At 30.3% G+C, this 144,179-nt stretch overlaps 7 protein-coding genes across 9 annotated transcripts; 4 read left to right on the plus strand and 3 right to left on the minus strand.

The window, feature by feature from the left end:
- Window positions 1-264: 264 nt before the first annotated feature.
- LOC129913224 (beta-alanyl-bioamine nonribosomal peptide synthetase ebony-like) lies at window positions 265-4,342 on the plus strand. The gene is made up of 10 exons (XM_055991782.1): window positions 265-811; window positions 873-1,022; window positions 1,086-1,451; window positions 1,514-1,681; window positions 1,764-2,063; window positions 3,024-3,489; window positions 3,556-3,646; window positions 3,712-3,887; window positions 3,944-4,127; window positions 4,205-4,342. The coding sequence occupies exons 1-10, from the start codon at window positions 490-492 to the stop codon at window positions 4,340-4,342; spliced, it is 2,361 nt and encodes a 786-aa protein (XP_055847757.1). The 5' UTR covers window positions 265-489.
- Window positions 4,343-6,141: 1,799 nt separating this feature from the next.
- LOC129915344 (beta-alanyl-bioamine nonribosomal peptide synthetase ebony-like) lies at window positions 6,142-9,573 on the plus strand. 2 transcript variants are annotated; one of them, XM_055994841.1, is made up of 9 exons: window positions 6,142-6,886; window positions 6,948-7,097; window positions 7,196-7,558; window positions 7,621-7,788; window positions 7,873-8,614; window positions 8,675-8,765; window positions 8,832-9,007; window positions 9,074-9,257; window positions 9,333-9,573. In XM_055994841.1, the coding sequence occupies exons 1-9, from the start codon at window positions 6,316-6,318 to the stop codon at window positions 9,468-9,470; spliced, it is 2,583 nt and encodes an 860-aa protein (XP_055850816.1). In that variant the 5' UTR covers window positions 6,142-6,315; the 3' UTR covers window positions 9,471-9,573. The 2 variants fall into 2 exon arrangements, with proteins under 2 accessions (XP_055850816.1, XP_055850817.1); XM_055994842.1 differs by having other exon boundaries at window positions 7,621-7,779.
- Window positions 9,574-15,248: 5,675 nt separating this feature from the next.
- LOC129913397 (beta-alanyl-bioamine nonribosomal peptide synthetase ebony) lies at window positions 15,249-78,959 on the minus strand. The gene is made up of 9 exons (XM_055992027.1): window positions 78,851-78,959; window positions 20,493-21,237; window positions 20,079-20,435; window positions 19,850-20,017; window positions 19,019-19,790; window positions 18,864-18,954; window positions 15,976-16,151; window positions 15,729-15,912; window positions 15,249-15,669 (listed from the first exon to the last, which is right to left on the minus strand). The coding sequence occupies exons 2-9, from the start codon at window positions 21,232-21,234 to the stop codon at window positions 15,520-15,522; spliced, it is 2,640 nt and encodes an 879-aa protein (XP_055848002.1). The 5' UTR covers window positions 21,235-21,237; window positions 78,851-78,959; the 3' UTR covers window positions 15,249-15,519.
- A 16,266-nt stretch (window positions 78,960-95,225) lies between these two features.
- Window positions 95,226-96,034, minus strand: LOC129915311 (guided entry of tail-anchored proteins factor 1). Its single transcript, XM_055994797.1, has 2 exons — window positions 95,848-96,034; window positions 95,226-95,791 (listed from the first exon to the last, which is right to left on the minus strand). Exons 1-2 carry the CDS (start codon window positions 95,914-95,916, stop codon window positions 95,333-95,335), a joined length of 528 nt encoding a protein of 175 aa, XP_055850772.1. The 5' UTR covers window positions 95,917-96,034; the 3' UTR covers window positions 95,226-95,332.
- A 1,980-nt stretch (window positions 96,035-98,014) lies between these two features.
- Window positions 98,015-103,030, plus strand: LOC129917162 (glutamyl-tRNA(Gln) amidotransferase subunit A, mitochondrial). The gene is made up of 4 exons (XM_055997547.1): window positions 98,015-98,166; window positions 98,225-98,472; window positions 98,526-98,771; window positions 101,995-103,030. The coding sequence occupies exons 1-4, from the start codon at window positions 98,134-98,136 to the stop codon at window positions 102,971-102,973; spliced, it is 1,506 nt and encodes a 501-aa protein (XP_055853522.1). The 5' UTR covers window positions 98,015-98,133; the 3' UTR covers window positions 102,974-103,030.
- A 3,495-nt stretch (window positions 103,031-106,525) lies between these two features.
- LOC129917172 (uncharacterized protein C2orf42 homolog) lies at window positions 106,526-113,336 on the plus strand. Its single transcript, XM_055997557.1, has 5 exons — window positions 106,526-107,645; window positions 111,905-112,561; window positions 112,648-112,809; window positions 112,864-113,019; window positions 113,088-113,336. The coding sequence occupies exons 1-5, from the start codon at window positions 106,683-106,685 to the stop codon at window positions 113,187-113,189; spliced, it is 2,040 nt and encodes a 679-aa protein (XP_055853532.1). The 5' UTR covers window positions 106,526-106,682; the 3' UTR covers window positions 113,190-113,336.
- Window positions 113,337-116,060: 2,724 nt separating this feature from the next.
- On the minus strand, window positions 116,061-117,944 carry LOC129917169 (ras-related protein rab7). Of its 2 annotated transcripts, XR_008772597.1 has the most exons (5): window positions 117,732-117,944; window positions 117,448-117,666; window positions 117,239-117,376; window positions 116,155-116,334; window positions 116,061-116,094 (listed from the first exon to the last, which is right to left on the minus strand). XR_008772597.1 is itself a non-coding variant. In XM_055997555.1 (4 exons), the coding sequence occupies exons 1-4, from the start codon at window positions 117,909-117,911 to the stop codon at window positions 116,242-116,244; spliced, it is 630 nt and encodes a 209-aa protein (XP_055853530.1). In that variant the 5' UTR covers window positions 117,912-117,944; the 3' UTR covers window positions 116,114-116,241. The 2 variants fall into 2 exon arrangements, 1 of the variants encoding a protein (XP_055853530.1); XM_055997555.1 differs by lacking the exon at window positions 116,061-116,094 and having other exon boundaries at window positions 116,114-116,334.
- Between the last annotated feature and the right edge of the window lie 26,235 nt (window positions 117,945-144,179).

Consider the following 144,179-nt stretch of genomic DNA (forward strand, 5'->3'; position numbering starts at 1 on the left):
AAGAGAAATAATCTTAAAAATCGATTTACTCAAAACTATGTTTTTTGACTTAGTGCATTTTGGCTGCATAGCAACGATATATTCATTCGTATCTCAAAAATGTGATTTAAAAAGATTTTTCTGACTTGTATGAAGTTTTCATGCTCAACTTTTCTGGATTTAAAACTTTTAGGGATTTAAAATTTGTTTTCTAGCCTTTAATCAGAAAAACCTAAAATATTAATATATTGATTTCAGATTATGGCTTCGAAGTCACATCTACTATCCATTATAAAAGGACCTCAGTATGAAGTTATTCCACGCAGACTTCATGAATTATTTGAAGATAAAGTTCTTGAGAATCCAACTAAATCAGCTTTAATCTATGATGATAAGGTTGTTACGAGAAGAGAAGTTAATGAGCGATCAAATCAATATGCCAGGATCTTTTTGCGAGAAACTTTAAAACATTCCTTAAGTCCTAATCAGGACGGAGACAATATAATTGCCATGTGTATGGAACCTTCGGATTACCTGGTGATGATACTGCTTGCAACTTGGAAAGCAGGTTTTGCATACATTGCGATAGATCCTATTTTAACACCCAATCGGATAGCTCATATTTTAAATGATGCTCGTCCCGTGATGGTTATATGTGACAATGACATGGATCAAAGGGTTTTCGGGTCATCCTTGACCTTGAGCCTTAATGAGCTGAATGAAAAATCTTTCCAAATGGATGTAACAAGTATTCTCGACGATGAAATGAAAAAAAGCACCCAAGACCTTGCAGTCGTTCTTTATACATCAGGAAGTACTGGAGTCCCGAAAGGTAGACAAAGTCATACTTTTTTATTTAGTTTTTATTTCAATTATATAAATTGCATCTTTAGGAGTAAAATTGCCTCCGATTGCATTATTAAACCGATTAAAATGGCAATGGATAACATTTCCTTTCACTTCCGATGAAACTGTTGGTGTTTTTAAAACCTCCCTCGCATTTGTGGATTCAGTTTCGGAAATTTGGAGTGTACTTTTGCATGGTGAGGATATAAACAGTGGCTATATTCCTGGCTAAACTAATAAATAACAATATGAACTAACAGGTTTGAGTCTCTTAGTTGTTCCAAAAGCAACTACAAAAGACCCTGAAAAATTAGTAAAATTACTTGAAGAGTATCAAATCAGGCGTATTACACTTGTCCCAACGCTCTTGCGCAATATTCTCATGTACCTAAAGATGGAACGAAAAACTCATAATAACAATGATTGTCTGTTGTCAAAACTTAAAAACTGGGTGTGTTCAGGGGAACCATTACAAAAACAACTTGTCGAACAGTTCTTTGACTGTTTTGAAGAGGGAACTCATTTCTTGCACAATTTTTATGGATGTACCGAAGTAATGGGTGACGTTACATACTTTACTTGCAGGAGTAAACAGCAGCTAAATGAGTTTGAAAAAATTCCTATAGGTGTGTACTGACCTTTATATAAATCTAATAAATATAGTGACAGATCTATCTTTTTCTTTTAGGACTTCCTGTTGCTAACACTGAAATGTACATATTAGATAAAGATTATAGACCAGTCAGTCATGGAGAGATTGGTGAAATTTTCGTTTCTGGACTGCCACTTGCCAATGGGTACGTGAATGGCCGTGATCCAGGCAGATTTGTTAACAGTCCTCTATCCATTGAGGGCAGTAAGTATGATTGAGAAACACTCTAAAAGTAGTGTGGAGAGTTAAGAGTGGAGAAAACCTAATTGGAAGTTTTTTTCTTCAGAATTTTCCAGACTCTATAATACTGGAGATTTTGGTTCATTTCGAAAAGGATACATCCATTTCGAAGGTCGCTTAGACTCACAAATCAAGATTCGTGGTCACCGAGTAGATCTTACAGAAGTGGAGAGAACCATCCTTTCATTTGACTTTGTGGAGAAAGCAATTGTTCTTTGCTACCAAGTATATCCAGTTGATAGTGCACTTTTGGCGTTTGTTCAACTCAATGATTTATCACCTCGCTACTCAGAGCTGGAAATTGAAAAGGCGTTGAAGGGCAAACTAGGGGAGAGTGGGGCTAAATGTAACAGGGGTAAGAATTAACAGCTAAAAAAAGTGATGTTCCTTTCAATATTAAGAAACGCGTAAAGGAGAAAAATGCTCAATTTTTGCATATCTACCGGCACATTTTCTTCAGATGAAGATTAGATGACAGGGTGAGAAGTTACACTAGTGGTGCCCAAAAAATGCATGTTTGTAACTTTTTTTTTAAATTTTATTTTTGGTCTACCTCTTTACCCGAAAAAGATAGAGTGCTAAGTGTTTTTTTGTTATATGCAACTGTGTTTTGGCTCAAATTGCGTGTATATGTTATGTCTATATCAGTTTCGCTTTTTTTTTAAATTGATTTTATGTGCCAAATTTCATGCGGGGGCTAGTTGTAACATTTTTCCGGGGCAAATTGTACCATGTAAAAACCTACCTATACTGAAAAATTGTTTACCTAATATAATTAACAACCCTGAATATTAATGCTTGTAATTGAATTTGTATTTATTTTGAAATTGGAAACACATTTTTGAACCACCACTTGAATTTATAAAGCTTATAAAACAATTTATGAATTCGAATAACTTTTATTTAAGACTACTGTCAAAGTTTCTCTGGAAATCTTGGATTTGCTCCACTTTTTACAAATTTGCACCAAAATTTCATGACTGAGGTTTGTTTTTATTGTTATTAATTAAAAATAAATAAATATAAACAAATAAAGGTATTTTCTCTGATTTTTAGTTCTTGGTACAACCTACCCCGGTATGTGTTACACTTTGCCCCGTATGTGGGGTAAGTTGAAACAACACGATTTTTTTTTTGGAAGCTTTATTTTTCAACATTACCGTTATGTTTTGGTAAATTTGGATGATGGATCTTGGAGCTAAAACATGGGTCTTTAATTTAAAAAAGGTCTGGTTGACCCACTTTCAAATTTGTAGGAGAACCATCGATTTTAGAAAAAAGTGTTACATTTGGCCCCACTCTCCCCTACAAGATTACATGATTCCCCAAGTTATAATCGTTGATCACTTTCCGCTTTTGGTCAATGGAAAAGTCGATCGTCAAGAGCTTTTAATGTCATACGAGAGAAAAAGGAATGACGTCATACCTATGGACTTTTCTCAAGTCCCAGATGATTTGAAAGTTATTGCGAGAGATGCTTTTAATATTATTGAAAGTGTAATTGGACGATCTGCACGTGGAACTTTGACAGTGGAGAGTAACTTCTATGAGATGGGTGGTAATTCTTTGAACTCGATTATAGCCGTTACATTGCTACGTGAAAAAGGATATCATATTGAAATATCTGATTTCATTTCGGCAAAGAATCTCGGTGGTATTCTTCGGAAAGTTTCCAATAAATTTACCAAAGTGGTGAAAGGGGAGTGTAGACTTGTGAACTTGAATATGAAAGCTTTTCCTCTTATCAAGGATGACAAAGACAGCGTTATCCAGTAAGATTTTATTACTATCAATGTTCTTGTTAATAGAATTTTTTTAAAACGAAATTGCATTTGCAGAATCCTCACTGATAGTTTTTATGATAAAGGTGATTTGGAGTTTTGGATCAAGGAACGGATTTCACGCAAAAATTACATTGATGTTTTTGAGGCAACTATATTGGTTTTTCTTTGATCAGTTCTTATTCTTATTTCTTTTCTGTTATCATTATTCAGGATATGTGGGATGAGGCATTGAATAAAGGCTACAGCTTTACTGTTAAAGATATGAACACGAAGAAGACAATTGGTGTTATAATCAATTTTGATGCTCGAGATGAGCCTAAATCGAACATTAAACTCTTCGACGATATAAGTACTCACATTATTGAAGATTTAGAAAGACCATTCAGGTGAATACAAAAATTTAATTAACAGTTTTATTAAATTATTTGTACCGTTAATATAGAGAAAATCAGATGCCAAAGGAGTTAAATAAAGTATTGTACACTAGTTTGAGTGCTACTAGCAAAAACTTGAGCCCCCAAGAAAATATTGCCTGTATATATTTTATGGAAGAAGAAATCATAAATTTGGCTAAAAGAAAAAATTTCATTGCAATTCTTGCGGCAAATATCAGTCCTCTTACACAGGTTTGAGAAATTTGTTCTGAAATATTGCCAAGAAATAATATTAATTGAATAAGTATATTTTTTTAAAATTTTCACAGCAACTTGGAAATGATGTCTTTAAACATAAATGCTTAGTTAATTATCAAGTTAATAAATATGTTCATAAAGACGGCACAAGACCATTTGCACTTGCTCCTGACTCACAAAAAATAATGCTTCATTATATGGAATTATAAATTAAAGACAAATAAAATATTTGTGTTTTAATAAATGTTTACAGAAAAAAAAAACAGAGTTTGTATACTAAAGAATATGGTTCTAATAGTTCAAGAGACGACCCTACTTAGCTCATAAGGTGAAAGGTTAAAATTGATATCAAATGAAAGATAAGTTTGTGTTGAGGCTAAGAGTATAGAATAGCAAAATCATAATCTTGTATTCAAAAAGATTTTTACAATATTTTTCATTTTCAATTTGAATAGGGTTTCCATACTAGTATTTGTAGCTTCAAGGGTTAAAAATATTTAGAACAGAAATTTAAGAATGGTTTGTATAAAAATTTAATTTTCACTAGATGGTCCGACTAACGTTGTTCAGCTGTTTTGTGCAGATAAATTTGAATTTTTGTTTTCAAAGGCTAAACAAATCAAATAAAATGTTATTTTTTAAGTTACAAAGGTGTAACACTACCTTCCGACTAACAATTTTGCTTCTATAAAGCTTTACAGGTGATATCGTTGCTTCTGTAAAGCTTTAGAGAAGCAAAATTGTTTGTAGGGATTCGCCGGTAAAAAAAAAGGTATTGTAACCAGTGCCGGTTTAAGCACTACCGGCGCCCCTGGGCAAGATTAGCTACATATATTTCTTACTAATGCATTGAAATTACAACTTTTAGAAACAATCAGAAAGAAATTAAATAAATGTAATGGACTGACTTGAGAATAAAGCATTTAATAAAAATTCTAAGAACATGTAAATTAGTTTTTTAAGGTGACTTAAATAAACCTACCAAATAGAGGTTAAACCTACCAAAGCCGAAAAAACCTACCAAATTTGGTAGGATTCTACAAAAACGGCAACCGTGTAACTGTCCACTAATAAACAAAAATTAGTAAAAGTGCCGATAAGCACCCACCCACAAATATTTATCCCTCACTCAAATTTGTTTATTGTTTTAGTCAAAATTTAATAATTTGGCATCTTTGAGTATTGTAATAGCATGTTTAAACAAAATAGTTAACCACATAGGTTCAACCTTTCTTTAGTTCAGCTATTAGAAACTCATTTAACGACTTATTTTTATTTATATAAAATAAAATAGCGAGTATTAATTACTTGAGATAAAGGTACTAATTTGTACCTGCCATAAAGCGATTTTATGTTTTCTGAGATTCTTAACCGATTTAAACGGAAATTTTTCAGAAACCTTAATGTTAAAGAAAACTGCAAAAATTCATCTTTGGATAAAAAACAAAATTTAGTAAAAATAGCAATACTTTTTTCGCTGATTTATTCCATTCCAAACGATATTATGCTTTTCTTGCTAATAGCTCATAATTCGTTGTTTCATTATGTACCTATACAAATTGTTTCAAGTAAGGTTGACAGATGTACCATTCTGTAAATAAAATGAAACAATAACAAATCAGTAGGCCCCACTGTTTAAAAAAAAAAAATCTCATATAGCTTGCACTGACAATTTTTATTAGACAGAGTATAGACGGATAAACAGTAGTTTTATACCAGGAAATTTACCTTGTTTATTCTTTAAACCCAAATAGTTATGATAACTGATAATAATTATGAGATTACCCAAATCTGTATCCAAATAAGTCTAAGCAAAAGCAACAAAAAAAGCACATTTTTTTTGGAATTAAAAACAAAACTTTATGATTTTGTTTAAAAGATTTTTTCATTTTATCTAAATTACTATTATGGTAAACTTGGATTACCTGTATAAAGTTGGAATAAAACAAGAAATAAACACAGTTTTTAATCAAATTTTGGCAGAGATAGACTTGCACCTAGAAAAAAGATACCTAACATTTTTAAGATTTTAGGAAAATTATATTTTCTCTTATTAATTCTACGATCTATTGTATTTGAAGTGATAAGCCAAACAAACTTAAGAATAAATCCTTTTTTTTTCTTGTCGATTTCATCTAAATGAATAACTTGTGTCAAATAGAATAGTAACAAGTTTAATAAAATGCCTTCAAAATCAAAACTACAATCCATTATTAGAGGACCTCAGTATGATCTTATTCCACGCCGACTACATAAACTATTTGAAGATAAGGTTCTTGAGAACCCAAACAAATCAGCGTTAATCTATGATGGTAAAGTTCTAACCCGAAAGGAAGTTAATGAGCGATCAAATCAATATGCCAGAGTCTTTTTGCGAGAAACTTTAAAACATTCCTTAAGTCCTAATCAGGACGGAGACAATATAATTGCCATGTGTATGGAACCTTCGGATTACCTGGTGATGATACTGCTTGCAACTTGGAAAGCAGGATTTGCATACATTGCGATAGATCCAATTTTAACACCCAATCGGATAGCTCATATTTTAAATGATGCTCGTCCCGTGATGGTTATATGTGACAATGACATGGATCAAAGGGTTTTCGGATCATACTTGACCTTGAGCCTTAATGAGCTGAATGAAAAATGTTTCCAAATGGATGTAACAAGTATTCTCGACGATGAAATGAAAAAAAGCAGCCAAGACCTCGCAGTCGTTCTTTATACATCAGGAAGTACTGGAGTCCCGAAAGGTATACAAATTCATACTTTTTTATTTAGTTTTTATTTTAATTATATAAATTGCATCTTTAGGAGTAAAATTGCCTCCGATTGCATTATTAAACCGATTAAAATGGCAATGGATAACATTTCCTTTCAATGCCGATGAAAATGTTGGCCTTTTAAAATCTTCTCTCGCATTTGTGGATTCGGTTTTGGAAATATGGAGCACCCTTTTGCATGGTATGGAGTTACTTTTTCTGGTTTTAGCTTGAGTTAATTCAGATTTATGCTCGGCGCAAAGTTTTGATTTCTTAATTTTTCATATTAACTTTCTGCAGGTCTAACTATCTTAGTTGTTCCAAAACCAACTACAAAAGACCCTGAAAAATTAGTAAAATTACTTGACGAATATCAGATCGGACGAATTATGCTTGTACCAACGCTCTTGCGCAACATAATTATGTACCTGCAGATGGAAAGCAAAACTCATAATAACAATGATCGCCTCTTGTCAAAGCTTAAAAATTGGGTGTGTTCAGGGGAACCATTACAAAAACAACTTGTCGAACAGTTCTTTGACTGTTTTGAAGAGGGAACACAATTGCACAATTTTTATGGATGTACCGAAGTAATGGGTGACGTAACATATTTTACATGCAAGAGCAAACAACACCTGAAGGAGTTTGAAAAAATTCCTATAGGTGTGTACCAACTTTTATATAAATCAAGTGAACATAGTGACATAACTATCTTTTGCTTCCAGGGCTTCCTGTTGCTAACACTGAAATATACATATTAGATAATGACTATAAACCAGTCAGTCATGGAGAGATTGGACAAATTTTCATTGCTGGATTGCCACTTGCCAATGGTTACGTAAACGGCCGTGATCGGGACAGATTTATGGACAATCCACTTGTCGGTGAGTTTAGTAAGTATGACTTAATAGCACTTTAAAAGTGTTGTGGAGAGTTTCAAGTGGAGAGAACCTTAATTGTAAGATTGCTTTTCTCAGAATTTACCCGACTCTATAAAACTGGAGATTTTGGTTCATTTCGAAAAGGATACATCCATTTCGAAGGTCGTTTGGACTCACAAATCAAGATTCGTGGTCACCGAGTAGATCTTACAGAAGTGGAGAGAACCATCCTTTCATTTGACTTTGTGGAGAAAGCAATTGTTCTTTGCTATCAAGTAGATCCAATTGATCGTACACTTTTGGCATTTGTACAATTTAATGATTTATCACCTCGCTTCTCAGAACTGGAAATTGAAAAGGCGTTGAAGGGCAAACTACAAGATTACATGATTCCTCAAGTTATAATCGTTGATCACTTTCCGCTTTTGGTCAATGGAAAAATTGATCGTCAAGAGCTTTTGCGGTCTTACGAGAGAAAAAGGAATGACGTCATACCTATGGACTTTTCTCAAGTCCCAGATGATTTGAAAGTTATTGCGAGAGATGCTTTTAATATTATTGAAAGTGTAATTGGACGATCTGCACGTGGAACTTTGACAGTGGAGAGTAACTTCTATGAGATGGGTGGAAATTCTTTGAACTCGATTATAGCCGTTACATTGCTACGTGAAAAAGGATATCATATTGAAATATCTGATTTCATTTCGGCCAAGAATCTCGGTGAAGTTCTTCGGACAGTTTCCAATGAATTAACCAAACTGATTGGGGATTGCAAACTTGCTCACTTAAATATGAAAGCATTTCCCCTTACTGAAGATGACAAGTCAACTGCTATCAAGTAGGATATTGTCAAGGTTCGCCTTAAAATAATTTTTTTTTAATGAATTAACATTTGCAGAATTCTCGTGGATAGTTTTTATGACAAAGGTGATTTGGAGTATTGGATCAAAGAAGATATTTCACGCCAAGATTACATTGATATTTTTGAGGCAATTTTATCAGCTCTGTTTTTGAAGAGATGTTGTTTATATTTCTTTTTTGTTATCATTCTTCAGGATTTGTGGGATGACGCACTAAATAAAGGCTACAGTTTTATTGTTAAAGATATGGACACGAAGGAGATAACGGGTGTTGCAATTAATTTTGACGCTCGAGACGAGCCTAAATGTCTCACCAATTCAAAAGTTGATAGTGTTTTTGACATTGTAAGCGTATTAGAAGGTCCATTTAGGTAAAAAAGAAAAACGAAGTTAGAAAAAATAAAGGTTTATAACGTTTTGCTTTATCTAAAACCTAGGCAGAATCAGATGGCAGTGGAGTTAAATAAAATATTTTATACTTCTTTTTCTGCTACTAGCGTAAACTTGAATCCCCAAGAAAACATAGCCTGCATTTATTTAATTGAAGAAGAAGTTATAAACTTGGCTAAGAGAAAAAACTTTACGGGAGTACTTACATCAAATGTCAGTCCTCTTACACAGGTTTGTCAAAATCGGTTTGAAAACTATCCGAAGTAGAATTGCTAATTTTATATTTTTTTTTATTAATTTCTACAGCAACTTGGAAATGATGTTTTTAATTATAAATGCCTGGTTGATTATCAAGTTAATCAATTTATCTATAAAGATGGTACCAGACCTTTTGCTCTTGCTCCTGACTCACAAAAAATAATGGTTCAATATAAGGAGTTATAAGGTTTAAGCTAATAGTACACTATGTATAAAAATAAATATTAATACAAATTTTAAATTATTCCTCGAAAACTGAATGTCTTATTAAATGGTCTCATGTTTCGACTCTTTTTTGAAGGGTTTTAAAAATCTTGTGAACAATTTTATTATAAGTTAAAGACTGTCTGCTAACTACTAAATTTAATAAAAAACAGTAGATAACCAACTTGCATTTTTTTTTCTTATAAAACCATCCCTGGGAAGTTGCAATGACGATTCTTAATTTCAAGTTATGTGTTGTGTTTTTTCAATTATTATTTTCAGGAAAATTATTTTCAAAATTATTTTCATGAAAGTCCGATTTTCTTGGTTTTAGTTCCATGGGATTCATCATCGACATCGATCGATCCATTATGTGGATCTGTTGATAACATAATATAATTTCTATCTTGAATGGCAGAGTCTAGTCAGCTAATTCCAAAATAATGTGCATTAACAAAGCTGCAGTTTCCTAAATAAGGATGATACGTAGGAAAAAACGATACCATAATATGGTATATGAATTATTGATTGAATTTTCTTCCACAATACGTAAAAGTTAGGTTCAAAACGGTTTAGATATTGCCTTCCGTACGTAAAATCTAGAGTCAGTTGGGGTAAGTGCGCGCACTTTTCACTTTAAGGCGAAATTGTGAAGATTCTGTAAGAGATATCAGCATAATGTTTTTTAGATTTGATAAACCTATACTTTGGGAACAAGAAAACACAGAAAAAAAGTTTTTTAGTTTAAATATTTCATATGATTAAAAAGCAAAAACCAAATGAAGTCGAAATGCGCACTCTTGCCCCAAAGTCAGGGTAAGATCGCGCAAAATCTTGGTTAAGAGCGCGCACATAATTTTAATAGGAATCTTGACAGTTTACGGCAACTAAATGTCTAAAAACTTAATGAGATACTTAGTTAAACAAAACTTTATTTCAAAACTTTCAAGTTTTCACTAAAATGAATGAAAATGTTAATGAAACAACAAATTAAGTTCAAATACAAAAACTTAAACTCTATTTATAAAACAAAACAAACAAAAAATATTTCGAATTAAATTAGAAGATTACGGCCTTTCTTTTTTGGAATTCATGAATAACAGCCTTCGTTTTTCAAAATTCAAGTTTCAAATGTTTCTGTCCGGTTGAAAAAAGAAAAGTTTAATATGGGGAGAAGTGCGTGTTCTTACCCACAAATGGACTGCGCGATTTTACCCACAAAGGTACTTTTTTTTCTATTTACCAAATTTATAATAAAATACAACAAAATCTAACAAATTTTTGACTTTAATCAAATATAAATATGCACAATTCCAAAATATGTACTACTCTCGGTATATAATGCTCCCACGCCGACGCTACACACTTTTCCCGCACAACTTTTTTTTTTGTTTTGAGCCGGGTTTTTTTCAACCCGCTTTTAAAATAAAATGGAGCTGAGCACACAATCGCGAAGGTCATCACTTATTGACGTCTTACTAAGCACTGATTTCCTCATTTTTCGTTTTTGTTTTTTTTCTACACAACTCGAGAAATAAGCACTGCGCGCTCTTACCCACTGAGCGATCTTACCCCAAATGACTCTACTTGAAAACTCAAAGTGCATATTGTGGTAAGATGGATTCAGAAAAAACATTCATAAACCAGAAAATTTAGTTAAATCTAAGGAAGATCTATCATGTGGCAACAATTTTTTCTACACTGAGGGGAAAAATAAATTGAAGTTGAAACATCGTTGTTTCAAAGATGAACTACTTTGATTTATGTGACTTTAAGATATGAAACCATCAAAAATTTTTAGTGCACTTTATTTTGGAATTAAAATACATGGCTCTGCAAGAGTTAAACATTTTATTTATCTAAATCTAATTGGATGGGCCATCCAAAATGGCAATTTTTTTATGTTATCAATTGATCCACATAATGGCTGTCGATCCTAAGTCCATCATGTTCATTTTGTATAAAAACAAGCAAACAGTAGCATTTAAAAAAATCTTAGGTTGTGGCACAGGTGCAGGGAACTAAGTCCACGGGAACTAAGTCCACTGAGGGACTTAGTTCTCATTGAAGCCTGGTACGCTGCTCGCGCTTAATTTTAGCCGAGATAAAATTCCCATACAAGTTATCGATAATTTGTATGGGATCCATTTTAGCTCAGATAAAATTTTTCGATAATTTGTATGGGAGCTAAAATTTAGCGCGAGCAGCGTACCAGGCTTGAGTGGGAACGAAATCCACTTTAGTGAAGTGGTTTTCTTTCCCATTCAAGGTGGGATTGAATTCCACTCTCTAATGGGAACCTAGTACACACTCAAAAAAATTAAAAGAGAATTTATTTCCAACAACGATTTAATAACGAAAAACGAAAGTAATTAAATAAGCGTGATTGTTCGTAAAAGAACTTTTTAGTAAAAAAACGCTCAAGGGCATGAGTCCCGATTTTTCGGAATTTATGTCCCACTTTACTAGAATCCAATTCAAGACTTAGGTATGACCCTCACTACTGAGACATAAGTCCCAAAAAAACAATTTCGGCACTTATTTCCCACATGTACTTTTTTTTTATTTTTGCGTATAAGTACCTGAAGAGACAAGTTAATATGACCACTGCTAATGAAATAGTAGAACTGAAATAGTAGAACCGGTCTTGATTAATTTTTGTCGGTAGTACCTAGTCCAATGCAAAGCACAATTACAAGATGTTGAAAAACAAAAAAGAAGTTGGCAAACTTAATGGTTAGTCGAAATAGCATCGTGACAAAATAAGATCATGGAAAGTGAAAGTCTTTTCGAAAATATTTTTGATATGTATTCTTTTTGAGTTAATAACAGGGTGAAGTGAAAAAACTTTTGCCAAATTATAACACTTCACTAACATACAAACATTTGCGTCTGCCTGGCGATCTAACAAACAGATGAACGAACTAGCGGTAGCGGCCATTGTTGGCGTCTTTTTAACTAACTAAAACATTGCCTGGGTCGCTTCATGGGTTCTCAGTATTTTCAATCCCTTTTAGGGTTCTCTGTCCCGCTCACGTAACTTCGTTGCTCCGCAAAGGGTATGTCGCCAGCCAATAACAACACTTTTTTAACTAAACTGTGCCTTGTCCCGTGGATGTTAATTCCAAATTAAATGGAACTACCATCCAATTGGGTTAGTTCCGTTTTTTTCAGTTTCTTGAAAACTGGATCTCGAAATGAAAAAGTCAAATTAAAAACGCGAGACTCTTTTTCTTCTTATTTAACTTCTTCTTGGTGAAATGGGAATTAAGTTAACATTCAGAGGGAACGAAAACCACACGTTTTTTTCCGGAATTAGATTCCCACCTAGCATGGGAACTTACTCCACTTTACTAAAGTGGGTTTCGTTCCCACTGAGTGGGAACTAACTACCTCAGTGGACTTAGTTCCCGTGGACTTAGTTCCCCGCACCTGTGGCACATCATCTTAGGGTAGGTATAATGTCGATGCTGAATCTCTTGGAACTAAAATCAAGACAATCTAACTTCCCTGCAAATACATAGTTTGGCATAAAAAAACATTTGTCATTGCAACTTCCTGAGATGGTTTTATGGGAATGAAATTAAATATTTGAAGTGTTGACGATGAAAAGAAGTTGAGTGGAAAATTTCGAGTTTCGAGTAGATAATCGTCGCGATGATGCGTCGTTTAAAGTTTTTGGTTAATAATTTTTTAATATGCAAAATGAGATACATTTAGCTAACTTCTAAACTAATGATAATGATAATGAAACTAGATGAAAGGCAATAACACCAAAATGTAATTTGTCATTTTCACTTTTAACCCCTTTCATTCTCAATTCTTCATTTGTTACTTACGATTGATGGCCTTTCAAACCATATATAGGTCTCATTTTAATCGCCTGTTTTTTTTTTTGGGGCATTCTCATTTATAAGCAACTTTATTTATTTGTTTATATTTATATTCATATTTTTTTTATTTTGTAAGACAATTTTGAAAAGTAAGCAATAAAGTTGGTTCTCATGAATAAAGGCTAAAACAATAATATTGAGGATTTGGGATTGGCTGCAGCTGGAAGCTCGAAGAATTATTATTTAACGGCTTTCACTTGATGAAATTTCATGAAATATCCTTCTTTCGTATTGTTGTCTTTGGAAATATGTAAAATAATTTTAGAATAGATAGAAATTGCAAGATTACATAATTCCTCAGTTCATAATAATGGGTAACTTTCCACTTTTGGTCAATGGTTGTTTGACAACCTATAAAAAATTTTATACCATGTGAAAGCTAATTATTTCACCTTTCATATGACGTATCAATCTCATTTCAAAGATGCCTACAACCTACAAGAGAAGTTAGATTTTTTTAAAGTCAACCATGTCGAATTTTCAGACTGAGATTACGGTACTTCCCACACTGGTGGCTGTTCGGGGGGCAATAGATCTCCACTGGTGTTTTGAGGTTTTTCGCAAGTTTCTTGATTTAACATTGTGTAGCTTGTAGTTAGTCTACCTTTATGAGTTATATACCAAATGAAAGGTAATTGTATCAGAATGCTCCTAAAAGTTTTATAAAATTTCTATCTGCTCTTGGTCAAAAGTTATAACCTGTTGAATTCTAAAATTTTATTTTACCGTTATCTCAAAATTGTGTTTACGAAAATGATTGAAACTTCGCAGACATTTAGTCCTGGTTATGGTCTATCATTACTCAATATACTTTATTCCTGTATCTATTAAAGAAAAAAGATAAAAATAAAAAACGATGAAATTGGTTAAAAAACGGTAAAAAACGTGTTTTTTAAAAACTTGTTTCTTCAGTTATTCAGTGAAAACTCACTAAACGATTCCAATTTTTTGCACATGTATGCATAAGGTCAAAACCTACATGTCCTATAAGTTTGACATTTTTTAAACTCTCAAAAAAAAAGCTAAAAATGTTTTTCAAAAATTCATATTTCGAAACGCAGAGTGTTGGAAAAAATCCGTATCAGACGCCTACTTTTTTCCCTCTTCTTTCACCTGGCACCTTTAGAATTTTCAAAAAAATGTTCCCTTCCCAAAATCATCATTTTGTCATAGCCCCAACACGTGTACAACGTTCAAACAAAACGTTATAGCTTAGTTTAGAATTTTTTCTTAAATGCAGTTATTCTTAAATTAGTCTCATCTAGGTATCTATAGCAAAAAAAAAATCAACTCTCTACAACTTCGCGTTTAGATGTTAGCCCAAATTTCATCTTTCCGTTTTATCCCTATTAAATGACGTATAAGACGTTATCACGTCAAAAAAAATATCAACTTTCTACGGAAATAATTTATTTTTAACCATGTCATTTTACCCTTATTTACCCTATTTAATAATAAACTTTCAAATAAGCTATAGTAGATCTTGTCTTGTGTTTAATTTGGTTTTGGAGTCATATGACTTGGCCTTAAGATACAATTGCAATCTATTCCAAAAAGCTGAAGTAAGAAATTTTGTTTGTCGATTTTATGCCATTGACGGAAATTATATCTCTTACCTTGTTCGTTTGCTTCCTTACCAAGAGTAAAGATTTGTTTTGTAAAGGGTCGCTGTTGTCCTCTACAATTAGAAAATCCACCGAAGATGAGATATCAATAAAATATAATAATTAACAGTTTTATATTTAATTTGCAACAGTTTTTTTTTATTTTTCTATTTACAACAAAAATATTCCTTTATGAGCTAAATAATGTTTTAAAAACTAAAATAAAATATATATCTGATTGTGGTTAATTTTCTTTTTTTTTTAAACATGTTTCTTATTAGTAAAATTAGAAATATAAACATATTTACATATGTAAACAATAAATGAAATTTCTACAAAAATAATAAACAAATTGATGCTAAAGGATTTAAGAAGTCGGAATAAATATCCGAGAATTTATTTTAAATGAGAGAAAAAAAAACTAAATGGTCTTAAAATGTATAATTATCAACAAAAATTAAAATGAAAAAAAAAAATCCTAAATTTAAATTTATATCGACAGAATAATAACAAATACATAAGTTTGAGAAACATCTAAGACGAATAATCGACTTCTTTCCAATGTACAATGCAACGTTGTGAATCTGGAGCTCTGCTAAATGGTCTCGTTCCATCTGTGTGTACATATTTATTCACTTGGTAATCCAGAAGCGTTTTGTATTTGAAGACATCTGATCCAAGTTGCTATGTTAATAAAATATGTTAAGATTTTCAAGAAAAAGATAGAAAATTCTTTTGTAAACCTGTGTAAGAGGACTGGAATTCGTTGTTAAAATACCAACAAAATTTCGAGCTTTAGCTAATTTTAAAACTTCATGTTCCATAAAGTGCATGCAGGCAATGTTCTCCTGTGGATTTAAGTCGGGACTGGTTCCCATCATGAATGAATGGAAAATTGCGTTTAGTCCTTTTGGCAGGTATGCGTCTCTGTTGGAAAGACGAAAAAGAAACATGAACTCATGATTATGTAATGAATGCCAAACTTTATACCTAATTGAACCTTCTAGAGTTTCTAGGAAATCAAATACTATGGAAAGACGAGAGTTAGTTTCAACAGCTGGTTCATCGTTAGCATCAAAGTTCAAAGCCGTTCCAATTACTCTGTTTGTGTTGATGTCTTTAACAATGAAGCTTAAGTCCTTTTGAACGAGAATTTCCCATATTTCCTATAAAAAAAATAACAATGCAATAATTTCAGAATTTTTTTGACAATGTGGAACATTATAACTAAACATAGTTTTTTATTCTCAAAATTTTTAGCAAGCGAAGCATTTTTTTCAGCTGTTCAGTTTTAACTTTACCAAGGAAAAAAGCTTCATAATTTTTTTAGAATATTTAAAAAGATGTTTTATTAATCAAACACTGAAAACCGTATGGTTGTATGCCTTAAAGTTTTTGAGAAAATTGAAAATTAGAAAAACTTCTTTTTTATGAGATTTTTATTTTTTTATTTTATTCTATTTGCGGAGTGTTAGAAAGTATAGTATGTAGTGAGGTGGCTTAGCATCTAAATCGTGCACTGATAAAAGCATTAAATTTATATCATTGGTAGTACTCGATATAAGAGTTATTTTGAGATAAAGGGCCACCTTGTATTCCATCCAGGAGGGTAGATACAAGAGCTTTTCGGTGTTGCACCCGCATTGTTGCATATCATAGTATAGCTAATGAAACATTTTTATTAATATAATACATGATTTCGAGGTAATTTTTAACGCCCGATCGAATAAAGTCAATACTAAAATATGTGGACCGTCATGTAAAAACTTATTGCACTTTTTATAAATAGTTATACAGGGTGTCCCAAAAGTTAACGTCGAAACGAAAACGGTAGATAGGGTAGGTGGTGACAGTCATCAGAAAAATGATAAAAAAAATCGCAGCCATATATTTTGGGAGTTATGGGCATTTGAAAAAAAGTCGAAAAAATGGTCACCCTGTGACGGTTTTTCATGTGCCGTGACTACAAATCTAATTTTTTTTATTTTTTTCTTTTGTTACGGAACCTTGAATAACCCTGCTATCAAATGCATTCAAAAATTTTAACTCAGCTGCATCAGTTTTAAAGAAAATATTACTTTTTTACCCAACTTAGTACTAAAAAATTTTACATGACTCTAATTCAATGAGCCGTAGTGTAAAAAAATGCACTACAATGTTTCGGCAAGTTGCCTTAAAAGTTAGTGTGTTTAATTTTCTTTTCAAAATGGTATAACATTGTTGGGAATATTCCATGAATAACCGAGACCACCACAAGAGCCAAAATATTACCAAGTACTCCTTGAAAATAAAAGGTAGACTGATGAAATTTTATATGCACGTTTGCTATACCATATACAAAAATAATAAAATATGCTCATCAAAATATTTTGGGTTAAAGGGTGTTTTTTTTTTAGTGAGGAAAAACACATTTGAAATGGTAACATTGCAACACATGGAAAATTTTTGCATTTTTTTGAACCGCATATATATTTTATACATCGTATGAGAATCAAAAATAATCAAAAAATGAATTATATTTACAATGGAATATTGAATTTTCATGCAAAACTTAAAATTGCTTGCTTTAATTTTTTATTAAATTTTCATACAAATTAATATTTTGAAGGAGTGAGGTGCGAAAGTAAAAGGATGAAAAATAATTGTGCAGTTTGTTTTAAAAGGATCAAATTAATAGGATTATTAGAACAATATGTAACCCTCATTTTAAGATATTGAGCCACTTAATATTTCACCTATCATTTTTTCGGAATTGTAAATTTAAAGCCTGGCAAACCCTGCTTGCAACAATATTTTAAATTGCAACTCGATATTATTTTAAAGAAAAATAATAAAACTTTAACAGAGCATTTAAATTAAAAAAAAAAAACAGATGAACATAATTTTCACTTAATTTCTTTAAAAAGAATTTGGTCGAAATTTTTACTTTAAAATAAATTATTTCAAAAACCATTACTTGAAATAACTTTATTTAAAATTTATAATAAAGTATAAAATTCTGGCTTTCAAAAAAGATAAAATTTAAAACTGTAAGTGTTGCCGTTATTTAAATTTTTTTTTTCATTTTTATTTATTTTTTGGAATCGTAAATTCAAAGCCTGGCGTTTTGCGTTTTGTTTATTTTTAAGAGGAGTAATAAAACTTTGATTGATTTAGTATTAGAATTAAAGAAAAAAAAAAAAAAACAGATGACTGCAAATTTCACCAAAAATGTATCTCTTTAAACCTAGATACCAGTTGCGTAGCGTGCATGGGTCCCACCTGGGGCGGCAATTATAATGTCACCCCCAGAATGAAAAACAGTAAAATAAATGAAATTCCACTTTTCTTAATATTAAGATTTTTTACTTGCTCTCTTTACCATAAGGATATTTTGGAATCGCAAAAATCGAATACAACCAATTTTTTTATTTTTCTTTTAAGAAGGTAAGGAAAATTTTTTTAAATTCAATAATAAAGCATAAAAAACCAATGAAATTTTGTTTTTATGTGTCGATAAATATTTATTTTTAAATGGCATACCAATTTTTTTGGTTTGGAGTTTAAAACCATTCTTAGAATTGTTTTTATACTTTTAATAAGAAAATTTTACGTTTTTTTAAAGTTTTTACTGAAAGTTATAAAATTAAACATAAAGCCTAGTACGCAGATCGAGATAAATTTTATATGACATTTTGTGTCTATCTTTTTCTCCACTTTTTAAATTTTTAAATTTAAGGGGTGTTTCTATATGTTGGGTATATTCTAAGAAAAAAATTGTTCTATAGTTGTTGTGTTTTATTTGTTTTTTAAATGTACCACTGATTAATTGAGTTGCTATAGTCATCCCTAATAGGCCCCTTAGGCTTGTCATGAGGTTTCTCTAAAAATATACTTACATTTAAAACATCACTGTAGTCAGTCCTCAAAATATCAGGTTTCAACCACTGTTCCAAATCTGCTTTTCCATAAAAACTTTCTACAATTATTCTAAACAAAAAAAAATATTATTATATCATCTTCCACAAATTACTTATAACCTCAAAAAACTTACTCAATAACATCATCCTTATCCCCTAAAGTTAATTGAAACGCTTTCATATTCAAATGTGGACAAGCACTAGTCCATTCCTCTTCCATCGGTACCGAATTATCATTTTTAGCCATTTTATATAAAATATCTCCCAAATTTTTTGCCCTTATAAAATCCGAAATACCAATAGAATATCCTTTTTCACGCAACAAAGTTACAGTAAATATTGAATTCAATGAATTACCACCCAATTCATAGAAATTACTATTCGGTGTTAAAGTTGCTCGAGTAGAACGTCCAATAACACTTCCCACAGTCTCAAACAAATCTCTTGCAATGAGTTTTAAATCTGCAGGAACTTGTGAAAAATCAAAATCTAGTATTATAACAGTGTCGTCTTCATTGTTATTGGCACTTTCGTAAGTCTTTAAAAGTGCTTGTCGATCGATCTTTCCATTGACCAGTAAAGGAACACGATCAATGATCACAACTTGTGGAATCATATAATCGGCCAGTTTATTTTTCAATGCAGCTTCTATTTGAAGTCCAGTAAAGAGGGGAGAATCATCACGAAGTTTGACAAAAGCTAATAGAGCTTGATCAAGCTGATCTACATGATAGCAAAGCACAATAGCTTTGTCAACAACATCGATTGATAGTACGTTTCGCTCAACTTCCGACAGATCAACTCGATGACCACGGATTTTGATCTGTGAATCGGTACGACCTTCATAAATAATGTAGCCTTCTTGAAGGGATCCATAGTCTCCAGTTCGATAAAGACGGGAGTATTCTGAAAAAAAAAGTCACAAAAATCAGTCAAGGCATTACAAACTAGATCTTCAAACTTACTATATTCCACAGCAAGTGGATTCTCAAAGAAACGATCAGGATCACGACCGTTAACATAGCCACTTGCAAGATTCAATCCAGCCACAAAGATCTCTCCAATTTGTCCATGCTTCACCGGTCTGTAGTCGTGATCAAGCAAATATATCACAGTATTGTCGATTGGAAGCCCTGAAAAAACCCAATGTCTTCAAAATTTGAAGAAAAAGCTTCACACCTTTCAACAGAATACCTATCGGAATGCGATCTAGTTGACTCAATTGTTTCTTACTCTCGCAGGCAAAGTATGTTACATCGCCCATAACCTCAGTGGAACCATAAAAATTATACAAAGCATGGACACCCTCTTGGAAGTAATCATAGAAGCTTTCGGCTAATTGCACTGGCAACGGTTCTCCGGAACACACCCAAATTTGAAGGCTATGCAGCAGTTTCCTATTCGATTTGCCACTCATTTGTAGGTACATGAGAATGTTGCGCAACAATGTTGGCACCAGCACCAAGCGACGTATCTTGTATTGATCCAAGACTGTAACCAGTCTCTCGGGATCTTTTGTAATAGCTTTTGGAATAACCAGAATTGCCATACCTGTAATAAAAGTGTTTAAATTTGATCAATCTTCAATCTTTTTTAATTGATCCTTACCGTTTAATAGTGGACCCCAAAGCTCTGAAATTGAATCGACAAAAGTCAAGGCTGTCTTGAATACTCCAATAGATTCGTCAGAAGTGTACGGAAATGAGTCCCATTGCCATTGTAGACGGTTTAATATAATGGAATGAGGCAATCGGACACCTTTTGGAATTCCTGTACTTCCCGAGGTGTACAATATGATTGCAAGATCTTTTGCAATATTTAACATTTTGCTATCGGGAATATTATTAGTTTGCATTTCATGCGACTTTTGATACAATTCATTGACACTCAAAGTACACGTCGAACCGAAGAGTTTGCGATCTATGTCATTATCACAAATGACCATTATTGGACTGGCTTCATTTAAAATGTGCTCAATGCGATTGGCAGGGAAACTTGGATCGATTGGTAGATAAGCTGCACCAGCTTTCCATGTAGCTAGAAGCACCATGACGAGAGTATCTGATGGTTGCATACAAACAGCAATTACATAGTCACCATCCTGATTGGGTTTCATTGAACGTTTTAGAGACTCTCGGAGGAAAAATCTACCAAATTGATTTGATTTGTCATTGACTTGCTGGTAGGTTAGTGCACGGGAAATGACACCCGATGGGAGTTCATCGTTGTATAGGAGTGCTGATTTGCAAGGATACTGGAGGAGGTTTTCTTCAAAGATTCGATGGATATTTCGGGAGGAAAAATCCTTTTGTGGACCTTTGATGATGGATAGTTGTGGAATTGACCCCATGATCTGGAATAAAAGAAACATAAATGGTATTAACATTTCTTTCGAGTTAATGAAAAGATTAGAATTTAAGAATGAGTGTTCAGATAAATAATATGTAATATAAATAGACTCCAAGAAGCAATTTTATTCAAGAACTAAAGCGGAAGTGATAAAAAGTATCAGTACACTTTATTCATTCGCTTACGGCAGTATTTTTAGAAATTTTTCCCGCTAAAAGATTTGGCTACATTTTTAATTTAAAAAACGGTTCACTGTGGTGTATGAATATCATTTTTGCCTATGAACATAGTTTGAAAAAGTAGGAAGAACATTTAATAGAATGCACGATATGGTAGTTAATGAAGCTGATGCTGTTAATGTAGCTTAGTGAGAAATAAGCCCCTTTGTTTTTGCGGCTAGAAATTTTTCGAAAATCGACCAACCTTTCTCTCGACCAACCTTTCTCTCTGAGCTCTGATTTTTCAATCGTTAGTTAGACTATCATAAGAATAAATGTCAATATAAAAAAAACTTTTATTCCTAGGAATAAGCTCTAACTGAGGTGTATCTGATTATTGAAAAATTGGTCTTAATAGAAAGAAAAGTGTAATCTTCAATTCGACTAAAAACAAAAGCTTTTATTTGTAGCCAATACATTATCCATGGTATTAAAGAAATAAGTGGCAAGTAATTGGTTTCGCTTGAAAATCAAATGTGCAGGTGGATTGCACATTTCAAAATTTTCATAGATTTACTCAAGAAATTTTAAATTTTAACTGAAGAAGATTATATAACAACAAATTATATACCAAAATATTAATAAACATTTAATTTTATTATTATTTAAATTATTTAAATTAAGAATGTATTACAGTGGCCTTAAATTATAAAAAAAATAACACTTCCTAATAACTTCCAGAGGGGTTTTTGGAATTAAATTTTTTTTTGGACCAAAAATAAAGCAACCTGTCATATACTGATTTCGGGAAAGTTTAATTTAACCGAAAACGGCTCCAACGATTTTGTATAAAAAAAAATTAAAATGATAGTTTTTAAACAAGGTCTATCTTTTGATGAAATTTTATCATTATTTACGGTACCTGCCATAGACATAGAACCGCTTTTTTTCAATTCAGATTAGCCAAACTTCTTTTTGTATCTCAACGAAATTTTCTATACAAAGGCATTTATATAATTTTTATATAAATTAGAAATAAAATTTTGAAATTTTTTTTTGCAAAATCAAATTTTCGAAAACGGGACATGGAATTTGTTTGACATTTTTATTTAAGATGTTGATTAGTGATTTCTACAAAATAGTAAACTAATTTTATTTTAAAACTTTTTTTCCACAAAATTTTTTATAATTAGTTTTTATAAAATCGGATCTAAGGATTTTGAAATTTTTTTTTTCTAAAAATGCATCTATGTACATAGGTACATATATTAAATAAAACTGCATACTTGTTTTGTGGGGCAATTTGATTTCAGATGTTGGTTTTATTGCTTTGAAAAACGAATTTTATGTTGTTTTTTTTAGTTTTTTTATGTATCTATGTACATTTCCCAAATTTCTTAAAAATTTAGCAACTTGAACTCTTAGAGCAAGTTCGTGCGACCCAGTCGTGCATTTTATTTTATATAGTCGTTGTATTTCTTGCTTTTTTTTGCGTATATTTCACTTTTTTTCAATTTTACCACTATGGTGCCACACGCATACCTACCTATAAATTTTAATGAAAACTATTACGATCAAATTCAAATTCATTCTTCCTTTCTCTATAATAGCATACATAGATTGAAAATATATTACAAAAGTCACGTACTTATCTAACAAATTCTTGTTATTCAGGACGCAGCAACTTTTGAAATGGAAATAAAATTTTACTTTCGCAACTAAAATACATACTTCAAATGATTTAATCAAATATATCAATTAACCCCAATTGATTACGACAGACCATAATATTAGACTAAACTTAAAGACATTTAAAACTTTTAAAATATTTTTTTTTTTTTTTGATCAATTGACGAATTACTCATGCGGAGATATTTATCAGGTAAATTTTACCTACAAATAAATGCACGACAAGAATTTTGCATGCCTAATGGTAATATAGGCTATAGACAACTAGTGTGGTATAATTAAAACAATATTACAATAATTTAATTGATTATACTAAACGCAAACCAGATTTATTCACCTTTCAAATTCTATTTAATTTAGTTTTTCTTTTACTTTAATTAAACATATATACGAGTAAAAGACGTTAAAGACGAACTCAAATCCTCATGCAAATGTAATAGTTTCTTAAGAAAATCATGTCTAAACATTTTATAAAAAAAAAGTGCATTATCTAATAGCTTAATGTATTTTATAAGGAAAGTATCGATTCTCTTTAACATAAAACAACATCAGTAGTTACCATATTTCCAATGTAATCAATAAGTTATAAGCTTATATAATTCAGAGGCAGCTTCAATATAATTTATGCCCATTCATTTCATACTAAGATCTACTGGAATATTCTTATACCTACGTACAAATATCATAGACTTTTTTTTTAATCTTTTATCTACCGACTTCAATCACTGATGGAAACTTAAAATATCGAGAAAGCATATTGAATAAGCAATCCAATCAATCTCGATGTTAAGGAGCTTGTGGGAGTTAAAAACAGGTGCATGAACCAACAATTGTCACACAAGACTAATTATATTATTTTACATTCAGAAAGAATAAATTTTATCACTCTAAACGTATTTCATGCATATTTATATCAAACAATTAATTTCTTAACAAAAAGAAAGATCCGCATTTGAACTACATTGTAAAGAACTTTACCAAGTTTTTTTTTTTTAAATCATTGTTAATACCTAATTATTGTTCTTCCAACTTAACTAAGACATCCACACTGGAATAAACTTGATCAAAAAAATGTACAGCTTTTCCAATCGACTTGAGCTATCTGGAGTTGAAATGATTGGTAAGTTGATTTGGCTGAGATAAGATATCTCGAGTTTAGTTGATTTGAGGTTGAATCGAACTACAGTCGACTCCCTCTTAGTTGAACTCCTTCTAATTCGATTTTCCCTTTTAGTCGAACTTTTTCACCATTTTTAATGAACAATTTTGAAGAAAAAATATTGAATAAATCCCTCTAACTCGAACCGATTTTCGAGTCCCGTGACTTTTGCTACAGCAAAATTTTATGTCCTTTTAATGTAAATTTATAATCGTTAGAACGAATTCCATAGGCCCTACCTTTTCAGTAAACGTTCGAATCGATTTGACTTTTTAGGAAAAACGTTTAACTCAATGTTTATTTCTAGTGTCATTTTCAATTGTATCACTAAAAGATTCAATTTCCTGTACAACAAAGTACCTATTTAAAAAAATGAAAACTTTTGGAATCGTATAAAAAAAAATTATTTCTTATACGATATAAAAATTTTTAAATATTTTTCAAAAAAAAAAAGAAAACAAATTGGTATTAGTCCAGTAATTTTAGGTTTTATCTGCGGAAAAATTCCTATTGGCCTGAATTTTGGTATACACCTTCGTTACAGCTTTGTAATGAAGATGTGAAAAATCGACATTGATATCGTGCCGGCGCACATAGGAGTATTTTCATCAAAAACTTGGCCATAATTATTTTTCGTGGTTTTTGTTAGTATTTCTGTTTAAAATGAATATTCCTACAAGAAAATACAATACAAACCTAGATTTGTTATTTTTATTTTTCATTTATTTATCTCAATTTTTTTTCCCCATCCCTAAAACGCAATTCTCAGTTTCTTTTCTCTCTTCTTCAACCTTAAATAAGATCACCCAAAATAAAATAAACTAATAACATCAGTGAATTTAATTTAAAAATAAAAAACGTTGCATAAAGTAAGGAGTATTTTCTATCAGAAAGTGAAAAACTAATTGACCCTCAATTCTCTAAAGAGCACCTAAGAGCACGCAATTTTTGTTGCATTGGTTTAAGGAAGATATTAACTAACTCATAAATTTCAATTCATCGCAGAATAACGGGGTATACTAAAACAAAATCATTAAAGTTCCAATAATGTATTAACAAAAATAACAAGTTTTTATACATTCTAAGCCCGAATTGAAATAAAAAACACCATCAAACGTTTCCAAAACTTTATTAATATCGTTAATAAATAACTGAAGAAAAATTCTCCATTTAGTTTTATTTGCATTTCTATCACAACACTTCGATATTGCATATTGAATAACACTTACCAAAGTACTTCGCATTGAAATAAAAATGAGGTAGATGTAACAGTTAACTTTGAACTAATTTTTTAACAAGACACGATCGAAAAACAAAAAAATAAGTGCAGCATGTTGACACATGTTTATTTTGCACCCACTTTGCCAAACTTTCAAGTTTTAAATTTTGATTTTCAGAAAATCGACTTATGACCAGGTTTTTACTACAAATACCTACTCCTATGTGCGGCGTTAGACGTTATAGAGGTCAAAACGTCACGCATATATCTTGCGACTTGTTGTTCTAAAGAAAAATTATTCGTCATAAAATTATCTACAAACATTGTCCCATGCATTTTTCTGTATAATCAATTGTTTTGGGAATAGAGCGATTTCAAGCGTAGACATAATTCTTGATATGTAATAATAGGTTTGTTTTATTTAAGAGGGAATAATTTTGTATTTGAATACTGAAAAATACATTTGTGTAAGATCTTTTGCTTTTTATTAATACGTTCTTATAAGTTTCACTTGTAATTGACAGTCAAACTAAATTACTAACTAACTAAATAACTAACTAACTTACTAACTAATTATGAAAAATTGACATAAATACTCTTCAAACAAAAAATCGTACAACAATAGCAAAAAGTATATTTTTTTTGTTGCCATTTTCGTCCATAAATTAAAGGCATTTAAAACTACGAAAAGGACTGAGTTCAAAAACTAAAAATGCTTTGCCTACCACACACAAAAAGATATCGATTTAGAAGTGTCAAATTGGTCATACTGATTTATGAGAATCAACAAGAACGAACATTCTCTAAAACAAAACTATAAATTTTGAAGTATTTTGTATGTAAGAAGTATTTATTTATGTAAATTTTAATAAGTAAATAGAATTAATATCACTTTTTCATTTAATAGAGGTCACCAACAAGAATAAACTGTCAGAATTTCTTGTTTCAATTTAAAATAATAAACACAAAATATTGACATAACATTGTATTATTTAAATTTTTTAAATATCTCAGTCAGGTTGTAAAATTTATGAATCTGCCCCTCTCCAAAATCAAGTTTTGTTTCCTTCCTTGAAAAAAAAAAATCTGTATACTTGCCAGCCTACCTCAATAAAAACGTATTAAAATGTCTGCCATCAGCTCTTTAACTTTCTGAATAAAAAAAAAAAAAAACAAATCACAAGTAAAGATCAATGTTCTAAAACTACTGATCAGTGATTGAAGTCTTGACAGTTTCAAGGTCAACGATGCATTGGAGGAGTAGGGTGTCTCGAATAGATTTATGCATTTCCGTATAGGTCAGTTTCAATCTCAGATTATACGCAGATTTAAAAATCTTTCCCAAGTCATTAAGTGGATAGATTTTTTTTGTTTAGATACAAGATGCACCTGCAACTGCAACAAGTATACACGTAATGAAAATCGTTTTCATTGAAAAAAATCAAACCACATAATGAGGATGTGACTAATTGCTTATCAAACTGCAAGCCTCCCCGCTAAGCTACTAATCAAGTCGTAAACTAACTGCCAACCATCATCTCCCAGCGAGAGTCTTTTTTTTTTGTTGCGATTCATTGCAATTATATTTTGCAGTCTGTAATGAATGACAACTCAAAATAAATTGCACGACTGGGGTCGCACGTACTTGCTCTTATGCTTAAAGTAACTATAATGTTAAAGCTTTTTATTCAAGAAATTTAAAATTTGATATTTTGAAGAAATTTCATAATTAGTATAAAAAAATTAAATCTGTTTTTATAATTAATTAAACTCCATTTTAAATTATCTTAAAAAAAAAAACAAATATGCCATTTTATTTCTTGTATAAAAAGGTATTTTTAGAAAAAAATTTTCGAAAATTGTAGGAGCCGTTTTTTAAAAAAATAATTTTTTATGTATAAAAATTTTTTAACATTTTTCAAAAAAAAAGTTGGTATGCCATTTTGAAGAAATAATTAATTTACACATAAAAACTAAATTTCAAAATTTTTCATTGATCCGTTTTCAAAACATTGATTTTTCAAAAAAAAATTTTGAAATATTTTTTAAAAATCCAAAAATGCGTTTTTTGAAAATTTTCTAAATTCTTAATATTATCTTTACTTACACACGTTTGTATAAAAATTTTCATTTAAATCGGGTTAATGTTGTACGAGATATTCAGAAACGAAAAAAACCGTTCTATGACAGGTACCGTTAATAACGGTACAAAAAATATTTTTTTTATTTAAAAAGTTGGCCCTTATATGTAGTATTACACACAAAAATTTTAATCAAAATCGTTAGAGCCGTTTTTGAAAAAAATTAACTTTTCTATTTCCGTTATATGGCAGGTACCGTTAGTTTTGGTCATAAAAAAAAAATTTCAATTTCCCCTCTAGGGAATCACCAAAAACTGCTAACTACCAAGTTTGAAGAAAATCACTTCACTCGTTTAGGCTGCAGCTCCAGATAGAGACAGACGGACAGACAGACAGACAGACAGACAGACAGACAGAATTGCCGGACCCACTTTTTTGGCATTCTCCATCATCGTAATGTCATGTAAAATTGTTATCTCGAGTTCGATTTTTTTTACGAATCCTAAACTTGCCCTATAGTACCTATATCGCAAGTAAAAATAGGGGGATTCCTTGCGATGTATGTAATTCTTTGAAAATTCGATTGTCAACTTCCCAAGTTGTTGGTTTTCCCAGTGCGTTTTTATTATGACGTTGTCTTTTTCCCGCACAAAAAATAAACCAGATGGAGATTCAATTTAATGAAAACTAATCAATGCAAAAAATCACACTTTTTTTTTTTCATTCTTTTACAGATAATTGGAATATTGTTGTGGTTTGATTGATTTAAGTATATATCGGGGGTGAGATTCTACCTACATTAGAAAAGCAGGAAGAATATGACCTTCGCATATTTTAATTCAAGTTTAAATAAATTTTATATTCACAATACAATTAACCTTACATCAAACAGAACAGAGAGGACAGAAAAATGAAATACATTCACCTTAGAATAAATTGTCTAACGCAAAAGTTTTTTTCCTAGAATATAAATTCGAAATTAACTTTTACTTTTCAGAAAATTATTATTTGTTCAAGCAAATAAAAATAGAAATACTAGATAATTGTTATTATCTTTACATCAATTCCATACCTAATAAATTGTTCTTATTATTTTTTTCTATTTTTTTTAAATTAATATTGAATAACTTAGTTTAATATTTTTTTTTTGTTACCTATAGTTAATAAATTACATAATAAATAATTATATGGTATATAAAAAGGGGGCATGGTTTTGTTGATGTAGACCAATTTAAAGGTTAAGAATTTATTACATAAAAATAGTTAACCATTTTTGCAACAAAGGGTTTTAGAACATTGTAACAGTTGACACCACACCTCGGGTTATTATTTAATTGATGTAAAAAAACCACCTGGTTTTTTATGGTAGAACTGGATTGTAATTAAATTTAAGCTATTAGAAGTGGGGTAATAAAAATATTTAGACATTTTTATTAGATATATTTAAACGGCTGTCTAGATTGTTAGTATCTTAATAATGTAGTTTGAAACATGCTTTAGACAAACGATTCTTGTGGATTAAATTCGACGATGTAAGGATTAAAATTAGTAAATGTATACAAAACACAAACGGTGTTTTATGGGTTGGCTGAAGTTACTTTTTTTAGAGCCCCTCTTGTGAACCTCACCTTGGTCTTCGAACACACCATTCTTGTAAACTAATAAGCAGCCACACGCGCGTGAATTTTTTACACTAGAAACTTTTTTCTTGTTCCACTTATTTTTTTGTTTTTTAAAACTAGGTTCATAAATAGGACTGTTGCGTATAGCTAAATGTATTGGAATGTATTTTATAACTTTATAACTTTTAACATGGGTCTTTTTTTAAATTGTTCGTAATAATACATAAATAGAAGAATATTAAAGAATATTGAATGGGTTTTTTTCATTCTAGATAAAATAAAAACAGCTTCATTTAATCCAAGTTTCATAATACACGGAGAGCAATCATTAACTTGAAAATAAAATGATAATCACTTTAAATCACATCTGCTTAAAACAATATGATTTCTAATATAAATAAATGAAATCTGTTTATTTTATTTTTAGTTTCTAATTTTCATTTTTTTTTTTTTTTTTTTTCAATATGTAATTGTGCATCAGAGATTTTCTTAAAAAAAAGGGTAATAATTTAATTAACGTGAAAATCTGCTTAAAATATTAATGTTTGGAAGTCTTCTTATAGTACAGGTAAAATAGGCATTTATAAAAAAAAAAAATTGTTACACTCATAAAACTTGGCAAAAAGTTTGCTTTTGGGATAAGAACCAAGTACAAAAAAAGTCTATAAAAAAAAGTTGGGTGAAAGGGTGTTTTTTTCGAAGAGACAGTAAAATCTGTAATTGGTCCCAAAAAGCCAATGATTCGCGTAAAACGTGTAAGAACTTATTTATAAATGTTTAATTTGTCATTAAAACCATACCTAAATAAAATGAATCATTGGCTTTTTGGGACCAATTATACAGATTTTACTGTCTCTTCGAAAAAACACCCTTTCACAAATTTTTTTTTTATGAAAACTCTTTATTCTTACTTTCTATTCTAAAATCAATGTTTTTACCATATTTCATTAGGGTAACCCATCATTTTTGTTTTCACTCAAAAAACACCCTGTTAACCATTATATTTTTATAGGCACTTAAGATTCTTGTTTCTTATCTTAAAAGTAACATAATTGCTAAATTTCAATAGGATACCACTAATATTACTCTAGTATTTCACACTTTTTCAAATATACCCATATTTTCTTTAATTTAAAAAAAAAACACCCTTTCACATAAAAAAAAATTTATAGACTTACATTATTCGTAGTTCCCATGGGAAAGAGAACATATTTAATGAATTTCGTAAGGGTACCATTTATACCATTGATTTTATCGGACTTATCGCGGATTTTTCCCTATTTCCCAAAAAAACACCCTTTAACCTACAATATTTGTATAGACTTTTGAGTTCTTGCTTTCTGTTATAAATGAAACATTTTTACCAATTGTCATTGGTGTAACAATTTTTTCCCAGTTTTTGTGGAATTAATTCAGAATTTTATCATTTCTTGAAAAAAAAAAACACCCTCAAAATAATTTTTTACTTTTTATAGATTCTTAATTCTTATACCAACCAAGACTATTTCACCAAGTTTTAAAAATTACAAAAAAATATAAGTTAGCTGTTATGATACCTTTCTCACACACAACTTAACCTATCAAAAAAACACCCTTTCACCCAAAATATTTTTAAAAACTTTATGAATCCTTTATCCCTGTTTTATCTTAAACTTTCATCCCAAATTTTGTCAGTGTAGCATGTTTTTCACATGGGTTTCGGTTATATTTTACCTGTTGAGGTCAAAAAAGCAGCACCTTGGTTTTTAATCGGAAATAACTTTATGTACTATTTTACCTGTACTATTAGAAAAAACCCATGCAGAAATGTTCTTAATTTAATACACATTATATTTGTTTTTAGCATGTCTTTTCTTCTGCGTGTACAATCGATTCCTATCGGTGCAAATTTTTAATAAGCTTAATATTTCTGCCTCACAAGAAACCATAATTTACACAATGAACTAAAATGTTCGTGTTAATTAAGAATATAATGCAGATTACCACTCAGGATTTCAAAAATAATAAACAAGAACTTAGCAACTGAATGGCACCTTTCAACTACTAAGTCACTCAGAATTGCCGCTCAGCTCGATAAGGACATTTTCCTTCATTCAAAGAACTGTGTTGATGTTTTTTTTCACTATTTATTTTATTGTGGTGTTTTGTTTTATTTTAAATTAATTTTGAATTTTTTATTTGAACTTTGACAGAATGCTCGATGAAATTTGTTCGTTAGAATTTTTTGAATAAGCTCAAAGTTTTAACTTTTGTTGCGAACGCAGAGTTAAAAAAAATATTACACATACACCACAGTGACCATTTAAGTTCAAACACTGAAAATGAATTTTCTACCAGGCTACCACTATGTAAAAAATTTAAACCAACTGAGATTTTTAAGTTTTCTCTCTGTTATACTTAAAGATTAAATAATGTTGTTTATAATAGTCCAAGCGGCGACCGTCGAGTTACTTAGCTCATAAGGTTAGAGGTTAAAATTAGTGTCAAATGAAAGATAAGTTGATACTGAAAATAAAAAAATAGGGTTGCCACTTCTGAAATGGGAACTTCCATGTGGCAACCCTATTTTAAAGAAAAAATTGTCACATAACTAATACATTCATATCTTTGTTGTTTGGCAAGATAAAAAAAAATTTTGAAAGGCCAAACGAAAGCCAAAATACTAAAAAATAATAATAAAATAATATAAAGAACGTAACCCTACAAATGTGGCAACCCCATCCAAATGAAAACAACACTGACAAAAATCTTCTTTGAACAAAACAGTTTAACTTTTTATGCACTAGAAAGCTAAACTAAACACCATATTTTAGATAATACTCTCTTCTATCTAAAAAATGTCGGGTGCCACCTCGCAAATGCAGACAAGTACTCGGCAACCCTATGCAAATGCTAAAAAACATTAAAATCACTTGTTTTTTGGCCAAAGTGTATAATATTTAATAGAGTTAAAGGCTGTAAAATACATCATGTTTAGCTTAGACTCTCTTCTATCTAAAAAATGTCGGGTGCCACCCCGCAAATGTAGACAAGTACTCGGCAACCCTACTCAAATGCTAAAAAACCCAAAAATCGATTGTTTTTTGGACAAAGTGTATAATATTTGATAGAGTTAAAGGCTGTAAAATACATCATGTTTAGCTTAGACTCTCTTCTATCTAAAAAATGTCGGGTGCCACCCCGCAAATGCAGACAAGTACTCGACAACCCTACTAAAATGCTAAAAAAACGCAAAAATCACTTGTTTTTTGGCATTTGGATAAGGTTGCCGAGTACTTGTCTGCATTTGCGGGGTGGCACCCGACATTTTTAAGATAAAAGGGAGTCTAAGCTAAACATGATGTATTTTACAGATTTTAACTCTATCAAATATTATACACTTTGTCCAAAAAACAATCGATTTTTGGGTTTTTTAGCATTTGAGTAGGGTTGCCGAGTACTTGTCTACATTTGCGGGGTGGCACCCGAAATTTTTTAGATAGAAGAGAGTCTAAGCTAAACATGATGTATTTTACAGATTTTAACTCTATCAAATATTATACACTTTGTCCAAAAAACAATCGATTTTTGGGTTTTTTGGCATTTGAGTAGGGTTGCCGAGTACTTGTCTACATTTGCGGGGTGGCACCCGACATTTTTTAGATAGAAGAGAGTCTAAGCTAAACATGATGTATTTTACAGATTTTAACTCTATCAAATATTATACACTTTGTCCAAAAAACAATCGATTTTTGGGTTTTTTAGCATTTGAGTAGGGTTGCCGAGTACTTGTCTACATTTGCGGGGTGGCACCCGACATTTTTTAGATAGAAGAGAGTCTAAGCTAAACATGATGTATTTTACAGATTTTAACTCTATCAAATATTATACACTTTGTCCAAAAAACAATCGATTTTTGGGTTTTTTTAGCATTTGAGTAGGGTTGCCGAGTACTTGTCTACATTTGCGGGGTGGCACCCGACATTTTTTAGATAGAAGAGAGTCTAAGCTAAACATGATGTATTTTACAGATTTTAACTCTATCAAATATTATACACTTTGTCCAAAAAACAATCGATTTTTGGGTTTTTTAGCATTTGAGTAGGGTTGCCGAGTACTTGTCTACATTTGCGGGGTGGCACCCGACATTTTTTAGATAGAAGAGAGTCTAAGCTAAACATGATGTATTTTACAGCCTTTAACTCTATCAAATATTATACACTTTGTCCAAAAAACAATCGATTTTTGGGTTTTTTAGCATTTGAGTAGGGTTGCCGAGTACTTGTCTGCATTTGCGAGGTGGCACCCGACATTTTTTAGATAGAAGAGAGTCTAAGCTAAACATGATGTATTTTACAGATTTTAACTCTATCAAATATTATACACTTTGTCCAAAAAACAATCGATTTTTGGGTTTTTTAGCATTTGAGTAGGGTTGCCGAGTACTTGTCTACATTTGCGGGGTGGCACCCGACATTTTTTAGATAGAAGAGAGTCTAAGCTAAACATGATGTATTTTACAGATTTTAACTCTATCAAATATTATACACTTTGTCCAAAAAACAATCGATTTTTGGGTTTTTTAGCATTTGAGTAGGGTTGCCGAGTACTTGTCTACATTTGCGGGGTGGCACCCGACATTTTTTAGATAGAAGAGAGTCTAAGCTAAACATGATGTATTTTACAGCCTTTAACTCTATCAAATATTATACACTTTGGCCAAAAAACAAGTGATTTTAATGTTTTTTAGTATTTGCATAGGGTTGCCGAGTACTTGTCTGCATTTGCGAGGTGGCACCCGACATTTTTTAGATAGAAGAGAGTATTATCTAAAATATGGTGTTTAGTTTAGCTTTCTAGTGCATAAAAAGTAAAACTGTTTTGTTCAAAGAAGATTTTTGTCAGTGTTGTTTTCATTTGGATGGGGTTGCCACATTTGTAGGGTTACGTTCTTTATATTATTTTATTATTTTTTTTTAGTATTTTGGCTTTCGTTTGGCATTTCTAAATTTTTTTTTATCTTGCCAAACAACAAAGATATGAATGTATTAGTTATGTGACAATTTTTCCTTTAAAATAGGGTTGCCACATGGAAGTTCCCATTTTAGAAGTGGCAACCCTATTTTTTTATTTTCAGTATCAACTTATCTTTCATTTGACACTAATTTTAACCTCTAACCTTATGAGCTAAGTAACTCGACGGTCGCCTCTCCGACTATAAGGAAAGTTGCAGTTTTAATGTTTTATAAAAAAAAGACAAGAAAATGTAGGAGTCGGTCATTCCAAAGTAACGGAGACGCTTCTTTGTATTTTATTTCGTTGGAGAATCAATCTATTTTCTTAAAACCGATGTTGTTTCACAGAAAACTAATCATTACCATTATTTTAAATTATGAAAATCCCAGTGGATCTATTTAATCATCAGAGTGTGAGGATGCAGAACTGTTTGATAAATCTTTGAGGAAAGGCACATTTTATAGTTTCTTCTCAGCTACCAAAATGCAAATTCCCTTTGTTTCTAATGGAGATTAAATAAATTAACAAATCACCATCATCACACATGATGGCCAAAAGTGTCATAAGCCGCTATAAAACGTTTCCTTTAATTTTGACAACCAAGTTCAAAATTGCACGCATAACCAATTAACTTAATCATAGCTATCTACCCATCTATCTGTCTTATAAAGAAAAAAAAAACCTGGTAACATTAATATAAACAAACAAAGATCTTTTGGCCAAATTGCAAGTAAGGTCATGACCTCACAAAACCTTAAGTCACACAACAATAGAGCTAAAGAATAATTACCTCTTAATTAATTTATGTGCTAATGCTACTGTTGTTTCTCGATGTCGTTTTTGTTTTGTTTATGCGTTGTTCTACTACTAACCGTTTTAATTACATAATTTTGAACAAAAAGAAAAGTATAAGAAGTGACTTGGGGCCTTTATTGATTAATGTATTATTATAAAAAAAAAATGCTGTGTGCACTTTTTGTTTGCCTAGACTTGTATAATACTTCTTTGAATGCATATCAACCGCGAAGATTACGGAATCAACAAAAAGCCTTGAAATAGTGAATTGAGTCCAGAAGATTTCACCTCATCAGTGCGATCAACGAAGGTGAACAATTATTATTAATTTTTTTTTGTTAGAAGTTTGAAGCAATATATAGAAGAAAATTGGTAAAGCCCCAAAGAGACAGCTAAATTTCCGGACATTTTATGCGGTTCTGTGAATATCGCCTAAAGCTAATGTTGAAGGTGCTGGCTGGCTCAGGCTAACTGACTGGTCAGTATACGGAAAAAATATGTAGGTAAATACGCCTTTCGAAAATGTTCTGCTTGCGCTAGCGCGCGCCGGCAGCAGCCATTTAGAGCTCATTGACTTTTTTCCAAATCAAGTTTGTGTGTGCATAATCGGATTCAACCATCTGCGATCTGCTGCTGCAGGTCTGGTCATGGAGAATCAAGTGGAAATTATCATTAGATAGGGTTGCCATTCATATTTAAAAAAAATTGTTATAATTTGTATAAAATTCTTAAAGTGACCACTCAACTAACAATATTGCTTCTATAAAGCCTTACACAAACTGTAGATACAGTTTTATAGAAGCAAAATTGTAAGTCGGTCAGTGGTAGCCTTAAAACTTTTTACATTATTTGGAATAGCCCCCATTAAGAAGGTAATTTTGATTTTAGTAGAATCAAATATAATCGATCTACTTTAGACTTGATTTTTTCCACTAGAGGGCGCCATTTTCATTTTTAAACATAACCTATAATCAGCAAATAAGCAAGACGCTTTTAACGATACTTCATTTAATAAATTATCATAAATAGTTAAGAAGATATGGTGGAACAAATGAACACATGCTGAAGTCGGGTTTAAACCTACTTGAAACGCGTCTAACCTCAAAAGTATAAAAGTAAAAGGAGATTTACCTAAATGCCTACATATCAAAACATAAGTTGACAGTTGAGTGACACATATTATTATGAATTCTGATGAGTGTGGTAACCCTGTTTTTGGTTTGAAGTTTATTTCGCAAAACTGTGCCACACTGCAAGTCTGCAACAATTTGTTTTTAGCACCAGGTTAAGAGATATTATAGCTGGATAACGATTTGAAAGACTTGCCGCTACACTACATAGCCAGAGGTAGCTGCTGCTGCTGGCTGCACCTGCACCTGAGCATTCAACCATATCGGTTTCGGATGCAGATATTCCATCCAATCGATGTAGACGATGGATGCATTTAGTCAGGTATTCTTTTGTTGTCGCTAGACAAACAGATTGTTTAGATTTTGAATTTGGATATGGTGGTTGTGATGGCGCTTTGTTTTTATAGAAAAACAAAAAACAAAATTGAAAAGCAAGAGTCATTTGCATGGGTTTAATGTTTATAAGGTAGGTATCATATCTCTACACACTTTTATTAAACTGTTAAAGGTCAACTTGGACATAAAATTAATAATGAGTATGATCATGAATGAGTGCTTATAACTTAAAGAGACGGTTTCGTGTGCATTATGACTTTATGACTTACGAGTATATGAGCGATTGAGAAGGAAAAATCCAAGTAGGTAGCATGTTTCTTGAAACTTAAGCTTTTAATCTAATCAAGGTGTATTGTTCTTCAAACATTAACCATTTTAACCGGCCTTGTAGAGTTTTTTTTTTTTTTATTTTTGGGTTAGAAAAAGTAGAAGGTATATGGAATGGAATCCATTTATCATTCTTACACGAAGGTTCTTACTAAGCACTTTTCTTTTTTCTTATTTTAATTGAACCTGAAAGATAACTTAGGCTTGTAACAGATGTTTTACCATTTTTGTGGTTCTAATAGATCAAAAAGAAGGAAATAAGGAAATGAAAAAATAGGTTAGAAAAATCACATAAATTATAAATCAATTTGTTTTGCAGTGGTTATTATCTATTCAGGTGAGTTCTATTTGTGGTGTTATAATTGGACAAATTGTTGATTTTGAGATCACAGCATTAAAAAAGTGGAAATATGTACTTTATAAAACTGGCTGTCTTTGAACTGACAAACAGAAGTTGTCAGTTCGATTGACAATGATATTGGAAGACAAGTTGTAGAAGAGTAGATCAATATTGATAAACAAAATGTTAATTCGTCTTAGGAAAAAAAAAAAGATGCAGATAATATTATTTGCATCTTGTTTTTTCTTTTGACGAACGACAAATTGGTATTAGGTATCTTATTAAAGTTTTTTGTATGTTTTACATAAATAGACGTATCAATTTGAAGAAAATTAATTCAATATTATTTATAAGGATAAATACAAATTATCTATGGGCAAATATTCTTTGGTACTCGTATTGTGCAAGAGTTAAAAGAATGATTTTTACACCTATATGAGCAAGACCAAGACCAAGACATCAGACCTTTATGGAAAATTATTTATTGGAACGTGTCATTCAACACTAACTTAATAAGTTAAAGAATGATTACTATTTTTACTTCATTAAATTTAATTTAATTTAATTTGTATAATTGCTATCTAGCTTTAAGTAATTTATATGAATGAATAAAAAACAAAATGAAACTGAAAAGTGACCGTTTTTTTTTCCTTAAATAAAATTGGCAACACTTACAATATAAAAGAAGTGGATTTTGGTATGGTATCCCAAGCAATTTCGGATGAAACGCCGGAAAGTTAAGGCTTTTTTATGTAAATAAATGAATTGAAAATGAAAAACAATTTCGTGGTTTTTCATCAAACCGTTATTGTTCATGTGAAAAGTAAGTTGTACTTTTAACACCGAAATCATTATAACGTTTAAGTTATTCTTTTTTTTTTTTAATAATAGGTGGATATTCAAAAGTATTTTTTGCAAAAGAAAGAACAGGAAAGATTCAATTTTAATAAAAATATTCCAGACAACCAGGTTGGATCTGAATGAGGCCGCACATGGGCTCTGGTAGCTGGAAAAAGAAAGACACCGTTATAAAAGGTAGTACAAGTCAAAATAGGTAATCGCCTGATAAAATTGTAAAAATGATTCTGAGGAAGAGGACGTTGCAGCCTGTATTTGTATCTTCATGCAGAAAATAATGGACCTACCGAGGGGTTTTTTCGGTGGGTTAAAAAATAACGTAGTCTTGGTTAAAAACAGCGTAGTTCTCGTTGCTAAAATCAACGTAGTCGCTTCGGTTAGGTTAAATTGTTTAAAATTACCATTTTAGATGGTTATTTTAACCGATCAACTTGTTTATATGATCAAGAAACTTTGTTTAAAATTTGAGATTTTAGTAAAATTTTACCCATAAAGTGGGTAAGATTAAACAATTTTGAATAACCGAGTCGACTCGTGTAATTTTAGCCGGGGTTAGTTTGCAGGTGCTTGAGTGGGAACCGATAAAGATATATATAAGTGACTATTGCAAATCAATTCAATTTTTAAAGAAAGAAACGGCCTTTCTGCCAACAAAATTTGATGGCGTGGGGACCAAACCTTTTTTTGTTAGATATTTTTTCAAAACCTTTTACTTTTTGTTAGGTATTTTTCATTTTATTTTTAATAATGAGAGTCTTCAAAAAATAATAAACTTAATGAATAAAGACTTTATTTTAATTAAAAGATATTTTTTCTTCGGTTTTAAGACCATCAAACCCTAAAGGGGCAGTCTTTTCCCCACTTCTCCTAATAAATCCGCTTGAAGGGATAGTACCTAACCCTCCCGCATAAAAGAAAAAAATATCAGAAGTTTTCAGTTTTTAATTGAATCATTTATTTGCAAAACATGATAAGTCCACTTTTTTTCAAAATTCGTTTTTTTGACTAAATTTGTACTCCAGGGATAACCACGTCTGTCTTTAAAATAGGAAGTATCTACTCCATCTATATCCGATTTTACAGCTACGCGAAATATTTTTTTAGTATCAAAAACAGAAAAAGTCCCGGACTTATCATCTTTTGAAAATAAACAACAGCTTCTTTTTGTGTAAATGGTATATTAGATTAATGGCTGAAAATCTTAAGTTTAAAGCTACTTTAAAGTTAAATAAGCAGTCCGGACATTGTATTTTATTCTCAAATACAATTGTTAGATAGATTGGAGCTAAAAGCAAAATTGCATATCCATTTCAAAACTAATTTCACATCCGTTTATTTTCAAAGTATGATAAGTCCAAAAGCGTTTTTATTTTTTATCTTTTGGGCTATCGATCCAAAAATTAAAAACGAAACGGTATTTTGTAGCTAGGCAAGAGTTCTACAGAATATATTTTTTATAAATTTTTCTACGCGTATTAAAAGAAAATAGAACGTTTTTTTCTTCTCCTGAAAAATTTAAAATCATGGACTTATCATGTTTTGCAAATAAATGATTCAATTATTTTAATTAATTGTTTGAGCCCATAAGGTCAAAATTCATGAATCTGGCTCTGTAAGCTTAATGGTTTTCAAAGAATGTATTGCTTCCAAATTTCATCAATTTTGGCGAGTATTTTTTCAATCCTGTTTTTAGAACAAGAAAGCCAGACAATGGGTAATTTTGCTCCTCAAAATGTAAAATTGTTCCAAATTTTGTAAAGCCTAAATCTACAATTCTTCAACATTGACAGAAATCTCGATCCACCATTATGAATCGAAGATGCAATGAAGTGTATCTATTTCATTAAACAATTCAATACCAATACATTCTACCAAATAAAAAAAATCTGTCTAAAACTAGTATTTTTTGACATTTTATGCATTTTTGGTAAAGATGCGTTTGACACATTTGTCCGAAATTTTAAGATAAACAACTTTGATAAAAATTAAAACTACCACAGTTTTTAAAGCACGGTCGGATGGGTAGGGCTACTTTACTAATTCATTGACCTACTATTTTCTATCTCTGCTTAATTTGTCATTACTTCTAAACACAATGTTCCAGTGAAAGAGCCACAGTTCTATTCCTCTCCTTAAAAAATTTGACTCTACTCTGTTGTAGTACTCAAGAAATTTTCAACTTCGGACGCACTATTAAGTGTAGGGATTTTTTCTTTCGACGCACTGCAAGGATGTTGAATGCTTTATACCCAACTCTCTTTTTATCCTCATTGTAATATTCAATTTAATGTGCCGTGAAAAAAAATCTGCTTTACACAGAAATCTCTAAGGATATTCTTATAACTACACATACAGTATGTAACCCGTTGTATGTTACATATATCCACTCCCAAAATTTTCTAGGTCTTATTCAGTTTAAATATGTATGATGGATGTGGATCTGATGATGAAGTTGGTCATTGGGGTGTATACGTAACATTTGTTTTCGATAGAAAAACTTAAATATTTATATAAAACTTCTTTCGTTCTTGTACCTGTTGTAAGTTATTTCGAGATTTGTTAGCATAAAACCGATTAATCGTAATAAAAATACATTTCTTGAATACTAAATAAGGATTAGCCTACATTAAATAAAAGAAATACTTTAACTTGAAAATTTATTTATAAAACATTAAGAGACAGATTTAATGGAGATCGAATACTTCCTACTCTACACCATCAAGGACAACTTGATTTAATAGAAGTACCGATAAGCAGTGTTTCAGTTAATCTTTATTTAGCGATTGCAATCTAGTTCATAAATCTGTTAAACTTAAACATAAAATGTTAAATTTAAATGAATTCTATCATATCGTGCGCGAGACCAATTTGACACCTGTTTATGGCTATCTTAGTGTACATATATAATTTATAAACAAGCTCATATAGAGTTTGTTTGAAGTGTTAACATCTGCGTTATATTTAATAACTAGGTATATGCAAATTTATCAACTAATTATTGAGTGCGAGAGAGGAATACTCGTATTTAAAAATGTCATTTTTAACACCCCATCTAATTATTAGTTAGCTTGATTAGTAGGCATATCAGAAAAATAATACCAGCTTAAAAATACGAAAATAATAAACTATTCAGCTTTATGATAAAGCACTTAGTAACGCCTTAATGTTTTTATGTTTTTCTGTTAGACAATCTAAATATCTTTCAATATCTTTAAATATCTTGAGAACTGCAGTGAGTGTCATAATCATATGTTGTATGTTTTTATAACCTCACTATTGAATAATATGTTCTGAGCGTGTTTCAGATAATTATTAAGCTATTTGTCGGGAATGTGTGTGGTTCTGTTTTTTTTTTTTTTTTTTTTTCTGAGACCAAGCATACCTTTTGAATTCTTTTGAAAATTATTGCAAAAACTATAATTAAATGTTTAATCAATCTATTGGATTGTTCAATAAATCTGCAATAAAGTATAGACAAAGCTAAAAAAAAAACATAATTTAAAAGCCATTTTGTTTTGTAAAAGCTTTAAAGGTGCTGGCACTGGATCTCCCACTTAATTCGTATTATGGTTAACTCGATTTAACTTGGTTAATATGCAATGTTTTGTGGAGGTGTTTTAAGGTACTAGAATAGTCTAATAGTCTAGGGGAGTGAAGTTAATTTTTTTTATCTGGTTTTATTTGGATATTCTAATTTGTAATATTCAAATCAGAGGTATTGTCACATTGTTCCCATCCAATTGTTTCATTCCTTGGAAGCTGCCTAATACAAGAAGTCAAAACCATATCCTTTCAAATAAACATAATTTCAAAAAATTTGAATTTATTTTATTCATTATCTTTGAAGACTTTTTTTGATTTAAGTCCTTTTATGATGCAAATAAGCAACGCAATCTCACAGACTATTTTATTTCATTCGACCAATCAATGGAATCTTAAGTGCATAGCCAATCAAATACTTTTGAGTTAAAATCTAGTTATTATAACATATAAAATACCTAAAGGCTTACATATTTTATGGTCTATAAAAGTGGAATAAATTTCCATAAATGTTTGTCAACTTTTTAATATACGGTTACTTAAGTTGAGGAAAAATCTAGTACTACCTCAAAAGTGGAATGGAAGTGGAAGAATATTTGTATCAATAATTTATTTTCATAAGATAATTTTTGCAGTAAAAAATATTTTATTGATATTGAAATATGTGTAGTTACTTACTCATATTTCTATCTGCAATTCTGTTGACTTACATAGCTTTTTCGAAATCTTTAAACAAATAAATAAATTTTAATAACAGTAATTCAAAGTTAAAATGATTAAATTGGTGAACGGTTTTTTTAGGGTTATTGGTCTGCATCACCCCTTTCACAATCAGACACAAAAGAAATATATGAGAACAGAAGTATATGTACCTACAAAGCTATAATAATTTAAACAAAGGAAAGCTTGGCTCCTTTTCCTTGGTGAGACTGTTAAATTTCATTATTCTTTAATGACAAGGTACCCAAAAGCGTTAAGCTAGGATTACACGTCAATCTTGTCGATGCGACATTCGAAATGAGATAATTTGTGTAATTATCTCATTTGGGCTCTAGTGAAAACAGGCTATTAAACAGCTTATATCTTGAGTTCTATCGATCGCACCGTTAAGATTGATATCTTCAAGCTGAGGATAAATAACAGAGCGTTATATTCAGAAAGTGAATTTGTGTTAATTTAGCCTAATCACCTAGATTGGAAAATTCGCGTTATTTAACACCCCGAAAACCATATAAATCCGCGATTTAAAGCTGCCAGACTTTTGAATTCGTTTATAAAGCCCATAAGGCTATAAAACTGCATACTCACATTTCTGTTATACATCCACTCCCAAAATTAGCTCTGGGCTCTTAGACTATATTGTTTTTGCCAAAGTTACCAAAGATCACTTTTACATTCGCTTTCCCATTTGACACCAAAGAATTCCAATTAACAAAACTGACCAAATCAACCACCAACCAATAACAAAATTTGTCAAATTAAACCCGAAAAAATACGCGGCTACTTGAGTATTGAGTCTGCCTGATACGGGCTGTACAAAGTCATGTTGTCTTGAGAGGGGCTATACTCTTCCCCGTTTTCCACTTAATGTGATTTATTTGACATCACAATGATTTGACATAAAAAACACAAAAAACATATAAAAAATGTTTCACAATAAAAAAACACTTTGATTTTTAACAAAAAATTGCAATTAAAAACATTGGTTGGTCTTAGAATGTTTAAAATTTAGAATTATATATATTTTTCAATAGTGAATTATAAAAAAATTTAAAAAAAATGCTTTCTCAGAAATAAAAAAAAAGTTTATGGTGGACCAACCTTACCATTTATGTGTATGAAAAATAGATGTTGGCCGATTCTCAGACCTACCCGATATGTGTACAAAATTTCATATAAATCGGTCAAGCCGTTTCGGAGGAGTTTGATAACAAACACTGCGACACGAGATTTTTATGGGTTGGGATCGTAATTCTGTATTTGGCAAAATTCTGTATTCAAAATACTGTATGCCAAAATACTGTATGTCAAAATTCTGTATGTGCAAAATACTGTACGAACAAAATTCTGAAAGTCAAAATTCTGTATAGCAAAATTCTGGTTGGTCAAAATACTGTATTTCAAAATTCTGTACATCAAAATTCTGTAAAAAATATCGTTTTGATAATGTAAAAAAGTGCGCGCGCACTTTTTTACATTATCAAAACGATATTTTTTACAGCATTTTTACAGAATTTTGAAATACAGATATATTTAAAAGAGGGTTTACTATGAATTTCTAAGAGATCAACTTAATAAAGAAGCAGGCTTCTAATGCTGATTAATCTAGGTACTTTATTAGGAGCTACGGAAAAAAGAGAGAGAAAACAAAAAAACAATCGGAATTAAACCACGTTGCATACCTAAAACGGATTGAAAAAAAATTAAATTTATATTGGTTTTGACATTTTTTTTTGCAAAATGTATTTTGTATGTTTAAGAAAAGTTTGATTTGTGTTCCTAGAATTGATTTACTTTTTTACTTTAATAATTATGTTTGTATAAAATTACAACTTTACTGTCAATAATTATATTTAAAGCTACTATTTTCCAAGATTCCAAGCACTGCTTAAAGTTAATGTTCAAAACTAAAATAAATTTATTGTATCCACTTTTAGTTGTTTCTAAATTTCTAGATTCAACAAAAATAAATACTAATTTATTTTCAAAACTAGCCTAAGTTGAAGTTAGATTTTGTGCGTTTTGTAACAAGGATGTCGCTCAACTCAAAATGAATAAGAATGATTTATTTCCTTTAAACTGATTTTGAATTTCATAACAGAGGTGAGTGTCTTTCACGTATAAAATTTAAAATTATTATATAAAATATTCTTCTTCTTTTTTTAATACAAAAATATTAATATTTAAATATGTAATTTCTTGAAGTTTTCATATATGTATTTAAACCCTAAAAATCGTAAATTGTAAGTGTAAGACATTTATAATTAGATATACAGGGTGTCACACGGACAATATTGGTTATAAATTGGCAATTACCTTAGATATAATGGTAATTCAAATTTTTATGGAGGGAGTGAAAAGTTGAAGTAATACCTGGGAATTAGATATTGAGAGGTCGGCCGTTTTCATACAAAAAGGTTAACCATGTATTAAATAGACAGTAGACCAATTCAATCTATGAAATTCCAGTCGTTTAGGCATAAGAACATTGTCGATTGTAGTAGATCTTACGTATTCCTTAAAAAAAAATCTTATGAACTCTTTGGACTCTTAATTCTCAATTCGAATGGAACATTCATACCAAATTTTATTTCTGTATCTACAATTTTAGCAGAAATCATAAAAAAATGTCCATAACTTTTGTCTTTGTTTATTTAAATTGTCTTGGTATCATTAGATTAAAGATTAATAAAATACGTATTATAAATCTAGTTTGCACCAGAAGTGTGCAAGATTATCCAATGATTCTATATATTCTATCTCAATCATATTTATACTATTTAATATAGAAAAAGAGTAGATATAAATTAATCTAGTTAGAATATGATTGGATAACGCTAATGTAAATGTTTATGTCACCACAATTTGAATTACGAACAAGTTGATAAACATTTATGCAAATATTTTATTTCATTCTATGTTTTTTTTTTATTTTTATTTTTTATTTTTATGTAAAACTTCAAATGCACGACTTGGATTGGTCAACCTAGATATAAAGCTTTGTAGCTGGTTTTAAATTTCAATTCTAATGTGATGGAACGTTTAGATATCTTTTTTTTTCGCAATTTGCATATTCTTTTCGTTTAAAAGTTAAGTATAAAATCAAGTTTATAATGGAAACGCCTTTTATTTTTTATACAAAATGGCTTTTATAGTTCTTTTTTTTCTAGATATATTGGTTTATTTACAGACAAGCTGTTAAGTTGATTAATTATTTATTTAATAAGAGGTTCTAAATAAACGTTATTTTTTTTCGCAAGACTGCCTAAAGTTATGTTTCAATTTGTTATCTAACTGTTATAATTGCCTATGCCTTACCTACAACAGAAGTCAAATGAAATTGATTATTCATTCAACCGTGAAATATCTGTCATGATTTAATTGGCGCTTCTGGTTCTGGGGAAGTCGCTGTTAAAATTTAACTAGAAATTAATGAATGCGTTCTTGGGAAACAAGAAATTGTTTTGTTTATTTAGAGCCTAGAATTGTCTTATTACATTTTTTTTTTTTTTTCAAAAATAGAAACCCCCAATACTTAGATTCTTCAGAACTAAGAAAATGGAAATGTTCATCATTGACGTATAATATGAGTAAGTGTATGATTCAAGCATATTGTTAATTTTCAGAAAATATTACTGTGTTATGTGTTTTTTTTTTTTTAAGAAAAAGGCACAATTTTGTATTGTCATTTTCAAAAAAAATCTTTTTAATTGAAGTCACATTTGGATAAGTTCTATTGATGAATTCTTGTCTGAAACCAGTGGCGTAGATAGGGGGGGGATCAGGGGGATATATCCCCCCCATTGGAATCGATAATTGTGCAGTATAAACAGTCATGAATAAATAAGTTGAAGAAGCGCACTTTGAAAAAAAACGCTATGGATTTCGAGTTCTTGATTAGCTTAAAGGTTATAAATATGGTTTACCAACTTTCGTTGCCATTAAGTCGGTGTTTCAAAGAGTGAATTTAGACTTGGTCCAAGCAATGGAGCTCGCTAAAGATTTAAGGGATCAACTAAAAATTAAACGGGCAGGAGATGACTCATTTTCGAAAGTTTTTTGTATATGGGAAAAATTAGCTGAAATCCTTGACATAGGCGTTAAACATAAGAGAATAGTGAAGCAACAAAAGAATCGTTCGAACCCTTCGGTTCAAAGTACAGTAAAGAATATTTTCGTTACTGTTTTCAATCTTTTTCTCGATTTCTATGTAATGGGCCTTGGAGAAAAATGTACAAACCATGAAAACACACTAGAAGGGCTTCCGGTTCTTTCAAAGGATTCTTCGTCTGAAATAGACAAAGCAGCTAAAAAATTTAATGAAACTGTTGAGTTTTACCAAAAACTAAACCACATAAAATAAAACAAAAACAATAAGATTTCCTTATAGTTTTCATCCAAGAAGGAAATAGCCCTTGCATAAATCAACTTGATCTTCCAGCAAAAACACCATCATGAAGAGAAGATATTTAAACAATCGGGATTTCCTAATTGTTTTACCGACTTCCAAAAAGGAGGAGTTATTCAATTCGTCTGCACTTTTTTTTTGTGTTTGTTACCTCATAACTTTGGACCCAGTGAACCAATTTTGATAATTCTTTTAGTAGGTATTGAAAAGCTGGTGCCTGTTCAGTACTATTAGAAAAACCATAAAACCCAGTTTTGATTCATGGAAGTCGGTTTTGTTTTTTTAATAAAAAAAATACGATCATGTACGGGATCACCTATTCCAACTTACTATAGAAATATTGGTCACAATTTTTGTTCTAGTGCCAAGTTGGAAAAAATATGAAATTTTTACAAAAAAATTTGAAAGATTTTGTACATGAAAATAATAAGAAATCTCTATGGAAAAACCTTATTAATTGTTGATATTAATAAGTTTTCTTCATAAAACAGTTCAATAAGGAAATCTGTTGGTATTTAGGTGGTCCTGGTCATATTTTTCTCTGTGTGAACTTAGAAAAGATATTTGATCAGAAGGAAAAATACTTCCTCTATGAACTCATTGAAAGCACTCGAAAGCTGCACCGAAAAAAGTTGTCCTGGTATTTATATTTTATTAAAGATATTAGCTACACTGCTGGTTTCTACGTCAACTACCGAAAGAACTTTCTCCAATTTAAAGAGAATAAAAACAATACAAAGAAGCATTATTAAAACTTAAAAAAAAAATTTGCGAACTAGATCTATCCCCCCCTTAGCAAAAAGCTATCTACGCCACTGTCTGAAACCATCGAATTTTGTAGTATCATTAATAAACAATATTTGTTTTTAGTTTATTATAAAAAATAGGTAAACAAAATAACAGAGCAGTTGGATAGATCTTTAATAACCTACAAATTTATTCTATATATCACCTTATATCTGTTGGTTACGGGCTCATTTACCTACATTTAAAATAAACAAATTTTTTTATTTGCATAACACAATTAATATTTATTAAAATAGAAACAAAAAAGAAATAACTTAAACAAAATGATTATTAATTTCTAATTAAAATTCAACCTTATAAATCTCTCTAAATTATCATCTTCATTGGATTTTATTAAATTAATTAATTAATTAATTTTCCGCCAACCTCTAAGAACTTTATTTATTTTATATCTATTCAAATGCTGAATGGATGGTTGGTTGGCTTGTTTTGAAGCCTATTTAATATTGCAATCTATTGAATTGATATTGTTAATGAGTAGAGTACACTCTTCTTCAACTTTATAGATTCAGTCTATTTTTCATTTTTTTTAAGGGGCTATTAAATAGGAATTTTATTGTAATTTGGAAAATTGAGAGAATTACGGAAAATCATTTCTTCAAAATTAAAGCCCATCAAATTTTCCACAAACCACACCGAAAAAAAAATTTGATAATATAATAGCTATCAAATTAACATTTTTCAGTGACAAAAGTCGTCCAACAATTAAAATATCAATTTTGATATTTTATCATATCATTTTTTAATTTCAGGTGGGATAGTGAAAATTTCACTTTGACAATTAAAATATCAATGTCGACTAGATTTTACGTTTTAGTTTATTATAATGAAACCTATTTCTTTCCTTTTCATTTTTATTATTTTAATTATTTTATGAATTTTCTTTCTTTTTTCAAAAAATTACTGATAAACCAGTGCCAATCCGTTTTTTAAAAGGCAAAAGTTGAACAAATTATTAGCAGCATAAGGGTGGTGGGAAAATTTAGGATAAATGGTATATGAAAGGGGAAAAATAAATTGCCCACAAAAAAATTGGAGGAAAGGGGGTGGGTGGGCGAAAAAGTGGGGTGGGTGTCAAAAATCATGGTTTTTTACCATTTCTGTCAAAATTAGACGTCCTATCGAAAAAAGTCAAATGTAAAAGTTGTAGGTAGTATAAATGTCTACAACTTTTGCTCGAACAATTTTTTTCTATAACCTCAAAAATATTGAAAAAAATTCAAAAATACGATTTTTTGATTTTTTATTTTTATCGAAGAAAAAAATAACAAAAATAATAAAAATTATTTAAATTATTTCTATTTTAAGTGGAGCGATTGAATATAATTCAATTTTAAAGTTCAAGTGACCTCAACTCCAAATTTATAAAGCGTTTCGCCCAGGTACGACAGTGGGCTCATCAGTTAGATCTGTCGTACCCTTACTAAGACGCCTTATTTTGGTCGATGTTTACCGACTCTATATAAAACTCACAGCATGAATATACTGTGAATTCTAATATTCAAAGGGAATTTGTTTAAATTCAGACCTTAGAAAAATGTATGCCCGTGGTCAGGCTGATATAATAACGAAGAAAAAAATAACAAAAATAATAAAAATTATTTAAATTATTTCTATTTTAAGTGGAGCGATTGAATATAATTCAATTTTAAAGTTCAAGTGACCTCAACTCCAAATTTATAAAGCGTTTCGCCCAGGTACGACAGTGGGCTCATCAGTTAGATCTGTCGTACCCTTACTAAGACGCCTTATTTTGGTCGATGTTTACCGACTCTATATAAAACTCACAGCATGAATATACTGTGAATTCTAATATTCAAAGGGAATTTGTTTAAATTCAGACCTTAGAAAAATGTATGCCCGTGGTCAGGCTGATATAATAACGAAGAAAAAAATAACAAAAATAATAAAAATTATTTAAATTATTTCTATTTTAAGTGGAGCGATTGAATATAATTCAATTTTAAAGTTCAAGTGACCTCAACTCCAAATTTATAAAGCGTTTCGCCCAGGTACGACAGTGGGCTCATCAGTTAGATCTGTCGTACCCTTACTAAGACGCCTTATTTTGGTCGATGTTTACCGACTCTATATAAAACTCACAGCATGAATATACTGTGAATTCTAATATTCAAAGGGAATTTGTTTAAATTCAGACCTTAGAAAAATGTATGCCCGTGGTCAGGCTGATATAATAACGAAGAAAAAAATAACAAAAATAATAAAAATTATTTAAATTATTTCTATTTTAAGTGGAGCGATTGAATATAATTCAATTTTAAAGTTCAAGTGACCTCAACTCCAAATTTATAAAGCGTTTCGCCCAGGTACGACAGTGGGCTCATCAGTTAGATCTGTCGTACCCTTACTAAGACGCCTTATTTTGGTCGATGTTTACCGACTCTATATAAAACTCACAGCATGAATATACTGTGAATTCTAATATTCAAAGGGAATTTGTTTAAATTCAGACCTTAGAAAAATGTATGCCCGTGGTCAGGCTGATATAATAACGAAGAAAAAAATAACAAAAATAATAAAAATTATTTAAATTATTTCTATTTTAAGTGGAGCGATTGAATATAATTCAATTTTAAAGTTCAAGTGACCTCAACTCCAAATTTATAAAGCGTTTCGCCCAGGTACGACAGTGGGCTCATCAGTTAGATCTGTCGTACCCTTACTAAGACGCCTTATTTTGGTCGATGTTTACCGACTCTATATAAAACTCACAGCATGAATATACTGTGAATTCTAATATTCAAAGGGAATTTGTTTAAATTCAGACCTTAGAAAAATGTATGCCCGTGGTCAGGCTGATATAATAACGAAGAAAAAAATAACAAAAATAATAAAAATTATTTAAATTATTTCTATTTTAAGTGGAGCGATTGAATATAATTCAATTTTAAAGTTCAAGTGACCTCAACTCCAAATTTAAACAAATTCCCTTTGAATATTAGAATTCACAGTATATTCATGCTGTGAGTTTTATATAGAGTCGGTAAACATCGACCAAAATAAGGCGTCTTAGTAAGGGTACGACAGATCTAACTGATGAGCCCACTGTCGTACCTGGGCGAAACGCTTTATAAATTTGGAGTTGAGGTCACTTGAACTTTAAAATTGAATTTTATTTTTATCTTTTACAAAAATAGTTGGATGTTAATAAAACTTGGTTTAAAATTACTTTGTTATGTTTTCTATCTATTAAAAATGTTTTTTGAGGAAAAAGTTAATTTTTGGATTTTTGACGAATTTAATTTGAAAAAATAGCCTATTTTTCAATCAAAAAAGTTACCGAAAAAATTTTTGATTTTTGAAAAGTTTGGAATGCAATTATTTAGCTTAAAACCGTTTTTTAAAGATTGTGTGGAAAAACTATACTTTTGTTCTAGAAAATATTGAGAAAAATTGAAAAAAAAAAAAACAAAAAAACGATTTTTAAGATTGATTTTTCCGTAAATGACAGTAATATTGGCGAGAAATAATTTTCCATAGAAACCAAATTATACTTTTCTTATGGTCATTGACCTTTTTAATTTGAATCAAGCACTAGAATAGCTCTAACGTGCAAAGTTTTTGAGATATTGAATTTTGAACGTCCCAAACACTATTTTTCTTATTTTTGGCATGGTAATATGTCGAAAACGTGATGTGATAGAATTTTTCTGACTTCAGATTCGAGGTGAGCGCACAATAAACCATTAGAAAAATATACTTTTATTTTTATAAAAAAAAACTTTTTAACTAGTGAAATCGAACAAGGCATCACGGTTGCCACTCGCATAAAAAATTTCCTACCAAAGTTTCGAAAAAAACCTACCAATTCAAAGAAAAACCTACCCAACGAAAATTTTCGATTTTAAGAGAATAAATTCTTGTTTAAAAAAATAAAATGCACGACTGGGTCGCACGAACTTGCTCTTGGAGTTAAAGTTGCTTAAATTTTTAAGACTTTCTATATAGAAATTTGAAAAAAAAAAATAAAATTCGTTTAAAAAATAAAATAAAATCTGAAATTAAATTGCCCTCCAAAACAAGTATGCAGTTTTGATTGATATATAAACGTGCATTTTTAGAAAAAAAATTTCAAAATCGTTAGAGCCGTTTTTTAAAAAAACAATTTTTTATAAATAATTTTTTGGAAAAAAACTTTTAAAATAAAATTGTAATGCCATTTTGTAGAAATCACTAATCAAGAATGTGAAGTTAGTGTCAACACAAAACATGAAAATGGATGAGTTCAGACACCAACAATGAGGATACTGCGTTTACATACACTACTTAATATTATTACTCTCGGTTTAGATGGGAACATTTGTTTGGCACAAATATTTTGGGTAGATTTGACATAATTACAATTTTTTTTTGTCAATTATTAAAAATAAAATTATTTTAGAGAAAGAACTTGGAAAAACCTACCAAATTGACTTCAAACCTACCAACCTACCCAAGGTAAAAAAACCTACCCAGTTTGGTAGGATCCTACCCACTCCGGCAACCGTGCAAGGCATTCGATTTTTTCTGCCCTGTTAGTAAAATCTTAGTGCCGATCAAATTTTCTCAGTAAATCATACATTTTACTTCGAAAAACACAAAGCGCCTTTAAATTAGTACACATTAAGAATTTTTTATTTAATATTTTTCAATAATTTGGAATGAGAAATTGATATGAAAAAATGATAATAAAATATCACAAAAAATTTCCAAAATGTGACATTTAAATATCATCTTGATAATAAAAATGTTGTTTTAACATTTTAAATATCATAAAACACATTTTATAGAGCATTTTTGGCTGATATTTAATAAATGTTAATTTGATATTTAAAAAATGTTAAATTGATATTGGTTTTTTTTTTCGGTGATCAATGAGTTTTATTCTGTTTTTTGTATCTGTGGATATACATAATATAATAGAAATATCAAAAAATCTGAAAAAAGAAGTTTTCTTTGTTCTTCAATTTTCTCAAAAACTAAAAGGGATTGGAACATATGGTTTTCAGTGTTTAAAGAGGAGGTAATTTATTTCATCGATCCTTTCGTATTGAAATACACAGTCTTAGTAAAAATAGTATTCAATGTATTTTTTTTTAACTTATTTCTTCCAAATGTTTACTTTGGAATCGATTATTTTGAAAACGATTGACTGAAATAACTTGATTTAAAAAATAAAATTAAGTGTACAATTCAAACTTTCGAAAAAGGTATCACTCATGACTGTAAGTGTTGCTGTTGTTTTTTAATATTGTTTTTATTATTTTAAGTAATTTTTTCAGAAAATTGCCCCTCCCGCCTAAACGGGGGACATAGATAATCCCTACCAAAACAAAAAATGATTGTATTGAACAACTATACCAAAAACAGTTATCAAATCTCAACGCCTAAGTTATCGTGTCTTGGGTTGATATGAATTCTTCTCGAAAAAAAAAATCTAATCTGATGGTAAAAACGGTTTATTATTGCTGAGACCTTCAGGAACAACACCGCATTTTTAGTTTTTGTCGTCATTTTAGGTCAACCTTAAACTTGTTCAGGATCACTGTGACTAGTAATTTACGATATAGATACTTTCAAGAGGAACTTCATGCGACACAATCGTGCATTTTATTTTGTATTGTTTGTTACCTCAGGACTTTTGACTGGGTGAACTAATTTTGATGATTTTTTTTTAATTCAAAAACTGGTACTTCAAGTGCTGTCCCATTTTGATTTGATTAATATTGCCAATTTTTGGAAAATAACAGTGAAATTTGGGATTTCAATATATCATATTTTTATTCTCCCGATATATATACTTATTTTACAGACATGTTTCTGTTTTCTTTTATTTGAATATTGGAATCCAGTTAACCAAAATAAATTAATCACCAAACAACTAGACCACCAACAGTGGATATTATATTGATTATCAGATCTTTAGATTCACTACCTCACACGATCATGAGCGTCGTCGATCATCGCCAGAAAACCTACACCGATTTTAATTCCTTCTATTACACCCATGGACAGGTTTGAAGTTACGTACCTTCTCTCAGAATTTCAGATTCAGTACGAGCTCTGGTGGACATTGGACAGTTGAAATTATTTAAGTGATATTCCACACGACATACATAGAAGTTAAAATCAAAATGCATTAGATTGAAGCTTAATTTGTAGATGGTTTGCGTGATATGAAAATATAACCTAGTATGTGGTTGACCATTAAATTTGCGTGACTATGATATTTGTGAAAGTAACGAATCTGCTGCACAGTTATAAGTGAGAATCAACGATATTATAAATATTTTATTTAAATGCATTTGATACTGAATTTCGAAACATTATCTTTGAGCTAGACACTTCTTTAAAACCAGGATTAAAAGCCCGATAAATTAGTAAAGTAAACTCTTACTCATGCTCTTATTCATAAACAATTTTATATGTCTGTAATGATTAACAAAACGGATATTTAAAATATTTGATTGGCATTGATTGATTTACAAAAGGCTGTCAAACTCTAGACGTTCTGATTGTTATTTTACATAACTCTATTGTTGATCAATAGTTATAAGCTGATCTTCTAGAAATTTGTTATTTATTTGAACATCGATTTTTCTATACACATTATTAAATATTTAAATTGCTTTTGTAACCTTTAGAATAATTAATAAAAGAAAGGTAAGTATAGTTGGGTTTTTCTGAAGAAATTGTTTATACTTTTTATGAAAGTTATATTCATATCCTGTAGAATGTATGATGATCTGCATTTATGCAGATCAAATGCAATATTATAAAACTGATGCTACACGCGACTCACTCGTGCATTTCATTCAGTCGTTATTTACAACCATCAATCAATTTTTCAATTTGTTCATTTTTTATTCATATAAGTAAACAAAAACATTGAAGGTACCATAGAATCTTATGTAACACTATTATGCTCATCAGATTTATTAATTAAATTTGCATGTACTAATATTTCACATCAATTACAACTTAAAAACATTAATAAATTATCATAGGTGTTGAATTAAAAATAATTATCAATAATTTAATATGAGAATAAATTAAATTCAATTTCTATATCTATTTAATAACAAACAAAAAAATAATTACATATATTTCAAGTGAAATTAATTTACGTATAATTTATTCTGTATGAAATTAAATTCATAAAATAATTTTAATCCTGGGGTCGAATTACGGCATACGTTCGTTAAAGTATGGTCGCTATGTGTCCCTATCTTTTTCTTCGAATTTCATAGAGACAGAAAAAATCAAAACGTTAACGTATGATCGTAATCGTTTTCCGTGATTCGACCCCTGCTGGACTTCTATTTAAACTTAAAACAGTTTTGTTTGCTATAAGAGTGTGAACGTAATAAGTGAATTTTGTGTGAGTGAAAAGTATAACGTCAATCGCGTCTACACGTGTAGTAAAATTTAAATAAAATAGAAAGTCTTTAATTTACTGAGAAGAAAAAAATACATTTTTGCACAAATCAACTAATATGCCATTTAAATTTTTTCAGTCAAGAAGCAATGTAACAAAATATGTAAGCAGTTCTAGGATTTTTTTTATGTTTTTATAACACGCCAAAAAAGCCCTCATTAATTTCATCTTTTTGATTTTGAAAACTAGTGTAATTTACCAATATTTTGCTAAGAATTTCTACTCCTTTGCGAATTATTGAAAGAATTTTTGCCGTTTGTAAGCCATAATAAGCTCATGAAGAAGAAGTTTGGAAAATGGGTTTGTTATATAGGGTGTCCGGTAAAGAATGGATAAGCCTGAAATGGGTGATAGCTACACTTATGACTGTTCTAAAACCAAAAAGAAAAAGTTTCTATCGCAACCGGTTTAGAAAATATAAGCTTTTTTTCTTTCATCTTACGTTTTCGTTCACCACAACCACGAATGAATGAATTTATAAATTTCTTTTTTTTTATAATTTTCAACAATAATTGACTCATTAAATAAGAAGTCAAAAAATTTATTTACTTTTGTTTTTCTATGCAAAATGTAAATCAAAATATTTTATGAAAAATTTTAAACACTTGTTATATAAAAAAATCTATAGAAAGGTGGCAAACTTTTTTAAAAATATGCACGTTTAATGAGAATTTTAGAATGGTAACAGTTTTTATCTTATCTAAAATATTAAGGAAGTTATTGCAAAAGGCAAAAAGGGCGTATTAATTTAATGAATTATTAATTTTACTGTATTATCTTAATTCTTTTCATATTACTTTCATAAATGCATGAATTGCATCGGTTTTTTTCTTAAGTCATATTTAACAAAAATTCTTCTAATACGTTACCATTAAAAAAAAACCGTGAACGTCTTAGTTCCAATAGTTAGCAATAGTTTTTTTCTTGACATAATCAATGTCGAAAATGATTATGAGTATATGATAAACAATTTGATTAAGATAAATAATAGGCTATTGATTATGTCGAAAAAAACAGGGTAATAAGGAACTAAGACGTTCACTGGTTTTTATTGCAGGAATCGTTCAATGGGAAGATAAAACCGCGGAGTGCTATTAAATGAGAGGGTGGAAACTGAAGATAGGGGTGCAAAAGCCCCCTTTTTGTTTTTTTCAATATACCTCGTAAACCAAGCAAAATTTTTATATATTGCACATAAAACTTTTTGTAGAGAATTAAATTTCCTATTGAAATAATGTTTTTTAAAAATTGAAAAAAAATTTCCATACCAAAATAGTCGAAAAAATCATAAAAAAAATATCAAAAAAATCGATTTTTTGAGTTTTTTTGCTTTTTTAGTCGTACATTTTTTTTGGATTGAGATAGACATAAACATTGCTCCAAAGAAAAAAAAAAATTAAATTTCCTTCAAAATGCTGTGCTCACCAAATTTTTTCATTGAAAATTAACCGAAGTATGGCCATTTTAATCTATCTTTTTTTCGCATTTTTAGTTTTACTCAAGTAAAACAGAAACATTTGAGGGGAAAATACGATAACTTAAGCACCAAGAACTGATAATGAGATTTTGTAGAGGGGTTAAATACAATCATTGTTTACTATGGGAGGGGGGGTCAATGTCCCCCCGTTTTGGCGGGAGGGGCAATTTTCTAAAAAAAATACTTAAAATAAAAAAAAATTATTAAAAAACAACGGCAATACTTACAGTTTTGATTGATACTTTTTTCAAAAGCTAGAATTATAAACTTAATATTAATTTTAAAATGAAGTTATTTTAATCAATTCTGTTTGAAATAAACGAGTGATTCCGATAAAGAAAGTATTTTGTCTATTTTTCAATTTTCTCAAAAAGTAGAAGGCATAGGAACATTATGATTTTCAGTATTTGATAAGAAATCAATTAAGGCAGTTTAATCTGTTGATCAATTTCGTATTGAAGTCCACAGTCTTTGTGAAAATTGTATTAAATGTGCTTTTTAAACTTTTTTTTCATAAGTTTTGACTTTGAAATCGGGTATTTCAAAAACAATTAATTAAAATAACTTCATTTTAAAATAAATATTAAGTTTATAATTCTAGCTTTTGAAAAAAGTATCAATCAAAACTGTAAGTTTTGCCGTTGTTTTTTAATAATTTTTTTTTTGTTTTAAGTATTTTTTTTAGAAAATTGCCCTTCCCGCCAAAACGGGGGGACATTGACCCCCCCTCCCATAGTAAACAATGATTGTATTTAACCCCTCTACAAAATCTCATTATCAGTTCTTGGTGCTTAAGTTATCGTACTTTCCCCTCAAATGTTTCTGTTTTACTTGAGTAAAACTAAAAATGCGAAAAAAAAGATAGATTAAAATGCCCATACTTCGGTTAATTTTCAATGAAAAGCACAGCATTTTAAAGGAAATTTAATCGTCTTTTTTTCTTTGGAGCAATGTTTATGTCTATCTCAACCCAAAAAAAATGTACGACTAAAAAAGCAAAAAAACTCAAAAAATCGATTTTTTTGATATTTTTTTTATGATTTTTTCGACTATTTTGGTATGGAAATTTTTTTTCAATTTTTAAAAAACATTATTTCAATAGGAAATTTAATTCTCTACAAAAAGTTTTATGTGCAATATATAAAAATTTTGCTTGGTTTACGAGGTATATTGAAAAAAACAAAAAGGGGGCTTTTGCACCCCTATCTTCAGTTTCCACCCTCTCATTTAATAGCACTATGCGGTTTTATCTTCTTTTATAACCCATTGAACGATTCCTGCAATAAAAACTCGTGAACGTCTTAGTTCCTTTCTAAACTACATAATCAATAGCCTATAATATTAAATAAATATTTCAATCATAATACCTATAATATTAAAAAAAAAAAAATATGTATTTATTTTAATACTGTTGTAATGTCGAAGTTATTTAAAAAATGTGGAAGTAATAAAGAAAATTTCCGCTTGTTTTTAATTTCATCCCTTTTATTGCTACCTACGAATGCAATTGAAAACAAATTATTAAAGAATCTTAATAATGTAAGGACAGGCACCTATGTACATACGTGGTCACTTATGCAGAGTTTTGCTTTCTTAATACACATTCTATCAATAATAAAAAAAAATAATTTTTATAGATGTATGTACATAAATTATTAAATGTCTACAATAAAAACAAAAACAGATGTTTCATTTACGTGATGGATCTTATAGTTGTTGACAATTTATAAATCGCTATATTTTCCCGCTCAATGGCACATGAAAGTTAACGTATTTATTTTATTGATTGAATCGTGAAATGAATAAATATCAATTATGGAAATATTAATTGACATATGTTTATTAAGGGTGCCATTAGCTTGTCTTCTTGAGATGGTTTTAAACGATTCCCTATTTGGGTTATCTTTATCGTTTACTAGGATTTTTGTAATTTTCTCTGTGACAAGGCATTGACATGTTTACTTTCGGCAACCTTTTACTGGCGGACCAATATCCACTCTAAAAAGTGGATTTCTATGAACCCGTTTTCACTCGATAAACCTCTTGTGGATAAGTTTCTTTGCAAATCAACTGCAACTTGAACCTTTTTTTACCACGAAACCAATACTTGCCCCATAAAACAAGTAAAAAATGTATTTATAGATGACGGTAGTTATTATTGAATCTAAAGCTCTAAATTAGATAACCAAGTCTATCAAAATAGATTTAAATGGCTTAACCATAATTCTTAATGAAAATCTGACTTTAATAAGCTGCAATAATTAGCAGTAATTTGCAATTACAATGAATAAAACATCAGTTTTAAATAATATACAACATCAAGATTGAACTAGAATAAACTCTACACAATTCTATTAAAAATTCAGAAAGTTGAAGAAGTGTGCAATAGAAGAGTAGAAATCAATCTACATAATTCTAAAATATTGAAAACGTATATTATATGAAAATAAATGCAAATAAATTAAAGCATCGAACGTCAACACAAGTTGATTTTCATACAAATTACTATGTAATATAGTAATATAGTAATTTTAATGATTTTATTTTTATTTGAAATGAAAGTAGAATTTAAAATGTGTTATTTTTTTAAAATTATATATGCCACACGTTTCTAGGCCTTTTGTATAGTAAATTATTTTTTGCGCCATTTGTATGTTATTTATTCACAAAACATGGAGAAATATATACTTTAATTCAATAAAGAACAATTAATTATAATTTATTAAAAATTACTGTGTAATTGAATATTTAAGTAGAAACTTAAAGCGGTGTTTTTGCCAATTCCGGTTTTTTTATAGCACTTCACTAATGTGATTCAACATTAGTACTTTCCCAAAGGTTTTTGGTTAAACTGTCGAAAATAGCTTTTAAATGTATAAACTGACTTTCTTTCAACTAACATCTAGATAATAAACTTATTAGAAACGATGTTGTGTGAAACAAAATATTCTTTTTCTTATTAATTTTTTTTGAATACCTATGCATCTTTATTTGATAAATTCATATAAATCAATTATTTTTCGAAATTATCTATTAATACGAGTGAAAAACCTTTTCTTAATATTTTATGACAAAGTAAGTTAGTCATCAGAAAGTAAACAGAACATTTGGCGAGAAGATGGTTTTACAGAATTCTGGAAAATTAAAAAAGTTTAGAAGAGTTTAGAAAATGTTAAAAAGCGAGCCAGAATTTTGATCCCAAATACCTTTTAATAAAGTCACTGATAGTTTAACATTAAATCATGCTTATCTTTACAATGTGCTTTGTAGCAAAGGTAATATAATGTAAAATTTCTAACCGCTGATAAATACTTGCCGACTGATAGCATCAAAAACCGATTTTTTGGTCAAAATATGTTTCAAAAACCACTTAAAGGAAAGAGCTGATAACGAAAAAGCCATCTTTTTCATTATTTTTCTTAATTTTTAAATTTTTTAAGGTATACTTCTTATGGGACGTTGGGTATGAAAATTTGTTTTTTGACAAGAATGTCAAAAAGATTATGAAGCGATCGCCATCGCCATCTCCGAGACAATTGGGCAGCAGGGCTGTCGTTTCACCTTAGAAGTGGTTACTTTAGTATTTTAAAATGCAGTACGCCGCAGTACGGTAAAAAAAAAAACATGTGGCATGTGGCAAGTACCATGTGGCAAGTTGCATGTGGCAAATTGCATGTGGCAAGTTGCATGTGGCAAGTTGCCACAAAAAACAAAAATAAAAACGTAAACACTCATAACTCATAAATAAAAGGAAAAGAAAACAACATAGACTAAAACTAAACTTGTAGTGATACAAAGGCCATCAATCGTAGATAAAATTTAATTTCTTTTTTCTCAAAAATTTAGCCTTTGAAATTGGTATGAAAATTCTTAATTTCCAATTATAAAGATTTTTTCATGCATAACTATATTCAAAGAAGTCAGATTGTCTTGGGTTAAGGTACGGACTTATGTTGACTTATTAGGACATTTTTTAGATATAGCCTCAATGTAAAAATTTAGTCAGACATACATGTCCTGACTAAACCCCTAGTCCTAGAAAAATGGTTTATACCTTTTTAAAAAGGGTGTTTAATATAGAATTAAACCTCATCAAAAAATTTTACATACCTATAGGCTATATCTAAAAAAATGTCCTAATAAGTCAACATATACCTATTTTAAATGAGAAAAAACTTTAAAAATCTGAAAAAATTAGGGGATTTTTTTTTTATTATTTAGAAACAGTTTTTCCACTTAGGAACTTGATTCCCGAAAAAAACCTAAATAACGAACGCCCTATTGTACACACATTTTCTTACAACATTTTTAGCCACCTTAACTTGATCGAAGAGTTAATTTGCCATGAAAAGTGTTTTTGAGCCATTTTAAAGTTAGACTTGGTTTTCGTGTTAAATCAAAATAAAATGCACGACTGGGGTAGCACGTACTTGCTCTTGCAGTTCGAAGCACTTTTATGTTGGTCTACTTGTAGATTTTAAAAGCTAGATCTAAATTTAAAAAAAAAAAATTGATATTGGGAAAGAGCCGACATTTAGGGCAAAATTTTGTTAAATGAAAACAATTTTTTTTTTGTTATTTGACTTTTTTGAGAAAAAATAAAAATGCAGTTTTATTGCCACTGCTCTAAATATTACGTATACAAAGTTTAATCAAAATCGTTAGAGCCGTTTTCGAGAAATTCGTAATATCGTATTTTTCAGAATTACATAAAAATCATCTGTACCAAATTTGAAGAAAATCCATCCACCCGTTTAGGCTGTGGAAATGTGTACAGATGGACGCACGGACGGAATTGCGGGACCCACTTTTTCGGAATTCTCCATCATCGTAATGTTGGTTTTGATTAAAACCTCAATTTTTACTTGCTCTATAGGGCAAGTATTGGTTTCGTGTAGAAAAAAAAATCGAGGTTTTAATCAAAACCAACATTACGATGATGGAGAAGATCATAAAAGTGGTTTTCGTCATGCCGTCCGTCGGTCTGTGCGTCTGTACGTCCATCTGTACATGGAGCTAGGGCCTAAACGGATGGATGGATTTGCTTGAAACTTGGTACAGATGATTTTTACGTAATTCCCTAGGACCGTTTTTTTTATTTTTTTAATATCTCTAATTTAACGCATATCTCCCATATAACGTTTTCGAGGTATTTCAAATTTCTCGAAAACGGCTCTAACGATTTCGTTTAAATTTGGTGTGCGCAGTACTCTTATTGATTCCAACAAAACTGCGTTTTTAGTTTTTCTCAAAAAATGCCGAGAGCGGAAATATGGCGTTGCCGTTTTTCAAAAATTGACATTTTTTTTAAGTTCATATATTTCATCAAAGAATAAGTCAATTTTTTCAAAATTCACAGACATCATAGGTATTGAAGTGTAAAATGTAAAAAAAAATTAAAAAAAAAAGTTTTTCAAAAAATATTTAAAAAATTGAATTTTTTTAACTTTCGATTTTTTTTTTGTTTTTATTTTTTTTTTCTCCACAAAATCTTAAATTTCCAATAGATATTTAAGATAAAGAAGCTTTGAACTACAAGAGCAAGTACGTGCGACCCAGTCGTGCATTTTATTTTTTTCGACAAGAAACCAATACTTGCCCTATAGAGCAAATAAAAATTGAAAACGTGGTCGGTTGCCGTTTTCTCAGAAATGCACCAATGGATTTAGTAGCATTATTGGCTCAAATATACTTTTATGCCAAGGAATCAAATGCAGCAATAAAAACTCTTGAACGAATTTGTTCCATTCAAAAGTGTCTATTCAATAGACTATTATATCTATATTATTGAAATATCAAATTAATAAAATTTTGTTCGAAAAAAGAGTAATTTAATGGATTACGCAAGTTTTTATGTTGAACTCACTTATTTCACTATCTTAAAACAAACAATTAAAAAGAAAAACATCAGATTATTGGAAAATGTTACTGGTAATTAATTTTAAAATATCACATTTTTCTGTATAAATTAATAAAATTTAAATCAAAATCCTAAGTAAATCGTTTCAAATTTTAAGACTGCAGCTTAAAATAAAGGCAAACAGACAAAATCTTACTGTACTTCCTGTATGTATCTCGATTTGCATTTCTTTACGATCATCCCCTTCCCCTACAGTTTCTATATCGCAAGTAAAATTAACATACAGCGCGTTTTTTGAAAGGTATAAATTAATATTTCATAGAAATGGAAGACCCAAAGATTTATATGGGAAAACAGAAACAGCAAGAACTTATTACAACAAATTGATGTATTTTTTATTCAAATTTATAGTAAATGTATCAATTACACACAGCAGTGATTAATATTCGCAATCATGTTAGCACGTAAAGATAGCAACATTTTCGATAAGTGGTATATTTAATACAATGTAACTTATTTACGCAAGATTGTTGCAAATTGATACAAGAATTCTTTTACCAATTATATTGGTATTCTAAATGTGCGCATATTAATTTTTGTAAATTACCTAAACCATAATAAAAAAATTAAATGAATATTCTCTATTAACTAAAATAAGATAGCAAAAGTCAGTCAGCCATCATTAAGTCTCATGTGTCAAGATATATGCAAGCAGACAAAGATTTATTTAATTGATTCGGTATTTATCAGCAGGATAAATTAAATCCACGCGAAGCATAAATTTATTAAATGTTTTTTTTTTTTTCTTTTTTTTTTTATTTTGTGACCTATAGGCGTTATAAAGTAACATTATGATCCTCGGTATAAGAGTTTAAAGCGCTGCTTGGTGACGGCACCCGTGGCGCGTGTGCTCTTTTGCTTACATTTTATTTTTGATGTCCTAGTTATGATAGTCAATTGAATTATAATTCGATATTGGCTGCGTAGTTTAATGCTTATCTATGGAGATTCCAAGGTAATCTTGGTTACTTGTTACGCGCAACAATGTAGGTCTTATAATGTTTGTCCACAAAATTCAAACGGGGGCAGCTCAAAATTCGACAACTTTTGGTTGGAAAACTATTAATGTGTTTTAATTTTTGTTTAAATTTTGTACATGTTACATGGAAACTATAAGCTTGAAAGAATCAAATGAAAAATTTCGACATAAAATGAAAATTAATGATTTAAATAAAAAAATTATAATTTATTTTTAACATCTTCTCACTTGAGTGTCAGATTGGCAGTACTAATTTAACTTGTTAACTAGTTAATCTTACTAATTAGTTTATTACGAGTTATTCTAATTGAACTTATTTTTCGACTATATGTATACATTCATTTGAAACATCAGATTCATGATAAAATAACGTTACATATACTTAACAATTATAAAAATAAAATGCACATACTACTTGCTTTTATGGTAAAAGTTACTCTAATGTTGAGGCTTTTTATTGAACAAAATTATAGGGAAAATTTGATATTTTTGAGGAGTTTCATAAGTAGTGAAAAAAAAAAAATAAAATCTGTTTTTATAATGGACTAAATACCATTTTAAATGAACCAAGTATGCCATTTGATTTCTTGTATAAAATAGAATTTTTAGAAAAAAAAAAAATCGAAAATCGTTAGAACCATTTAAAAAAAAAAAAAACAATTTTTTATATAAACTCTTGCTCAAAATTAACGCACAGTTTTTTCTTCTTTAGTTATACCCCTGCATCTTATTTAAAATGGCTTTAAAATTATTTGTTGTATTTTTTTTTTTGTGTTTGCTTATTGTTAAGCAAGTCAGAAAAATGCTAAACTGCAACAGTATTATCAACCAAAAAAAAAAAGATAAACCAAATTTAGCAATTCAAAGTCTGGAAACTGATATTAAAATAATTTTTGTTTTTTAAGAAAAAAAATTTAAAAAAATGGAAGCACGAGACAGTTCTTTAAAATAATTTTATTCAATACTTATCGTTGCACAGTTGGGCGGAAAAAAACCAACTTTCGGAAGTACGATTTATTTTGATACTGCACGTGTTTCTAACAGTAAAGAATCATAAAATGAAAACTGTTTTTCAGAAAAAAAATTGTGGGCCTGGAGATTATCGCTCAAAGTTGGAAAATAGTGAAAACTGATAAAAATACAAGTAGTTTCAAAATGATCCATTTACCGTATAATTTCAAGGTTTGAACTAACTTTTTTTGTAAATAGGCTAAAAATAAATTGACAAACAATATGGTACATTAGTTTAGCGAAAAAGAATTGAATACGATTTTTTTGACAAAAAACATTCCGTTTTAGTGACTTTTTATGTTCACATAAGGTTTTAAGTACTTCCTCTGTTTGCCTCTGTTGGCGGATAGGTTTCGTTAGATAGTGTTAAATCTCTGCAATAGTTTTCAAAAAAAATCTCACCCGAAGACGTCCGTATTCGGTTTTTATAGCAATTTCAATCTGAAAGGAGTTTGTGTTAATGAAACCTGCATTTCACATTTACCTATTAAAACAAATGTTTTTTCACTAAGCCACTTTTTTGACTTTATTTATAACTATCGGAATCGGAATACAGTAAAACTGGTTATTTGAAGCCTCTCTTATCTTTAGTTCCACTTGTTTCCAAAAAAAGGATGGAATGATTTGATGGAATGTTCCGCTAATTGAAGGAAAAGTTTAGGCTTGGTAGCCGTTTAAATTTTAGAACTAACCAAGGAAAAAAAAGTTTCCAAAAAAGTTAAATTTTGAAAAAAATGCCATACCAACCGTTTTTGGATATTTTTCCTTTCTTGAAAATTTTTGAATTTTTTTTTTTGATTTATGTAAAATTTAAACGGTATTTATTAATAAAATGTTCAAATAAACTCAAAAGAATTTGATTTTTCTAAAAAAGCGATTGGAAGTAAGTCATTTACAGCTGCAAAAACTTGATTTCAGATTTTTTAATATAATTTTTTTCTGAGTGGACGTGGCAATGGGTGGTCATTGATGTAGGTTTGTCTTGCTATTAGCTACCTTTCCTGCAAATTTCATGAAAATTGGTTCAGTAGTTTACTCTTAATTGAGTTTTTTCCGGTCTCCCATACAAGGTGCCCCACTGTGCGTTGTTTCCTCTAGCGCATATTTACTCCGTACGTGTTATAAAGCAGATTTTACTCCATGAAAATGTATGACTCATCTCTAAAAGGTTCGCTGGTTGACAGATAGACTTCAGCACACCTCTCCAAATCTTCCCCACAAACATTTTATTCCATACCTTCACTTTTAATCTCCTGTCTTTTTTGAAAAAAATTTAATATTACCTTTATCTGAACGCTTTTGTATAAAAATTTTCGTTGAAATCGGGTTAATCTTGTACGAGATATTTAGAAACCAAAACAACCTTAATATGGTAGGTACCGTTTATAACCGTACAAAAAATATTCTTTTTATTTCAAAAGTTGGAGCCATTTTTGAAATAAATTAACTTTTCTATATCCGTTATATGGCAGGTACCGTTGGTTTTGGTCATAAAAAAAATTTTTACTTTCCCCTCTAGGGAATAACCCAAAAAAAATCATGTGTGCAATTCACACGTGGTAGAAGTGAAACCTTAAAAAATAATTTTTCTTGAAAAAAAAAAATTACACCATAAAAAGCTTACAAGTTTTCCTAAAGAATAAAGTCATACTTAAATTTTTACAATGCGCAAAAAGTATAAAAATAATAATTTTTTCAAAAAATGATTTTTCATGAAAAAAGCAAAAAAAATTTTTTTTTTCTTCTAACACCATTAAATTCATTTTTTTTAAATGACAATCTATAATAGATTTTATATCATCTGAAAGCTTATTATTTCACATTTTATATGATGCTTCAGTCATATTTCTACGATACCTACAAAAAAGTAAGAATGACTGTACTTTCTACACTGGTGGCTGGTCATCGGCAATAGATCTGCACAGTTGTTTTGAGGTATTTTTCAAGTTTTTCAATTTTAGATTGTGTAACTTGTAGAGCACGTGCCATTATGTGTAATATATCAAATAAAAGGTAAAATTATCAGCATGCTTAATAGAATTAAATATAATTTGTATGTGCTTTAGATCAAAAGATATAACGTGTTTAGAAAAAGAACATCTTTTTACCGTTATCTCAGGATTTTGAATATGAAATTAACTGAAATGTTTTACATTTAAAGTCTTTTCTATTATCTATCTACAGTATTAATTTCATGCATCTATCTATTAACAAAAAAGGGTAAAATCAAATGATTTTCATGTCGCTTTTTCGTTTTACCGTATTTCAAATCACTACGATACTTAAAAAGTTTTCACTTTAAAAAGTTTGAAGAAAATCACTTCACTCGATTAGGCTGTAGCTCGAGGATAGAATTGGCATTCTCCATCATCGTAATGTCATATAAAATTGTTATCTCGAGTTCGATTTTTTTTACGAATCCTGAATTCTCCCTGTACCTACATCGCAAGTAAAAATTATAAACTTAACATCTGCTCATTTAAAGGGTCAAATTTTCAGCACTTATTCAACGCGTTAACTAATTAAAATAGTTAATTCTGTAATCCTTTATTAGTCTCCAATTGATTCAAGAGGCAAAATTTGAGAAGGCTAAAAGCTTTGAGAGAAGAACATGAGCTATATTTTATTAACTTAAGGGCCAATTTTTCAATAGTCAGATAAACCTCAGATAGAGCTTATTCCTAGAAATAAAAGTTTTTTAAATTGACATTTATTCTTCTGATAAATTTAACTGACGATTAAAAAATCAGGACTAAGTTCCCTTAAAAACCAGTTGAATTAAATCGGAGTTAGCTTTAATCTGGGCCTTAGAGTTCCAGTTGTTAAATTTATCACGAGCAATACAATAAATTTTAATTGAACTTATTTTTCGATTAGATGTATTCATTTAAAACATAATTTTTATGATAAAATAACGTTACATAGACTTTAATATTGAAAAAAAGTCGAAAAATTATTTTCTGGTTATTCATTCAACTATATAAAATCCGTCCCTGTAAATTATTTAGAAAGGCTGAGTTGAATCTTGCATATATTTTTTGCGTTTTTATTTATTACAAAAATAATTACACTTACAAGATATATTTTGTTTAAATTATCCGGTTTACACCAAGTGAACTGCAATAAACTATCAGTAATTTCAGTATTAGTATTTCTATTTTTTTTTTCTCAATCAACACTTTTTGCGATCTACATTTTACTATCAAACTGGATAGTTTTTGATTATGTATATCTTTTTGAATAAGATGTAAATGAACTTCTTGTTGGTACGGGCAGTCAAATATCAGACATAAACTACTTTAACATTATTTTATGAGATTTGAAATGGAACTGCAAAACTAGAATAAAATTGCAAAATAATGAATTATTTAAATTTCGATCCGAACACTGAACCCAAATTTTAATTTATTGTTTTTTTTATTTGTTAACTTTGAGACGAGTGATCTAATAGTCTAAGTGACAGAAATCCAATTGCATAAGGTGCTAGGTTAGATAGAAATTATTGGTCCGTTGTTGTACCATGATTTTGCAAGGAACTTCCTCACTAATTGAACCAGTTGGAGCTTTAATTAAAGCAGTGAAGGTTGAAGATGTGATGCTATGATCACTGTGATAGTTTTTTTTATCTTTTTTATGTAGCTGAAAGGAATTACATCGATTCTAAATTATTATGTTGAATCTAGTAGTGGCAACTGTTTTCTTTAATCATCGCTAAGTGTTATCAACTTTGCAGATAGTTAACATTTTAAGGCGAAGAAAACTTAAACCCAATTATATAAAATCGGGATTGTTTCTCTTTATTAAATATATGTATTTCGTCGCTTTAAAACAAAAATGCTTAATTTTATGTTACGTATTCGAAAAGCTTATCATCGTAATTTTCATGATATGATCAAATCAAAAAACGATTTTGCAGGCTAGCAAAAATTACGTATACACCACAGTGAACATATTTTTTTTTGTTTTTTGTTATTTTTTATTTTCCAACATTTATAAAAAAAACATCATCAAATTGAATTTTAGAAAAAATCATTAGAAAATAAAATGAATTTCAATATTTCGTAAATATTTTAAATTCGATATTTGAATTGTATATGACCTGTAAAATAGAAAATTATTTTACAAATATTTTAAATTCGATATTTGAATTGTATATGACCTGTAAAATAGAAAATTATTTTACAAAGATTGGTTTCGAAAACAATTGATCTTTGAATGCAAAATATTTTTTTAAAACGTTTTTGAAATTCATATAAAGAAAATTAATTTTGTTAAGAAGAATCAATTTGAAAAAAAAAAAATTCAATACAAAAAAAATATAGACGTTTTTACAAATTTAAATCTTTTAAAATTATTTTAAAATTATTTGTTACCTTTTAAGAAAATTGCTTTTTTCATTCAAGAATTTTTTTTTTGAGTTTTGAACTTTTCAACTACAAAAATTACAGGAAAAACGTGTTTGACAATAAAATAGGGGTTTTGACTTAAATTAAAAAGACATCTGTTTCGTTTGATGAAACAATTTGAAAGGAACTTATAAGTCTCGTATGAAGAAACAAATATTTTCAAATTTAAATGTGGTATCATGCTTTCATTTCATATTCAAAGATATACACTAGCCCAAAAAATTAAGGGAACAAAAAAAAATCGTGATTTTTTTAGTGATATTCGATAGGCTGTATCTCAGTAAAAAATGATCGCATCATGACAAAATAAAAAGCGTGTAAAAGCTCTATTCTTCTCATTTTAGGATTAAATGTTAAAATATTTTCTTTTTCACGGTAAAATTTTCCAATTTTTGTTTGTTTTTACTTTTCTCTTAAGAAAGTGGGAAAATTTTTTCTGAAAAAATGATTATTATTTTTAGAAAGGCTATTTATTTGGCTTTAAGATTCATTTTTTTTTCAAACTTCTGCGATTTTTTTTAACTGCAATATAAGTCATCAAACCGAAAACCATACTTTTGACTTTGACTATCAATATCTCAACAACGGATCACTGTACAGAATACTCAAGGACACATTTAAAAACTTCATTTAATTTTCTGCAAAGAAATTAAGTTTGCTTTGTTAAACAAATTGTTTTCTTATTTTTTAGATTAATTTAGAAAAGCTATCAAAATAGGCATTTTTACGGTTTTTTTTAGAAAATTTACCGCTATTTAATTTCTATGGGTGATAAGATTAAACTGAGGCTTAATTATTGAAGCTTAATGTACCTGAAATTAATATGCAAAGTTTCAGACTTATTCATCAAGCAGTTTTTCTGTTGTGAGGGTTTGAATTTTTGAGATGAAGTAAAACACCATATTTCTGCAGGTCTAAATGATACTTACTTCTTTGAACTTTTTTATGAGCAAAATCAAATTCTTTTAAGTTTATTTGAACATTTTATTGATAAATATCGTTTAAATTAAAGATAAACCAAGAAAAAAAAATTCAAAATTAGGAAAAACATCCAAAAATGGTATAAAAAGCCTTTTTTCAAAAATTAACTTTTTTTGAAAATTTTTAATTTTTCCTTAGTTTATCTTTAATTTAAACGATATTTATCAATAAAATGTTCAAATAAACTTAAAAGAATTTGATTTTGCTCATAAAAAAGTTCAAAGAAGTAAGTCATTTAGACCTGCAGAAATATGGTGTTTTACTTCATCTCAAAAATTCAAACCCTCACAACAGAAAAACTGAATATCACTAAAAAATTCACGATATTTTTTTGTTCCCTTAATTTTTTGGGCTAGTGTATTAAAAGAATAAGAACGAAGAAAAAAATAACAAAAATAATAAAAAATTATTAAAATTATTTTTATTTTAAGTGGAGTTGAGGTCACTTGAACTTATATTGGATTAAAAGAATAAGGTTAAGAAGACAAATTTTTTTTTTGTAAATAATTTCTTAAAAACTAAAATGTATGCCATTTTGTAGCAATTTATCTATCTTAAAATAATCAAAAAATTCAATTACCAGTTTTTGCATTGATTTTTCAAAAATAAATAATCTTAATTTGTATTAAAGCTATATCAAAACATTTTAATAATAAGCCTTGTTAAATCAGTACGGTTTGGAAGAAAGGCAGAAAATAATAAAAAAGTATATTTTATTTTTTTGCTGCACAAACTCCTCTGGAGTGTCTATTAGCAAAACTAGATTACTTTTAACTTTCTATCAAATAGTTCTTCCCAACTCAATGATTTGAAAAAATAAACCATTAAATGCACACGAAAAGTAGCAAAATATTTTTTTTCATCATTTTTCATAAATTTTGGGATATTTTTTTTAACTTTAACCTTCTTAACTTCGAATTCAACCCTGTCGAATAATTTTACTGTCATCTTAAAAAGAAGTCTAATTTGTTTTAATGTTGTAAGTTTGTAAAATCCACAAAACTATCACACTACTCTAGTATTCTAATTAACTTATTTTGAGAGTCTAAATTTATGTTTTTTTTTCAATTATTTTTTTCATAAGTGGTAGTTATAAGCAATATTTCTTAAAATAAAACTTTTCCAATTCCGACAACGATATTTTTACAAACACAATTTATTAAAATTTAACAAACAAAAATTAAGTTCACTATGGCGTATACGTACTTTTTTGTTAGCCTGCAAAATCGATTTTTGAACGCATCATATAATGACATGATATGATGATAGGCACTAAATAAACTACTAAATTATAAGTTTCCTTTAAATTTGACAACCAGCCAGCGGTTGAAATAGGCAATAGGAAAAAGAGAAACCATCCTGATTTTATATAAATAATTCTGTTTATGTTTTGTTCGCAAAAAATTTTAACTAAAAAAAAGTCAGAATTTTTTGGTTTAATAAGACATTTCTTAGTGTTTTGGTACCACAAAAAAAAAATGCATCAATTCAAACGAACCCGAGTGTACTCTCTTTATTGTCCGCCTTTCAAAATTGATTAAAAAGTTCCACGCTTCCATACAAAAAAAAAAGGGAGACAAACAAAATAAAAACATGTGCTTTGCTGATGGTCTTAATATTCTTATTATTATTTATAGTTTTCTTTAAACATTAATTTCACTTACCTACTATTGTTGTTTATAGATGATTGTTATTATTGTTATTTCAAAAAAATATCGATAAACACTGAGAGAGTATTTCTTTGAGTTTCAAAAAAAAAAAAATAAAAGAAAGAACAACAAATCTTCTTCAAGTTAATTTAAATCAATTTCATATAAATTGAAACAAATTGAATGACATATATTTTTGCAGGTTGTTTTTTGTATTTGACCACTCTCTTTCTGATGGATAAAACTTAAATAAAAAAAAAATCTCACAAATTGAGTTAATTAATTTATCGTTGATTATTGTACTTCACTTCTGCAATAAGTTCACTTCCACTATTCTTCTACAAAATATCTTCAAAACCAAACGAAATTCAGTCCAAATTGCAGTTTACACCTTTAAGACTTTCTTATAGGCTGCGTTAAGTCTTTTTCTAGGTTTTGTTTATTTTTTTTTTTTATTATTATTTCGCAAAAAATCACCACACTCCTCAATCAAGTTTTGTTATTTAATTATAATTTTTTTTTAAACGAACGCACAGTTTGAAGCAAAATATAGATTCAATTGTACACGGAACCGCGAACGTTCAAGTCTTTACGAGCGTATATTTGATCATTCACTAGCCAGAATCTAAGTTGGAGCAAACTTATATAGCGCCACTGATAAACCGAACCAAACTAACCACTCAGTACTCAACGTTGATAGAAAGACCAGCAATGCAGGTCCCTCAAAGCGAGCTTTGGCGTTCTCTTATATGAAGATCTCGCTATATAGCTTGCCCGAGTCACAGTAAAGATAGATAGTTTTGCGGAGGGAACCACCATGCGCGCACTTTGCAAATCGGAACTCAGAGTTTTTCCCGAATAGCGGCGCAGCATGAATGGCTTGAGATGTCCATAGATATGGAGGGTTACTATTATTGTCATATAGTCATCTCGCAATAGAACCAGCTTCGATGACGATGATGACGCATGTGAATGAATCTAAAAACGCTCTCAACTCAAACTGCTATAAATATATAGCTTCAAGCCTCACGTTAGATGCTTTGGGGGCAAATTATTAGCTCTCGACGACGACGACAGTGTGCTGTAAGCCTGCCAGCCTACCAACCACGACCGGAAGAAAGACGGGAAAGCTTTTAATATGGTTCGACTTTGCTGTCGATTGGTGACTGCCGCTTTGGAGGTACTAATTAGTCGAAAATTTATAAATCTAGTGAGCCTGGGACAGCTCTCTAGGAGCTATTACGTTTATAGTTGCAATTATTCAAAAGTCTGCAAAGCTGTCTAGCTAACTAATAATTTGGAAGTTTACCTAACAAAATTGATCATGTAACTTTGGAAGCAGTGATTCTATTGGAATAATACTAATTTGATCATTTACGAGATCAGAGGGACAACCAGAGAGTAGTTATAATTATTTGATGTGACATACCAACGTGGATATTCATTTAACGACGATGGTGCTCTCTGACTTGTATAGAAAATTGTAATTGTTTTACAATGTTGGACTTTACTATTCTGGGAATTTTTTGTTAGGTATTCGAATAATCGTTATGATGAAGTTTTTTGTTATTGTTTTGAAATTCGAAATGCATACCTAATTTTCTTGATAAGTAGCTGTAACATTTAAATGGATGATACATATCGAAATATGATGATTTATGCCTGTTATGGGGTTTTTCAAGATGATAGTTACTTAGATTTAACAACAATAGGTGTGTTTTTGTTGAACTTAATTAAGTGCACTCAATATTCAATCGGATATTGTTGACTTTCTTTCGATTTATTATTACTGATGGTACATATTTATTATATGTATTTATGTTAAAAATGAAATTCTCTTAGGTATATCATTCCAAGAAAAAGCAAAAAAATGTTCTTTGCTAAATAAATGGACTCCTTAAAAACAAGATTAATGACCAAGATTTAGAGCCAATTTTTCAATAGCCAAATAAAGTTTAGGCTTATTCTTACGAATAAAAGTTTTTTACTCGCGATATAGGTACTATATATCAAGTTTTGCATTCGTACAAAAAAAAAAGTTGAGATAACATTTTTCCATGACAATACGATGATAGAGAATGCCAAAAAAAAGTGGGTCCCGGAAGTCCGTCTGTCTGTCTGTCTGTATAAGGAACTAGAGCCTAAACGGATATACCGATTGACTCCAAACCTGCTATGTAGCAGTTTTTGGAGACTCTCCTGTCATACAAAAATTTCGGAAAAGTATAATTTCACAAAAACGGCTCCAACGATTTTGTTAAAAAAAATTCAAATGTTAGTTTTTAAACAAGGTCTATCTTTTGAAGAAAAAATTTTTTTTGAAAATCATTATTAACTGCCATAGGACCGCTTTTTTCAAATCGGATGTTCTGCAAAACTGCTTATTGTATTTCAACGAAATTATTTATACAAAAGCATTTATAAACTTTAAATATAAGCCAAAAATAAAATTTTGAAAAAAATAATTTTTGGATTTTTTTGAAAAATCAAATTTTCGACGACGCACAGTGGGGCACCTTGTATGGAAGACCGGAAAAAACTCAATTAAGACTAAACTACTGAACAAATTTTCATGAAATTTGCAGGAAAGGTAGCTGATAGCAAGACAAACCTACATCAATGACCACCCATTGCCACGTCCACTCAGAAAAAAATTATATTAAAAAATCTGAAATCAAGTTTTTGCAGCTGTAAATGACTTACTTCCAATCGCTTTTTTAGACAAATCAAATTCTTTTGAGTTTATTTGAACATTTTAGTAATAAATACCGTTTAAATTTTACATAAATCAAAAAAAAAATCAAAAATTTTCAAAAAAGGAAAAATATCCAAAAACGGTAGGTATGGCATTTTTTTCAAAATTTAACTTTTTTGGAAACTTTTTTTTCCTTGGTTAGTTCTAAAATTTAAACGGCTACCAAGCCTAAACTTTTCCTTCAATTAGCGGAACATTCCATCAAATCATTCCATCCTTTTTTTGGAAACAAGTGGAACTAAAGATAAGAGAGGCTTCAAATAACCAGTTTTACTGTATTCCGTTTCCGATAGTTATAAATAAAGTAAAAAAAGTGGCTTAGTGAAAAAAACATTTGTTTTAATAGGTAAATGTGATGCAGGTTTCATTAACACAAACTCCTGATCCCAACACTATAAATTGGGACTATAAATTGGGAAAAACTTTAAAATTGTGGGTTTAAAAATTTTTTTTGCAATGTTATCAAAAATTTTGGGCTGCTTAGCAAAACGGACTTCATATTCAGATTCAGTATACCAAAATACATTTAGAAAGATTTGTCTGGCGAAAATAGCTGCATATTTCTTTTTTGCCTCATTTTTTTTTTTTTTTTGCTTTTTTGAATGACTTTTTCAGATTGAAATTGCTATAAAAACCGAATACGGACGTCTTCGGGTGAGATTTTTTTGAAAACTATTGCTGAGATTTAACACTATCTAACGAAACCTATCCGCCAACAGAGGCAAACAGAGGAAGTAGTTAAAACCTTATGTGAACATAAAAAGTCACTAAAATGGAATGTTTTTTGTCAAAAAAATCGTATTCAATTCTTTTTCGCTAAACTAATGTACCATATTGTTTGTCAATTTATTTTAAACCTATTTACAAAAAAAGTTGGTTCAAACCTTGACATTATACGGTAAATGGATCATTTTGAAACTACTTGTATTTTTATCAGTTTTCACTATTTTTCAACTTTGAGCGATAATCTCCAGGCCCACAATTTTTTTTTTGAAAAACAGTTTTCATTTTCTGATTCTTCAACTAATTTACTGTTAGAAACACGTGCAGTATCAAAATAAATCGTACTTCCGAAAGTTGGGTTTTTACCGCCTTTTCCCCACTGTGAGACGGGACATTGAATTTTTTTGAAATTTTTCCCCACTGTGTGAAATTTTGTTTATTATAAAAAAATTAGTTTTTTAAAAAACGGCTCTAACGATTTTGAAAATATTTTTTCTAAAAATGCACCTTAATATATCAAATAAAACTGCGTACTTGTTTTGTGGGGCGATTTGATTTCAGATATTGTTTTATTTTTTTTGAAAAAATGAATTTTATTTTTTTTATTTGCTTTTTTTTATATATACCTAATACCTACATTTCCGAAGTTTCTATATAAAAAGTCTTAAAAACTTAAGCAACTTGAACTCTAAGGCAAGTTCGTGCGACCCAGTCGTGCATTTTATTTTTTATATTGACATTAATTCTTCTGGTAATGATTGAAAAATCAGGGCATAATGGTTTAGATTCAAATACAAAATAAGTTATATTTCATTGATGAATATTAATTTCGCAGTTTAAACTACTTGATAATTGATTTTGCATTTAAATAATAATTATAAATAATTTAAACAAATACTGAAAAACATTGGACTGAAAATATTTTATATTTCACTTCTTACGACAAAGCATGTGTAAGGGCGCAACCAACAGAAAGTAGCCCAACTTTTGACTTGGAACTAAGAAGTAAATAGACAAAAAAAGTTAATAGACAAAACGAAATTTTCGCAAAAGTCATTTCTTAAACTAATAAAGAATGCAGCATTATTTACATAATTCTGTTGGTTTTTCGTATTTTTAAGTGTTCCATGCAAATGTTAAAAAAAAAAATTTTAAATGTAAAAATTAAAAATTAAATTAGTTTTAAAAAAAGTTCGAGAAGGTGAAATTTTTGTTAAAAAAAGCACCTGAAGTGCATATCAACTCTAAAACGAAAAACCTACCGAAATTTTGCGTTAACGATTTCGGTGAATTTGTATACAGGGTGTCCCAAAAGTAATGGATCAAACGAAATATGCTGATAGGCAAACTTTAGGGCTCTCAGAATTTAGTAACTTGTTCATCCCAAATACTTACGGTTTTCAATTTAATGCAGTTTTTGTGAATTATCGAAAAATCTCGACTTTGCAACAGTATTTTGCTTCCTCCGGTCATAATTGATTTTTGTTTTTTACAATTCTTTCACTAAAACATTGGCTAATAAGAATAAATAATTATTTAATCAAAATATTTTTTATTTCATACGCCATTTTGCTGCAAATTAATTAACAGTTCCATGTTTTATAAAAACTCAATTACTCAATTTTTTTCAGAGCAACACACTGCAAAAAATTTGTATGGTGTGACACAGGTTAATTATTTTAAAAACTTGCCGTGTTATTGCACTTTTCAAAAATGTATAAGAGTTTCCAAACTTGAAGTTAGAACAAAAGATATTACAATTTTAATGCAACAAAACAGGCCTTTTCAGAGAAAAATAACAAAGAAAAATAAACACATTTCCTCGACTGTTGTTTGTTTATTTCTTTTTGAATAAAAGCCTCGATTTTTGTTTGTTATTTTGCTCTGAAAACCCTTGTTTTTTTGCATTAAAATTGTAATATCTTTCGTTCTAATTTGAACTTTGGAAATTTTTATACATTTTTGAAAAGTGCAATAACACGGCAAGTTTTTAAAATAATAAACCTGTATCACACCATACAATTTTTTTTCGGGATGTTCCTCTCAAATAAAAGTAAGAAATTGAGTTTTTATAAAACATGGAACTGTTACATAATTTGCAGCAAAATGGCGTATGAAATAAAAAATATTTTGATTAAATAATTATTTCTTATTATTAGGCAAAGTTTTAGTGAAAGAATTGTAAAAAACAAAAATCAATTATGACCGGAGGAAGCAAAATACTGTTGCAAAGTCGAGATTTTTCGATAATTCACAAAAACTGCATTAAATTGAAAACCGTAAGTATTTGGGATGAACAAGTTACCAAATTCTGAGAGCCCTAAAGTTGGCCTATCTGCATATTTCGTTTGATCCATTACTTTTGGGACACCCTGTATAATTTTCGTTTTTGCTCTATCTGCATTAACCGTTACAATGAAAATTATTTAATTTATTATTTGAGTGGCATCGAAAAACCGTAATGTGAAAGGTTTTTACAAATTTTTAATTAAATGTTTATTGGATTAAAATTAAATATTCAATAATCCTTCATCAAAATGGACAATTTACTAGTATTTACTTATCTCTTTAGCTTAAAAACATTTTAATTTTAAAAGTGAATCTTGCTCAAGAGAACTCAATATTAAACCCTTATTTTTGTATTTTTTTCTTTTCTTGTGTTTATGACCTGCTAAAAATAATGGTCCAAACTATACATGACAAATGTCAAATATCCACTAAACAAATTTACATAGAGGCGTTACAATAATTGCTAATTACAATTACAAATTTATTTTTTTTTTATATGCATTTCCTGAAAAGCAAGTTACAACGGCAATGTCTAACATGATTAGTTCTGATCAGTTCCATAAACGATTATGTTGATAAATAATTACTGACCAGCCACAACTTTCCCAGACGTAGGCCGATATTTATGCAAATGTCTTCCATAATATAGAAACACTATTTGATATGTAACAAAGAGCATTTTGTATTATTAACGTCGAATACATTTTACATACTAGTATGATTTATTAAACTAAGCCTTTTTATAGATTTTATATTTAAATACTGCAAATTTATAAATAAATTGTTGTATTTAAATCTGTAATAAAAACAAAAAAAAAAACTTTATAAAAAAGTGCGTATACGCCCCAGTGAGCATTGTCTATCAGATCAATTTCATCGTATAGTAAAATAAGGGGCAGGGCTTTTTTCGTGGTTTTGTTAATAGATAAAATTGAAGTTTATTTATATGTGTCGTGACGGTACGGTGGCGGTGTAAGAGTCTTTATCCAATAAGTGTAAAGGTGAACTTTTTGATGTAGGCTTCCTTTTAATTTTAAATTACCTATTTTAATATTTGAAATTATTTATTTATTTAAAGATGTTCTTTAAGTATTCTTTTTTTTTTAATTCTAACATTTTTCAAAATCAAAATTCATTCTTCAAGTGCTGCACATTCAATTAAAATGAAAAACAAAACAAAAATAAATAAATAAACAATGAAAAATGTCAATTATTGTGCAACCAAATTATTCAATGCAATTCTCTTAATCTGGATAGCGCAGTTGAATCGTGCGTGATGTGATGGCAAAAATTAAACGTCACAGTGTATGCAGGTAGTGAACCTACTTAAGTTTTATTATTGTTTGTTGTTGTTTTTTTTGTAAAGTTTAGTAGTTATATCCTAAACAATAGATGAATCAAAAAGGTTATTGACACATAAATGATTTGGCTTTGTCGATAATTACCTACTTTTAGGAATTTATAGTTTCATTATTGGAATATTGCCATTATATTTCCGGCGCAATATGAGACATTCACATTTGCTGTCGAATGTATACAAATTTCATTTCAAACTGTTATCTATTTGCTGCATCTGAAAGCTAACAACACCAGAAAACATTTTCAAATAACTAATTTACGTTATGTTAAGTTATTTGCTAGTCATTTGAATATTTAAACAGAAGCACCATGGTGCATCTTAAATCTTAACTTGAATTGATATTACTTTGTTGTCTCAATTAGCATAAAGTTTTTATAAGTTCCAATAGGATTTGTTGCTTATGGAAATATTCAACTTATTACTCATTTGAATACTACGTACTTACTATTAATTGTTTTTACAAGTTTTGTCAGCAATGAATGGAGGAGGATTAGTGGAATTGAGGGAGACTTTGAAAATTGAGTAGGTTGAGTATATTTTCTGAAAAAAAAAATATGTTAAAAAGAATTAACCTGAAACCCCACTGGCTGCAATGAGTTACCTAAAAATGTAGATGATAAAATGATCTATATTTTAGAGGAAAATCAATGTGGAATGTCCGGATCTTAAGCAAGTCAAGTTTACCTGAACAATACGTGAATACACTGGAAAAGTATAAAGCCGACATCACAGCCATATCCAGAAAGTGCCAAGGGATGAGAAGTACCCCTATTTCGTCGTAAAGATTATTATTATTGGCGGTTTTAATGCTAGGATCGGAAAAAATGACATATTTGGTTCAAAGGTTGTGGAAAGCATAGTCTACACGAAAACACTTCCGGCAACAGTCTCAAGCTGATCGTCTTTGCAGCCAAATTTCACCATTTCAAGCACTATATTCCCTCTCATCAATATACATAAAGGGACTATTGTTCTGCCGTGTTAAGCAAAAAGGGCGCATATCCTTTTTTGTAGTTTTGAGATAAATGAATTAAAGTGTTTCTGGATTTCGCACCCTTAAATTAATTATTTTTCAAAATTTTAAAAAATTATATAGGTATTCTTTAAAAAAAGTGTATTATTTTATGGAATTCATGATTTTATTATATGTTGTGTATTTTAAGAGACTTACGCCCTTTTTGCTTAGTAAAACACATAAGATGTGCAATATGCCGTGCTAAGCAAAAAGGGCGCATATCCACTTTTGTAGTTTTTATTAAATTGAATTTTATTGTTTCTGGTTTTTGCACCTTTAAATTAAATATTTTTAAAAATCTTAAAAGGATATGGAGAAACCTACGCCCTTTTTTAATAAGTAAAACACATAAAGAGTGCAAAGTGCTCTTTTGGGTAAATGAAAAGATTCGGAAAAATTGCCATAATTTTGTATTTAACTTAATCCAATAAAATAATAAATGTTGCATAATATTTCATAAGCAAAAATAGACATTAATTCATAATTTAAAAAAAAATAAAATAACATAAAAAAAACAAACAAACAAAACAAACATTAAAAATAATAATTCGACATGAAACATACTAAGTAATTTACTAAAAATGGTTTAGCATTTTACTAAATAGTTTAAATTTTTTCGCTAATGTATCTCAGTCATTTGCCAAACAAAACTGTTTTCCAGATATTAAGCCAGTTTTCTGGTAAAATCTGGCTTATTTTTTGGATAAGATCTGTTTTTCTGGTAAACGAGATACCTCGGGGAATTTGTTTCGCGACAGGCATTTTTATCCCATATTTTATGACATTTGCTTTCAGAAAACTTAATTGGTATTACGCACATAATACTTGGGTTTTACCACCAAGGGCAAAATTTTTTTTATGATATGCTTCAAATTATGACCGGTTTTTTCTGCTTTACTTTTACAGTCGGAAAATTTGTCATTAATCTGTTAAATCTTTTTTTATGCTTTCTTATCACTTTCATTCGAGAAGTAAATATGTATTTCAAATGGTTTAAGGAACTTGTCACTTCACTATCAATACTTGGCGGAAACTCATTTGCCTGAGGACCGACACATTTGCAAACAACATAGTGACAAAATTGTTATTTGTATATTTTTCTATCAAACAAAAAGATTGCCACAACAAATTTTTCGGGAAATTCGTGACAAATTAAAAAAAAAAAACTCCTGACAGTTCATTGTCATTGGGCACGTTCAGGAAATATTAGGGACTAGATATTTAGGCAACGTCATTTTCTGAACGGAAATTTGATTAAATTGACTAAATTAGTTTGGATGTAATGCTATTGTCAAATTTCGAAATTTATTTAAGAATTTTACAGGTCGCATGGGTAAGACACCAAACTTCCCTTAATTATAATGAATAAATAAAATGAATTATAACCGATAATGCACTTTTTAGTTGTTTTCCACACAAATAAACTTAATTTTGCTAAAATAATTCTTTAATTAAAAACAATCTGCTGTCATGTTGACAAAAAAAAACTTTCCTAAATTTTTAGGGAAAATTTTCTTGCCTAACTTTCCAGTCAGCTTTCCAATAAAATTACTTAAATTGGAAGGATTTTTTTTGACAGCTGACCAATCAAAAACCGAGAAATTACCTAAATATTTAGTTCCTAACGTTTCTGAACCTGCCCATTACAATTTTTTTATGATCAAACAACTTGACATTTTTAAAAAATATTTTTATGACACAGAATTTACACAATTGTCAAGTGGTCATTTACAAAATTGAAATAGGTAAATGATTGTAAAAAGATTCGGCCAACATAAATATTATTATATTTTGGCGTTTATTTTACATAAATATATTAAATCCAAAAAAAGTATTCAAAGTTACTTCTGAAATAACGAAAATTACTTTTTAAATGGTTTTTATATCCTTTTTTTTGAAGATTGTTGAAGTCGTTTTTTTTTTTTTGATAATATTTTGTATGTAGAAATTTTCAAAATTTTTCAAAAACGAATTAATCTACATATTTAAACAAAATTTTACCCGTTTTGAAAAATTTGATTTTCAAAAAAAAAAATTAAATTAAAAAAAAAAACCGAAATTAATATTTTTTAAAATTTTTCTCAATTTTTAAATTAAAGTTACTGATTTTAAGTAAAAATGCGTATGAACCAACAAAGTTGTGAGATACTAAGTGAAAATGGACTCATACGCAAAGAATTATGGCTTATGTGCCTTTTTTGCTTAGTAAATGGTTCATACGCCCTTTTTGCTTAGTATCATGTTAGAAAATGGATATGAGCCCTTTTTTCATTTGCGGGCTATTTCAAGTTGGAAATGCGATTGCTGGATGTCCGATACGCACACGGTGCTGAGGATTTGGAAAAACTGAACCCAAGACCCAAATCGCATAAAGGTGAAATGGATATTTTTATTAAGGACGACCGAAGGAAGCTTTTTCCTGGAGCAAACAATAAGTGGGTCTGTGCACAAAGTTGACTCTCCACCTCTGCTCGTTTCGTCTTCTAATTTTTGAAAGTAAATGTGGGGCAGAGACCACTCATCCTTTACGTAAGAAGATTTTTCATCAGTGGGACAAAATCTTAAGATTTTTTTTCGGACAAGCTCTAGAAAATTAGGGGAGATTTTATGATTTCTAAGATGAAATGTGTTGACCTGGTATTAAAGTAATTCGACAATTAATTACCTAGGGTTACGCCACCCATTTTAAGTAGACCATTCTAACCTTAAAATGGTTTAATTTTGAAAAGCAGACTGCATTCAATCTTTTTAAAATAGCATGTATTTTGAGCATTTCGATGTTAAACCAATATAATTAAAAGATTTTACCTTAAGACATGTTTAACTTAGAAGTGATACATACCTTACAGTGGGTTAAAACGGTGAGCTCTAATTAAATCGCAGCTGTTAGCTTCAACCCAGATGAAGTTTAAATGATAAAGCTTCTTGGATTATTTATAAGTCATTGGAGTATTCCGTTCCGTCTTCCAGATTAGTTTTCAAGAGAATCTTGATGCAATGTGCGACAGGAGCTTTATGAAATCAAAAATTGACATCACAATCTGAATTACAGATGTAGTATTCTGCCTAAGCTTGGGCTTACGTTCCTTGCACTTAGACGGCTTTTCATTTCGTACTTGCAAAATCAATTGCGGTTTTGTTTTTTTTTAATATACATACATATGTATTTATTTATTATATTTTTAATCTCAATAAATCTTAATGTTAAATTATATTTTTAATGTCTTTTTGTTCTGATACAAACAGGAAACAATCTGATGATAACTATTTAAGTGTTTTCTATAATTTCCAGGAATAAAAATTTTACAGTAGGTAGTTGGTATATTAAAATATTTTTATAATCAATGTCAATCTATTCTAACATCAAATAGTTAATTTCAATTTACAACCTTCAAACCATGGACATCTCATAATATATCACAAAGACAAAAAAAAAAATAAATAAAAATTATTGCTATTTATACTACAGTAGTTTTACACTCGATTACCTTAAATATCAATCCAATTTATTGGTTCAGCTTTCTATCTACAGGTGGTTAGATAAAAAGGTGCAATTTTAAAGAAAATATTTTAAACACAAACAAACACATAGAAATTAAAAATGCATATCTAATTATGTATAAATGGTCTAGAAAATTATACACCACCCATTAAAAAAAAAAAGAGTTAAGTTAGATACTAAAAATAGTATTTTTCACTTATACTAAACAAGACAATTTGAATAATTGTTGAATTTAATTTGATATAAAGCAGATTAATTGTTTGTTATAAAATGCAATCAAAACAACCTTAGCCTCGCGGGAGTCCATGATTGTGTTATATGGTATATAGATTTGGATAGTTTATTTTTATTTAATTCATTTTGTCGTCAATTAAAAAGTTTCCACAAAAATATTGGCTGACTTTTAATTATTCAACAAAACATTAAAAAATTCTAAGATGGTAATAATAATAATTTTAACCGGAACAAATTGGATGCTGAGAGTTCGCCCTAAGACCTTATAGAAAGAATTGAACCAAATAACATATTACATATCTTCATAATTTATTTATTTGAAATGTTTCATGATTGAATATCTAGAAAAATTGAGTAATTATTATAAGGGTTAATAAAAACTGAATAACAGAATCGACAAATCGAATTCATCTTTTTTTTTTACACTGCATAGTAAAATAATCATAACGATCAGTTTGTAATGCTTCACAAATATAACAATAATCAATTAAAAATCAGTATATGTTCAGGAACAATCTTACAAATAATCCAATCAAATCTATGATAGTGCTTGCAGCAAACAGCTTGGCTATTTACCATATCGTTCCATTTCTTTATGAATAATTGAACATACATAGTAAAAGCTTCTCAATTGATTTGGAAATAAAAGAATTTGTATTACTGTTGAAATATACATATGTACAGGGTGTCTGTTATTTCCCAAAGTGATGTTTTCGGGGGTGACACCCCCCAGATCGAAAGTTTAGGGCCTAAATACGGGGAATTTAGCAAAAACAAATTTTTTGGAGGTCATTAACCCGTGCCTCTAAGGTCATAATTTCCCCATACAAATTTGTATGGGAAATTTTTAACTCATACATAAAATTTTTTTTCTCTCGAGTTAAATCATCTATTTTTAAAATGTTTGTTGATCCTGGTTGGAAAATAGTTCCTTTAAGGTCCAATTTATTCACACTCCATTAAATTTAAAGTCGCCATTAAAAAAGGGAAATTTTAAAATTTGTATGCGATTTGACAGTTTTATAATTTTTAATGGAGCCTTTAAAAATAATGGAGAGTGAATAAATTGGGCCTAAAAGATTACATTCAAAATTTCCCGTTAAAATTTTTTTTATATTTTATTTCGGTTTTTGAAATTATTAGCTGTTTTCGGAGTTTTTGCTTTCACCTATCACATAATTTTAAATGCAGTTTTATTGGTTTTTAATTCTTTTCAAATATTGCATTCAAAAATGTGTGTATAAATCAAAAATTTAAATTTTTTTAAATTTCTATTTGAAATTTTTGCCGTTTTTATATTAAATAAATATTATTAAATACTTTACCCTTTCTTGTTTGCAACTTTTTTGATGTCATTTTTTAGGTGAATAATTTTTAAACAAAATTCAATAAAAATATTGTAAACATAATCTTTTGTAGTTCGAAAAAAATAAATTTAAACGTATAAAAACGGCAAAAATTTCCAAAAAAAATTTTCAAAAAATTGAAATTTTTGATTTATTCACAAATTTTTTAATGCAATATTTGAAAAGAATTAAAAACCAATAAAACTGCATTTAAAATTGTGTGATAGGTGAAAGCAAAAACTACGAAAATAGCTAATAATTTCAAAAACCGAAATAAAATATAAAAAAAATTTTTAACGGTAAATTTTGAATGTGATCTTTTAAAGTAACTGTTTTCCAACCAGAATTATTAAACATTAAAAAAAAATATGATTTAACTCGAGAGAAAAAAAATTTTATGTTTGAGTTAAAAATTTCCCATACAAATTTGTATGGGGAAAGTATGACCCTAGAGGCACGAGTTAATGACCTCCAAAAAATTTTTTTTGTTAAATTCCCCTTAATTAGCCCCTAAGCTTTCGATCTAGTGGGTGTCACCCCCGAAAACATCACTTTGGGAAATAACGGACACCCTAATGTACATATGTGATTCTCTTCAGCTTGAATATAATACTATCAGATCTTGCGGTTATACGTGTGTCATCCGTGGCCGTATTATTTTTCGCAAGAGGTCATCCAATATCCGCTAAATGATATCGTGTGCAAAATCAGCTAATTCCAACAAAAGTTATAGTAGTTTCGTGTATTACATTTGCCCTTGAAGATTGGAAGAAAGTGATAAGTTTAAAAAATAAGCATAAGATTATTCACAAGCAATTTTTGTCACTTTTTTGATGACCTTCAATGCCTCCCTCTTTCCCAAAAAAAAAACCCTTCAATCCATTTTTACTTGCTCTATAGCCTATAGGGCAAGTATTGGTTTCGTGTCGAAAAAAAAATTAAGGTTTTATCAAAACCAACATTACGATGATGGAGAATAGAGCTGTAGCAAATCGTATGTATTCGTTACTAAAATGCGGGTATTCACTTCAGTAACGAGTAACGAAACGTTACTTTCTAAACAGTATCGTTACTCGTATGTTTCGTTACTGGGTACTGAAGTAACGAAACATACGAAACGTACGAGTAACGACGCGATTCCAGTTTCAATACTAAATCCGATGTAAGAGATACGAAATGAAGTGATACACTCAATTTGTCGCATTTCGCATCTCGTGTCGGTATCGTAACCATAGTCAGAATGCTAACTGCAGATAATTATCTGGAGTTTACTTTTGTCTCGATTAAAACAGTAGTGCCAAGGTTCAATAATCATTGTGTTATCGATAATTTATACAGAAATATCAAAAGAGACGTTTTTGTGTTTTCTCTATTTGGCCGAAATATGTATATCCACGACGCAACCAATCTGTTTATGGCCTTGGTGTTAATAGTATTGATATTTAGCTTAAGAATGTACAAAAGTTTTTTGGTTTTTCAAAAAATTAGTTTATTTTCGGTGCAAAATTTTCAACACAAAAAAAAGCAGAGAAAACGAGGTTTGAAAATCACTCTCAATAGAAAAAATAAATGAAAAATTGTTCGACATGGTTGTATTGAAGTGTTAATATTTCGAGATCTGCGCGTTGCACTTTTGAAATAAAGGTCTCTAAAGAATTGTGATAAGATTACTGAAAGAATATAAACAAAAAATTACCAAAGTTTTGTCTAAAAACTTGGAAAATAATCAAAAAAGTTTCCACGTTTGATTAAAAAAAAAAATGAAAAAATTCAATATAGCTACCTTTAAACTCTTATTACATGAGAATGCCGCTACTAATTTAAATGTTTATGACCTTAAAATGTAGCTTAGATTATAGAAATTGTTTTTGGTTTTTTTTTCAAAAAAAAAATTTTTACACCCTTATACCAATGTACGAAACAAACTCAAAATACCAAACATACGAAACGTATCAAATACATGAAATATACGAAGTGTACGAAACACACGAAGCATGCGAAAGTAACGAAAGTAACGAAACATGCGAAACACACGAAACATACGAAATATGCGAAAAATGCGAGACATACGAAAGTAACGAGTAACGATATTATTGATGCGGGTACTAGTATTAAAAGTAACGTATACATGCGGGTACTCATTTTGTCGTTACTTTTACAGCCCTAATGGAGAATAATATTCAAAGCGATTGCAATAAAACTGCATTTTTATTTTTTCCAAAAAAAGTAAAATAAAAAAAAACTCTTCATTAAACAACATTTTGCCCTAAATGTCTGCTTTTTTTTTAATTTATACAGAGGCAATTCTTAAAATCTACAAGTAAACTAATGAAACAGCGCTTTGAACTGCAAGAGCAAGTACGTGCATTTTTTTTTTTTTCAAAATAAGCCAAACTACACAGCATTTCTGACAAATGATTAAGTGTAGAATCGAATTTTTAATTTTAATGGCCTAAAAAAAATTTTTATTTTCAAAACATAGCGAATTCTTTATAAATGTCTGTCAGTAATTGTAAAATGTTTTTAAATACGACATGTGAGTGTTTAAAATGAGAACTACCCACTGGACAGCTGGTACCCGATAACAATCTTACAAAAATAATATCGACAAAATTTTATGTTCACACATTTGGGAATTTTTTTATTAAATCTTATATTTTTTTGAGGTTAAAGTGTTTATCTATAGTAGAATTTTATAGAATTTTTATCGAAATAAGATTTTAGTTTTCATGATATAAAAAAAAAAACAAATAAACCATTAATTAACGATAATGTCTCCATTAAAATATTAATATAAAATTAAAAATCTTGCTAATTAATACACCATAACGAGGTGTTGATGTTATTAAAAAATTGAAATAATTGAATTTTAACCTAAATATTCTATTTTTAACAGAAATTTATCATTGGAAAACGCATTATCTTCATACCATCTTATCTATAGAAATTCCTTCTCTGTCTTTTCTTGCATGTCTGCTATAAACTGTTATAATCATTTTGTATGCTTGAAAGTTTTTAAATTATTCTTATTTTATTTGATGATAACTTTTGGATAAATAATAATCAACCTGTAATCAAACATAATGATCAATATATTTTTTTACTAACAAAACTACAAGGTTTTGTTGTTTATATTTTTTTTTTCTCAGTTGAATAATTGAAGTGTTGTTGGCCGAAAATAATCAATTATTTTATTACTTTTTACACCAGACTAACAAAAGTTTTCTCATAGTTTTATTACCTACACTTCATTCATATTGTATCTACTGGCTTACTTCAAATAACCCGCTTTGTTGATGTTTGCATAGTTATAAGCAGCTTGAGGGCATTAAGTATCAAAATGTGGAGCAAAAACAGAAGATAAACCAGACATATTGTCCCATACTACTTCTTGTTAGATTGGTTCAATCTTTCGGCTCAAGGTTAAGGTTACTTCTATTCAATTGTACTCGTATAAAAATGACAATCGACAATCTGACAAATTAACATGGGTTTCATATAGTATTTTATTAGGCTAGGTTGGTAGGGTAAACGTATGAAAATAAATAAAGAGTTTAGTATTATTATTTTTAGAATGTCGAATTTTTTGTGTCATTTTATGTATAAGCTTAAGTGGAATGCAACACACTTTTTACCGATTATCGATGGTTTAATGTTGGTTTTAAATCGTTACTTTCGACACTGAGATTTTCTTTGTATTTTACTTTTAGTGGAGTCAAATTAGCTTTATACCTCGGAATCCAGGGAAAGTCGATGCATCTGAAAAACGAGTATAGGACTGCATTATAAAAGGGTCAAATAAGAAAGTTAAAAAAAAAAATTTCACCGCTCTCGATTACAACAGTTTTTATGGACCGTTAACTGTCATTCCGTATGCAAGCGTTAATCGGAATTGCTGTCTCATTTTAGATTTTGATCAAACTTTGTAGGGATGTTCTCTAGGACTGTAAGGAAGCAAATCCATGATGATTTAATTTTAAGTTTCGTGGTTTCCCCGCTACCCGCATTCGAACTTTTTCAGAAGGTCATTTTTATGTTATTATAACTTTGCGTCTACTAAAGATATCTTTTTGTTTGAAACGCCATTTTAAAGCTTAAGAATAGTAATTTTTGAATATATATTAAAAAATTACGTAATAATTATCCCTGAATTAAAAATAATTTTTGAAAAACTGGTAATTTTGCTGATTTCTCATGGTTTTTGACTGGCTCCAGAACCTTGGCTATTATATGTAGGAAGCTTATACTTACCAAATATTAAATATAGATATTTTTCAACAAATTACATCTAAAATGAACTCGATGGCTGTACTCCTTATGCAAAAATTTTAAGTTCAAAGTATTGAGAATTTTAAAAAAGCTAATTTTTATACTGTCATTTTCTACGATTTGACTAAACGAAGAAATGTGAAACTTACAGTGTGTTAAGTTAAGAGTACGAACTAAATATACTATTAATTTCATGCTTCTATCTTATGTCAAACATAGTGCAATCATAGCCTTAATTAAGGGTTATTTTGGCTTTTTAGCATTTTTGCGAATTTTCAAACAAGCGGTACACTAAGAAGATATGAAAATAACACAATTTTATTTAGAGGACTTAAAGTTAAAAGTTTCAACTTAACACACTGTTAGTTTCATGTTTCTATCTTTAGTCAAATCGTAAAAAATCATAGTATAAAAAAAATATTTTTTCAAAAAACTCAAAACTTTGAACTTAAAATTTTTGCATAAGGAGTACAGCCATCGAGTTCATTTTAGATGTAATTTGTTGAAAAATATCTATATTTAATATTTGGTAAGTATAAGCTTCCTACATATAATAGCCAAGGTTCTGGAGCCAGTCAAAAACCATGAGAAATCAGCAAAATTACCAGTTTTTCAAAAATTATTTTTAATTCAGGGATAATTATTACGTAATTTTTTAATATATATTCAAAAATTACTATTCTTAAGCTTTAAAATGGCGTTTCAAACAAAAAGATATCTTTAGTAGACGCAAAGTTATAATAACATAAAAATGACCTTCTGAAAAAGTTCGAATGCGGGTAGCGGGGAAACCACGAAACTTAAAATTAAATCATCATGGATTTGCTTCCTTACAGTCCTAGAGAACATCCCTACAAAGTTTGATCAAAATCTAAAATGAGACAGCAATTCCGATTAACGCTTGCATACGGAATGACAGTTAACGGTCCATAAAAACTGTTGTAATCGAGAGCGGTGAAATTTTTTTTTTTAACTTTCTTATTTGACCCTTTTATAATGCAGTCCTATACTCGTTTTTCAGATGCATCGACTTTCCCTGGATTCCGAGATTTTACAAATTTTATGCCTAATTTGACTCGACTATTTAGGGTATTATAAAAAAAACTTTCATGCCCTGCCCAGCCCATCCCTCATCATACTGAATAAAGTGGAGAAAAAATATTTCATAATTTTCGTGGCAGAGAAGGAATAATCGCTAAATAGAATAAACTTTTGTTCTTGAAAAATTATATAATTTTTAATAATAGGTTAACCTATTTGTTTTAGATTTTTTTTGTGATTCATAGTGAAACGGATTGATTTTTTAACACCTCGTTGGCAACAAGTGTTTAAGTTGTGGTTGAGTCAATGTATTTTATTGCAATTAATAATAATTTAAAAAAAAATTAACAAATGCATTTGACACCCTTTCAAATTGAGAATATAAAAATACCATACAATCTTAATTTGTAAGGGGTGTGTAAAATGCAATTTTGCTAATTCACGCACGAGAACCATTTTTTTTTTCTCTTAATTAGTTACTGGAAAAAAAATTATTAAAACAAAAAAAAACTGTTGTTTTTTTCTAATATTTTGTAAATAAGCACCATTTGTATTTTTGAATTTATTGCTTCTATACCAAATGATTAACCTTTATAAAATCCTTCTGATTTTTTGAGAAAATTGAAAAATTTACTCTTTTTATGAAGTCATAAATCAAGAAAATGGTTCTTAGTCAGAAACCGTATATTTGTTTTGTAAAAATTTCTGAAATGTTTTTATTCCTTATCTATATAAATTTGTAATCAAATTTAGACCTAATTGTTAATAAAGAGCTTCTTTGTAAGAAGAAGACTTGGAGAAATCAAGAATCAACACTCGTCAGTCGAGTAGTGAAAACAGGCTCTTAGCCTAGAAAAAATAAAAAAAAAAAAAATAAAATAAAAGCTAACGGCCGATTTCTTCACAGAGTCTGTGAACTGTCAATTTAGGACCGAGTACTAGTTAGGACTCGGTACTAGCTAGCTCCTCAAAATCAGCTAGGACCTGGTTATTATAGCAATCGTTAGTACTCAAATCGGTACCAAGTGATTTCTTCTCAAAAAAACTAAGCCCTAGTACTGTCAAATTAGTACCGAGTATTAGTTAGGACTCGGTAGAAGTTAGGACCTCAAAATCGGTAGTCTAGCGGTTAGTACTGGAATCAAATAAATGGATTTCATATTTTTCAAGTGATATTGCAGTTGCAGTTTAATAAAGAAGAAAAAACGTAAAAAAAAGAATAATTTTCATTATTTTTTGTTTAAATTTAGTGGACTTTGTGAATTTTAATTTCATTATAAAATTTAAATGACCTATTGTCCATATTACAGATTTTTTAATTGCTTGGGTGTTGTATCGATTGTTAAGTGCGTTTTTAGTGATAATAATTAATATTATTCTATATGCCTGTAAGACCTTAGGTCTTTTGAATGCATATTGCACGGCACTAGTTAGAAGGAATAGAAAGATAGGAAAGAATTTCTGTTGGTCAATAAATTAAGAGCAGTAGAAGCGAATTGCAAGACACTTGCTTTTGACAACGAGGCTGTACAACCAATGAATAGACATCACCTCGGGCTCGGCTAATTTTGAGGATCGTATCACAAATTAAAATATCTGTGGGATATTTCGTACTATAAAATCGGAAATTTTAACTCCGATGGGGGTCAATTATGGAATAAAAACATACATAATAATACCAAATCACAAAATACTGCGTTTTTAAAAGCTTTTCTTTTATTAACACAATGAACATAAATCTATAAATAATATTTTTTATTCGTTTATTATGGTTTATGGTGGTTCTTCTGCCTTTTTGGCAGGCTTTCGTGGCTGCATTCATATTATTGAAGAATTCCTCGCCATTTCTGGCTGATTGATTCTGCATTCTTATTCTTGTCTTCATTCTTGACTTATTTTTCTTCATAAAATGTATGAATTTTTATTGCTTGTAGCGTTATTAATCTTCATAACATTTTTTCAATATTTATTTTAATTATTTGTTTCTATTTTTATTAAATTTTTTATTTGTTAAATTTGATCAAATGTAAAAATAAAATATTTCAAACTTCAATAAATTCGCAAAATGACAGTTAGACCAGTTTTATACGTATTAATTCTTAGGACCTCGTTGTGAAATTAGATCAGGTCCTATAAATGTGAAGAAATACTCAGGTACAAATGTCGTTTTCTTTCACTCTATTAAGGAGTACTCTAAATTTTTACTCCTTTTTCTGGAGTGAAAGAACATAATGAGAGTAATTTTTTTATTTGTAATTGTGTGTGTGACAAGGCACAAATATATAATTTCCTTGAAAAAAATAGTGATAACAGGCCTAGGGACAAATTTTATGAATTGAAAAAAAAGTTAATATTGATACCTAACATAATGAAGCATAATAAGCGTTCGTTGATAAGTCTGCTTCTACACGAAGATGCAAGGCGCAGAAATTATGTTCGAATTTCCTTTTGATTTTCGTTTCGGTGCGTCGCGCGCTTCTACACGTAGTATTTTTTTGAAGACGCAAATTTGACAGCTATTTTCTTGGGTTTTATTTTGTTCTTTTCGTATGACGACTTCTACAGGAAGACGTAGTCGCACAAGATGCACATAAGAACAAGGGAGAGAAAGATCGATTTCTCCTTTGCTCTTATGTGCATCTTGTGCGTCTATGTAGAAGCAGACTATGTATTTTAATTCCAAAAAAAAAAAACACCAAAATATACAAAAAAACAACTCCAGTGGGGTCTATGGGCAACGAAAATTTAATAAATTAAAAACGTTACTATACACGCAAATAATACTCAACCGACGAAGCAGACTCCGCGACCGACGAAATAAATAAACCAGAACAGCAAAAAAAAAAGAACAATATCAAAGAGAAACGTCAAAAAGAGTCACAAAATTTTGTACCGGAGACTCACGGTAAAAAATCTTCCTTCCCTTTTCTTCGAACTTTATTTCTCCCTTGCTCTTGTGTGCGTCTCGCGCTTTGCGTCTTCGTGTAGATTGTAAAATAAAAATATCCCATCACCGCAGAAAAAAAATGGGATTTGTTTTTATCTGGCACAGGATTTTTTTTATTGATGAAGAGCACTGGCTGAAAATTTTTTTTAAGGCTTGGCCACACCGGAGGGTATGCGGTAGCGGTACGGGTAGAGGTAACGGTACTTGTATGAAAAAAATTCCAAACTGACATATCAACGTTCAGATGTGGAATTTTGTTCATACAAATATCGTTACCGCTACCCGTACCTCTACCGCATACCCTCCGGTGTGGCCAAGCCTTTATTCGGTTTTCAATTTCATTTTGGAAAAAGTGAAGAATTAACGAACAAAATGGAAGAAATATATCTGGCGGAATATAATACAATAAAAAATATATTCATAATGGTTGTTTTTGTTAATAACAAAAGAGTTTGAAAAAAAAACATTTCGCATTTTTCACTTTTCAAACAAAATTTTAAAATGTCAAACTTCAAATTCATAAGTGTGTGTGCAAATCGGTGTAAATCTGACTAAAAATGTGGAGTAAATCCGGGGTACTCCGTAGTACTAAAATTACTCCGGAGTAATTTTTTTTTTTACATTTTTGTGGCGCCAAAGAACACAAAACCTTCAAAAGTGCAAAAATAAGTACTAAAAGTACTCTCATTGGAGTGAAAGAAAACGACATAACTTTTCGTTAGGACCGAGTACCAGAGCTAAGCTAGTACCTGGTCTATCTAGACCGGGTACTAAGCTCTTAGGACTTATGTAAAGAAATTGGCCATTGCCTTTTTTGGATATTGGCTGTGTTCCTTTGGGCTCAGCAAAGTACTTTTTAGTACTTCTGAATCTATTCAAGACATTTTTTCTATAGAAGAAATGGAGTTGAATACAACCAGAAGTACTTAGTAGTAGATACTTAAAGGCCAAAGGAACACAGCTACTATAACTTATGTTCACTATTAATTTTATAATTTTTTTTTATAATTTTTTTTATAACTAATACAATTTTTCTATGGTTTTATCAAATTAAACGATTAGAAAAAATAAATTTGTTCATGTGATAAAAGGTATAATGCAATGAGCTTTTTTTGATTAGGTGGACCTATTCTAGGGCTGATGACACCAGATGCTGTTCGATAATATCGATAATATCAGTGTCTTATCCTTGGGCACTTAATGCAGGTCCAGGAAAGCGCACTAACTCCGTACCTTTTGTATAGTCGTTTTGACACCCAGAAAATTTGTGACCCACCTTTTAAAGTTTTGTGCGTTGGAAGGCAGACTAGGAAATTTCTTCCTAATATTTCTTCGCTTCATCTCTTGAATTTAATCTCATTCTTGTTTCATCTGATAAAAGAACCATGATACTGAGTTGTAAGGGGTAGTAATAAGTTTTTCTCTAGAATAAATAGGGTGTTTTTGAGCAAGAGTGTAGTACCTATATTCTCAAAATTTAATTTACATTTTTTTATTTTTCTATTCATACTTGTCCCGGTACTCGAAATTGCTAACCACGATGCCCATAAGTAAAACCATATGCAAACCGTGGACAAGTTTAGTTTTTTTTTTTTTAACTTTTCATTTGAATTAGCACTCAACCTGAAAAATCCAAGAAATTAGATCTATCAGCAACATTTCAAAGCATTGACCAAGACATTATAACGGCTGTGTTCCTTCGGGCTCAGCAAAGTACTTTTTAGTACTTCTAAATCCATTCAAATAAATTTTTTCTATAGAAGAAATGTAGTTGAATACAACAAGTACTTAGCAGTGGATACTTAAGCCCAAAGGAAAGCTAACGTTCGTTTACTTGAACACTGTCATAATTTAAAAAAAATGATTTTCCATTAACGAGTTTTAAATTTAGTACCGATCAATTTTTGTATGTAAAAAGTTAGTTTCTAAAACCAAACTTGTGCTCCTTCTCCGTCATTTTTTAAAGCTAAGAAATGGCTTTCTGTAGGATGGAAGATAACTTTATTCCAATAACTTCTGTATTAATAACTCAAAATTAGTGATTTTTGAGTTATGACAGTATTCCTGTAAATGAGCGATATGTATTGTGCTTATATCGTTTGCACTAAAGTGACAAGAAAAACAATCGCTCTAGTGGCCCTAAATGATTTTTCAGTAAAGCTCCAACTCCTCAGCTCTCTGCTCCGTTGACTCTTCCTACCAATACAGCTATATGATTGTTTTGCTAAAAACCTCAGTCGTGGTTTCTAAGGGATGACGTTTTCTTTACGTTTTAGTAGGGATTAAAATTTAAGGTACAATAGTTGTGTTAATCTTCGGGATTATCATCCAAAGTAATCCTATTTTAAAGCTAAAGATTCCCGATAGAGCCCACTTATATTCTCATAAAAAAACTAATAGAGATCTGAACGTAAGATCTTCTTTTGGGAACTCAGAAAAATAAATAAAAAATAAAAAAATATGATGTACCTAATTAAAAAACGAAATCCATTCCTTTATTTAAGTTATAATAATTCTAATTTATTTGCGAATGGATAAAGCAAATCCTTTAAATACAGAATAATTATTAAAACTTAACTTGACAACATTGTACTTATATGACTGCCAAACCATTTAAATGAAAGATTACACGAGAACACCCAAAATGGCACCGATATAGCATTGGGAACGCCCGTTGGAAATGTAACAATTCCACCAAATGGAGCAAAATCAAATCGATCATCGAACACAACAACTGGAGTGTATCGATATTTAAATGAGATGTATGCCAGCATTAGGACAAGAATCAACTTGACAGCATATCCACAAACAAGATCAACAGAAGCTCCTTTTAATCTAACCATTTCCCGGCTATCTTTTAGTCTTTTACATAATCCACCAATTTTATTTTCAATACGCATCTTTTTCACAACTTTGGTAAAATCTTCCATATCTGATTCTTCTAGTTCTTTAAGTTCTTGTTTTGCCAAATTGATTTCTTTTAAGATAACGCTGTAATCGGCTTGTTTCATGAATCGTGATCCAAGTGATAGCTGCAGGAGAATCGTTCATTAGATGGGTTTTTAGATAAAACGTGAATGTTACCTACAAATTTAATGAAACTTTGTGAGAAAGTCATCAAAAATGTTATTATACTTATTCCCACGAAGAGATACATTTTGCTTTCTTTTATAATCGACGAGTTTTAACAATTATAAAATATGTTTTGCCAAAAATTATTTTTTTTTTGGTTTCCTTTCCTCTGGAATCTTTGGTTTGACGTGACATGAGCTGTCAAATAAACAGCTGTTTTTTGTTTGTTTTGACATTTAAAGAAAAGCATTCAGCAAATCGGTTTCGATAGCGTTCAGCGATTTTAATATTCTGAAAAAAATGTTGTTTTTTTTAAAAGTTTTTAGTCAATTTTTTAAAAGTACAAAATGCCCATGCCAAAGTGCAGATGACATAAAGACACAGGGCAAAGTTTCATACATTTAAACCCTACTCTAACCCACAGTACACATAATAAGGTAATATCTTCCGAACGTTGTCAAAATGGGCACAAATCTGTCAGGTCGGCATTTGATTTTTATATTTCAATCGCAGTAAACAGGAAATTTGTTTTTGTTTTAATTTATAAAATGTCATTTGAAAAAGACAAGATCTCAAGTAGTTGTTGTAATACGTGCTAATTAATGATCTATATTTGGATCAAGTGGGATAAAAAAAAACGGCTATTGGTCGCCAAATTATCAATTTGGCAACCAATGTCAGTTTGAAAGATATTAGGGGTATTCACGATCTGGTGCAACAGGCCTAGTAAAAATGTAAAATTTTATTTTTTTTACAATAGATCGTGAACGCCCCTTTTCTTATCTATAGTAAATATTGAAGCATGAATGAAATCCATGAGGGGTATTCACTATCCGATGCAACTGGTCTTGTATCATTGCAAAAGTGCAAAAGTGTAAAATCTTACAACACTACAACAACAAAATATACGGATTAAAATCTTACAACAGTCTTGCACTTTTGCTATACCCTAGACCTATTGCAAAATAAAAATACAATAGAGTAAAATTATTTTTGACAGATGGCAGCTCATCGTCGCATCGCCCATGATACACAGTTTGTCTTTTTTATTCTGTTTATTATGGTTGTCGGCTTGTCGGTACTCATGTCCCGTAATTTAGTTTCTTTTGATGTAAAATAATTTGTGAAAATTAATTAACCCGAACAAAACAAAGAATTAAATTATAAAAAAATGGAAAAAAGAAGAAGCAACGGTGGAGGAAAAAAAACATCATTCATGCTTCAATATTTCACGATTTATTGTAAAAAAATAAAATTTTACATTTTTACTAGGCCTGTTGCATCGGATCGTGAATACCCCTATTACCTTTTTAGGCCGTGTGCGAATTGCGTTAAAATGTTGGTTAAAATTTCTACCACGATTAAAATTTGACGTTTGGTTAAAAAAGGGATCAAATTTATTTTTTTGCTGTGCGAATTGGATTAAAATGTATTAAATGGGACTTTTTTCTTGGTACTACTTTGAATAAAATTCCCTCAAGATAAAACAAAATTACCCTCAAAAATGGTTTTTCTTATATTCAATTAATTTTTTTTTAACAAAACCCAGTTGAAAATATATCAAGTTAAATATTCTAGTATGAAAATGTAAGAAATTCTCAATTTCAAATACTTTTTTTTATTTTATCGATAAATTCCCATTTAATTATGATCAAAAAGAAATGTATTAAATCAGTCTTCTAACACTAATTCGTAGTTCACCAGCTGCCAACAAAATAGAAATTTAAAAAATAAAAAACAAACAAACAATTAGTAGATTTTCAATTTTTTTAAGATGAATATTAATTTGAGGAAGTACTTTGTATTAATACTTTTAACATTTCTTAAAATATCAACGCATTATAACAAAAATAATTTCAAATCTATCTTGATCTTTCTATCTTGAGAAACGTCAAATTTTAACCACTTGTGTCAAATTTTACCCTGCTCCGCAGCTGGGTAAATTTTAACCCATTTTATTCACCATGCTAGTGTCAAATTTTAACCAAACGTCATATTTTAACCAACATTTTAACGCAATTCGCACACGGCCTTATGTGTACTGTGGCCCAGCGGAAACAAAACCACCCACCATCTAATACTTCACTGAACGCACACATTAGTCTTGAAGAACATTTCGTTTAGACCTTAAATAATTTAATTTTATTTGAAATGATATATTGGCATTACTGATGACTGTAAAAATTGACAATTCTTTAAAAAGAAAAATAAAGAAAACTTTTTCTGGTGAAGTAACAAAAATCCAAAAATTTAAAAGTTTTAAATAAAAAAACTTAAATATTTTCGAATACAAATCACATCAATGAATCGGCACATTCAACTTGGTATAAAAGAGGTAAATATATTAACATGACATCGCTCTCAGTGTTTTAAAAAACAAAAAATATTTCCAGCTTGGAGCTTATTACCGAAACGGAACTCTAAATCCCCAAGTTGTTACCGATTTTGCTCTTGACGATGCTGTTAAATTAAAATCACTAAATGCATTTATTCGTCTTATGCCAGAAAAAGCCCTACATCAAGCTAAAGAATCAACATTTCGTTTCCAGGAGAAGAAACCATTAACTCCACTCGATGGAGTAACAATTGCCATTAAAGATAACTTCTGTACTAAAGATGTCCAAACTACTTGTGCTTCAAGGTAAGTCAATGTCTTTGTAAAGTTTTGAGAGTTATTCCCAAAAAAGATTCCAGAATGCTTGAAGACTTTAAGCCACCATACAATGCGACTGTTTGTGAACGTCTCATGGAAGCCGGTGCTGTTCTAATTGGCAAGACAAATCTTGATCAATTTGCCATGGGTTCTGGTACAGTTGATTCTATCTATGGACCCACAAAGAATATATGGAGTGAGAATTTAACGTCTGACGATGGTTGGCGAATTACTGGGGGCAGTTCCGGTGGTTCCGCAACGGCAGTTGCATCTGGGATTTGTTTTGCGTAAGAAAGTTGTTTTTTAGTGGAGTGCCGTAAAGCATAAAATTTGTAATATTTAGGAATCCAGGGAAAGTCAATGAAAAAGCTAAAAACTCAAATAACAAAGTTAAAAAAAAATTACCGCTCTCGATTACAACCATTTTTAACCACAATTTACTGAAAAAATAGTATCACTGAGTCATTCCATATGAAAATGTCCAATCGGATTTGCTGTCTCATTTAAGATTTTGCTCAAACTTTTTAGGGATGCTTTCTAGGACTGCAGTTAAGTAAATCTATGGTGATTTAATTTTAAGTTGTGTCGCTTCACAGCTACCCGCATTCGAACATTTGAAAAATCGTCGCCCTAGATTTGTTTTATTTGTTAGATTTTTCAGCTAGAACGGATTGCATGGTAATTTTGTATGCTTTTTCTAAATCTGTGATTCGATTTGCTCTATGTCTTCCCGATCCCAAGAAATTGAGCATCGACTTTGTTCCGTATCCACCAAAATCAACAGTTTATAGAATTGTTTTGTGCCATAAACCTTTTTTTGGCGTTTGGGACTCATTTTCCATATATTTTTTCGCAATTTTTTTGTAAGAATTGTTCTGTTTCACCTGCATAGCAATGCAACAAGGGATAGAGACAATAAAAGCAATGTTGAAAATTGGTTGACCCTACGTGCACTACTTGTTCAAAGAAAAAGCTATGTACGTGGGACACTGATCGCAAACAAAATTTTAATATTGGTTTGTTCCACCTCCATTACACCTGTGTAGATATACGGAGATGATTTTTTATCAGAATTGCTTTGTGCCATATCCATTTCTTTTGTGCTCCACGTGATATAAGAAGAAAAAAATCATTTTCAAAATGTAGGAGGTGGGACACAAGTCAAAAAGTGGACTTTGGCTGATTAACGTATGAAATCTTTAACGGTGAAATCTTTATAAAACTAACTTTAAGTTGCAAAATAAAAAAAGAACTCCTATCGCAAAATTTCGGAGTACCAAGTACGCAAACCTTTAAATGCGTTTTTCTCGAAAAAGTGCCAATGGCGTATGGAACAACACAATTCTGGGGCGACAAAATGTCATTTTTATGTTATTATAATTTTGCTTCTGAAAACTTTTCTATTTAAGATATCTTTTTATTTAAAAGGACATTTAAAAACATATGCAAATAATAGTGTTTGAGTAAATATTAAAAATCATGTATCATTTACCTCTGAAACAAAAATAGAGCTCTTGAAACCCGGGTACCCGAAGACCCGCCCGGGTACCCGGGTACTCGAATACCCGGGTATTACCCGGGTAGCACCCGGGTACCTGAAATACCCGGGTCCTCAAAATACCCGGGTACCCGAGTACCTGAGTATTTTCAACAGCTCGTGTAACCAAGTAGAATCGCGAAAAACAAAAATTGACATTTTCACAGACCATATACCATATGAAATTCGGTTAAACGAAAATGCTTACAATGCCAAAAAGTGTCAACCAGGTTAATTAATTATAGCAAAATAAGAAAAATCACAAAAATAAGTTTCGTATTTGCGTATCTACCTGGTTACACGAGCTGTTGAATATACTCGGGTACCCGGCTATTTTGAGGACCCGGGTACCCAGGTAATACCCGGGTATTTTGGTACTTGGGTACCCGGGTAGCATTGGACCCGGGCATTGGACCCGGGTACCCGGGTAATACCCGGGTATTTTGGTACTTGGGTACCCGGGTAGCATTGGACCCGGGCATTACCCGGGTAGAATCAGGAGCCCTAACAAAAACAATTTTTGAAAATCTGTAACTGTATTTTTGTGGTTTTTGACTGAATCCAGAACTTTTGCTATTATGTGTACGTGACTGATACTTACCAAATATTAATTTCACACATCACACAATATTTACATAATAAAATTAACTTTAAATTAACGCGATGGAATTTCGCGTAGTATTGAGTTTTTTTGAAAAAAAAACATTTTTATGCTATTATTTCTTACGGTTTGACTAATGATAGAAATATGAAATTTACAGTGTATTTAGCTCTAATCTTCAACTAATAGTTCTGAGAATAAAATTTGTATGGTTTGCTTATCTTTTAAGTTTATCGCTTGTTTGAAAAACATGAAAAACGCTAAAAAGGCAAAATAAACCCTTATTTAATGCTATTATTTACTATGTTAGACTTCAGATAAAAACAAGAAATTCACGGTATAGTAAGTTTTAATATTTAACTGTAAATCCTGATTTTTTTTAGCTATGATTTGTTTGTCATGAAATAGAAATATGATATTTACAGTGTATTTAGTTCGTATTCTTAGCTATGAATTCTGGGGTCGAACTACGGCATACGCTCGTTAACGTATGGTTGCTATGTGTCCCTATCCTTTTCTACTGATTAAATAGAGAGAGAGCAATAATCAAAACGTTAACGTACGATCGTAATCGTGTGCGGTAGTTCGACCCCTGATCTTTGTTTTGTTATTTAAATATCTTCTAAGTCCACAGTTTGTTAAAAAAAGAAACTAAAACTCTAAGAACTTTTAAAACGCAGTAGGTATCTTGTTTTTGATGAATTCATGGATATCAATTAATTTTATTCATGAAAACAAAAGTTTTGCAATCTGCAGTGGTAGGTAAACCTTTTTTATGAGCTTTTTCTTATTAATAATCAGTTTCAAACAACGATTTAGAAACCGAAATGATTTGTGTTTTAACCTTTTTATCACATAGCATGACCTCAAAAGTAGTAAAAACATAATTTTAACATTCTAACGGTTATATTTAAAAAAGGGGAGCTGATTGGATTTTTCTCATTCAACAAACCCAAAAACCCTTTGAATACCATAGTTTTGTCTAGGGGAAAAAAAAGTATAATTTTGAAAACTAGTGTTATAAATCTGCCTTTAGGCCTGCGTTTACAACACCCATAAGCTGCTGCTGTCCCATTTTGTCCCCCTCACAACCCATCATCATTAATTCTGCAGTTATTTGAGACCCAATATAAAGTTTGTAACAGTTCTCGTTTCTATAATATAACTTTTAACAAATTAAAATAAAAAAAATCCGCAAAATGATAAAAATTAAGAGCGGACAACATTTTTTTTTAACATTGTTCTATTAAAAACACATTTCCAAATTTTAAATAAAGATTCATTTACTTTCCCTTGATTCCAAGGTATAAATCTTACGGCACTCAACTATTTATAGTTTGTACTTTTCTTTATGGTTTTATTTTTATTAAAGCGCGATTGGCTCTGATACAGGAGGCTCGACAAGAAATCCAGCCTCGTACTGTGGCGTGGTTGGACTGAAACCAACCTACGGGCTAGTTTCTCGACATGGATTGATTCCTTTGGTAAATTCAATGGATGTGCCTGGTATCTTCACTCGCTCTGTCAACGACTGTGCTCTAGTTCTCAATGCTATAGCTGGTCCGGATAGTCGAGACTCCACTACAATTAAAACTCCTTTCAAACCGATTGAACTGGATCTTGAGGAGGATATTCGCAATATTCGCATTGGAATCCCCAAAGAATACCACTGTCCTGGGTTGTCACAAGATGTCCAAGAAACTTGGATTAAAATAGCCGATATGCTAGAGGATGGAGGTTCCAAAGTCAAACAAGTATCGCTTCCTAATACATCGGCTTCCATATTTGTCTACTCTATTCTGAATCAGTGCGAAGTAAGTAGCAATATGGCACGATATGATGGCATTGAATTCGGTCTGCGAGCCGATGAAGAAAGCAGCACAGAGCAACTATATGCCAAGTCACGAGCAGAAGGATTCAATACTGTGGTCAAAACTAGAATTCTAACTGGAAACTTTTTTCTTCTTCGAAAAAACTATGAAAAATATTTCGAAAAAGCTTTGAAAGTACGTCGCCTTATTGCGAATGACTTTGATGAAGTTTTCAAATCGACTGATGTTCTATTAACCCCAACAACGTTAAGTGAAGCTCCACTTTATAAGGATTTTTCATCTCAATCGAATCGAGATCAATGTGCTATTCAGGACTTTTGTACTCAACCAGCTAATATGGCTGGGATACCTGCTATTTCTATACCTATTCGCCTATCGAACAATGGAATGCCAATTAGTTTGCAGTTGATGAGTAGAAAACTATCAGAATCAACTCTTCTTAAAGTGGCTGCATGGATTGAAGCTCGTGTTGATTTTAATTGTTTGGGTAACAAACAAATTTATGAAGCTAGAAAGTAATGTTTAAATATTTTTGTTTTTTTGTTTGTTATCAAGTAAATAATTTATTACTTAAAATTGCATTTAAATTATTCTTAGAGCCGAATCAAATTTTGTTAGAAAATGTATCCAAATTGTTAGTACACCCTTGCGTTTTGACTTTTTCTTATCAAAAGCACTTCATCACGATTCATATACCTTTCAAGGGCCCAACCCATAGAATCCGTTGCGTCCGTTGCGTCGAAGTTTTAAAATAAAATACACACGTTCTTATGGGAAGCGACCCATAAGCGACGGATCGACGGAGACGGACTTCCCATAAGAACGTGTGTATTTTATCGAGCTGTCAGTCAAAAACTTCGACGCAACGGACGCAACGGATTCTATGGGTTGGGCCCTTCAGAGAGATCCATTTTCTCCATATGAGTTACTTAGAGAGTTTGATTTAACTGTTTGGGAATCAAGATAGGGTGAAGTGAATAAAAACTATATTGGGTTGTCTTAGATGCATTTGGGGGAGAGTTGGTGGTCGGATTTTCAACTTCTGGACTACCATTGTTTTTTTTATGACAGTCACATTATTTAGACTAGCGGTTTAGTCATTTGTTGTGAAAAAAGTGGCTTTTAAATGTCGACATTCAAGATATATACAATGCTTCCGAACGATGTATTTGATATTAAATTTAAAATAAGTTTCCGTGCAAGGACCAAGAGTCTAAATGCTGATAATTTTTCAACTCCGGACTCACTAACATAACATTTATTTTAGTTTTTGTTCATTTTGTATATTTAATTTTTGATAAATAATGTTTGCATATTATACAGTTGCGTTTTGGAAAAGTCACTCAGGCGTATGCGTACTTTTTTTTTTGAAAAATTGTGTATCTAACAAGAAATCAAATAAAAGTTGCGTTCCTTTGATAATATTTATCTACTGCTCAGTACTTAAAGCTGCTTTGAAGTTTGAACCACTTTTTCAATACAGTAAAAGTAGTTCAATGTAGTTTTAAGTACTTAGATGTAGAAAAATGTTCCCAAAGGAACGCAGCTAAAAAATTCATTAAGAATTTAGAGGAAAACAATTACCTAGTGATACAGTGCATTTTATACCTTGCACTTTCTCTTTATCGAGAAAGTCAGGAGTCAAGAAAACGATTCAAGAATCGTGAGGTCAGAAAAAAACGTTTTTCTTTTAAATACAAATTGTAAAAATGACCATTTTGGTCATTATAAAGTACGGCTAATTTTGTTCCTATTTCTTTTAGCTTCATATACAAATGGGTCATCCAGTTTATAAGGCCGGTATTCTTCAAAAGCTCACCACACTTTTTATTAGTGGTCATTGGGCCACTCTTATGCTTTATGAATAAGCTGAATAGATTGGGAAATAATCTTATGAGCGTTCTTAAAGTTATGAATACTTGAAAAAATCACGTGCTTTAGTCACAGAGCAGCTTATACGAGTTCCAACATCTACAACTGCCTGAGGTCCCACATGAACATTTTTACAGGTAGTGCTTTACTTTGCTTTACAAGTGCTGCTAACTATTTTCGAAAAAAAAAGAAAAAATTATTTTTGAGACAAAAATCGCCATGGTTTTTAATTTTCCAGGCGGCAAAACGATCAAGAAACAAGTATGAAAATGTTCACTTTTTCACTTTTCGCAAAAAGACTTAAGCCTCAACTAAATTGGCCACTTTTTGCAAAATTACAAAAGTAAACATATACAAATTGTTTTTTTAAACCGAAAAATAAGATTTTTGCATCATTTGTTAGGTTTGCAACCTGAAAAACTATCAAAAATAGGTTTGAAAATGTTCACTTTCTGAGCTAATGTATAGATAAGGCTTAAACTAATACAAAAGTTTAAATTTTTAAGCTTTCTTGTGACTAGAAAACTTATGCAGAAAACTGCACTTTTTGTACATACACACGCTTTAGAAAAATGATAGGTAATCATTCAGTTAAAAATCAAAAACTACTCTAACTTGGCTGTTCTAATATTCGTTCCGACTTGAAAACGTAAACGAAAATTAAATACGTATGGATTGAAAACGGTTGTTCTGATTTCCATTCGACTTTTTTGTTGGAGAATATTGTAATTACAAAACTTTGTCGTATTGTAGGTCCGTTCGTTTTTCGAAACACCTATGAATTCGCAAAATGTGTTCGAATACGGAATTCGGAACAGTTAAAATTTGAAAACTGAAAAAAATAGAATTCGAACGGAAATGGAACAGTCGTGTAATTTATGTCCCATCATGCTCCATAAAAAAAGGCTAAATCCGGAGTTACCCTCAATGGAGTTAAACGACATTAAATTCTAAAATATAATTTATATGAGTGTATGAGTACATCAATGTCTCTCCTTCAAACGTACGGTTTTCAGGTATTATATCTATCTCCCTTTACTTTTCTGCATGCAAACGTATATAAATCCAGCAATATTTATCCATCTTTAGGCCGTGTGCGAATTCCGTTAAAATGTCGGTTAAATTTTCTACCACGATTAAATTTGATGTTTGGATCAAAATAGTTTTTTTGCTGTGCGAATTGGGTTAAAATGTGTTAAACGGGACTTTTTCTTGGCACTTCTTTGATTAAAGCCAGAACCATAATTGGCGGATGGAGTCGGAAGCTGCTGTCAATTGTTGTTGTTTTCTTTGTATTTTCGACAAGTTTTCATCCGTCGAGTGCGGTTGCGAGCGCTGTTCCCCTCCGTTTTCATCCGACGATCCGACAATTATAGTTCTGGCTTAAAATTCCCTCAAGATAAAACAAAATTACCCTCAAAAATGGTTTTTCTTATATTCATTTAATTATTTTTTTTTTTTTAAAACCCAGTTGAAAATATATAAAGTTAAATATTCTAGTATGAAAATGTAAGAAATATATAATTTCACATTACTTTTTTTTTATTTTTATCGATAAATTTCCACTTCATTTGGATCAAAAAGAAAATATTAATTCTGTCTTCGAACACTATTTCATAGTTCACCAGCTGCCAACAAAATATGTAGAAATATAAAAAATTAAAAAACAAACAAAAAGTTCGTACATTTTCATTTTTTCAAGATAAATAATAATTTGAGGAAGTACTTTGTATTAATACTTTTACATTATTTCTTAAAATATCAACGCATTATAACAAAAATAATTTCAAATCTATCTTGATCCTTCTACTACCACTAGTGTCAAAGCTAGGTAAATTTTAACCAACGCTAGTGTCAAAATTTAACCAAACTTCAAATTTTAACCAACATTTAAACGCAATTCGCACACGGCTTTACTTTTCCGTTGATGTTATAAAAAAAAAATAACTATAATTTAAAAAAAAAAAATGCTGCTATAATAAAAAATCCACATTCAAGAAAACTAAAAGTTGGTACGGAACCTTAACCTTAAATTTCATCCCATAAATTGTTTATCCCGTACAAGAACCAATTATAACAAAAAATCCTACTTTCGAAAACCACTTTTGGGATATTTTCATTGATTGGGAAATTAAATTTTTTTTTAAATTTTTTTTTGACATTTCTTCATTTCCTTTTCTTCTTCTTCATGAAAAAAAAATTAACCAAAAATTTTACTTTTCACCTGACATAAAAGGGAAATTACGAAAAATCCTCTACGAAAGGAAAAAAAAATTTAGATTTTGTTTTGTAAAATCATTCGTCTTCGTTTACATATAAAAAAAAAAGAAAACAAAACATTCACCCAAAAAGGTAAATGGCCCCACCACCGGCTATGATAGGAGGCATTATAAACAAAAACAAACCCAAAATGCTAGACCAACATGGCCATCCATTGAAATTAATGGATATCGCCAGCAGACGAAGTCTGCGAGGACTAAAACGTTGTCCATCCTGTGGCACTTTTAATGGCAATCGCAGTCAAATGTGTCGCAATCTACAATGCGAGTTGAGGAAGCAAATCCTCAATACAAAAAAGTCCATGGATCCAATTCAATTAATCTCACACACAGATTCCAAAATGTACAGTGTTCGCATTAAGGAACGCGACTGTGCTCCTAGGAACTTTGTCCAAATCACTGACTCTTACACTCAAGATGGTGAAAGTTTACTGATTAAACGAAAAGCCATTTGTTTCGTTGACACTTGTAAATACGATTCCAAGGATGTGGATATTAGTTGCAAACATGTGAAAGCAACTTCGGAATGCGTTAAGATTGCCGAAGAATTCACAATCAATTATGACGCTCTTTGGAATCTTCCAATTGATGTTGAACAAAAAGTTCGTCTATGGGATATGTATAAAGAAGAGGAATCTGCTGTTCCAGCAGTTCAGCGAATAAACAATGCCACATTTGTCACAAAGTGTGCCAGTTCAAATATCTTCCCATCGGGAAGACTTCATGTCACTGCTTTGACTAACGATAAGAAGATAGAAAACCAAACATTCTCGTGTGCCTGTAAAAAGCTTAAGATTCTAATGTCACCAAATGATTCGGTGTCGGTTAAGGAAGACATTTGTGATCATTTGGTCTTGGTGCTGGCTGCGGTGTTGAGCAGATCGGCAGGATCTCCAGCTGCTAATGAATTCAGTAACTTCACTAAGGAGTTGATGTCGGCGTGGATTACTGAAACAATTAAACCCGAGCCAGTGATAGTGGAAAATACCTCTGCAAATGGGGATATATTCATATTTGACAATGAACTCCTGCCTACTGATGTAAGTTATCTTATAAAACTAATACCTATTTAACACCTACTTTGGGGTCTAACGTATTTTTATTGAACATACGCGTCGGTATGCAGCCAAAACGCACTTAGACGTATTTTAAGGATTTTTAGATTTAAATGCAAAACGGTCCAGAATGATGATATCGATGTAGTAAAATAACACACTAAGACATATTTGACGTAATTTATGAATTATTTGAGGTATTTTTTTTTTGCACGAAGTCAGAAAAAAATATTGGAATAACGCGCTAACTTGACTCAGTGCTTTTTACCTGCCCTTAGAGTTCAAGTTGCTTAAATTTATTAAGACTTTTTATATAGAAATTTGGGAAATGTAGGTACCTTACCAACATAAGAACCAAAAAAAAACATAAAATTCGTTTTTTAAAAGAATAAAAAAAAAATTTGAAATCAAATTGCCCTCCAAAACAAGTGCAGTTTTATTTGATATATTAAGATGCATTTTTAGAAAAAAAAATTTCAAAATCGTTAGAGCGGTTTTTTTAAAAACTAATTTTTTTGGAAAAAATTTTTTAAAATAAACTTGGTAACTTGGCCATTTTGTAGAAATCACTAGTCAACATCTAAAACCGTAATTTCAAAAAAATTCAATGTCCCGTTTTCGAAAATTTAATTTTTCAAAAAAAAAAAAAATTCCATTTTTGTTTTTAAACCCAAAAATTATTTTTTCAAAATTTTATTTTGAATTCCTACTAAAATTATATATAATACAGTCAAATAAGGAGAAAAAAGGGGTAAATCTCGGAATGAATGTTAGTAGACATTTTTTTTGCTCAATATCTTCGTTTTGCCATTCTATAACATATCTCAAAAGTCTAGAAAAATCTCATGTCCGCTTGTCGCGATTTCAAGGTCAAATCGCGAAATGGAGATTTTCAAAATTAGCAAAAATAGGCTATGGTATTATATACACATATGATACATGATTTCAAAGTATTTTTTAATGCTGATTCCAAAAAATCTAAAATCAAGACAATCTGACGTCTCTGGAAAAAGTTATACCTGTTTTTTATCTGTCAACTCATATTATTATAACAGTTGCAAACTTACTGCCGAAAAACCCTTAAAAGTTATGGTAGATGAACCAAATTTTGCATGAAGATTTTAGAATCCATCATTATTAAAAATCAAAACAATTCATTACAAAAAATATATATACCTACGAAATAATGGTATTTTTTGATGGAGGGGCAAATTTTAGGATATGCACTAAAGAAGATTCTTGTTCATCTTAGGAATAAGTGCTAATAGGCTAATTTTTTCATTTTAATCTTTGTTTGGATATTCTTTAACTACCCTCAAAAATCTAAAAAAATCTTATGTCCGCAAGTCCTAATTTTCTTGGTTTGAAGATAAGGTGCAGATTTGAAAAAATTGAAAAACTAATCTTCAGATATTTGTGTCAGATCAACATGAATAAGGTACATTACTTTTCAGGGATGGTCATATTGATTTGTTTGTGGGTTTTGTTGGAATCAGCGTTAAAAAATACCTTGAAATGATATGGGTTATGTTGGTATACATATAAGAATCTAAAGTTTTCTTATTATTTTTTTAAAATCTGCACCTAACTTAGTTTAACCTGGAAAATTAGAACTTGCGGACATGAGATTTTTTTAGATTTTTGAATAAGTTATAGAATATCCAAACAAAGATAGAAACAAAAAAATTAGCCTATTAGCACTAATTCCAAGATTGTACCAGGATGTTTTTTAGTGCACATTCCAAAATTTCCCCTTTTCTCAAAAAATACCATTTTGTCATAGATATAGTAAATGTTTTTTTGCATTGCATTGTTTTGATTCTTAATGATAATGGATATGAAAACCCACATGCAAAATATGATTCCGCTACCATTACTTTTAAGGGTTTTTCGGTAGTAAGTTAGCAACTGTTATAATAATATGAGTTGACAGATGAAAAACAGGTATAACTTTTTCTAGAGACGTCAGATTGTCTTGATTTTAGATTTTTTGGAATCAGCATTAAAAAATACTTTGAAATCATGTATCATATGTGTATATAATACCATAGCCTATTTTTGCTAATTTTGAAAATCTCCATTTCGCGATTTGACCTTGAAATCGCGACAAGCGGACATGAGATTTTTCTAGACTTTTGAGATATGTTATAGAATGGCAAAACGAAGATATTGAGCAAAAAAAAAATTCAACTAACATTCATTCCGAGGTTAAACCCTTATTTGACTGGATTAATATCTTTTTGGTTTCAATCAGCCCTATTGTGGATTTTACATGGACAATTTTTCACACGGAATATTTTTGTTGTTTCGGAATTATAAAAGCTATTGCAAGTTTCCAACATTTTCCATTAATTTCTTTTTTATTTTTTTATCAAAATTTTGATTTTGAAGATTGATTTTTACAAAAAACTATTTCATAAAACAGCTTCAAACAAGAAAATAGACGAGGTTTTGGTACACCACTTTATAGTAGGTGTAACCGCTGATTGGTAATAGTTTTTTTTTTTTCCAAATTAAGTCTATCTTATGAGACCTTGCCAAAAAACTAATATCTGAATTTTATGAACAAAATCATTGGAGCCGTTTTCTAGAAATTAAACTTTTCCAAAAGTTTTGGTCCAAAAAAATTAATTCCAAAAACCTCTCTTGAGAGTCTTCAAAAAATGCTAAATACCTACCAAGTTTGAAGTCGATCGGTCCACCCGTGTAGGCTTGTAGCTAATTATAATGATGGACAGACAGACAGACGGACTTCCGGGACCCACTTTTTTGGCATTCTCTATCATCGTAATATCATGGAAAATTTTTATCTCAACTTTTTTTTTCTACGAATGCATAATTTGTTATATCGCAAGTAAAAATGACTTACGAAGTATACCATAAGGTAATTGTAAGAAAAAAGCAGTCAAATTCAAACAGATTAATACAAATTGTACACCGAACATCTTATATAAGCACAGCTAAGAAGAAAGACTTCATTGATTTGTGTAAGAAAGGAAGAAAGGTGTTATTGCTGAAATTTTTCATTCTTGGTTTTCATCATTACCATCACAATGTAACACAAGATTACCTTCCAGAATCAGATGTATTAGATGAAAGTCATATTGATTAATTAATTATTTTAAATTGCTACTATCTTTAAAACCTTTTATTATTTACTTGTTTTTAATTGTTCACATATGTTAGAAAAGTATTTATTTCAAACAAATATTTGCAATTCATTTCAAGTAAATGGCACTAAGTCGGGCTTTTTCTACTTTTGCTCACATAATTATCATATTGGTTTTTCAAAAGCGAAAAAAGGTCAAAATGTTGAGTTTGTGTTTAATGTGATTATTTGACAAATAACAGTTAATATTGAATTTTTACAGGAGAAATAATCTTTAAAATCGATTTACTCAAAACTGTGTTTTTTGACTTAGTGCATTTTGGCTGCATAGCGACGGGTTCTATACAAATTTGTCTTAAAATTACCTTCTAACTGCCCTCTAGCCCTTTTAGCGTAAAAAAGGAATGCTTCTTCGCGTTGTCCGTTGGGATTCAATTTCCATGGCGCTAAGGAACCTAGGTTCGGGTGGTTATTCTTTTCATCAGCAGGTTGGGGGTGGTTATTGGACTTTATAAAATATTGCTTTGCGCGATTGCACTACTGTATAGCTACTTTGATATAATGTACCACCACGAAACTAGTTGGCTTATTTCAATTTATTTCATATTGGTGTACAAATAAGACTGAGTCTTTTATAGTACCTTAAGACAAGATTTGCAAGTTAAGGTAGTAATTTTAATTAAGATAGTGCGCGCACACTGGCAGCCAAACTCAAGCCAACAATCAATCAGCATCAACGATTAAGATTCTTAATATTTTTTGTATTGAGTTAGTCTAAAACAATTGCATTCATGGCTTCAATCAAAGTTTAAAGGACATAACAACGATGTAAAATATTGAATGAGAGTGATGTTTAATACTATTACATACATTATATTTTTATCTCGAGTTATACGTATAATATTTAATTTAAATTTCGAACATACATTAGTTGTATCTTTTTTTAGAGAATTTACTATCTTTAAGATATCTTCCTAATGTGAAATCATTTTTTAATTAATAAAATGTAAATAATTTTAACAAGACGGATTTAAAACAAGTTCTTTTCTTTCAATTTACAAGAAATATTTATATATTTTTCCAAAATTTAAGAACAATTTTAAAACTTTATAAAAAAAATTCTTTTATTTTCCAGGACTTATCGGATTTTACTGATAATATTCTAAAATCAGTGCTTAACGACGAGAATGCCAACTCAAATACTCATCAAAATATGTACCAAGGTGATCCGAGTATGGTTTCTGGGTGTACAACAGACGATGCAGATATCCCTTTCGAGGCTATCAGTTGCATTGATGTGATGAACGAACAAAATACTCGTTTAGAATTAAGTGATTGCAATATTGAGTTAATGGATCAATTTGAGTTGACAAATCAAATTGATTTGTGCAACAATGGAGTTATTCTCTCCAATGATGATCTCTTTCAAGGAAACAGCATTGTTATGCCTGATTTATCAGATACAATTATTGATGATTTGATTGTTGCGCAAAATCAAACGCAGCAAATTCAACCATCACAGTTGATGTTGCCAATTACTCCATTGCCAATTGTTGAGAATACAAGTGCTACTGTGAGAATTTCCAAGAAGAAACCGAAAAAAATTAATCTCTCTCAAAGTCCTAAAAAGGCGGTTGATGTTGTTCCGGTTTTAGATGTCGCGAAGAGATTAAGTTCTGGGCCATCGTTGGAATATGTGATGTGGCTGGATCATGTCATTGAGTGTATTAACATGAATGTTGATTTCAATTTAAAGGAACCAAATGTTTCGCTTAATTTTAATGTGCATGAGGTAAATATAAGTTCCACATATTTAACTGCATAGGTCTTCAGAGAGTTTTAATTTTAATTTATTTAAATTATTTTTTATACTTCAAGGATGTCTTCGCCCACTTTAGCGCCAGTTTTACAAATGGTGTCAAGTGTCGCCTCCCAAATAGCACAGTGGTTATAAAAAAGGGTAAATTCAAAGGACTTCTAAAATACACATGGATTTTACAAAATGCATCTAAAGTTCAGAATATTTTTAAAACAAAAAATGTAAGAACAAAGTTTAAACTTTTTAGAAATAATCAATTATATCAAAATTCTTAGATGGCCGTTGAAGTGGAAAGAAAATTCCAACCCAATGGCGATAAATACGTTCCTTATGTGGAAGAAAAATGTGATATTATTGTAGTCAATAAGAAGTTTAAGAAAATTTGTCCCAAAATGTATGTTGCACATATTTGGTTTGACTGTAGTAATAATGTAAGTTGTTTAAATGTTTTTTTTTTCTTATTTTCTTTTTAATTGAAAATTTTATTTAATATTAACAGAATCAAAAAACTGGATTTAAAATCGAGTGGGTACCGAATGTCTTTCCAAAAAGTGGTTTTGGCGTATTGAATATTGAGTTCTCTATTGGATTGAGACACTAAAAAATGTGCTTCGTGTATTATAATAATTATGATTAGGTTTAAGATATTATGTAATATTTCCATATTTTTAAGATTTAAAAAGTAACTGTTTATAACTTTCGTTAAAAAATTTTATCAAATAAAAAACAAAAAACGATTAGAACAATACATTAACTCAAATTTCTACCACACTTTTTTTTTAGAGAAACTTTGAAAAAAATATCGATTTAAGTCTAAGGCAGTGTTCAGGAACGTTAGGGATTAAAAATTTAATCAATTTTGGTCTCTATTTCGTCAACGTCAACGATAAAGGAGTCATTTTCTGATGGCCAAAGCCTCTAATGTTGGCCAAAATTTCTTATATTAATTGAGGTTATGAGAGCAATAGTGGCGTACCCACTTTTTTCAAAAAACTTGGTCTCTTAATATATCTATTTTAATACAAAAATAAATTTATGCAGCTAGATACACTCAGAACTAGATGGCAGTCAAAAAAGTGTTGTTTTAAAAAACCCTGCATCTTAAATCTCTCGTAGCTCAAAACCTAATTTTGTGGCTTACGCCACTATTGTTCTCGTAGACTCAATTTAAGTCAAAGGTGAATTTCTAAAAAAAAAAAGATTACAAAAGTTCAATCTTTCGAACAGCAACAACGCGAAGGTGCTATCATAGTCTTATAACTGGAGTAATGCACCAATTGAAATCAAAAACAATTCTGAAATCGTTCGTTTGGGACTAAATGACTGTTGTGAATTGTGATTCTGAAAAGAAGAGAAAACCGATTCCGGGCGGAATATGTTCAATCATTTCATAATCATGATTTAACGATAATTTAGGCGGCAAAAAGTTGAAACTAATTTTTTAGAGCATTCAATATCAAGAAATTTCTTAGAATTACGTGATAACGGTGAGTTGTAATTTTTTTTAATAAAAGATCAAAGCTTTCAAGTTCTTATTTTGAATTCTCAACACGATCATTTTTCACTCAAAATTCACTAAAAAGGAAACGGATTTTTGTATACTTACATTTTTTCCACTAGTTCCAAATCGATCATCAGATTCCTTTATTCCTTATTCTAGGCATTTTTCGTTTGAATTTTTAATTGAATAGAATGAATAGATGTCTAAACTATGTTCATACTTTAGAAAAAATGAAAATTTAGGAATGATTAAACCTCTTTGCAAAAATTGAAAGATTTCCTAATACAAAATTGATATTTGCACAGTGCACACCAATGCGATGAAAGCAAGTTAAAACAAATAATTTTTAAGTTTTTTTTTTTATTTTTATTTATAATATAAAATATTATTTATGTATATACAACAAAGGAAATATTATTTTTTCACTTTATTTAGCTAAATAAATCAAAAAATAATGTTTAAAATTTGAATTTTTTTTTTTTTAATTAAATTAACATGCAAATAAGTTTGACCCAGAAAGATATTTTTATCTTCATTGCCTTTCTTTAAAAAATTGTTTATATTAAATATATTGCGAGTAATTTTGTATTTCTTTTCTCATTTTATATAAATGATTGCTAATCTTGTTTCTAGACTTAATGGGATAGACCAGGCAAAATGACGTAAGCAGTTTATAAAATTATTAATTTGAAAAAAAAAAAGTTTTGTAGTTAAGTTATCAATGCTTGCTGCTTTTCTAACCACAATTTTATTGACATAATTTAAAGTTCTACAAATTATTATATATTATTTTATGTTTTCAACTATGTATTTCTGTTGTTGCTTTTCTCTTTTACTTTTACTAACTTACCAAAATAATTTTGGACTTTTTTTTTGTAAATTTATTTACTTAAATTAATATTCATATTTATGTTTAAGATAAAATAATAAGTTTCTCTTGTTTTAATTTTTTTTTTTATTCAAATTTTATATCGAAATTCATTCAAGCGAATTTCTCCGTATTTAACTTGGAAAAGAACAAACAAAATCAACAAAAAAAAAACATAATTTTAAATAAATTTTTATTATTATAACAGAAATGGCCAGTAATGATATTTTAACACGTGTAATATACATAACATGGTAGTGAAAAATATTATAGGCATTCCAAACCCGATCATGTGAATACATAATTTTATTACTACCTAACTGTTTTCCCCCGTTTATGTAGAGATTTGTCAGTGTGTATTTCGTTCTTTCCTATTTTGAGAGAGCTGGTTTTCGATTCTGAGTTAATCGTTGTTTGGAAGTTTTTTGTTTGAGATAATTTTTTATTCAATTTGAAAGAAAAGAAAAATGAATGTGAAATGAAGTTGGAATATAAAAAAGGTTTAGAGTTGGAAACCAAGCCTTATTGAGTTTATTGAACAGAAATTATCGATCGTTATGTGAATTAGAAATTGGCACCCTTTATGATCTTAAGCCTAGAATGCAGAATCGATCTAAATTTCAGCAACCACACAAAATTCTCGCCGAAATTTAGCCGAGCTATGAGTTTGTAGAGAAGAGAATTTTGTATGGAAGTTAAACAAAATTGCATCATCATTTCACTTACCTAAACCGTTACGCGATCTCCATTACAATTATATTTTTTTAAAAGAAATTTCTGCCACCAGCTCCCTAACTGAAAACGAAAATGATATTTTATATCACTCGAAAAATAATGCATTTTTGTTTTATTTTCTCTAAATATAATATTTTTTTTATTTACTTTTGTATTAATTTTTATTTACTCTGGAAATTTTATTTTATGTTTATGTGAAAGACAAAAACGGTAGTAAATGTTGCTTATAAAATATAATAACACTTGAAAAAAAAAAAAAATAATAATAATAATAAGACCTCAAAGGAAAGTTGTTTTGTTTAATAAACAAAATACAAATTCTACACAATGTTTGCATATTTCTAATTGTTATCTGTATTAGATTTCTGTTGTTTTTTTTTTGTTGAATTTGGAGCTGCATTCCTTGAATTATTTTTGTATATTTTATTTTATTTTTAATTATTTACTTAATATAATTCTTACTTGTTTTATTTATAAATCATTATAATCATATAATAATAGAATTAATTATTTTTAGTCGCATGAATATTTTTTTTTCCAATGAGTTTATTAGCATTGACAATTGTCTGAATTTCGGTTTCGATTATTTCTGTCGCCATCAAGGCGAATCTGGTCGGGGAAATGATTGTAGATTTCGTCCCTCTGTGTGGAAGATAATAAGTAAATATTTAGTTAATTATATATTTTCTAGAAATAAGTTAATAATTAATCTAGAGATGACAATTCTAAATGGAATTTAATCTACAGAATGTTGACAACACCGTCCCCGGCTGACAGAATTTTTAATGAGCCAGTGGACGACATAAAAAACGTTTTTTTTTTGCATTTTCTAACGGTAATATTTCCAAAATAGGAGCGGATAGGATATTTTTAACTTCATATTGGAGTTCAACACACCGAAAACCTTCAGAAAATTAGGTATATTTTGGTTCAGCTGGGAAAAATCTTGTTAACTTCAAAATAAGTCCAAAAACAATTTTTTTGAACTTTCTAACGGTAATATTTCAAAAACGAGAGCTGATGGGATATTTCTGACTTCAGACTGTAGTTCAGCACCAAAAAAAAAATTATATTTTGTTGACCAGTGTTATGCTATCTCTACTGATTTTGGTAAGACTTTTAATAAATTCTCGCACAGATTTATGTTTTTAAAACGACCTTCAATCGGTTTAGAATCTTCCTTCTTCAAACATTTATCTTCCTATACATAAAAAAACCCGTTTCTTTAAGATATGCCCTTGTTTAGACTCTTAGGGTTCTCTAAGGCAGATACTTAGGTCTTTATCGAAATGGTCGTTAACAATTCCCATATCTCTCTATACGCCGAAAATACCAAGTTCTTGAATTTAAGACCATTACGGCACATGATTATACTATTAATCAATTCGATCTCGGAAATTTCTCAGTTTATCTATAAAACTGCATATGCCGCTGTATTCGATTAGATAAATACAGCCTTACTAACTACCAATCTCTTAGAATTCCATTTTATTGAGTCACCACTAATCTTAAATTTTATTGAAAAAAAAAAAAATATGTTACATACCCCAACTTCCTGAGCAAGAGCGTTTTTGGCGATTGTTTGAAAGGCTAATTCAACATTAACTCCTTCCTTCGCTGATGTCTCGAAATATGGTATATCATTCTTTGACTGACACCACTGTTGAGCGCGTCTGTTTGGCGTCTATTTATAAATGGTAAAAAAATAAAATTTAATAAATTTGTCTTCAATAAAACAAAAAAGAAAATTCTTACTTGACGTGCATCCAAATCCACTTTATTACCTAACACAACAAATGGAAAATGCTCAGGATTACGTGGACTGGCTTGAATTAAGAACTCATCTCGCCACGAGTCGAGATTTTTGAACGTATTTGGAACAGTGACATCATAAACGAGAACACAACAATCAGCTCCACGATAGAAGGCAACACCCAAAGACTGAAAACGTTCCTGTCCAGCAGTATCCCAAATCTGTTATAGAAATTAAATTAATTTTTTGTTGATACAATTGAAATGTGGGATTTTTTTGTACAAACCTGCATTGTGACAACACGATCATCTACAACAATTTCTTTTGTTAGGAAGTCAGCTCCAATGGTTGCTTTGTATTGATTTGAGAAACGCTTGTTCACATATTGATTCATAAGCGATGTCTTGCCAACGCTGCTGTCACCCAAAATGATGACTTTTAAGAGAGACTTTTTCCTTGTGGCCATTTTTTTTTTTAAGAGCTGGAAAAAAAGAATAACAAATTTTAATCCGGTGCTACACTTAGTATAGATATTAGTTTTATGTTTTTGATCTGAAAACTATTTATCTGAGGATTATAAGGTTATAGTTTAAATGATGTAGTAATGAGATAACTTTCATCTTATTTGCATGAAATAAGGTAGGAAATAAACAAAAATCAATTTATTTTTTGAATTAGATCTTTAAAAAAACTGATTTTGACCATTTTTTTATTATAATTAACCAGAAAAATTTATTTATTTTATGATCTTAGATCCAGATTTTCGGCAGACCTACCCCTCTTTTACTAACACCACTATGCATCATAATTAACATCCATCATTTTTGTTCTGATAATAGTTTTGAGTTCAAATGGAATAAGTTTTAAGTGAATGAAGTTATTCGTCCAGCTCATCTTCGGATAAAATAAAATCAACGTTCGAGTCAATATTTGACAATTACGACCGCTGCTGTCTGGTTCACAGACACAAATATACAAAAATACTATAGCAAATAAAAATCAATCTGAAAACATATTCGATTCGTAACGAAATAAAATCCACGACTGCTTCGCACGAACTTGCTTTTGGAATTCAAGTTGCTAAAATTTTTAAGACTTTTTTATATATAAAGGAAACTGCTCATTTTATCTGTAAAATAGTTTAACATGTTAAGGTCATATTCTAGTTTTGGGTAGAGATCTGGATTAAGTTGGGGTGTCAGAATGATTCTTAAGTAATTGAATTCATTTACAATTTCAATATTTTACCCATTTTAAAAAAACACTTTTCATTTCTGCTATGCCGTCCGCTACCTTTCTTAAAAAAAAAAATCATTAAAGATAGGCCTTGTTTTAACAAGATCTTCGAAGCCGTATTTGAGCAATTAGGACTAAAAATTATTAAATAAATGAAGGGTCCAGAGGAAAAACGGCACATGTCAAAAATAAACTAATTATGAGGTCTTGTAGTATTTACTGCACCCTATATGATGGCATCCTTACTTTTAGAAACAAAATTTAAGCCTTGCTAAGAAAATAAATAAGTGACGTGCCTTTAATACTAACTTGTATGAAGAACAAAATTTTAAAATTAGTTTTTCTCGGAATGAGTTGAAATGGATAGGGATGACCTACAGATATAACATTACATAATCAAAGTGCTGTGGTCCGTAAGTTCTAGGCAGCAAAAGTGACCATTTATAAAAATTCGACATGGACAAAGTTGGAAGCATTTGGCACAATAGTACTCGTACCTTAGGGACAAAGACAAATTGCAGATTATCTTATGATCTGCCGATTTAAATATTAGTTAACTCAGTGCAGACTATATTCAAAACCCAGAGTTTTAAGTCTTACCACAGTCTGTACCAAATCATTGGCTTTGTTGGTCTTTATAGTGATGGTAAGAGTACACTATTGAAGCTTTTATATTGGCGTTTAGTGCCCACTCCGGGAAGACTCGTAAGAATTCCCCCTTTCACCTTGCCCGCATCACCAGCACTTGCACGAGCTGTTAGATTTTTATCATAGCCCCCTAGAATAAATGATGAAATGATGTCCGTCATTCGTTAGCGGACACCATCAAAGATTTTTCCGGAGGAATGGTACTGGTTATCTACAATTTTCGTCCTATTTATTATGCTAGAAAAGTTTGGGTGTGTCGTGTGTGAAAAGGAAACAATTACAAAATGGAATGGATGTATTTTGAATTATAAGGATTACATTTTGTATTTATGAATATGTAATATTGAATTGAATTTTTTTCTACAAAACATCGTCTTATGAGAACTAAATTTGCTGATTGTGATTACCATTACATTAAGCGATTAAAAAAACCTAGACTAGCAGTAAAATGTAACTATTATCTCAAACAAATAACAGAAAATTATATACTAATTAATTAATTTGAGAAATTTAACAATAATTAGCTAATCCGCATCATTTCAAATTTGAAAAAATTCCCCGAGTACAGTGATCTGCAGACAAGTTTATTATTGGACTTTGTCTCGACATGCAATTATTTTAAAATATAATTATTTGACTTGTTGTTATGACGAAATGCATCCAGCAGTCGCATGGAGATTAAACTTTGCAACTCTTTCCAGCTCATAAGATTTCAGAATTAATTTCTCAGTAGAATAATAACTAAGAGCAAACAAACTTAAAGGAGTGCACGTTAGTGTGTTCCATTATTTTATGATGATTTTTTGTTTTTGCTCCTATTTCATCGAAAGAGGTATCAAAAGTTGCGAATCAACGAGTAGGATTTAATTTGATCTTACTTTTTAATTTGAACATAACTTTTCAGGCTTTGAGAGTCTTTAAAGGATAAAAATAGGGTATTTATTAGGGTGGGTCAAAAAAATTGAAATTCTTTGTTTTGATTTGGTACTCCGAAAAATCGATTGCTAGACACCTCTAGAATTTACCTCTAGAATATGAGCTCTTAATATTAATGGGAAGGTCCTCCGCTTCGCAATTATCCATTTTTACATCAAGCTTCTACTAAAAAAAAATCATTTTTTTTTAAATCGACTTTGTAGCAAATTTCTTTACATATTCTTGTAGGAAATTGAAGGCTCTACAAAAAAGGTCTTATTATGTCCTTTCATTTATCTAACCATTCTAAGGATATTCGAGGTCAAAGTTAAAATAAATTATAAAAACATTTTTTACTTTTAAAAATTTTCCAGTTCACTAAAAATGTATTATTTTCAAATTAGCAAGATGTATTCTTGTAGGCGATTAAACGTTCTACAAAAACTTCCTTGGCATCAAATTGATTGCTTTAACCGTTTAAAAGATATTCGTATCCAAATCGCAATGTATACGGGTCATAAGAAAACTATTGGAATTAGTGGGCATTGGTTTGGATACGAATATCTTCTAAGCAATCAATTTGATTCTGAGGAATTTTTTATAGAACGTTTAAGCCCCTACAAGAATAAATCTTGTAAATTTGAAAATAATGAATTTTCAGTGAATTAGAAAATTTTTAAAAGTAAAAAATGTTTTTATATTTTTTTTTTTAATTTGACGTCGAATATTTTTAGAATGGTTAGATTAATGAAAAAAAGTTAATAATACCTTTTTTGTGGAACAATCTATTTCCTAAAAGAATACAGTGATGGAAAAAATAATAGAAACAACAATTTATACTAAATGAAAACTTTAATAACTCCACTAATGTGAGGTTTTGAACCAAGAAATTTTTATATTTATAAGCTCTTTAATAGTGCAACAAAATGGTGTAATAGTTTTATGTTAACAGCTTTTGGTTTACTTTTGCCAAAACAAAATGTTTAAAAATTGTTCTTTCCGCTGGAAAAAATAATAGAAACAAGTATTTTATACTTTGATTTTGAGAAATACTTCAATTTTTTTAAATTCTAAACAGGCCATAATTAACTTTTTTTAAGATTTTTAATGTGGTTAAGATAACCAATAACGAAATTTTCAATTTAAATTGCAAAAATAGGCCGCGGATTACATTCTTCTGTTGTCGTATGCGAAGTTGTAAAAAAATTAAAAAAACGAAGGCATAACCATGGATGAAATAGCGCAGGTAAAGGACTGCTCCAAGAAAAAAGTTTTTATAGCCTTATATTTGTGCCCATAAGCGAAAACTAGAGGTTTCTGCGAAAAAATCTTTACGCTTTTACAAAACATTAACTCTTCTTTCCTTAAAATATCCATTTTCTTCATTAATTAATATGAAAAAAGTGTTAAATGCACCTGTAAAATGTCAGAAAATTCGATTGAATGAAACCATTTTTCAAAGAAATCGATGAAAGTACCATTCCTAAGCAAATAAAAAAAAAAACATTAGTTTTTACAAAAAAAAAAAAAAAACACCTTGGTCGTTTTAACTGGATGGTCTTTTGGTGCAATGAAACCAAGGTGAACTTGTTTAGACCCGACAGAACATTTTATGAAGGCCAAAGAACACAGAATTCAATCTTAAGTACTTTTAAAAGACAGTTAAATACGGAAGAGGTTTTCTAATTTTCTGCGTATGCTTTTCTTCATCTGGAGTTTGGCCAATCTTTTGTATAAAAGAAAAAATGTTTGCTATCCATTACTTCTGAATTCTGGAAAATGTAATATTGCCATTCGCCGATGAGGACATGCCAATTTTATGGGAGTTTCTGCAGTACAGTGACCTCAAGCACTCCTCAACAATGGGAAAAATGGTTTTAATGGTTTTAAAAAGAAGATTTAAAGCTGTATTTTTATAAAATGTTATGTTAAGTAATTGCACATATTTCAATTTTAACTTTGCATGTAAATGCACATAACAAAATTCAGAAAGATTTTACAGAGCACGTTGTTTCTATTATTTTTTCCACCACTGTATGTTTTGCGCGTTTGATGATTATAATTTTTCAATTTGTTACAAAATTTAGAACAAAAAACGAATTTTTAAAGATTTTCTTGATTTTTGGACCTCAAATATCTATTAAACGGTTAGATAAACGAAAAATGTGTTTAAGGCCTACAAGAATATGTGAAGACATTTGCTAAGAAGTCGATTTAAAAAAAAGCTGATTTTTTTTTAGTAGAAGCTTGATGTAAAAATGGAAAATTGCGAAGCGGAGGACCTTCCCATTAATATTAACCCCTTACCGCATGATTTTTTTTTTTTCGTGAAAAAAATATATGTGGTAGATTTTGTTAAATAAAAAGACACGTGTTTCAGGAATTTTCAATATTTTGAGTAAAAGTCGGAAAATTTTGGTTTTTCCGGTTTGGATCATATTTGGCACATTGAGCGGAAAACGAACAAAAACAAATTTAAATTAAATTAATTATACGTAAAAACTACGCGCTGGAACTGTATGAGTCTCAATAAAATAGATTAAAAGGCCTTTTAATCTATTTTAAATTAAATTTATAACATTCCGCACGAAAACGTAAAAAAAACGGGTGTAGATAATAAGAAAAAAAAAAATGAGTTTGTTCCCTTGTTGCACGATGGCTCATATATGGACCAACAGGAGGGGAACATTTCTGCACGGTGGCTCATATATGATCCAATCACTTAATGCCACTTTCAAATATCTAAAACTTGATAAATGTAAAAAAATATATATTGGCAATAATAATCACATTATATCCTTTATTGGCATATTTTTTTAAAAGTTCTTACTCATTGTTTTATATTTTTTATTCAATTTTCAAATATGCTCCGTCCTGCCTATCACCAGTTCGGCCACTTTACCGGATAACTATGCTCGCCCAAATCATTACAGATGGCGTTTTATAATGTTATTTAGAGGCCTTTTATTACTTTATTCGAAAAGTTCAAACAAAACTAGAATTTTTTTTTTAAATTTTTAAGTATTAAGGCTTTTTATGGTTTGGCTCATATATGAGCCACTGTGCGGTAAGGGGTTAAGAGCTCATATTTGGTGTGTATATTCTATAGGTGCCTAGCAATCGATTTTTAGGAGTACCAAATCAAAACAAAGAATTTCGATTTTTTTGACCCACCCTAGTATTTATGTAATCGCTGGTAGAGGCCCAAAAGTTATCTCGAAATTAAAAAGTAAATACCCTCAGACTCTTCTCTTCAATACGCAAATTTTGAGACCTGTTACGATTAAATAGACCCGTAAATTTAATTTATTTATAGAGTTCAGACTTTAAAGCAGAACTTTTTTTATACCCTTTTTTGAAAAGAAAAGCGCAAAAATCAATTCTTTTTACGAGTCTATTTTATCGTAAGTCATAAAATGACGGGATACTTTAGTGCACATAGCAGAGGAAGTGAAACTTAAATCCTCAATATACCTATTCTGTTCGGCCTTGGAATTTTTGTTTTTGAATAAAATTTCTTTTTTGCACTAAAACGACGATCTTTCAAGATCCCATGAGTTAATTAAAAACTTATTAGTGTATTTTCCCTAATAATAAAAAAAAAAACATTCCCAATTCGATAGAATATTTTTCATGAAAAATTAAAATCCCAAAAAAAAATATGTAGATTCAACATAATCTTTTGGGAGCAAAAAATTTCCTTATCAAGTCCGAAATTATTGTTGTTGCATCTTTTTGAGATGACGATGACTTAGAATACACAAACAAATATGTTTTGTACATTCAACTGAGTCAGATAACAACACGAGATAGTGAACTTTTACATCCATCAAACGACACATAATGCGAATTCTATGTGGATTTAAAGATAAAAAAAAAAGAAAAAGAATTTTAAATTCAAAACGCTCTTATCACTCTTTTGAATGATGAGGTTTCTGGGTCAGCATTATTTTTGTGACGAAAAAACAATAGAATATATTCATCAAATTGCAAACAAAAAATGAAATGGAAATATTCAATTTTCCTTACTGATCATTATTTAGTGTTTGCAATTCGAGTTCAAATTCAAATACGTGATTGATACTTCCTCAAGTGGCAAATAAGCAAACAAACACACAAGCTGCTTTGTTGTTATCTTGTTGTTGATTAACAACAACAACAACAACAACAACAACAACAACAACACAAAAAAAACACACAAAGTACCCACATGACTCATTTAAAAAATTCATATTTTTTCCCTCTTTTGCTTTATTCCGAGGACAGAGCCAACTCAGAAAAAGTGCTTGTTTTATGGTCAGACGACACCCTCCCACTTTTATGAATTTTTCTTTGAGAAAGAAAACAATGCCCTCAACTTAGAAATCAATCCTGTCCTGAACTAAGCCATAGAAAAAGTAAAAACTAATAAAAAATCAAATGTTTGCCCCTCTTTTTTTTTTTTTGTTCATTAATTAAATTTTCCGATTTCCACCAACGTCAAGACCAGTTTTTCAGTAGATTCCTCTTTTTGTCTGTTGATGGAAACACAACGAACAAATAAAAGAAGAAAAAAACATACTTTCAAAGGCAAAATTCCTGACGTAAGTTGTGACGTCTTTGTTTAAGTTTTTTTTTCATGCATTTCAAGATAAAAAAAAAAAAAATCAAAAAACTTAAAACGCAGTTTAATAAATTTCATTTAGAAAAACAAATTTAATATTTTTCTACGCGTTTTCTTAATTTTTATTTATCAACAAAAAAATCATCCTATTTTTGTCGTCGTTTTGGTATATTTTTATCTTTGCGACGAGATCAAATTGAAAAAAAAAAGAACAAAGGTTTTTTTTCAATATTTTTTTTTTCTACTGACACTTGCTCTTGATTTTGGGTTGGTTTGGTTATTTCTTGTTTTTATTTATAAAAATGGAAAAACAAAATTATACTAACTTGTTAAAAACACTGGATTATAATAGATGTATTACAATTAAGTTTATATAATTGATTGATGTTTGGAAATCTTCTTTTTTTTTTGAAGATAAATAAATACAAGTTTTTAAAATTTTTCTTTTTGGGAAATTTTCCACTTTTTTTCAAACTTTCCTTTTACACGGAATCACTACTGCTGGTTGAGTGAAGAAAAAAAATTATGACACAACAAAAATATAAAATGGCTGCGAGAGGGCGAAGTGTAGAGATAAAAGAAGACAAGTGGATGTGTTCGCAAGGTGTGTATTTTGTAGAGTGGCAGTGAATGTGATGAACGCATTCAGCGAAGAGATTTTGGTATGGGAAAATAGAATAGAATAGAAGAAGGATAAATGTATTTAAAAATAAAATTGCTATTTTTAAAATTTAAACAAAGTTGCATGGATTTTAAAAGCTAAAGCCTTGTACACTGCTGAAGCGAAACGAAAAATTTTGAAGTCTCCAAAGTCAACAGCGGACATGTTAGTGGCATCATCTCAATTATTTTTAATATAAAAGATGTCACTAACTATTCTCATTATTATGTTAAAAATTTTATTAATGAAATTGTTAAGATACTTTTAAGTGAGAATAAAGAAAAAATTGAATTGAATTGAATTGAAATTGTTAACGAAAAAATACCATCAGGTATTATAGCAAAGTAAAAATAAGAAATATAAATAAAAAACAAATCAAGAAAAAACATTAGAAAATAAGTTTTAAAGCAAAAACAAAACAAATTTAATTTCGTTCAAGATTTCGCTAACGAAATTTTGTGCGGAAATTTCGTTTTGCATCAGCAGCGTACTAGGCTTAAATAAGCAAAGAGGTTGCTTAGAGCCTGTATGAAAGAATACTAAAGGCTTGGCCACACCGGAGGGTACATGCGGTAGCGGTACGGGTAATTGTATGAAAAAAATTCCAAACTGTCATCAACGTTCAGATGTGGAATTTTTTTCATACAATTACCCGTACCGCTACCGCATGTACCCTTCGGTGTGGCCAAGCCTTAAGGCTTGGCCACACCGGAGGGTATGCGGTAGAGGTACGGGTAGCGGTAACGATATTTGTATGAAAAAAATTCCACATCTGAACGTTGATATGTCAGTTTGGAATTTTTTTCATACAAGTACCGTTACCTCTACCCGTACCGCTACCGCATACCCTCCGGTGTGGCCAAGCCTTTAAAGGCCAGTTGTACAAACGTGGTTCAGCCTCGGATCAGAAATTTAACTCTCCGATTTCAGCGGATTAGCAGTGGATCAACTTTGGTTCAAGGATGGACTTAGCTATTTTAACCTATATGGACCTAGATCCAGTGCTAAAAATCAACTTTACCACCGAACCCAACAAACAATTATGCTTCTGTAAAGCTTTATAGGTGCTTCTGTAAAGTCTTATACAAGCAAAATTGTTAGTTGGGAATTCAGAAGATGAAAGTTGCTGAACCACGGATTAAATATTTGTACAACTAAGGTCCAGTTGTACAAACGTGGTTCAGCTTTGGATCAGGAATTTAATCCACCGATTTCGGCGGATTAGCTGCGGGTCCACTTCGGTTCAAGCATGGATGTGGCTATTTTTACATATGTGGACCTTGCACCAGTGTTAAACCGGAACCTTACCACCGATTACAGAAGATAAAAGTTGCTGATCCACGGATTAAATATTTGTACAACTGGCCCTAATTAATGCATTAGTTATTTTTGCCGAAAAAATTCTCTCCGTCTGAGCTAAAATGAACTCAATAATATTTACTATGGCGTTTTTAATTGGTGATCCGAAATTGTTCTTTGATTTGGAATCCAAATTGAACAGTTTTTTTTATTCCGAAGAATCTGAGGTTTGGTTTAAGGGCCAGTTGTACAAACGTGGTTCATCCTCGGATCAACGTTTGAACTCAGTTCAACTCATTTGCAGTGTTGTACAATCGAGGTTCAGGTCTTAACCCACTGCTGAACCACGATCAGAAGTTACCCACCGATATTGGTGGGTTAGCAGTGGTTCAGCCATGGATCAGGTAGTTTTTAAAAGAAAACATTTTGCTCACTTTAATCTGAGTTTTTTGAAAGTTCAGCTAAAAGCTGGTGGAAATTAATATGTTTTTCCCAAATGATTGGGGTGTTTTTTTTTTTTTAATTTGTTTTGGATGTGTTTGTGATGCTAAATAATAAATAAAATAATAACACAGCTTTTACCACTTTTATTTGTATTTTTTTAAACTTTAAAAAACCATCCATCCGAGAATCCTCCTCGTCTTGATCAGTATACTTGATGACGGTCCGGCCGCCATCCATTAGGAGTGGCAAAAAACTATTTTCACTAAAATAATGCTTTATTTTTGTGTATTTTCTTCCAAATCACAATTAATAGATGGACGATACATTTTCACGAACTTTGTGCTTTATAAAATAACAACAACTGACAGTGACATTAGGTATATATTATATACTAACATTTTCTTGTACATATATTAAACTGAACTTTGGTTCAGCTGACTCTCACTTGATCCACAACTGTACAACCCACTCAAAGTTGAACCTGGTTCAAGAGTTAACTCGAGTTCAGCTGATCCGTGGGTTAACCCTTAATTTGTACAACTGGCCCTAAATGTATTGGTTGAGTTTGACATGTGTCACATATGTATATGTGTATTTGCGCCAAATTTTATTTGTTTTTGTGCTTCAAACATGCAGGAAGTGAATTTGGACTGCTGTGATATAATTTTAAATGAAAATCAGGATAGGTATTAATTAATTCTCTTAATTTTTTTTTCAATATTATTTTCCATTTTGATTATATTTTCTATAGGCGTGTTTTTTCTACAACTCAGTAGCTACTCATTTTTTTTTTTATTTTATTCGAAAAACAATAAAAACAAATACTTACGTGTGTAATTTTGATTATTGTTTTGCGAATAAAATCAAAAATGAGAAGCTACTGAGTAATAGAAAAAACACGCCTTTTAATGCGAATAAATTATAATCCTGACGTGATAGAATTTTTTTGACTTCGGATTCTAACTTAGCACATCAAAAACTATAAGAAAAGTGTACTATTGTTTCTAGGAGAAACAAATCTGAAGCTTTACAAGGCAGTTTATCGAATGGCTTATTATAAATAAGATATTTCTAAATAGAAAAATAGTATATAAAATTACAAAACACTTACAAATTTAGTTTAATGTATTTTATTTTGGTTTTCTTTACAAATTTGACTTTTTAAATATAATGGGCATTGATATTTTACATTTTCTTTAAGGTGCTTTTGTTCATGTAGGATTTACTAAAAAGTGAAAGATTTCGAAATGTCTGCTTTTTTTGTAAATCAGTATTTTAAAGAATGAGTAAACATGAATGTAAAAGAGTATATTTGGTGTCAATTTATAGGTCATATTATGAAGAATAAGTCCTCTTATACAAGTTCAAACGAATCTAAAAGGGTGATTTTCTTAGAAACTACCCACATTTTTTAAAAATCATTTTTAAAAAAATGGTACCTGATAGAATTTTTCTGAAACCAGATTTAGATTCAGGAAAGTCTAATCTTTCATAATATCAAAAAATTATTTGAAGGAGAAAAAAAAGTTAAATTTTGCAGAGTGCTATCAACTAATCGACTATCATTTATGTCGTTTTTGACTATTGACGAATCTCAGAATAAGATTTGTGAATCTGACAGCTGAAAGGGGGGGGGGGGGGGGTGAAGAGGGGAAATAGTGGAAAAATCTCAGATTTCATGATCTATTTCCGTCTTGAGATTCAAAAAAATGACAAAAAAATGAATCTGAGATTCAAGAATCTGAATCTGGATTTTTATCAAGATTCACGCATACAAACACACGCACTTTCACACACACTCCTCTGTTTGACATTTGTCTGAACATTTGTTGTTGTTTAATTTTTTTTTTATACGCACAGATTTCGTACACAATTACAAAACTAGATTTCATATTCTATTTGCAGTATAAAATCTGAGATTTTTACACAAAAATCTCAAAAGTCAATAGAAAACTACATTAGCCTATTCCAACCCAGATCATACTAGGATCGTCAAAGACACAGCAGGGCATGAACAGAAAAAGTGCAGCAAAAATTCTGTAAAATTGTTTATTATAATGTCGTTTTCTATGCGACCGGAAGCATTAAGAACTCTTATGAAAGAATTTTATTTTTATTATTGAATCACAACCAATAAAATGTAAGCCAACACCACTTTCCAGTGACAATTGAAATCTTGCAATATCTGCGAGGGCAGACGAAAAGTGACCTTTCTGATAATTAGTTTCAATTTATTTTAATAACAAAGAAAAGATCGGCCGTCGTCATCGACTTGAGACAAAAAGAACATTGTTTTCTTTACATAAAATGTATTGCTTTGCATGTAAGTCGAGTGTACGGTGGAAAAAGCGAAGTTTTGAAATTAATATTACTTGTTTAATTGACTGATATAATGTATAATTATTATATAAAAGTATCAGTGAATGCCCGCCCAGCCTTACTCGAAACAAAAGAGCTGAGCAGCGAACTTTTTTATGACTCAACCTGTATATTTTTGTTTTTGAAAACAACACCTTCCCCAAGTATGTCTCAGCTCTTCAGTACTATATTGCAAATTTGGTTAATTTTTTCATTCGCTGCAGTCTTGCAGAATTTTTTTTTAAATTACAATTGTATTTGTGTGTAAATTTATTTTTTCGCATATAAAAATGTTTGCTATTTCCATCGGTGTCTAGAAATTGATCCAGTTCTTTTCTCCCATTAAAAAAAAAAAAAACATTTAACTAGATTCTTCCATATCAAATGTGTGTCTCCAGGCTATAAAAATTAATGACTTTTTAATGATCCTTTTTTCATCCTCAACCAAGCTAGTGCCCCCAATCAGATATGTTTATATTCATATAAAGGTGCAGGAACATCTACTAATTTCACTTTAAATAATAATCATGGACCTATCATTAATATACACGGTTTGAATCAACCAGCCCAGCTGAAAAAAACTCACAACAACATATAAATACACGCAACATTGAAATAAAACCACATAAAAGGACATCATCAAGGGCAAATTAAAATACACCAGTCATATCATTTCATATGAGTGTAATTAGAGCAGAAGAATGTTTCGTTTTCCATGGCATCGCAACACTTGATTAATTACAAATTAATCTTCTGACATATTCCAAAAAGGATGCGGATGATTTATGACTACGTGATGATGTCAAGGTGATTGCAAAATATTTTTCTATTTATCATTGAATTCCACAGAAGAAGAAATAAAAACTTAACTGCTTCAATTAACGCTCGAACAAATCCTAAAGACGTTACTAGCATTGCAGACAGCTTCCTGTTTGCAAAGTCGCCAGAAATTGGTTTTGGCCATCTTCCAACAACAGCAACATTATTTGGCACAAATGTTTCTGATTAACAGAGGAGTGTCTTTCTTTGTCGTTCGTCCTCTCTGAATATTTTCTTCCTTTCATCTTTGAAATTATGCCCCGGGATGACAGTTTAACTATTTATTTGAGTAAAGAGCCGTCGTTAATATTTTTTCGAATATTCGATTGGCTCGAGGCCAAAGGACATATTCAGTGGCGGCAGTGGCAGACGCTGCCAATGTATTAAACTAACTAATGGGTTGTTTTTATTCTGGCAAAATGCCTCAGGTAGCCTGCTTTGACTCATATCCAAAAAACAACACAAACAATTTTTGGAAAAAAAACCCTCCTTGTTCAAAAGAATTATTTGCAAAAAAATATAACAAATTGGCTCATAAATTGAGCGCCATAACTTCGAGGATTATTCATTCGTGCAAATAAGCCAAATTTACGATCACACCTTTGCGACTCAAGTCCGCAACAACAATAGTCTCCACCAATAACTGTCGCATAAATTCCCCCAAAATCTGATACCCGGAAATAAATTCCACTGCCAATTACTTAAGCTCTGTGATGTGTCCATGGAGCGCGTCATAACCCCACCTGTGAACTTGTGAAGTTCGGTATTTTACCGAACGAACTCATGATGCGAGTCCGTCTTCTGTTGTTCGTTTTTGCGTTTTATGCGTTCACTCCAAATAAATTATGAACTCGAGAATGGACTTGGATATGCTTGGTGTTGGATTCTGTCCATTTCGCAAATCATAAACCCAATAACGATGCAACAGGGAAGGAGTCGAATGTCGACTGAAGTAAATAAAAATGAAAAAAAAAAGAAAAGAACATTGAAACAACAGCAGCAAACAGCAAGCAAACTTGCACTTGGATTCTTGGTTGGACAACAAGAAAAAGGACGAAACCAAGTTTGCTGCGTGCCGGAGGGATGCATTATTGATGTACACATCGAGCAAATAATTTTCTTACATTTATAAAAGCGCCTAACAATGCTAATAAATAAAACATTTTGCATTAAAGTGTTTGGGACTCGATGGGGGGCTTACACCAGCGCATATAGCCTGTCTGGTTGGGGATATTGCGAGGCCAAGACGTCTCGTGCGTTGTGTCGTCGTCTTCGTTGCTTGTTTCGGTGTTGGAGAGAAGTTACGTATCCGTGAAACGCTATCATTGAACACGCACCGTATGACGATTGTTTACAGAACAAGGCGCTTTCGCCGGTTATGGGTTTCAGAAAATGAGGTTAGAGAATCATCTAAGGTTAAACAAAAGAGCTTTCAAATTATTCATCTGGTTGTTGTGAATGGGGTAGTTCAAAGTGGAGAAAATTGGAAGCAGCCCATTTAAAAAGTCATGAAATTCGAATCATAGGCAAGATCTAAATTGAAGCTCTCGATAGGTGGTAAGCGTTCTGCAGAGCCAATAGTGGGCCAAGATCACTTCAAAACAGCTTAGACGACGCAAAGGGCCAACAACTCAACAATTTTAACTTTACTTAATTGATTATACGTAAAAACTACGCGCTGGAACTGTATTAGTGTCAATAAAATTAATTAATAAAAAATAATATTCTTGTATGAGTATAAGAAATTAATTAATTTTATTACTAAATTGTACATTGTACAACACCTAGAAAAAAGCACTACTTGTCGATAAAGTTAACAAACGAAATCAGCTCGCAATCGCTAAGGAATTCATCAACAAACATACAGAGTTCTGAGGTAGGGTTAAGTACAGCAAATTTCAACAAAATTGTTGGAATCATTTTCGAGAATATTACAAGAACTCAAAAGTTTTGTATAGGAGGTAGGTAAGGTACATCTTGGAATCATTGAAATTACAAAATATCATGTGTACCAAATTTCAACGAAGTACGTCTACTCATGAATAAAACGCATTACGACCTCGCCCTCGTGGATTTCCACCGCACTATGGGATTGAGTTACATATTTTACAAAAATTTCAAATATAAAATAGCGTGAAGTACCTTCCAAAATGTTTTTGACGTGATAACGTCTTATAAATCGATGAACCATGGCAGCCACCACAAAAAAGTGACGCCATTTTCTAACGTTACACTCTCGCACTTTTGCAGTTCGGTAAAAAAATTTCAATTAAAAATTAAAAATAAACTATTAGAGATACAAAAATCTTCTATAGCTTATTTGAAAGATAATAACCTAAAGTTTAATTCAAATGAAGGATTTTTTAAAAATTCCGTCATTTAATAGGGTAAACAGGGGTAAAACGGAAAGATGAAATTTGGGCTTAAATCTAAACGCGAAGTCGTAGGGAATTGATTTTTTTTGCTATAGATAGATGAGATTAATTTAAGAATAACTGCATTTAAGAAAAAATTCAAAAAAATTTTGAAACTAAGCCGTAACGTTTTGTTTGAACGTTGTACACGTGTTGGGGCTATGACAAAACGATGATTTTGGGTAAAGGAAATTTTTTTTTTGACAATTCTAAAGATGCCAGAAGAAAGATGAAAGAAAAAATAATTAGGCGTCTGATACGGATTTTTTTCCAACACTCTGCGTTTCGAAATATGAATTTTTGAAAAACACCTTGTTTTTTAGGGGTATTTTTGGGTAATTTTTGATTTTTAGCTTTTTTTTTGGAGCGTTTAAAAAATCTCAAACTTACAGGACAGGTTTTGGCCTTATGTATACATGTGTCAAAACTTGGAATCGTTTAGTGAGTTTTGACTGAATAACGGAAGAAACAAGTTTTTAAAAAACACGTTTTTTGACCGTTTTTAACCGATTTTCATCGTTTTTTATTTTTATCTTTTTTTCTTTAATAGATACAGGAATAAAGTATATGGAGTAATGATAGACCATGACTACGACTATATGTGTGCGAAGTTTTAATCATTTTCGTAACACACAATTTTGAGATAACGGTAAAATAAAATTTTAGAATTCAACAGGTTATTACTTTTGACCTTTTGATCCTGATACAATAATTACTTTTCATTTGGTATATCACACATAACGGTAGACTAACTACAAGCTACACAATGTTAAATCAAGAAACTTGCGAAAAACCTCAAAACACCAGTGGAGATCTGTTTCCCCCCGAACAGCCACCAGTGTGGGAAGTACTGTAATCTCAGTCTGGAAATTCGACATGATTGACTTTACAAAATTCTAACTTCTCTTGTAGGCATCTTTGAAATGAGATTGATACGTCACATGAAAGGTGAAATAATAAGCTTTCACATGGTATATATTTTGTATAGGTTGTCAAACAAAATTGATTCCATAGCCTGAGAACATAAAAATTAATGTTTTTTTTTTGCTTTTTTTAATGAAATTTGATCGAGTTCAAAAAATTCTAGATCTTTTTGTAGATGTCTCATAGACCTGATCGATTATATATTTTGAGCTTAGACAATAAGCTTTCAGATGGTATACAATTTTTTATAGGTTGTTAGGAAAAAAAAAATGGAATTAATGACGTGAGAAGATAAAAATTCATGTTTTTTTTGCTTTTTTTTGATGAAAATGATTGTTTTCAATAAATTATTTTTATACTTTTCGCGCATTGTAAGAATTTAAAAATGTTTTTATTCTTAAGAAGAAATACTTGGCTTTTAAATTGCATAATTTTTTACTTGCGATATAGGTACTATAGGGCAAGTTTAGGATTCGTAAAAAAAATCGAACTCGAGATAACAATTTTACATGACATTACGATGATGGAGAATGCCAAAAAAGTGGGTCCGGCAATTCTGTCTGTCTGTCTGTCTGTCTGTCTGTCTGTCTGTCTGTCTGTAAGAACCTCGAGCTACAGCCTAAACTACTGGAGCTATTTTCTTCAAACTTGGTAGTTAACAGTTTTGGGTGATTCCCTAGAGGAGAAATTGAAATTTTTTTTTTAGGACCAAAACTAACGGTACCTGTCATATAACGGAAATAGAAAAGTTAATATTTTTCAAAAACGGCTCTAACGATTTTGATCAAAAATGTGTAGTATTACACATAAAAGCCAACTTTTGAAATAAAAAAAATATTTTTTGAACCGTTACTAACGGTACCTGTCATAGAACGGTTTTTTTGATTTATGAATATCTCGTAAACGACAAAACAGATTTCAACCAAAATTTTTATACAGAAACGTTAAAACAAACTTAATTAAAAAACTTTAACAAATTTTCAAAAAACTCATTTTTGGATTTTTTAAAAATATTTCAAAATTTTTTTTTGAAAACGGGTTGATGAATTTCATCGAATTTTTGTTATTATGTGTTGAATAATATTTTCATAAAAATGGCATACCAACTTTTTTTTTGAAAAATGTTATAAAATTTTTATATATAAAAAATTATTTTTTTAAAAAACGGCTCTAACGATTTTCGAAATTTTTTTTTTTTAAATTACTTTTTATGCAAGAAATCAGACTGCATACTTGGTTTTGTGTAAAAGTTCCTTTAAATCGGTGTTTAATTAATTATAAAAACAGATTTTATTTTTTTGCTCTACTTATGAAACTCCTTAAAAATAACAAAATTTAGATTTTTTCTAATTTTTTTTGGTAAAAAGCTTCAACATAAGAGTTACTTTTACCATAAGAGCAAGTACGTGCGACCTCAGTCGTGCATTTTATTTTTGTAAGCCTTTAAAATAAAAAAATTAATATAAAGAGAAAATTAAAAAGGTATTTTTTTTAGCTTTTTCTTGTAAATTAGGATTGGTTGAAATAAGTAAACGCTTCAATTGACTAATTTTAAACAAAAGCACACAACCTGTTTTCTGACGACGTTATCACGTAAAATCATCGTCCGTAAACCGGCTTTACAGACAACCTCTTTTTTTTTTTAAACAAAAGAGGGAACAAACCTCTTTCAACTTCTATAAAAACAAACAAGATTCCTGATGCAACAAAAATGAAAAAATTGAGTGACCTTCTTTTTCCATTTTCAGAAAAGTGTTTAACTGATTTGAAATAATTTCAGTCAAATGCAAAACTCTCTATTTTTTGAATTGGTGGTTTAATGTAGGTATTCATAGTTTCTCAAAATTCCTAGCTTCTTAAAGAAATTGATTTTGTTTTTCTCAAACACTTCTATTAGCAATTTTGTTAATGCAAAACAGTTTTTGGCTAAATTGAAAGAACTTTTTACTGTCTAAAATTTTGTATGTCTTACACTTATCAATTTTGCTAATTACCCAAAAAATGTCAGGGAACTTGTTTGTTTTTACAGAAGTTGAAGGAGGTAATAACGTTCCCTCTTTTGAAATTGTAGAGAGTATTTCTGTACTAATTTTTGGTACTCACTTTAACATTCATGAAATAAAATAAATTAATAAAATTTGTTTTTGAAAATAATTTCGGAGTGGCTTTAATCGATCAAGTCTTCCTTCTGGCTACGTGCCTGTTCCACGAAGATTTCAAACTATTTATGAATGATATTTTAGTTTTTTTTAGGTTTTGCATTGATTTTTTTTTTTAATTCACAATTAATATCTAAATTAAGCCTGTTTTCTAAAGTATGGGCTCTTATTTAACGGATTACTTAAAACTTAAAATCAAATACCCAATTTTTGCATATCAAAATGGTTCAATAAAATTTCTAAAGAAACAAATCAAAGTTGTAGAGGCAAAACAAAAGAGCTGAGGTACAAACTTGAATTTTCTTTTACAAAAAAAATGCTCTTTTAAATGGTAATGCTAATCTTAGGTATAGTTTTTTTCTGAGCTTTCAATGAGACTATAGTCTTTAAATCTTGGTTTAAGACAAAATGAATCAATTTTGTTAAGTAATGACCAAAAATTGAGAATATTTTGTTTATCAATCCTCTTAAAATTCAATTTTTCACATCCTCTTAATGTCGTCTTTAAATTCAAAATAAACAAAAGAATTAGTAGAAAAATTATCCCATAATAAATGTAGTGTTCTATTCCAAATGACTTACTTCATCCAGTCAGACAGCTCCCTGATTTCAAATTAACATTCATAAATTGGAAATTCCAATGACAGAATTTAACACTCATTTGAATAAGAATTTCTTGTAGACTTAAGAATCCAATGAGCTGATAAGTCCCTCAATCAATCAACGCCTAAATAGTTTCATAGGAATAACATTTCTATGTGTTTTTACCATCAAACAGAGACGTTCTGTCTTCCAATAAGAGTGGGATATAATGTACAATCCACAGGAATCCCTTAACTAATTTTGTATCGATTTATTAAGTCCATTCATACATTTGTTTAATGAATTATAATTTAAGACACTAGATAGGTATAGAAGATCCCCACACCACTAACGATATAAATCAAATATGAAACCCGAATCGTTTGGAGGATTCCAAGAATTCCCAATGATGAGTTTTGCCTTAGCCCAGCGCATGATAATCAAATCACTCTATGGTCGCATATTGAAACAAGTCCTAAAAAACAAATGATAGAGAATCAAACGAAGGATCAACTAAAAAGGAATAAAGGTGCACGCAGAGGGAATTCCAAATTAATTAAGTTGTCGTTTTATGCTTTTATCCACTTTATAACTAATATGACACCGATTATACGAAATATGTTCACTAATTAACGAACAAACACCATTTCGTGGTAATCTCACCCTCCTCATGACCGCATATGCCCCGGCTTGTTCCACAAATATACCGGCTTTAGTATGACTATCTTATGGACGCACCACGAGAGAAGTGATCACACCAGGAACACTTGCAGCAGACAAAATACATACATACGACGACGAGCATCATCATCATCATTGAACAGATCGCGCGGGAAAAATAAGGTAACGAGATCTCGGCATCTTCTTTTCTTTATCGAGCTCGAAACGGACGAACAACGCTGACAGCGAGAATGCTCAATTTCGAATAAATCAGGAGGCGATAAATAAGGATTTTTGTCTCGTAATAACTCAGCGGGAACCATTTAACATGCAATCATATCGAATCGGAGGAGTCAAGCTGCAACAGCAGCTCAGTGCAGCGAAAGTCTTTGAGGGCTCACCAATCGTATATGATTGCCAGGAGTTGGAGACTTTTATGTTTTTGAGTTTAAAAATTTGTGTCTCATTTGCTTTCAATGTTCAATATTTACGATTTCTAACAATTGGAAATACATACATTTTTAAGCTATTTTAAATTGGTTTTAATTTGGTTGCAAAATAGTCTCAAATCCATTGCAAATTAGTTTGAAATCAATTGTAAAGTAAACAAACTGAGATGTGCTTGTAGAGTGTCAACTCTTTGACTATTATTTCAAAGTGGAATTTTAAGCCTTTGCAACATTCTTGTCGATAAAATTGCAAATTAGTTTCAAATCGATTGCAAATTGGTTACATCGCATTCAATCTAAAAGAATTTTCATATTCATAACCACAAAACCAAATAACAATTGCAACAACCTGGCAATCTTAATCTTATTGTGTTGATGATGAGCAAACACTTGGATATAAGTTGTTTGAGATTTTGTAGAGAAACGAAAAAAAAAAAACAAAAAAAATGATCTGAACATGAAATTTTCGCGCATTACGTTTTAAGCCAGGATTTTATTTATTTTTTTTTAAACTTTTTTTTTTTGGTTTGTGAATTTGTTGCCAAATGATGTTCGCAGGAGCAATACGTTATATGGCAAAATACATACATTGAACAAACAACAGACACGCAGAGGAGTTAAAGCAGACAGCTTGCGAGCAGCGCGAGATACTCTGGTCTTGTTAGGATCGCACTTACTTATCATCTGCCTGTAGATTGCAGATTCACTTCATCCGTTCTGACATTAAATCGGACCAGACGACTTGTAATCTTGTGTCTTATTTAACACTTGAATGCGATTGGTGTCAGAAAAGTTGTAGGGATTAATACAGAAAGTTGTTTTGTATATTTATTATTTGAGTATTGTTGTTTTTGTTAACTAGATTGAGTTTTAGACTGTATTTTTGTAAGATTTGGAATAATGTATTGAGAAATGAAAATTTAAGGATCTAGAGTGAAAGATGAAAGTAGTTTTCTGGATAAAATACAAAATCGGGCTTTTAAAATGATAGATTGATAATAATTGATACAATTGCGTCCCTTTGCGTTTCATGTCTCTCTTTGCCAGAGGCGGATTTACAAATTTTCATGGTATAGGCTTTTAAGTTTTTGCCGCCCTTACCCCTTCATTTTTTTTTTATTTATATCTCACTTAGAAATTTTTCACGTTAAGCAAACGACTCTAACGATTTTGATTTAACTTTGAAGACGTAATACTCAAAGCAATCTCAAAAAAGTCAAATAACAAAAAAAAAAAAATTTGTCATTATATAACAATTACGCTAAATGTCGGCTCTTTCCCAACATCAAATTTTTTTTTAATTTATGGGCCAAAATACTATTTAGTGCCTAAAAAAATGTCCCTTTTTTTAATTTCATTTTTCTTGAAGAAAAAGTACAAATTAGTAGAAAAACTATATTGAGTTATAAAATTACCATTATTTACTACAAGTTTAAAACCCAAATTTGGATCGAATTGTTTATTAATCACGGTAACATTGTGGTTTATCTTGGTAACGCAGTGGTAGGTATTTAAAGTTTTAAAGCTGATTTTTGGTAATAAACTATTTAGAATATTTATTTGAAATTAATTTTTCTGTGATTTAACTTCATATGTAGGAGACTAACGTTGTTCCTATAGTTTCAAATAGGAATACCAGAGAGCTTAATTATATAATATATATATTATATAAATATATAGAAATATCATTCCAAACATATCGGTGCAAATCTTATTTTATAGTAGATTAAAGTATAACCATTCTGTTAACTAAAATATATGAAAATATATTGATAAAAATGTCCATATTTTTTTTTTCATCTGCCATTTTTTTCACTGTCCAAAGGGACAACTTTTTAATCACTTAATAGTATTTTGGCCCTTATAAAGAGCCAGCGCTTAAAATCTTTAAGTAAACTAACAAAAGTGTTTTTTTTCGTGCATTTTATTTCAATGAGTTTGAGTTCCGCATTCGCATTAAAATGATGGTTTGCACGAAAATCAGGAGTCACTTCGGTTAAAACACAGCTGAGCACAGGTTTGTTCTTAACATCCTGAAAATCTTGGGTAAAATCACAATGTCGCGTCATTAAAATCATTGGTTTCCCCGATAAACGGATCATTCCGAAAACATCCCGAATTACTTTGGAAAAATTACATAATCTCTACACTTTAAGAATGGGTCGCTGCTGTACGATTGTTGTTTTTTTTTATTTGCTAAAATCATCTTCTAAACTTATTGCTTTGGCAAAATCTTCGGCAATCGGGAAAAAAATAAATCATGGAACGTGTCGTTTAAAGCACGGGTTGGCCACTAAAACCAAGTTTAGGGTTTGTTCGGTTAAATTAATGATTTGGTTGCCCCCTTAAAATCACGAGATTCCTCTATAAAAGTCACGGTTTCCACCCGAATCTTTGCTGTATTTTCGCCAGTAAAACACGAATAGCTTTGGTAAATCGCTGGTTTTTTTGTACAAATATAGGTTTCCCAAGTAAAATCACCTCAACATTTTTCAAATATGTACAAGTACATACATATATGATAGCTTCATTAGTCCTTCTTATTATCACGTGAAAACTCATAAGGAACGTGATTATTAAAAAAACACGAAGGTTAAAATATGGTTTGTTGCGTGTAATTGTTCTATTTTTTTTAGCTCATTTTTTTAGACTTTCATAAAAAATAAAAAACCAATTGAAATCACGGTTTAAAATCACACAAAAAAAAATCACAAAATTATATATAAACTAGCCAGTTCGTAGCCTATAACCAGTAGTTGGACTGGCATGTATGGGTTGTTAGTGGGAAAAGGGGAATACATTCACCCCTTTTACGTAACCCAGCAAACATTTTTGTGAATGTTCACTAAACGTCCAGTTGATGTGAAGAATATTTATTCGTAAAACATTAACTTTTCTGGATAAAATATGAATGTCTGAAAAAGGTTCAATTTTCCTTCACAAATGTGAATGCGCACAAGTAAAACCTCAAAAAAGTTATATCTTGGGTGTGTTCACGTCCTATTTATGTTCACTTAAGTGGAGAATTCCCTGATCATTTATGAACCATAAAAATGATTCGAATGTGTTGCCACGCTACCCAGGATAAAGGACTCAAAAAGGTTCAATACTGAATTCATAAATGAAGGTTTTGTTCACTTAGGTATGTGAACCAATGATGATTTAGTTCTGAAGAGAAATGTTTGCTGGGAAGTCGTTTGTCCTAAAACGACTCGCTCTGGACGCCAAAATTGAGGCTTAAGTAAAAAAATCATCGTGTCATAGGAAAGAGGGGCGAAGAGCGAAGGGGACTGCCAAATAAAATTCTAATTTAAGACAAATTGTAGCTCCCAGAACAAGTCATTTTAGTGTACAAACGACTTACGTATTAGGGGGGATTTTCTCATACAAAGTATGGGCAAAAGGCGCAGATGCCGATTACTAGTTGAGGGGCGGCGAACTTGCTGTTTCAGTCTAGAATATGGAATGTGCAATGACTAAAGGGAGAAAGAAGTCATTGGAAAATTTTTTTACAGAATTCTATCTGCAAGACATCAGAAAGTCGTCTATTTGGTGAACAGATCGGTCCCTAAATTTGCCACCCCTATGCTTAATCGCTATTATTATAAACATATGAAATAGCTAGTTGCACTCACCCCCCAAAGAGATTCTTTCTTAAGCCGCACTACACGAATGTCGAATATATTACCCGCCTGTTGACTCTGTTTTTGACAATTCAACAATGGAATTTTTCACTTCATTTCATTAGTAATAAGATTTTTGTGGTCCAGCACAAAAATGTTTTCTTTTCGAGACCTTCTTTTTAGACTTGCAAAAGACGTTTAAGATCTTTTGGAAGCTAATTCTTTAATGGATACCTTTATTTTTGCTTTTAACTCTAAAGAAGATAACTCAGCTATCATTATTCTACCCTTATAAAGCCACTAGCTTTCTTTGTATTCAATTATAAACCTTTAGCCAAAAATTGTGGTTTTTTTTTTCCTGCAATTCCTTGTAGCATGCCAAATTTAAAAAAAATTCTAAATGCACAATCACTATTTAAGTTTTGAAATAAGAAATATTTGCCTAACATCATCACGACACACGATATGTTTATATGATTTAAATCCCACAACATTACATACTACAATGGTTTATTGACTTTTATCGATTTGGTATAACATTAAGAGCTCACAGTAAACGTCAAGTTGTTAAAAGTAAACACAATTGGTTCCAGACCAGGCCAATCATTCCATCAATAAGTCAATGTCCATCGAATATAATATAGAGAAGGCTTATTGAAACACCGCGCCTCTGCCATTGCTGCCTCTGCGCCACATGTAGCCAACCAACAAAAAATAAAAAAACCATAAACAACTAGCAAGTATCGCATGAACTCTGATTTATTTTGACATAGCATCGACCTTTAATTGAGATATATCAAATGAAAAATTACCTTCGTGATAGATAAATCAAAAAGTCGGTACTTCTTTTGGGTGTATTGGTATTTTGATGGGGAAAACTGAGTACTACGAAAAAAAATCAAAACATAAAATGATTGCTAATATAGCAATCAACGAGAAAAAAAATTAGATGATTAGCTGTTTTTTTTTTTTTTGTGTCTAGTTTTGTTTTGAAGACACGGAGAAGAGTGTGAGGAGATCAAAACACAACTCAATTACAAGGGAAATGTTTAAAAAAATATAATCGATTCAATGAAAGATCGTTAAATGGCCTGGGAAAATGAATTTCGAGAAAGGTATGGCAGTGAGAAATTAATTGCATTTGAGAAGTTTCTCAGTCGAGTAATGTTTTTTTTTTTTCTTTGATGATGATTATAATTGGAGTACCTACATTATAAATTGTTATTGTTTCATAATTCATTAAAATTAAGACCATGAGAATAAGGACATTAGGGCAATACAGTTTTTGTACTTTTATTCAAAACTTTTAATCGAACAAAATGAATTGAATGACCTTCCTTATCTCACTGGCATAAATCAATTATTTAAGCTTGTTCTAACCATTGTTAGCTAATAATTTGATTTTTCCTCCACTTTTGTTTTTTTCTTAACTTCTTTTATTTTATCTACTTAGGGAAAGTGGGGGCAAGACGGTTTTCGTACTATGTTGTATGAAAAAAAGTAAAATTGGCTACACTTGCAATATAAAATAGGTGCCCTTTGGTACGATCGCTCACGTCTGTAAATTTTAGCAATTTCGGTTAAGACCCAGAAGAGTTACGGTAAGTTTTGTGATTTTTCATCAAATTGCTATCGTACCATGTGAAAGCTTATTGCCTTAGCTAAAAATATATATATAGATCAAGTCTATGAGACATCTACAAAAAGAGCTAGAATTTTTTAAACTCGATGAAATTTCATCAAAAAAAGCAAAAAACATTTATTTTTATGTTCTCATGATATTAAATGAATTTTTTCCCTAACAACCTATAAAAAATTATACTATGTTAAAGCTTATTGTTTCACCTTTCAAGTGACGTATCAATCTCATTTCAAAGATGCCTACAAGAGAAGTTAGAATTTTTTTAAAGTCAACCATGTGGAATTTCCAGACTGAGATTACGGTACTTCCCACACTGGTGGCTGTTCATGGCGCAACAGATCTCCACTGGTATGGTATAATGTTTTTCACAAGTTTCTTGATTTAACATTGTGTGGCTTGAAGTTAGTCTAGCGTTATGTGTGATATACCAATTGAAAGGTAATTGTATCAGAATCTGCTCTATCTGCTCTTGGTAAAAAGTTATAACCTGTTGAATTCTAAAATTTTATTTTAACGTTATCTCAAAATTGTGTTTACGAAAATGATTGAAATTTCACACACATATAGTCGTAGTCATTGTCTATCATTACTCCACATATAAAATTCCTCTATCTATTAAAGAAAAAAAGGTAAAAATAAAAAACGATGAAAATCGGTTAAAAACGGCCAAAAAACCTGTTTTTTAAAAACTTATTTTTAGCCGTATTCAGTCAAAACTCTTTTAACGATTCTAATTTTTTGCACATGTATGCGCATTTATCAGCCCTACATGTCCCATTTTTTGAACGCTCCAAAAAAAAAGCTAATAATCAAAAACTACCCAAAAATACCCCTAAAAAAGTAGGTATTTTTCAAAAATTCATATTTCGAAACGCAGAGTGTTGGAAAAAAATCCGTATGATACGCCTAATTTTTTTTCCTTCATCTTTCACTTGGCACCTTTAGAATTGTCAAAAAAATTTCAATTACCCATAATTAACATTTTGTCATACCCACAACACCTGATCAACGTTCAAACAAAACGTTATAGCGGAGTTCCAAAATGCAGTTATCCTTAAATCAGTCTCTTCTATCTATAACAAAAAGAATCAACTCTCTACGACCACGCGTTTGGATTTTAGCCCAAATTTCATCTTTCCGTTTTACCCCTGTTTACCCTATTAAATGTCGGAGTTTTTAAAAATCCTTCATTTGGATTAGGCTTTAGATTATAATCTTTCAAATAAGCTTTAGGAGATTTTTGTATCTCTAATAGTTTATTTTTAATTTTGAATTTAAATTTTTTGCCGCACTGCGAA

Source organism: Episyrphus balteatus, chromosome 3 (assembly GCF_945859705.1).
Source record: "Episyrphus balteatus chromosome 3, idEpiBalt1.1, whole genome shotgun sequence".
In the NCBI taxonomy this organism is placed as follows: Eukaryota; Metazoa; Arthropoda; class Insecta; order Diptera; family Syrphidae; genus Episyrphus; species Episyrphus balteatus.

What these genes read in the sequence shown, in the direction of transcription:
- LOC129915311 (XM_055994797.1), bottom strand. Translation starts at nt 95,916, where the DNA reads ATGTATCTCTTCGTGGGAATAAGTATAATAACATTTTTGATGACTTTC. An exon ending in CACAAAGTTTCATTAAATTT is followed by an intron (nt 95,792 to 95,847) that starts GTAGGTAACATT and finishes ATTCTCCTGCAG; the next exon opens with CTATCACTTGGATCACGATT.
- LOC129917172 (XM_055997557.1), top strand. Translation starts at nt 106,683, where the DNA reads ATGGCCCCACCACCGGCTATGATAGGAGGCATTATAAACAAAAACAAA. An exon ending in ATATTTTTAAAACAAAAAAT is followed by an intron (nt 112,810 to 112,863) that starts GTAAGAACAAAG and finishes CAAAATTCTTAG; the next exon opens with ATGGCCGTTGAAGTGGAAAG. An exon ending in GGTTTGACTGTAGTAATAAT is followed by an intron (nt 113,020 to 113,087) that starts GTAAGTTGTTTA and finishes TAATATTAACAG; the next exon opens with AATCAAAAAACTGGATTTAA.
- LOC129915344 (XM_055994841.1), top strand. Translation starts at nt 6,316, where the DNA reads ATGCCTTCAAAATCAAAACTACAATCCATTATTAGAGGACCTCAGTAT. An exon ending in AAGTACTGGAGTCCCGAAAG is followed by an intron (nt 6,887 to 6,947) that starts GTATACAAATTC and finishes TTGCATCTTTAG; the next exon opens with GAGTAAAATTGCCTCCGATT. An exon ending in TCCACTTGTCGGTGAGTTTA is followed by an intron (nt 7,789 to 7,872) that starts GTAAGTATGACT and finishes TGCTTTTCTCAG; the next exon opens with AATTTACCCGACTCTATAAA.
- LOC129917169 (XM_055997555.1), bottom strand. Translation starts at nt 117,911, where the DNA reads ATGGCCACAAGGAAAAAGTCTCTCTTAAAAGTCATCATTTTGGGTGAC. An exon ending in ATCGTGTTGTCACAATGCAG is followed by an intron (nt 117,667 to 117,731) that starts GTTTGTACAAAA and finishes TTTCTATAACAG; the next exon opens with ATTTGGGATACTGCTGGACA. An exon ending in CTCTTGCTCAGGAAGTTGGG is followed by an intron (nt 116,335 to 117,238) that starts GTATGTAACATA and finishes TCTTCCACACAG; the next exon opens with AGGGACGAAATCTACAATCA.
- LOC129913224 (XM_055991782.1), top strand. Translation starts at nt 490, where the DNA reads ATGTGTATGGAACCTTCGGATTACCTGGTGATGATACTGCTTGCAACT. An exon ending in GTTTGAAAAAATTCCTATAG is followed by an intron (nt 1,452 to 1,513) that starts GTGTGTACTGAC and finishes TTTTTCTTTTAG; the next exon opens with GACTTCCTGTTGCTAACACT. An exon ending in ATTACATTGATGTTTTTGAG is followed by an intron (nt 3,647 to 3,711) that starts GCAACTATATTG and finishes ATCATTATTCAG; the next exon opens with GATATGTGGGATGAGGCATT.
- LOC129913397 (XM_055992027.1), bottom strand. Translation starts at nt 21,234, where the DNA reads ATGGGGTCAATTCCACAACTATCCATCATCAAAGGTCCACAAAAGGAT. An exon ending in ACTCTAGAAGGTTCAATTAG is followed by an intron (nt 15,913 to 15,975) that starts GTATAAAGTTTG and finishes TCTTTCCAACAG; the next exon opens with AGACGCATACCTGCCAAAAG. An exon ending in ATTCCAGTCCTCTTACACAG is followed by an intron (nt 15,670 to 15,728) that starts GTTTACAAAAGA and finishes TTATTAACATAG; the next exon opens with CAACTTGGATCAGATGTCTT.
- LOC129917162 (XM_055997547.1), top strand. Translation starts at nt 98,134, where the DNA reads ATGAATCGGCACATTCAACTTGGTATAAAAGAG. An exon ending in TTCAACTTGGTATAAAAGAG is followed by an intron (nt 98,167 to 98,224) that starts GTAAATATATTA and finishes AAATATTTCCAG; the next exon opens with CTTGGAGCTTATTACCGAAA. An exon ending in CAAACTACTTGTGCTTCAAG is followed by an intron (nt 98,473 to 98,525) that starts GTAAGTCAATGT and finishes AAAAGATTCCAG; the next exon opens with AATGCTTGAAGACTTTAAGC.